The 118,547-nt window shown below is 36.9% G+C and overlaps 15 protein-coding genes, 1 long non-coding RNA gene, 1 other non-coding gene and 5 pseudogenes across 23 annotated transcripts; 5 read left to right on the top strand and 17 right to left on the bottom strand.

The window, feature by feature from the left end:
- Positions 1-1,955: 1,955 nt before the first annotated feature.
- Positions 1,956-4,858, top strand: LOC125472505. 3 transcript variants are annotated; one of them, XR_007254472.1, is made up of 5 exons: positions 1,966-2,334; positions 2,462-2,539; positions 2,626-2,697; positions 3,000-3,057; positions 3,677-4,858. It is a non-coding gene; the product is annotated as an uncharacterized LOC125472505 (long non-coding RNA). The 3 variants fall into 3 exon arrangements; XR_007254471.1 differs by lacking the exon at positions 3,677-4,858 and having other exon boundaries at positions 1,956-2,334; positions 2,420-2,539; positions 3,000-3,474; XR_007254470.1 differs by lacking the exon at positions 3,677-4,858 and having other exon boundaries at positions 1,983-2,334; positions 3,000-3,474.
- Positions 4,859-4,964: 106 nt separating this feature from the next.
- Positions 4,965-5,969, bottom strand: LOC125472321 (guanine nucleotide exchange factor SPIKE 1-like). Its single transcript, XM_048573592.1, has 2 exons — positions 5,843-5,969; positions 4,965-5,707 (listed from the first exon to the last, which is right to left on the bottom strand). Exons 1-2 carry the CDS (start codon positions 5,936-5,938, stop codon positions 5,504-5,506), a joined length of 300 nt encoding a protein of 99 aa, XP_048429549.1. The 5' UTR covers positions 5,939-5,969; the 3' UTR covers positions 4,965-5,503.
- Positions 5,970-10,060: 4,091 nt separating this feature from the next.
- Positions 10,061-10,948, bottom strand: LOC125472563 (uncharacterized protein At4g26485-like). Its single transcript, XM_048574204.1, has 3 exons — positions 10,795-10,948; positions 10,445-10,643; positions 10,061-10,352 (listed from the first exon to the last, which is right to left on the bottom strand). The coding sequence occupies exons 1-3, from the start codon at positions 10,946-10,948 to the stop codon at positions 10,061-10,063; spliced, it is 645 nt and encodes a 214-aa protein (XP_048430161.1).
- A 1,470-nt stretch (positions 10,949-12,418) lies between these two features.
- Positions 12,419-12,886, bottom strand: LOC125472562 (ribulose bisphosphate carboxylase large chain). The gene has a single exon (XM_048574203.1). It carries the CDS (start codon positions 12,884-12,886, stop codon positions 12,419-12,421), a length of 468 nt encoding a protein of 155 aa, XP_048430160.1.
- Positions 12,887-13,472: 586 nt separating this feature from the next.
- On the bottom strand, positions 13,473-15,581 carry LOC103933730 (uncharacterized protein At4g26485-like). The gene is made up of 4 exons (XM_009343418.3): positions 15,317-15,581; positions 14,704-14,914; positions 14,119-14,481; positions 13,473-13,860 (listed from the first exon to the last, which is right to left on the bottom strand). Exons 1-3 carry the CDS (start codon positions 15,468-15,470, stop codon positions 14,121-14,123), a joined length of 726 nt encoding a protein of 241 aa, XP_009341693.2. The 5' UTR covers positions 15,471-15,581; the 3' UTR covers positions 13,473-13,860; positions 14,119-14,120.
- Positions 15,582-18,000: 2,419 nt separating this feature from the next.
- LOC103933761 lies at positions 18,001-19,310 on the bottom strand (annotated as a pseudogene).
- Positions 19,311-19,822: 512 nt separating this feature from the next.
- On the bottom strand, positions 19,823-20,707 carry LOC103933762 (annotated as a pseudogene).
- Positions 20,708-23,451: 2,744 nt separating this feature from the next.
- On the bottom strand, positions 23,452-38,777 carry LOC103933732 (guanine nucleotide exchange factor SPIKE 1). 2 transcript variants are annotated; one of them, XM_009343421.3, is made up of 30 exons: positions 38,379-38,777; positions 37,986-38,148; positions 37,287-37,414; positions 37,040-37,143; positions 36,872-36,927; positions 36,628-36,725; positions 36,356-36,487; positions 35,919-36,230; positions 35,442-35,723; positions 34,738-34,905; positions 34,458-34,649; positions 34,296-34,339; positions 33,756-33,825; positions 33,185-33,346; positions 32,739-32,846; positions 32,521-32,558; positions 31,616-31,760; positions 31,240-31,366; positions 30,206-30,399; positions 29,643-29,773; positions 29,101-29,176; positions 28,733-28,843; positions 27,926-28,108; positions 27,099-27,245; positions 26,750-26,923; positions 26,259-26,606; positions 25,835-26,167; positions 25,144-25,329; positions 24,034-25,008; positions 23,452-23,923 (listed from the first exon to the last, which is right to left on the bottom strand). In XM_009343421.3, exons 1-30 carry the CDS (start codon positions 38,436-38,438, stop codon positions 23,669-23,671), a joined length of 5,502 nt encoding a protein of 1,833 aa, XP_009341696.2. In that variant the 5' UTR covers positions 38,439-38,777; the 3' UTR covers positions 23,452-23,668. The 2 variants fall into 2 exon arrangements, with proteins under 2 accessions (XP_009341696.2, XP_048429663.1); XM_048573706.1 differs by lacking the exons at positions 37,287-37,414; positions 37,986-38,148; positions 38,379-38,777 and having other exon boundaries at positions 36,872-36,937; positions 37,040-37,090.
- A 2,921-nt stretch (positions 38,778-41,698) lies between these two features.
- LOC103933764 (ATP-dependent zinc metalloprotease FTSH 12, chloroplastic) lies at positions 41,699-47,512 on the top strand. Its single transcript, XM_048573649.1, is given in 17 exon segments — positions 41,699-41,918; positions 42,138-42,409; positions 42,546-42,620; positions 43,360-43,362; positions 43,775-44,017; positions 44,102-44,242; positions 44,356-44,523; positions 44,804-44,916; positions 45,001-45,221; positions 45,319-45,381; positions 45,488-45,619; positions 45,720-45,835; positions 45,926-46,102; positions 46,528-46,564; positions 46,567-46,646; positions 46,769-46,843; positions 46,999-47,512. Coding segments are annotated over 17 exon segments (2,232 nt in total). The 3' UTR covers positions 47,095-47,512.
- Positions 47,513-47,653: 141 nt separating this feature from the next.
- Positions 47,654-50,859, bottom strand: LOC103933731 (peroxisomal 2,4-dienoyl-CoA reductase [(3E)-enoyl-CoA-producing]). The gene is given in 6 exon segments (XM_009343420.2): positions 47,654-48,052; positions 48,492-48,518; positions 48,521-48,713; positions 48,789-48,958; positions 49,537-49,696; positions 50,584-50,859. Coding segments are annotated over 6 exon segments (891 nt in total). The 5' UTR covers positions 50,770-50,859; the 3' UTR covers positions 47,654-47,897.
- Positions 50,860-51,969: 1,110 nt separating this feature from the next.
- LOC103933765 (DEAD-box ATP-dependent RNA helicase 36) lies at positions 51,970-54,568 on the top strand. Its single transcript, XM_048573974.1, has 6 exons — positions 51,970-52,590; positions 52,917-53,239; positions 53,366-53,569; positions 53,650-53,731; positions 53,994-54,092; positions 54,236-54,568. Exons 1-6 carry the CDS (start codon positions 51,985-51,987, stop codon positions 54,392-54,394), a joined length of 1,473 nt encoding a protein of 490 aa, XP_048429931.1. The 5' UTR covers positions 51,970-51,984; the 3' UTR covers positions 54,395-54,568.
- A 488-nt stretch (positions 54,569-55,056) lies between these two features.
- LOC103933733 (SKP1-like protein 11) lies at positions 55,057-56,400 on the top strand. Its single transcript, XM_009343422.3, has one exon. It carries the CDS (start codon positions 55,580-55,582, stop codon positions 56,183-56,185), a length of 606 nt encoding a protein of 201 aa, XP_009341697.2. The 5' UTR covers positions 55,057-55,579; the 3' UTR covers positions 56,186-56,400.
- Positions 56,401-58,861: 2,461 nt separating this feature from the next.
- Positions 58,862-61,177, bottom strand: LOC103933734 (nuclear transcription factor Y subunit C-2). 3 transcript variants are annotated; one of them, XM_048574095.1, is made up of 3 exons: positions 60,999-61,177; positions 60,127-60,521; positions 58,862-59,998 (listed from the first exon to the last, which is right to left on the bottom strand). In XM_048574095.1, the coding sequence occupies exon 3, from the start codon at positions 59,955-59,957 to the stop codon at positions 59,118-59,120; it is 840 nt and encodes a 279-aa protein (XP_048430052.1). In that variant the 5' UTR covers positions 59,958-59,998; positions 60,127-60,521; positions 60,999-61,177; the 3' UTR covers positions 58,862-59,117. The 3 variants fall into 3 exon arrangements, with proteins under 3 accessions (XP_048430052.1, XP_048430051.1, XP_009341698.2); XM_048574094.1 differs by having other exon boundaries at positions 58,862-60,521; XM_009343423.3 differs by lacking the exon at positions 60,127-60,521.
- A 1,694-nt stretch (positions 61,178-62,871) lies between these two features.
- Positions 62,872-64,288, top strand: LOC125472325 (annotated as a pseudogene).
- A 123-nt stretch (positions 64,289-64,411) lies between these two features.
- Positions 64,412-71,626, bottom strand: LOC103933735. Of its 2 annotated transcripts, XM_048573604.1 has the most exons (9): positions 71,361-71,626; positions 67,147-70,012; positions 66,963-67,043; positions 66,263-66,415; positions 65,947-66,110; positions 65,642-65,789; positions 65,420-65,542; positions 64,985-65,072; positions 64,412-64,861 (listed from the first exon to the last, which is right to left on the bottom strand). In XM_048573604.1, the coding sequence occupies exons 2-9, from the start codon at positions 69,889-69,891 to the stop codon at positions 64,668-64,670; spliced, it is 3,696 nt and encodes a 1,231-aa protein (XP_048429561.1). In that variant the 5' UTR covers positions 69,892-70,012; positions 71,361-71,626; the 3' UTR covers positions 64,412-64,667. The 2 variants fall into 2 exon arrangements, with proteins under 2 accessions (XP_048429561.1, XP_009341700.2); XM_009343425.3 differs by lacking the exon at positions 71,361-71,626 and having other exon boundaries at positions 67,147-70,027.
- Positions 71,627-77,064: 5,438 nt separating this feature from the next.
- TRNAR-CCG lies at positions 77,065-77,137 on the bottom strand. Its single transcript has one exon. It is a non-coding gene; the product is annotated as a tRNA-Arg (tRNA).
- Positions 77,138-78,338: 1,201 nt separating this feature from the next.
- On the bottom strand, positions 78,339-83,607 carry LOC103933736 (thiosulfate/3-mercaptopyruvate sulfurtransferase 1, mitochondrial). The gene is made up of 12 exons (XM_009343426.2): positions 83,378-83,607; positions 82,187-82,375; positions 81,838-81,897; positions 81,553-81,615; positions 81,076-81,200; positions 80,789-80,951; positions 80,387-80,446; positions 80,179-80,237; positions 79,723-79,804; positions 79,419-79,482; positions 78,970-79,037; positions 78,339-78,651 (listed from the first exon to the last, which is right to left on the bottom strand). Exons 1-12 carry the CDS (start codon positions 83,480-83,482, stop codon positions 78,544-78,546), a joined length of 1,146 nt encoding a protein of 381 aa, XP_009341701.2. The 5' UTR covers positions 83,483-83,607; the 3' UTR covers positions 78,339-78,543.
- A 2,195-nt stretch (positions 83,608-85,802) lies between these two features.
- On the bottom strand, positions 85,803-87,723 carry LOC103933738. Its single transcript, XM_009343427.3, has 2 exons — positions 87,570-87,723; positions 85,803-87,475 (listed from the first exon to the last, which is right to left on the bottom strand). Exon 2 carries the CDS (start codon positions 86,693-86,695, stop codon positions 85,961-85,963), a length of 735 nt encoding a protein of 244 aa, XP_009341702.2. The 5' UTR covers positions 86,696-87,475; positions 87,570-87,723; the 3' UTR covers positions 85,803-85,960.
- Positions 87,724-88,088: 365 nt separating this feature from the next.
- Positions 88,089-90,161, bottom strand: LOC103933739 (annotated as a pseudogene).
- Positions 90,162-90,881: 720 nt separating this feature from the next.
- Positions 90,882-94,367, bottom strand: LOC103933740 (annotated as a pseudogene).
- Positions 94,368-96,481: 2,114 nt separating this feature from the next.
- LOC125472475 (G-type lectin S-receptor-like serine/threonine-protein kinase CES101) lies at positions 96,482-99,783 on the bottom strand. Its single transcript, XM_048573980.1, is given in 8 exon segments — positions 96,482-96,970; positions 97,062-97,212; positions 97,301-97,538; positions 97,644-97,854; positions 97,944-98,146; positions 98,222-98,332; positions 98,481-99,105; positions 99,107-99,783. Coding segments are annotated over 8 exon segments (2,412 nt in total). The 5' UTR covers positions 99,671-99,783; the 3' UTR covers positions 96,482-96,661.
- Positions 99,784-112,073: 12,290 nt separating this feature from the next.
- LOC125472476 (G-type lectin S-receptor-like serine/threonine-protein kinase At1g67520) lies at positions 112,074-115,246 on the bottom strand. The gene is given in 8 exon segments (XM_048573981.1): positions 112,074-112,526; positions 112,618-112,768; positions 112,883-113,120; positions 113,226-113,288; positions 113,291-113,435; positions 113,526-113,728; positions 113,804-113,914; positions 114,061-115,246. Coding segments are annotated over 8 exon segments (2,406 nt in total). The 3' UTR covers positions 112,074-112,217.
- Between the last annotated feature and the right edge of the window lie 3,301 nt (positions 115,247-118,547).

Below are 118,547 nucleotides of genomic sequence, written 5' to 3'. Positions count from 1 at the left end.
TGGTTAAATTATTAAAATATCCCTTAGGTGCCACGTAGGTCTTCCATGTGGATCTCAATTTTCCTTGTCACTTTTTCACTCCTATTTTGCTACTTCCAAATAGTACTCAGTTTTACAAAACTATGACCGCAGACGGAACTTAATCTGAAAATATAACGAACAAGTTATATTCGAAATAATATAAATTTTAATTTTTCTTGTGCAGAGTGCATCACTTCCTTATTGTGATGAGAGACTGATTTTGGGAGGCAGATTTTCTGCCCTCTCACTTTTCGTGCCCTTCTGTTTTGTATGATCACGATTAAGTCACGTCAATATTTTATATTATTTTTTTTTTATAAAGATAATAAGACAAAAAAATAGTAATATAAAATGTTGACGTGACTTAACAGTGATCATACAAACACGAGGCACGGGAAGTGGGAAGGCAGAGAATCAGCCTCTCTGATTTTGTGGCAAATGATTATTAAAATATTGTTTTGTTTGGTTTTTGAACACCCTACTTTTTCACTCCATTAGACACCATTATTAACTTTTTAGAAAGTTTTAACGAAAAATTTCCGATACTGTTCATTTTAAAGGAAAATCATATTTTTACACTAAAAAATCAATTATGGTAATATTCACTTTACCCTTTATTTTATCTTTATCTTTAGAGCAACTCCACCGTGTGAAACCTCCCCCAGGCAATACACTATGTTATCCATCCAGTGAACAGTAATTACCCTAATGAACAGTAATCGCCTTTTGCATCTCTATCGTTGCACCAATAGCCCTGGCAATAGGTAATAAAATATTAGTATTTTTTTATTTATAAAATAATACAAAATAATTTTAATTGTAATTTCGGATAAGATTTTTAATCGTTCTCGTTGCGTCACATGTCATTATCGGAAAAATTATTAAATAATACAAAATAATTTTATTTGTAATTTTGGATAAGATTTTTAATCGTTCTCGTTGCGCCACCTGCATCAGTAGTCATTTTGTTGAAAAAAAAATTGGATTGAAACTTTGAGAGAAAGATAAGAATGTGATTGAAAGTAGTTGAGAAAATATGAAATTGTGGTGTAAGGTAGATGATAATGAGAATGTTTTATAGAAAAGTAAAAACAATTTTTTTAAAAAAAATTGCAGATTTTTATTCGGATTTTTTACAATTTTTTTTTAAATTTTTATTCAACTAATTAATATCCGCCGTTGGATATAAAAAAATTTGAATTCCAACACTCCAGATTGTGCCACTTGTCACAACGGTAACTTTTCTTAATTTTAAAACTATTTTTTCTTTTATTTATTTATTTATAAAGCATATTAATATCGACTGTTGATCTCAGATCGAACGGTTGATATTAAATAAGATTTTTTTTTTTTTTTACCATTGAGATTGAACGGTCCAAGTTAAAAGCCGTTGAGATCGATCGGACCGTGGGAAGCCACGTGGCTTCCCAACAGTAATGTTTCAATCTGAAAAGTTAGCTGCTTTTTCTGAAATTATGTCTGGCGACGCGCCCCCACGCATGAGTGGGGTGCACGCGCCTGACAGAAAAAATAAAAAAAGGGCCTGACGCAGGGCTGACATCAGCCCTGACATCACATCCACTCGGGTTGGCAATTCTTCACAGGCCCGGAGCTCGAGCCTCCACCTCCACTCGGGCTCCTTCATGCTGGAGCGAATCCACAGGGCCTCGGGCCATTTTCTCTGGCTTGTCCCCCGAGCAATCCACCACGGTGAAGTTACTTTTAAAACTCAAAGTTTTCAAACTCTTTTAGTTAGTTTTCTTTGCATTTTATTAAATCTCTCTCACTTCTTCTCTCATGTCCCATTCCCCAATTTTATTTTATTTTTCCCCATGTCAGGCTGTCAGCCGGTTCTCTCCCTCTACCTCATCCTCTTTCTCACGCCTCATTTTTCTTATTATTTTATTATTTATTTTCTCTCATTTCAACCGGTCCCATCTCACTCTCACCTCTCTCACAATTTTCCCTCACATCTTTTCTTTTTCTCTCTCTCTCTGACACACACACCTCACTTTCCCGGGCACTTTCCACTCCGTCACGTCACTCCCTCTCTTTCCACTCATCTCTCGCTTCCCTCCTTCATTTTTCTGAAGTTCCTCTCTCTAATTCTCTCTAACTCTCACTCTCTCCAGAGCTCTGAGAGCTCTCGTCCCCTTTCCTCTTTGAAATTTAAACAAACCAAACTCCAAAACCATGAAACCTTAATCTCTGGGACTAGAGGATCCTACCTAGACCGTTGCATGCGTCATTGGACCATCACGGTGTAAACCACCATTGAAGCCGAGAGCTTCAAGCTCTGAAACTCGAACCCAGGTAAGTTTCTCTATGAAAATGCTGTTTCATTATGTTTTAATGTTTCTTGGGACAAGATTTGTGATGTTTTCCAGTTCGAAACCAGAGGTTTAACCCCCCCCTGCAATTTCTCTGAAATCTTGCCTAGTTTTTGGTCACCTCCTACGAGCAAACTCCGGCAAGTTTGTGTGCTCTGGAGCTCCTGCTTAGTTTGAATCCATTCCAGGTACTTAAATACCTCTTTGGATGTGAAAATTAGTTGGAAATTACTAAGGTTTGACATGCATGCATACTGTTTTTCCCCATTTCCAGAATCCGGCGAAGAAACCCGGCCCTTACAGGCCATTTTCCGGCCAAATGCGACCACGGACGAGAACCCCAATGGTATATTTCGTTAATCACGTTAGGTGTTAGAAATTGTACAATGTTAGAATATGCTTGTTTGGTGGGAAATTTTAGAAAGAATGATGCTGTACTGTTTCTACAACAAGGACCAAACTGTAAAAATTGTTGAAGCTTTAGGGTTCTTTGGTAATTCTAGGAAGTTGGGGTCATTTTTGCAATTACCTCTAGTTTTTGGGGCAATTTTTGTAAAATGTGAAAGTTGGACAGATTATAGTTAATCTATCCATTTTGTGTATTAATTATGTTTAAGTATTTTGTTAAGTCAATGTGACTTGGTATAGGTACAAACTTATTCAGTTTGACGAATGACAAGGCATATCGAGAGCAAGCAAGTTATGGGTATGTGATTGGGTCTTTTCGTTTTTACGTGTGTGTGTATATATATATATATATGTGTGTTACACTTTATGTTTTTAATATTATTTGTGAGCATAAACTCATGGCATGACATCCTTGCGTTTTACCTGCACATTATTACATGTTTGCATGGTGTCTTTTAGTTATTTGTACTGTCCTGAGCCAAGGACAAACTTCACGTGTAGTTCACATGCACCGCTTACATTCGCTTTGGATCTAAAGCTAGGTGCCAGCCTCTCATTTTGTATGATGTGTTGGACTTGTATGTGATGCGACTAACGCAGCTCACGTGATGTAATACTAGAATGTAAAACATACACCTAGCCTGTTCCATTGTTTGAATACCTCTGCAATGGACTTGTGTGTCTACATAAATTAATGAGCATTGATTTCTTATGATATTGATTTGAGATTTAATGTTGAGGAAGCTTATTGATGTACCCTACATCTTTTAACTCATTTTTGTTGCAGGTACCGTATTATTATTATAATATTTTTGGAAAACCATATACTTGTTTTACAGCAAGGAGTTACACTTTTCAAAAAGGTTTTACAAAACTTTATTTTCAAGCCTACTCACCCTTGTTTTTCGCCCCTCTAGGATTTTAGTGGCAGAGGTTTTGTGATGAGGAGGATTGCTCTGACATCAATTGTGTGATATGAGTTCAATCTCATTCATATAAAGTTTGATCATATATCCCAGATCCTCTCTTATTTTCATTACCCGGGCAATCCCATCTCGAGAAGCTTGCTTCATTGCCCAAATATAATCCAGCAGCTTCTGCTAACTTCACCATTTTCCACTCACTGAAAGGATACGATGTCTTGTGTCACATGAATTTCTCCCCTTGCAGATCAGCGAACCCCCAAACCAACTTCTGATGAACCTGAATAATGCAGGATTTTAGTTTAAAGATGCATCCCTTTAAAAATTAAGTCTCACTTGAATGAATATTATTGCATTAGCCCATCACATATTTGATCCCTCTCTCGCAATATGTGCATGTATAGGACTTCTCCTTTCCAGTTCTGCTACCAGCATGGTTGCAACTTATCTGGTAGCGGAACTGGAAAGGAGAAGTCTCCTTCTCCGACAAAGAGTATCTTCTGGGAGCTGCTGGAATGCTTGATCCTTTTGTCCAAGCTAAACAATTCCATTTTCTTGCCTTTAACTTACTCGAAACTTGCTAGCTACATCCAAAGGCGAATCACACTACTCGAAACTTTCTCCGAATTGTTTTTCTGTTCTTTTCTGAGACTAAAACTGTTCGAGCATTTTTTTTTTCTCCAGTAATCTTGCTAGCTACGTCCAAAGGTGAATCGCACTACTTAATTATACAAGAGTGGCAAGCTAGGGGGCAACATTTATGATTCCTAATCGAAAGGTCTCTCTCTTAGTTTTCTTTCCCAGTCTTTATGTTCCATGTAGTTTTACTTCTCTATCTGTGGCATTCATGACCACTAAACATTACTTAATTTTTGTGAATTCATGCACCTTATCTGATTTAAATACTCAAAATTACGAGATACTACAATCATGTTACTGAAACAAATCTTAAAACAATGAAGGGAAGGAAAAAAATTGGCACGCGAGATGACAAATTTTCCTAAAATATACAAATGGTTCGTCTGACTATAAATTTTCAACGCGACTCACAAACAGACCATAACTAGTTACGAAAGTTCAACCTGCCTCCAAACTACTAATCATGTGTTGTTTATGAATTTATATTTGTTGAGTTTTGTCCAAATTCTAAATATATTTTCTTCTTCCAATCCCATGGTTTTAGTCTCCTCCAACAATCCCCTATCGCTCAAGCAGAAAATGTTAAAGTTGTTTATATATCGCTATCCATAAGAGATGGTTTGCCAAGTTCACTAGAATTTGAACCAACAAAACACTTGGAACTCTCTTGAGCTTGGCTCTTTTTACGTTCTTTTTTGGGAAATTTCTGTTTTTACTGTAAACATTTTAGTTAATTTTACGGTTTGTATATAAATACTACAAATCTTCTGAATCCGTTATTTTGTCAAGCTCAAATTCTTCTCTCCGTAAATTCGATGAGTATAAAATATCAAATTATCAATTGTCAAAAAAAGGAGAATAATTCTAAATTTTTTTATTTTTCTTTTAAAATATACTTTTTTTTCAGATGTCCAAATGATTCAACGGGTGGTGAACTATAAACAAAACAATGTTGACATTCAAGCTGCTAATACATACGTTCACAAAAATATGAACAGCCATGGAATATGTGCACCCGGCCACCCCGGGGGCCGGAAAGATATCGACACATTGCAGATATAGCCCGGGTGAAAAAAAAGAAAAAAAACAAAAAGACGAAATGAAACGATAATACAACATTAATTCTACAACAATGTCGCTGCTCTGACAGAATGGCTGGGATGTAATGGGACAACTCGGCCGTCAGAGTTCAGCTTCAGAAAACAACTTATTTGCGAGTTGTAGGTACTTCACAGCAGAGTCAACGGTAAGTTTTGATGCACCATACCCCTCTACCTCAGCTGCAGTTGTCTCATAGCTGATCTCAATGCTGACGATCGGACAAATATTAAGTAGAGCAGTTATGTGATCTTTGCTCCAAACACCATCATTTCTAGCAACAAGGGCCTACACAAGATTAAAACAGACCATTAGCTAATAGTAAAATAGTGAGCACTTTCACACTTAAAAACAGAGAACAGATTTTGAGAACAGAAAAATGTTTCATGCGGAGGTTGCATTGCAAAAAACCGTAGCACTTACCTGCATTACAATACCAGCCACAGCAACAGCACACTGAGCAGCTTCAGCCCAAGACTGCATTTCCTGATGTGCATCACATAAATGCAGTAACCACATTATGTGAAGGTCAGGGACAGGGCAAATGCCATAGCAAGTCTATAGAAGCTTTCAGCAGCTGCATATCTATCCATAGTTATCAAAGAGCCCTGCAAACCAATAGCCGGTATTACAACGTAAATCCAAAAGCGTCCCCTCGTCTCAACATTTGTCAGAAGAACAAGAAAAACTTAGGGCAACCCAATTTCGGGAAATAATATATTGTTTCTGTTCAGAAGAAAATGAAAAAAGCATGGTGGGACAAAGTTGTAATTTAAACATAGGAGGACATGGCAATCAGTCGTAAATTTTCCTTAATTATGAATAGGATGGGGCATGAGAAACCACATGAAGCTTCACTACATTAGTTTTAAACTCAAAAACAGAAAGCCAAAGATAGTGGTACTTATTTTATCATTGTCAAACTGCTTCTATTTTTAGGCACAGAAATCAGTGGCTCGGTAAAGGAATTTCCATTGTCTATAGAGAAAAGTATTACTTTCGAAAATATTAGAAGTTCAATGCCTACGACAAAAAAAAAGAACCTAGTAAAGAACCAAAGCACCTGGTAACACAAGATACAGATGTATATTCCCTAACAAACAAAGTTGATGTAGGCATTGTCAAACTGACCAGGAGTGCATGTTCCAAGCTGGCAGCAAGAGCAAGAAGAAGCCTGTCAGCCAGAAATTTCACTTCTGACCAGGACCATCTATTTTCTGTCATTTTTTCTGGAATTTCTAACAGAGCACCGTCAGGAACTCTACACTCTCTCAACAGACTGGGGCTCTTAGCTTCATCTGCCACTTCGTCAAGTGACTTTCGAAGACGCCGTGCTTCACCACTCTCTTCTAGTGGTCCATCAGCTTTCATCTGAGTCACTTGTACTTCAGACATCAACTCAGACGATGTGATGATCAGCATGACCCTCAACCTTGCTGTTTGCATAAAGTAATAGAAAGAACTCTGCAACAAGAAAAAAAAAAACGAATGGGAATTATTTTTTATGTTGAAAATTAACGGGAGCATACAATGCCAATGTGTCAGGGAAGCCTACCCTCATAAGCATTTGGAGCCCAATAACAGCCCTTTTTCTGATACAGGCACCCCGAGCATCTAAACCACTTTGTTTGTTAAAACAGGCACCCCGAGCATGGAATTCCAAATTTACAAGTTACTTACCGTCCCTTGGATTCAAAACTTCATTATCAGACACCAGTTTGTTTGTTAAATTAGATGATGGTGATGTAATCATTCTATTATTGTATGTTGATGACATTATATTGATTGGTTCATCCATATCAAAGATTCAAGCAGTTATAAATACTCTTGCTGAGGTATTTGAGCTCAAAACATGGGTCGACTTATGTATTTGAGCTAAATGATTCTTGCCATTGCAGCATAGTGTGGGTGGACATTAAGGTAGCTTGATGTTAAGAATGCATTTTTGCATGGTGATTTGGTTGAGGAGGTGTATATGGAACAACCACATGACTTTGTTGATGGTACACATGCTAATCATGTTTGTAAGTTGGTTAAGTCTCTTTATGGCTTAAAATAGGCACCCTGAGCATGGAATTCCAAATTTACAAGTTACTTACCTTCCCTTGGATTCAAAACTTCATTATCAGACACCAGTTTGTTTGTTAAATTCGATGATGGTGATGTAATCATTCTGTTATTGTATGTTGATGACATTATATTGATTGGTTCATCCATATCAAAGATTCAAGCAGTTATAAATACTCTTGTTGAGGTATTTGAGCTCAAAGACATAGGTCGACTTATGTATTTCTTAGGGCTCCATATTCAATATCAACCAAATGGTTCTTTATTCATTAGTCAATCCAAATATGCTAAAGAGTTGTAGGTCAAGGTAGGAATGGAGATTGTAAGCCTACTTCAACACCATCTAAACCACTTACTCAACTTCTTGTTACAGAAGGTACACCATTGTCCGATCTAGTCTTTACAGAAGTCTAGTTGGTGCCTTGCAATATTTAACACTTACTTGTCCAGATATTGCTTATTTAGTTAATATGGTATGCCAATTCATGAACAATCCTACTGAGTACATTTTCACATGGTTAAGTGCATGCTGAGATATTTGAAGGGACTTTGGACTGTGGTCTGAAATACAGAAAGAGTGAAGATATCTCTATTACTAAGTTCTCTTATTCAGATTGGGCTACTAATATTAACACAAGGAGGTCTATTACAGGCTATGTGGTGTTCCTAGATACAAATCCAATATTGTGGCAATCTAAGAAACACGATACTGTGTCCAGATGCTCTACTGAAGCATAATATAAAGCTTTGGCTCATTGTGTAGCTGATGTCTTCTGGATTAGATCACTTCTTAAAGACATTCATCAATTTTTGCCTTCTCTTCCTTGCTTGCAGTGTGATAATATTTCTGTTCTTGCAATTTGTTCAAATCCTTTGTTTCACTCCAACATTAAACATTTAGACACCGATTACCACTTTGTTAGGGGAAAGTTCAAAAAGGCGATCTTAAAGTTTAATACATTCCAAAAGATGAACAAGTTGCTAATGTGTTTACTAAAGGGTTACATGGTCCTATTTTGTCAAGCATTGTCATGCTCTTGATTTGGGGTCTGGTGCTCAGGCTTCATCGTCTATAGTTGCCATTCCTTCTTCAACTGTTGCTCCAACTTGATGAAGTTTCTGAGGCACAATGTTTCATGGTTTCTCTATGCATGACTCCAAACTCAGCAGTGATATTCCCAGCCTCGTTTGAGGGGGGAGTAATAGCTATATATATATACATACATACACTTATCATGTTTGTATTGGCCTAGTCAGTTAAAGGTGGCTAAGGGTAGTTTTGTAATAAGTCATTGTATGATTACTATATAAAAACCCTCTTGTACAACTCATAGAGGATTATCTTGCAATACAATAAATCTTCCTTATTTCTTTATGTCTAAGTTTTCCTGCTTCTCCTTTCTCCTTCATTGCTCTTCACTGACACAACCTTGAGAGTTATCAATTTTGACAAAATTCTGACGAAGTTGACGAAAATGGTCATAGCTACACGTTTTGATGAGTTGAGGGATCCCAATTGTAGCAATAGGTCGCTACAACATAACTCATTTTGATAAAATTCTGACGAAGTTGACAAAAATGATCATAGCTACATATTTTGATAAGTTGAGGGACCAATGATAATGAATTTTTAGTTGAGAGGACCATAGCTCATTTTTACTTCTCACACACCCTTATTAATTTTTGGTCACTGATCTTCTTCAATTCATTCAATCCAATGACCAAAAATTAAGAAAAGTGTGTAAGAAATAAAGATAAGTGTGTATAGTACTACCCTTCATAAAAACAGCTTATCAAAAAGTTGAGGCCTAAACTGCGTTTGGTGAAAAGAAAAGAAGCTGCATTAGTGACGAATTAAAAGAAAAAAAAATTCAGACAAAATTGTGTCATTGGCAGAAGACTCAGCCCTAGACATGCTAACAACAAATTGGATGAAAAAGTTTAAGTCCTTAATTTATCACGAATAATAGTTTAAAGAGTCAATTTTTACTAGGGTGATAGTTCAAGAGATCAAACAACAGTTTATCCTAATTATTGAGACAATCCTATTTATGCACACAAAACTAACAATTTGCTTGCATAGTAATTAATACAGACGGATCTCATATAAGATGGTAGGGTTTACTTCTATTATAGAGTGTCCAATTTTGTGTGTACAAATAATATTATTGTTAATTATTTTTCAAGAGCGGTGCTTAAAGTTGTATTAATTTAAGATATATATGGTATGGATGATTTGATTTGAATAAATAAGACACTATTTTAAAAATACTTGAAAGGTATACATGGAAAAATGGTGACCAACTTGGAGATATGAGACATTACTCTAAACGAAAAAAACTAGCTAATCCTTTATACCAAACAAGGCCTAAATCTTAGTGATGTCCTACATGCTAACGTCAAGTCGTTATAAGCTCACTCCAAAAGTGGACAGTGTCTACGTGAAACCATGATAAAATTGATGTAAATACAATCCAACATCTTCACTTCTTCATTGCTTCAAAATATTGAAGTAAACTTAATTGGGACAATTTTGTTCTGGTAAATTCCAAAAATCAACAGTCAGATAAGGCCTCAAGGGTCATTATTTGCAGATTGCTTGGCAAACTTGAAGGTGCTACACTTTCCCACAGGAAACTCCATAGAGCATTTGATCCCACTTCCTCTCCTGTTTAAATAACCTGGATAATCACATAGTGAGAACTCTGCTTCCTCGACCAAATGCAGCCCAAATTCTTCTGCCAACTCTACAATCTTCCATTCGTTGAAAGGATATGCAGTCTTGTGTGTCACATGAATCTCTCCACAGTTGGCTAGCATTTTATGCGCACTCTTGAAGTAATTTCTAACCAAATTCTGATGAAGCCTGAAAGTGCATTGCATGCAATATTATTTCACGTATACAGAGCTTTTAGTCTATTGGTACTTCTCGAACGTTAAGGTTATATATAAACTTACTCAATTTGGTACTTGTCATGTTCACGAAGAAAGAAACCAGCATGAGGAAAATTAAACACGATCCGATCAAATAGTTTATGAATCAGGAGAGGGTTTTGGCTCATGGTGTGGACGTCCACGTCATGCAGTACTAAGCAATCCCTGTCTTCTAACTCCTTCACGTTGCTCTTTGCACTTAAGTACTTAGAGAACAACAATTCTAAAAATTAATTAGCATGAATGCAAAGGATTAATTAATCAGCCAGGAAGAAAAATCTAATACAACAACAACAAAATTTTGCCCCACTAAAAAGGGTCAGTTGTATGAATCTTACAACGCCGTTACATCAAAAAGTAGAATAAAATGTTACCTTTGGAGTCGAAAGAAGTGGCAATCATGCTAGCAGCGGAGCCAAATTTTTTAGCTAAGCAGGCAGCGAAGGAGAAGTCACCCTCACCCACTAAAAGTATACTCTGAGAACTACTGTAATGTTTTATCTGTTTCTCTTGTTTACCCTCTTCCATTTGTCTCTTTTTTTTAATCTGAAATTTCTTAGAATTGTTTACTTGATCGTTGAAATATATAGAGTTGCAGGATGGGGCAACTGTTAGGCTCCCCATTTCATTTAAATAATTACCATTTATCACTCCAAATTTGTAGGCTTTACACGCATGTGCGCGTATGTTGGTAATTGTAGGGTCTCCTTGTTGGAAATTGGAAAACTACTAATTATGCTTAACCCTTGTGAATCCGTGCACCTATGAGCTAGATACTTAGGTACTCATTAGTGAGTATTTATAAGAAATATTTTTGTTCATTATCCTTAATTTATTATCGTTAAAGGAGTTAAAATTTTTAAAATTTCAAGATTTATATAATAGATAGACATCAATTTCAAAATCTAAATTCAATACATCCTACTTTATATACTGGCTTTTTGATTTTGGCCCAATAATACTTGAACACATTTTATTATTTTAAGAAATAACATATGTTATTTAATTTTCCTTGGACTTAAAAAAAAAAAAAAAAAAAAAAAAAAAAAAAAAAACAAACCATGATGCATCTTTTGATTGAGTCAAATCGGAATATAAGTAAATGATAGTACTTTAGTTGATGATGCATGTCTATGTTAAAGGGAAAAAAAAAAAAAAAAAGATACCAAGAAATTGAAGGGAAAAAGAAAAGTAGTCGAATTCAAACTAGCTTAGATAACTTTTTATCAAAATTCTTATGCAGTTTAAAAGTGTGATTATGAACTCGTGGAACACTTTTCCCTTATGTTTCTACATCTTATAAGAGAGGAATGCATGATAAGACCATTTTCAAATGAAATGTCAAATCTTAAGTGGAATGTCATGTAATCAAATTTGAAGGTAGAAGTAAGCTCTAACCGATATGGCAATCCTATGTGAATTGATATATGAGTTTTCATATGTCAAATTTGACGGAAGATGATCCTTTGCGGATCTACTTTGTGGGGATCCTATGGATCCCCACATCCTAGCAGTTCATCATACATCGTGCGGCCAGTTTTTGTCATGTACTATTTGTGTTTAATTTTAAATAAAAAAAGTCAAATGATTTTTGAAAGCATGATGAATGATTAAGATGTGACGATCCCTATGATCCCCACAATTTGGATCCGGATGGGATCCAAATCCAAATTTAACAAATGAGAAAAGGTGATGTCAATAATTTATAATTATTTTATTGTGTGGGTCTCATTAATGCATCAATTATAGATATTAAAAATTTATTTTAATTAATTTCTTTTTAAAATGAGTCCTACAAATATCATTTATAATATAAAAAATATCGGTTGGAAAAAGAGAAAATCTAACATTGCCACGTCAGCTATCAAATTAACATTTGACATTTATTTTTGACATCTCCTTTGGAGAGAATAATCTGGTTCAAATTCGCTTTTGGTAAGAATCAAATCTAAGGCCTCACACTTACAACTGAAGAAGAATATCCACTACACCGTAATACTAAGAGGCAGTTGCCTTTTTATTATCATCTCCAAAGATCTCGGTCAGAGCAGGCATATGCCAAACGTGAATACCCCCTGAAGCCACAGGCAAAACACCTGGCAGAGAGACCCAATCTTGAGTGAAATAAATACCGCGGCTTCGATCTTTTTCAATAAAATCATCACGTAGTAAATCAACAAAGCCTAAAGTAATCTCTCTTTCCCCCTCAAGTTTACCTACTACGGTACCAGCGTGTATATGATCTCCACCAGACATACGTAACGCTTTAGCTAGTACACGAAAGTGCATACCATGATTCTTCTGTCTATCGATAACTGCATGCATTGCACGGTGGATGTGAAGAAGTAGACCATTATCTCGGCAATAATGAGCCAAGGTAGTATTTGCAGTGAATCCCCCTGTTAAGTAATCATGCATTACGATTGGAACCCCCAATTCTCTGGCAAATACAGCTCTTTTCATCATATCTTCGCATGTATCCTTCTTTCGATACTTAATGGACCCATCACAATCTTTCACATGAGCGGATGGGCATGAAGTCTTGGGTTTAGCCTGATAAATTCAAGAGAAATAACAATTTTGAGGTGCTTGTTTGTGTAGAGGATATATAAAATTATATTCTTTACTGAAAATCAAGTTCCAGAATACAAAAAAACAACTTCTAAGGCCCTAAGTGTGATTCCAATTTTATAGTAATCAAACTCTTATAGTAAGCTGGAAAATTTGAGTTATATTATATGAGAGTAATTTCAGTTCTAAAATTCAATTTAGATGACAAAACTAGCACTCATGGAATATTCAGTATCTTCAAATTAAATTTCCCTAGTGTAGCCTTAAGTAAAGGGTGCATTTTTGCTCATGCTCACGACCCTACTTATTATCATTGAATGAATTTAAATGTTGAGATTAGTGTCTATCTTCTACACACATGTGGAAATTTAAACATACCCAAGGGTGATAAATAACATGGTGAGCTTCATCATCACTTGAGGATGGTGAGCAAAACTATTCCCTAAGTAAAACCCCTTCAGAGACTCGAGGATCAAGTTGCTGGACAAAAGGTAATACATGGTAAAAGGCACAAGATTAATACATCAATAGAAACTGCAGTTCATCATCAGAATAGGAATAGATACAGCCATATAATGTATTTGACTGGGATCATCCTACAATTGTCTAAAGAAATATCATCTTACAAAGCTTGGTCTTTGATTTTCTACTAAAAATCACATACAACAAAAAGCCAGGTACTGCCAAGTTAATGATCAAATTACAAGACCATCCTTTCAAAATTAAGCTGGTAAGTAAAACTTCTGAAGTTACAGGGAAAGAAACATGGGGACTCATGTTTCATGAAGAATCCCAATGCCTATCGATCGAAAAGCGTACTCTATACTACTTCTTACCAGCAGTCAATATCACTTTATGTCTAAAATGGCCTGCAAGAAAAACAAGAGTTGGGAAAAATGTTCCGTTACAATAAGTTAATGATGAAGATATGAAGCTGGAAATATAAGGTGACTGGGAATTATTTCCTTTCACGTGTACAAAATTATACTCATTTTCAATGCCCTATTTATGGAGGGACACCAAAAAAAATTTAGGCTCACGCGATGCAACTCGCTTGCTCATGCATGCAGTAATCAAAATCATCACAAAACTAGTCAAGAAAAACAAATTTGATATGGTGTGCTTACAGTTACATGTGAGGACCCTTAATTCCAGTATATCCAGACCATGGACCCGACGAAGTAGCACCAAGGTGGAAACCAGAAGTGGTAGAACGGTACAACATCTTGGCAAATTTGAAGGTGCTACACATTCCAATAGGAAAAGTTTGATCAGACATCCCAGCTCCTCTCTTATTTTCATAACCTGGGTAATCCCATATCGAGAATTGTTCTTCATGAACCAAATATAATCCAGCCATATAAGCTAACTCCACTATTTTCCATTCACTGAAAGGAAATGTTGTCTTGTGTGTCACATGAATTTCTCCTTCTCCGGTCAGCATTTGCCTTGCATTCTCAAAGAATCCCCTGACCAAATCCTGATGAAACCTGAAAATGCATGAATTTAGTCTAGAATTTGAGTCCTATGTTTACATTGTTGTGCTAGTGTTCTGCTTGCTATCGAAACAAAGTCATTCCAGTCCTTCGTTTAGTAATCATTCTCATATAAACCCTAAAAACCGGCTTTGCCCTTAAACAAACACCGTATGAGCACAAAATATACCATGACCTTAAACAAAAAGCTGCATAAATGAGTGTGTTTGAACTTACCAAATCTGGAACATGTTGCGTTCACAAGAACGGGAGCCATGCAGGTAACCGGCGTGAGGAAAATTATAGATTATGCGATCAAAGCGTACACTAATCAGGAAAGGGTGCCTGCTCATGCTGTGGACATCTACCTCATGCAAAACAATGCATCCCCTGGACTCTAATTCCTTCACATTGCTTATAGCTTTTGAATAATTCACCATTAACGACTCTACATTTAGCATGCAAATGATCAATCAGAACCCCTCAAGTTTAAACAAATTAAATATCAAATCTTTGTGCCCCTCTGCCTATTATTTCACCATTGATGAATTCTACAATTAGCATGCAAAGGATTTCAATCAGGATTCTGAAACCCTCTATAGTTTAAACAAAAAGATAAAATCTTTGGTCCCCGCAATCAATTATTTCATATGGGTCATCACCAAAATGTAAATTTTAGCACCAAATACAAAGTTAATTTGCAATATTAATACTAAATTGATTTTTTCATTTAAATTAAATTTCAACTCGGGTTTCTTCAAGAATAAAAGAATTGGGATGAAATTAGGACAAAGATTTAAAGTATTTGGATGTTGACACAAGTCAATGATGGTGACTCTGATGGAATTACCTCTGGAGTCAAGAGAAGTGGCAACCATGTTGACAGCGAAGCCAAAAGCTCTGGCTAAGCAAACGGCAAAAGAGAAGTCTCCTTCTCCCACTAACAGTATCTTCTGATAGCTGCTGTAATTCTTAATCCTTTTCTCAAACCTAAGCACTTCCATTTGACTGATTCAGTGATTCTCTTCTTCTTCTGCTACTTTCTCAGCATTGTTTTGCCTTGCTACTATTATTCTCCTCTTGGGAAACTACAAAAACTTTCGAATCTTAGATGAACGGGCACGATTAATTCATTCTCAAATTCTCACAAAAGGACTCAGAGATGATCCTGGTCCTTTTAAGTCCTTAAATAAAAGGAATATATTCTCTTCGGATCTCTTACATCAAATATCAATACTTAATTAATTCGAATTCTTAAAATTTGATTCAACAGTATAAACAAAAAACTTCTTAAAATGTTATAATAATTATAATCGTTAGATCAAATTTTAAAAATCTAAATTAATTAATTGGTAGGATTGATGGAAGAGATCGAAGGGCATCTCTTCCCTTAAATAAATTCTCAAAGTAACTGTGGAAGTCCAAAATAGGACGTTGCTGTGTCGCGTACGCGCGTTAGAGAAGCTTTGGGCCTCTAACTTCCTGGGGGACGCTTTCCTGTTTCAAATAATGGAGCAAAACATAAAAATCATGTACAGTTAAAAACGTGATGAAATATAAAATAATTTTTATTGGAACTAAATTGATGATACGTTATCACAAAGATTTTTATCACAAATGATATTTGAAATTAAACATCACTATTAAGATGGTCTCTAAAATTGAAAATCAATCAATATAATTCTTGAAAATAGGTGTCGCAAATCAATGTGGTCATTCCCTCACAATTCCGTAAAAATTTCTCACAAATGGTCATTGAAATTAATCCGTGACATCAAAATGGTTTCTAAAATTGACATGCGACATCAAAATGGTCACTAAAATTGAAAATTGATCAATGTAGTTCTGCAAGTAAATGCTTCAAATCAATGTAGTCATTCTACCACAATTCTGTAAAAAATTCTGTTATGTGCTGTGTGACACTTAAATGGATCACACAAGTCTAATTAAATTAAAAAAAAAAATTACAAATAGGTTTAGTAATTTAATAGTTAATAAAAAGTTGTGAAACCAAAAACCCAGTCCTACAATCACCTCCGATCTTAGTCCATATTTCTCTACCTCTGTTTATTCTGTAAAAAAAAAATCTCAATACACCCATCTTTACACATTTCGACATCCTTCATCGAATTGAATCTGGATCGATATCATCTTTGGTGACGGCTTGGCTGATTGGCAACGACTTTTGGTACATCACCATTAACATTTAGGCGATCAACATCCTCACAACCTTAATCTTGGAGAGCTTGTTCGGCACTTCCTTGGTGGTCTGATGACTTAAAGAACAGCGAGGTTTGCCTTAAGATAATGAGGTTATAATCGAGATGTGTCTATTGTTGGTTGAAAACTATTTCCAAACCCTCTTATGTCTTGGTTAAGCCTTGTACCTTTGAGAATTTATGGAAGAGATCTCTCTTCAGAGTAAGTCCTACTATAAGAAAAAAAATCTCTTGTGCAAAAAGGTATTTAGACAATTTTTTTAATTAATTATTAAACCCACATCAACACATGACAAAATTTTTTTACAGAATTGTGGTGGAAAAATCATATTGATTTGCGATACATATTTTCAAGCACTACATTCATCAATTTTCAATTTTATGGATAATATTGATAGTGTGGATCAATTTCAGAGACCATCTTGATATTGTGGTGGAAAAATCATATTGATTTGCGATACATATTTTCAAGCACTACATTCATCAATTTTCAATTTTATGGATAATATTGATAGTGTGGATCAATTTCAGAGACCATCTTGATATTGTGAGTTAATTTCAATGATCATTTGTGATAAAAACTCGTAAATCATGTGGGGCTCATTTATGTGTCACATCAGCACTTAACAAAATTTTTAACTGAATTATGACGGAATGACCACATTGATTTACAACACCTATTTTCAAGAACTGCATTGATTAATTTTCAATTTCAAGGACCATCTTGATAATGATGGTAAATTTCAAGGACTATTTGTGATAAAAACCTGTTAACACAATATGCTGGTAGTTGGTACTTCACTGCTCCGCCAATTTTTAGCAAAGAATGAGAATTCATTATGGGTTCTATATGCATTGATGTATAAAATGTGCAATTTTATCAAAGAAGCTACCACGATATATATTATGAATATACTCAAAGAGTTGAGTTATTGCATAACAGTATGGATTCAAACTTCGTTGATGACTAATCTAACAAAACTTCTTGTTTAACAAAAGAAAATGAAAAAAAAAAAAAAAAAGACCATGTCTAAGGGATGTGTAGAACCAGATATGGCATTCAAGCAATACTCGCAAGCTCGGCAAGGAACTGGTTGATATATATTCCTGAGCTTTATGGATTTGGGTTTTAATGTCCAGATTTATGCTCATGATGTTTCATCTATAAATTTATAGTCACTTAAGTCCCTGTTTTAAGAAAAAACTGTTTCCAAAACAACTGCTACGAAACCAACTAGATTGGATTGGTTATATTTGGATTCTCACAAGCATTTCCGTCATCCAATCCACTCGTCGGGATTTGGTGTTTAGGGATTCAATCCAATCTGCCAACCAAACAGTGATAATATGGATTAAGGTAATCTTGGAAACCTTTGAGAGATCTCCAAATTTTGTATCCCTTCTCTGATGTTTTCATCTCTAAGCTCTCCAGATAAGTGCAAGCCATATCGACTATGTCATCAGACCACGTACTAATACTCAAAGCTCCGGGCCGGAAACTGGAAGCAGCAGGAGGGTACAAGCGCTTGGCAAATCTGAAGGTGCTCGCCTCTCCAACGTGAAAATATGCATCACATTTCCCTGCACCTCTCTTGTTTTAAGTAACCAGGATAGTCCCCAATTGAAAACTCTTTTACTTCTTTAACCAAAAATATATAAGCCAGCCTCTTCTGCTAAATTCTCTATTTCCCACTCAGGGAATGGATACGACGTCTTGTGTGTCACATGAATTTCTCCACTTCTGGTCAGCATGTCCCTTGAGCTCTTGAAGTACCCCTTCACCAAATTTTGATGCAACCTGAAAAATGCGTGATTCAATCTAATAATTAGACCTAGATGGCTGTCCTAGAGTCCATGCTATTTGGGTCACGATGACTCTGGACAATTTCCCACGGTCAGCCTAACTCAAATCAGCTCACTTTCCAAATGTGGTCATATGGAAAACGTCATGTGGTATAACTTATGTGTCTTGTTTAACGTGTGCATTAGTTATATTATACTCTAAAAAAATTATTCGTTATTCACTCATATCACAACACATGTCACACTGTTGTGTATCATTTTAATAAAAGTAACAATTTTGCCCTATTTTCAGAACTTACAAAATGTGGTGCTGCTTTTTCTCCGACAAAAAACGAAAATTCGAGTATCCAGCGTGAGGAAAATTAAATATGATCCAATCAAACTCCATCCTGGTAAGTTGAGGGTGGTGGAGCATGGTGTGTACATCTACCCCATGGAATATTTTCCATCCCATGTTCTCCAATTCCATCAAGCTTTTCATAGCTTTTGAATACTTCAGCTTCAACTCCTGTACAAACAACATACAAATTAAATAATTTCAATCTCTAAATTGAACAGACATAATAACGTGTTTGGTTGATGTAAATTAATACCTCGTGAGTCGAGAGAAGTTGCAACCATGTTACTAGCTGACCCAAAACCTGTGGCCAAACAAGGCGCAAAAGAGAAGTCTCCTTCTCCCACTAACAGTATCTTGTGAAAGCTGCTCTAATGCTTAATCTTCATTTCTACACCCCAGCCAAACACTGCCTCCGTTTTGTTCCTTTTCGCTCGAGATTTCTCACATTTCTTTAAACTTTTTTTCATCTTCAATTTCCCCATTTTCTGAGCTGCTTGAATTTTTCCTCTATTACTCTTGAAAGTTGGAAAATTTATAGGCAAAAATGTTTAAACGCATTCATAGGGACTGATTAATTGAGAAGAAATGTGTAACATTAATTAGAACAAGTGTTGGAAATTGGAAGGTCCCAAATTTCAATTTTTTTTGTCAGTTTGTATAACTTCTAATCTATATAGTATTATCAAATAAATTTGGGTTTACCATTAATTACGTTTAAAAATTTGAATAAGTTATAATTTCGGACGCCCGAACAGACCTCATCAATTGGTTTGGATAGTTAAAATTTTCGATACTTCGAAAACAACAACAAAAAATAAGGAGAAATTTTTCTGCCTGTCGAAGAACACAATCCGGTACATTAAAAGATGTCTCAAAAACAGGGTTTTACGCAGAGTGGTCTTGGAGCTTCACGAGAGATTTCATCAGACAAATATATATGCAGGTATTTCCCAAACAGTACCGGTCCCAACATCAAAGGGGAAGCTTCAAAACTTCAAGTAGTAAAAGCAGTACGGTACAACTGGTTTGCAAACCTGAAGATGTTATTCCAACAGGAAAATTTTATCATATATCCCAGATCCTCTCTTATTTTCATTACCCGGACAATCCCATTTCGAGAAGCTTGCTTCATTGCCCAAATATAATCCAGCAGCTTCTGCTAACTTCACCATTTTCCACTCACTGAAAGGATACGATGTCTTGTGTGTCACATGAATTTCTTCCCTTGCAGATCAGCATTTCGCGAGTTAATGAACACCCAAACCAACTTCTGATGAACCTGAAAAATGCAGGATTTTAGTTTAAAGATGCATCCCTTTAAAAATTAAGCCTCACTTGAATGAATATTATTGTACGAGCCCATCACATATTTGATCCCTCTCTCGCAATATGTGCATGTATAGGACTTAGCTTACATAATTTGGAAAATGCTGCGTCCAGCAGAAGAGGAACCATGGATGTAACCGGCGTGAGGAAATTATAGACAATGCAATCAAACCGTTGGTTGATTAGGAAAGGGTGTTGGCTCATGGTGTTGACATTCACACCAAGCAATGTTGAGCATCCCCTGGCCTTCAATTCATTCAGGTTGCTCGTAGCTTTCGAATAATCCATCATCAAAGTAACTGTAAATAGCATAGTGAATAGCATAATCGCATATTAATTGATAAAGAATTAACCCTCTCTAACCTAAACTAAGCTAAGCTGCATATTGACGATAATTACCTTCGGAGTCCAGAGAAGTTGCAACCATGCTGGTAGCGGAACCAAATGTTCTGGCTAAGCAAACTGGAAAGGAGAAGTCTCCTTCTCCGACTAAGAGTATCTTCTGGGACCTGCTGTAATGCGTGATCCTTTTCTCCAAGCTAAACAATTCCATTTTCTTGCCTTTAACTTACTCGAAACTTACTTACTAGCTACGTCCAAAGGTGAATCACACTACTCGAAACGTTCTTCGAATTGTTTTTCTGATCTTTTCTGAGACTAAAACTGTTCGAGCATTTTTTTTTTCTCCAGTAATCTTGTAGCTACGTCCAAAGGTGAATCACACTACTTAATTATACAAGAGTGGCAAGCTAGGGGGCAACATTTATGTTTCTAATCGAAATGTCTCTCTCTTAGTTTTCTTTCCCAGTCTGTTTATGTTCCATGTAGTTTTACTTCTCTATCTGTGCCATTCATGAAAACTAAACATTACTTATTTTTGTGAATTCATGCACCTTATCTAATCTAAATACTCAAAATAGCGAGATACTACAATCATGTGGCTGAAACAAATCTAAAAACAATAAAAGGAAGGAAAAAATTTGGCACCCGAGATGACAAATTTTCCCAAAATATACAAATGGTTTGTCAGAGTATAAAGTTTTCAACGCAAAGCACAAACAGACCATAACTACTTAAGACAGTTTAACCTGCCCCAAACTACTGATCATGTGTTGTGTATGGATTTTTATTTGTTGAATTTTGTCCAAATTCTAAATATATTTCCTTCCTGCAAACCCAGGGTTTTAGTCCCCTCCAAAAATCCCACATCGCTCAAGCACAAGATGTTAAACTTGTTTATATATCACAATCCATTACCACGGTTCGCCGAGTTCACCAGAATCTGAATCAATAAAAACCGCAAACTCTCTTGGGCTTGGCTCTTTTACTTTTGAACTTCTTTTTTGGGAAATTCTCATTTTTACCATAAACATTTTAGTTATTTTCATATGAATACTTCAGATCTTCTGAATCCGTTATTTTGTCAAGGGAGAAGAAAACTGGTGGTAAACTGGGCACGAAAAGAACAATTCTAAATTTTTTTTATTTCAACGGGTGGTAAAGAACAATTCTAAATATTGTCAAGCTTGAATTCTTCTTTCCGTAAAGTCGATGGGTTTAAACTATGAGATTATCAATTGTCAAAAAAAGTAGAATAATTATAAATTTTTTTATTTTTCTTTTAAAATATACTTTTTTTTGAGATGTCCAAATGATTCAACGGATGGTAAACTGGGCACGGAATTTTTTTTATTTTTCTTTAAAAATATACTTTTTCAACTATATAATTTTCTTACTTAACTTACATATAATTTGGAAGCCGCTGTGTTCGGAAGAAGAGGAACCATGGGCGTAACCAGCGTGAGGAAAATTATGGACAATGCAGTCAAACCGTTGATTGAATGGAAAGGGTGTTGGCTCATGGTGGTGTTGACATTACCACCATGCAATGTTAAGCATCCCTTGGTCTTCAATTCATTCAGGTTGCTCATAGCTTCCGAATAAGAGAACTTTAACGAAAAACTCTCGGTACTCTTCACTTTATTTAAAAACCACATTTTTACACTAAAAAGTCAATCCTGATACTATTCACTTTATCATTTATTTTGTTCTTATCGTTAAAACTCAAAGTTTTTAAGTCTTTCAACTAAACATATTGACACTGATTACCTTCGGAGTCAAGAGAAGTTGCAACTACCTTGGTAGCGGAACCAATTGTTCTGGCTAAGCAAACTGCAAAGGAGAAGTCTCCTTCTCCGACTAAGAGTATCTTCTGGGAGCTGTTGCAGTGCTTGATCTTTTCTCCAAGCTAAACAATTCCATTTTCTTGCCCTTAACTTACTCGAAACTTCTCCAAATTCTTTTATGTTCTTTTCAGAGACGAACTATTTGAGCATTTTTTTTTCCTCCAGTAATCTTGCTAGCTACGTACAAAGGTGAATCACACTACTTAATTATACAAGAGTTGCAGGCTAGGGGGCAACATTTATGTTTGTAATCGAATGGTATCTTTGTTTTCTTTCCTAGTCTGTTTATGTTCCATGTAGTATTACTTCTCTCTATCTGTGCCATTCATGACCACTAAACATTACTTAATTTTTGTGAATTCATGCACCTTATCTAATCTGAATACTCAAAACTACGGGATACTACAATCATGTTGCTGAAACAAATCTGAAAACAATGAAAGGAAGGAAAAAAATTGGCACCCGATTCTTCCAAGAATCCAAACCCAGGGTTTTTGTCTCCTCCAACAATCCCACATTGCTCAAGCACGAGATGTTAAAGTCGTTTATATATTGCTATCCATAACCATGGTATACCAAGCTCATCAGAATTTAAACCAACAAAACAAACAAACTCTCCTGAGCCTGGTTTTTTATAATTTTACTTTTTCACTTTCTTTTTTAGGAAATTTTATTTTTACTATAAATATTGAGAAATATTATTAGCACTCCAAAAATCTCATTGTACACAACTCGGCCTGGTTTTTTATAATTTTACTTTTTCACTTTCTTTTTTAGGAAATTTTATTTTTACTATAAATATTGAGAAATATTATTAGCACTCCAAAAATCTCATTGTACACAACTCGTAAGTGTATTTTTGTTTCCTAATATAGAAAGTTTGAAACGTAGAATGAAATTTTTAGAATGCTAATAACAATTGCCTAAACATTTTAGTTATTTTTACGGTTTTGTACATGAATACTATAAATCTTCTGAATCCGTTACTTTGTCAAGCTCGAATTCCTCCCTGTAAATTCGATGAGTTTAAAATATCAAATTATCAATTGTCAAAAAAGAAGAACAATTCTAAATTTTTTTACTTCAACGGGTGGTAAACTGGGCACGAAAATGAAAAGGTGGTAAAACAAAACCCATTCATTGGAACATTATATAAGCAAAACAATGTAGACATTCAAGCTGCTAATACATACGGTCCCAAAAATACCACCCCGGGGGCTGGAAAGATATCGACACATTGCAGATACAGCCCGAGGCGAAAGAAAAAGGAAAAAGAAAACCCAAAAAACGAAATGAAACAGTAATACAAGATTAATTCTACAACAATGTCACAGCTCTGACAGAATGGCTGGGATGTAATGGGACAACTCGGCCGTCAGAGATTGAAATCCATTCACAAGTTGAGTGTGGAACTCCTGATCTTCCTCACCGATCAATCTGAAGTGCACACGGATTGCACGCTTGCATACGGCCATAAATTCGAGGAGTGCAGCAATCAGTTGCTGGAGTTCCTGGGACCGCAATCTTGTTGCAGGCTCGCCCGATAGGAATGCAGTGCACACGCTCAGTACCCCACTGTTGACCTGCAAATGGGAAGTAGGGAAATCCGATCAGCAAACGAAGTTGAGTTACAGAGTCAGCAGTTGATACATTATTGGGTTTAGAAAAACATAGTTTGAGAACAAAATTCCACCTGGACGGCAACACTGCCTTGAAGAATTCTTTGTAGGCTCTGGAGACGTGGGAGTTGATCCCCTTCAGAACTGCGAGGCTCTTCAAGTTCATTTCGTAAAGCAGCTGTCCGAGTTTCAATCATTCCAATGGCATTTTCTACTGGGGAGAACTCAAGCGATTCGGATTTGGTAACTAATAGCCTATTCACAAGAGCTGGGAATGAACCTTCTGTTTGAAGAACGGTCCGCCTCTTCCACTGGTCCTCCAACCCACCTTGAGTCTTTCCATTCTTCGTAAATGGGGTATCAAACAAGAAACGATCAAAGACTCGTGCACGAACACTTCCAGTTGAAAGCGAAAAGATTCTCTCCCGTCTACTTCCCAAATCCTCATCTTCCATGACTGGATCAACAGCTGTTATCTGCAGGTAGCAGGCTCCAGGCTGCAATTCATCTGCCTTCACCTGCCTAGAATCTGGAATAATGTGTAAGGTGTGATTGCCATCCATCCTAGATTCGTATATGTGACTAAGTTTCTCCATTATGTCACCTAGCCTTATATCGCGGGGCTCCCTGTATACATATTCCTTTCTATCCAACTTTCCAAATCTGTCACCGTAAAAACCCACCCTATAGTACGTCGCATCAGTGAATGGAATTGGACTTGACTCCTGCTCAAGGATTGATTCATAGATATTGGTAAGCATTGTGTGACATTTACTCAGTTGTCCATACGCCCGCCGGCTTTTATAAACTGGAATAACAAGTTCCAGTATGCTTGCACAGAAATGAAAGAGTTCAGCTTGAGAAAACAACTTATTTGCGAGTTGTAGATACTTCACAGCAGAGTCAACGGTAAGTTTTGATGCACCATATCCCTCTACCTCAGCTGCAGTTGTCTCAGAGCTGATCTCAATGCTGACCATCGGACAAATTTTACGTAAAGCAGTTATGTGATCTTTGCTCCAAACACCATCATTTCTAGCAACAAGGGCCTATACAAGATTAAAACAGACCATTAGCTAATAGTAAAATAGTGAGCACTTTCACACTTAAAACCAGAGAACAGATTTTGAGAACAGAAAAATGTTTCATGCGGAGGTTGCATTGCAAAAAACCATAGCACTTACCTGCATTACAATACCAGCCACAGCAACAGCACACTGAGCAGCTTCAGCCCAAGACTGCATTTCCTGATGTGCATCACATAAATGCAGTAACCACATTATGTGAAGGTCTGGGACAGGGGCAAATGCCATAGCAAGTCTATAGAAGCTTTCAGCAGCTGCATATCTATCCATAGTTATCAAAGAGCCCTGCAAAACAAATTGTCGCTGGTATTACAACGTAAATCCAAAAGCGTCTCCTCATCTCAACATTTGTCAGAAGAACAAGAAAAACTTAGGGCAACCCAATTTCGGGAAATAATATATTGTTTCTGTTCAGAAGAAAATGAAAAAAGCATGGTGGGACAAAGTTGTAATTTAAATAGGATGGGGCATGTGAAACCACATGAAGCTTCACTACGTTAGTTTTAAACTCAAAAACAGAAAGCCAAAGATAGTGGTACTTCTTTTATCATTGTCAAACTGCTTCTATTTTTAGGCACAGAAATCAGTGGCTTGCTAACAATTACCTTCTAACAGCCGTAAAGGAATTTGCATTGTCTATAGTGAAAAGTATTACTTTCGAAAATATTAGAAGTTCAATGCCTACGAAAAAAAAAAAAGAACCTAGTAAAGAACCAAAGCACCTGGTAACACAAGATACAGATGTATATTCCCTAACAAACAAAGTTGATGTAGGCATTGTCAAACTGACCAGGAGTGCATGTTCCAAGCTGGCATCAAGAGCAAGAAGAAGACTGTCAGCAAGAAATTTCACTTCTGACCAGGACCATCTATTTTCTGTCATTTTTTCGGGAATTTCTAACAGAGCACCGTCAGGAACTCCACACTCTCTCAATAGACTGGGGCTCTTAGCTTCATCTGCCGCTTCCTCAAGTGACTTTCGAAGACGCCGTGCTTCACCACTCTCTTCTAGTGTTCCATCAGCCTTCATCTGAGTCACTTGTACTTCAGACATCAACTCAGACAATGTGATGATCAGCATGACCCTCAACCTTGCTGTTTGCATAAAGTAATAGAAAGAACTCTGCAACAAGAAAAAAAAAAATGAATGGGAATTAATTTTTATGTTGAAAATTAACAGGAGCATACAATGCCAATGTGTCAGGGAAGCCTACCCTCATAAGCATTTGGAGCCCAATAACAGCCCTTTTTCTGATATTATCATTTCGGAAAACCGCAAGTCGAAGAAGATGAAAAGTTACTTGCTTTAAAAAGCGGTCATTTTCCCTAGCCATCAAAGTTACACCATGAAGATTGAAGACACCGTTGAAGACAGGAAGCAATGATCTCCAGAAAGACAAAGGTTGATTTCGAGAGAAGAAGCTCATAAATATGGCTGTGACGCAGTCAAATTTTCCATAGTCAGTGGCGATGCTGTGGGATGCTGCCATTATGGAGAACTTCTCAGTTATTTCCAAAACCTGAAGACTGACAGAAGCACTCAAGTTTTCTTCCCAGAGCTCCTGGAAAGGTGAAAGCTATTAACTACCTCAAAAAAGCAAAGAGATGACGGACAAGTTCGAAGGCAAGATAGATTTTTATTGCACGATGTAAATGGGGCTCGTGCTGCAATCAAACAACACACAATGCTTACTCAAAACTTTACCAATTTTTGTCTCAATATTGGATGCAAAGATTCTCTTAACGCTTGAGAAGAAGCTCCAATTCTAGAAGATTGTGCCTGAGCTAGTGCTTCTCTCAAGGAATACGGCTGGCTAGGGGAGCTTAACTGAGAATTTACTCTCTGCCATGAATAACCATTTTCTGGAGTACCCTGAGGCTGCATTAAAGAGATTCAAAACTCTTGAGGAACGTTTGAAAATGTTGGTTTCGTTTTTATAAAATTAAATGCTTCCAAGATGAGACATGAAACTACTAATGGAAGCAAAACTATATTCATTGTGTACTATTGACTCTTGTAAGCTGCCTCATAAGGACCAGAAAAGTTAACTCACTCTGACTTCTTGTCTAGATGCTTCAGACAGATAGTTGTTGATCGCAGGGGAAAGTCTATCAGAATACTTAGGGGAAGCAGGGGCATCACCACCAACAGGACTGCGAGAACTAGATCCCATAAGCGTGATATCAGCAGGTTTTCTGTGCTGTAAAACACATTTAATACAATTAGAGTTACCAGGAACATTTATACAAAATAAAAAATTGGAATACAGTGTATTTTTTTTTTTTTTCCATATAATTCCTTTCACTGTGGAAGAAACACAAAGTGAACAAATTCAAGAATCTATGATCATGAAATGAGATGTGCAGAGGACAAAAAAGAATAAGCCTCAGAACAAAAACTAATATGAGCTAAATCCTTATCTCTTTCTTACGTATGGAAGCAATATAATAAAAGAAAAAGTGTTTGCCTGCCCAGATGAAGACCTTAATTTTGAACTAATATGAGAGTATCCATTCTTGGCCATGCTGGCTGTAATGGTTAAACAGTTATTTTCAACATGGGGATTCTCCTCCGGGAATAGATAGAGTTAGGAGAAGGGAAGGGCCTCATAGCTCCTTATTATGGGCGACTCAGGAAACCCCCACCATTTTTTGTCAAAATCTGAGTAAGAAGTAAGGGATCACACAATAATTTCTTTTTTTTTTTTTGGAATGGCAAGAGCTTTTCCTTGTGTTGATCCTATTTCGATGGGAACTCCGAAAGAACTGAACAAGTATGTCAAGAATGAGAAAATGAACACCCTGAAAAATATGAATAGAAGGTAAAAAATCATCAACTAAGGAACCAAATATCCTAAACAAGAAATTAATAAAAGGCAACCTCAAATAGAACAAGGCATTCCTCCATGAGTTTGAAAAACAATCTAGTTCTAGCAATGCTCAGCTGCCACGCCTTGACAAGTGATGAATCATCAAGGTTCCGTACAATTTGCAAAATTGCGACCAAAACTTCACGCTTTTCAACAGCATTGAGGTTGTAAAATACAGGCATTTCATCAAGAATCTGCACAGATCATAACACTAGTTATGATTTCTTAATTTGTGACCACGAATACATACGTAAATCATTCTATATTTTCCATAGGATAAACTTTGGTAATATCATATAGTTGAGCACTGCCCTTATTAACCTATTATTAGTAGGAAAATACACATACTGAAGTTGAATCAAAGGATGATGCTGATGGAAGTATCAACTATTGTTATTTTTACTTAAAAGAAGATATTTTGACAAGATATTAGTAAACATTAATTGGAAAAATGGATCTAAATTATAAACTTCAACAGATAGTATATCAATGTCAGCTACATGACACGTATGATAAACTTTATACTTCTACTATAGTGTAAAAAGCATATTTACTTATGGAATACTCAATTCTTTATAACCATGAATTCCGTGCGAAAACATCTCTGACCCCAGTTAATTTATGTATTGGCAACCCCCGAAACCAGAAATGCCCCAATAAATTGGCACTACCCCCCTAGGTCAATTTCACTCTTTATGGCAAATATCAAAACCCCAAATATTTTAAGTAGATTCCCGTTAGCAGGGATAAACAATAGAGGGAGGGAAAATGTAACAGAAAACAACCATACATTGCACAAGGAAAATAAAACTACGCACCTGTCCAATAAGTGGAAAATAGAGCTGGGCTATATATAGTTTATCTTCTGGCTTTTGGTATCGTGCATCAAACTCATGTTTGCACAAAAGGACTACTAAAATTCTAGCTGCCTACACACATCAAAATGAAAAAGTTAGAACAGAATCATAACATATTTTGCACATTTATCAACACATCATGATTTTCAATACTTCGAAAATTTACATATATCATATCAATGTCTTGTTTGAGGAGGGATGAGTATAGAAATGTATCCACCAGCAAAAGCATAAAAGAAATGCATATCTACTGTAAGCCTCTTGTTTCTTATTAAATAACAAAGAAACAACAATAAATAAGTAAATAAGACTACTGACTACAAACTTACCTTTGCCCGCAGAGACAAATCGTCATGATCCCATGTAAGAAATAGCTCTTGTATTAAAACAGACGAAAGGTAATTCCTATGACACAAGCATTCACTTCATCAAGACACTCTAAAAAACACTCGAAAGCTTCTTAAATAAGTAATTAAAGTCTTGAACATTTATAGAGGATGCACTGATTTTTATTCAGAAGTATCTGCATTCAAATACATATCAAAGAGATAAAATAAATCTTTCTTTTCTTATTTTAAATAAACTTCCAAAGAGAGGGATCAGGATAATGAAGGGAACAGAGCCACCCCATCCCCATGTGGAATGAGTACAGTGTATAGTTTGTAAAGATAGGAACAATACAAAAGCTTTTGAAGTGATTAAACAAATACGAATTTTTAATCCAATGAATTCACCAATCGGTAAATCTCTCGGTACGGGTGGGTAAATTATGATAGAGGGCATACTTTTCTTTTTCAATAGTTCATCAGTGGTTTCCTCTGTTAACAGTAAGAGGGTGAGAAAACAAAAAAGAAAATTAAGGATAAGTTACCTGTCAGAAGGGTCTCTCCCAGGCATTTCCACAAAAAGGTCGTGATCGCATATAATTTGTAGAAATGTGAGCTTGCAATCATGAAGAACCAGTTGACAAACCCCGGAAAACTTGTCCAGGTACAAAGACACCTACAGCACATTAAAGAGACCATAAAGTGAATAGAAACTACATATTAGCAATCAGGAAGGTTAAATAAATTTTAAACCTAATCCTTAGGTTGGCTCTTTCAATCTCATTTTAAACCCCAGAAAACTTGTCCAGGTACAAGGACACCTGTATACATGATTCATCTAGAGCAGTATTTGTTAACTCCAAAATTTCATTATGTTATTTCATTGTACATATATTCTCTCTGGACTCCCCTTTGCTCTCGTAGCACTAATGGAAACCACAAAACACATATATCTACATTCTACACACAATGAACAGACAGAGAAGGATTTGATTGAAAACTTGAACAAAACTTATTTACTAAGGCTTCCTGCAATACATGCCCCTTTGAGATGACACCCTAGCTCAGCCCTAAGTTCTGAATAATGAAAGTTAAGCAGAAGGCATACCAATTCAAAAACTTGGCGAGGTTCAATGATGGACAAGAGGTCATAACAAAAGAAAGCTAAACTGCTGTTTAAACGCTTTGCTAAGCTTAATCCCTTCTTACAACGTTCATGCACTTCTGTTAGTAGGCAATCATATAACTGCATTATACATCTGAATACACCTTCTTTCAACTGCATAGGCGGAATATCTTCACCTGCAATACAAAAAATAAATAAATAAATTATTACCAAAGGAACCTGAAAAAGATTCAAGAAAAGAAGAATTTCTCTGGAAATAGATGTCAACATAACAGGGTAATGTCAAACCCAGGTACAAACAAGAGTTAAATCACTTCAAAAGCATCTGTTAGAGATAAAAACTAAATTCAGGAGATTCAAGAAAATTCCAGAAATGCTAACTGCTAAAAACTACATTCAGAGTTAAAAACTAAATCTGCCAGAACAATATGCAATTGGCATGAAGTTGAAAATGTACAGAAAATCCAATAAGCTAGGATAAGAAAACCATTGTAGGAAAACTGTTCTATAAATGAAAACAAAATTGCCAAATATACAAAATTGCCAAATACACCATTCTATTTGAATGATCGCTGAATCATTGAATTTAAGTATGTCTAACCTAGACTTTAACAAACTTAAAGCTCTAAGAACATGCAACATTGATTGTGTGAACATTTGTGTCAGAGAGAGAATTCAACTATATGCATGATTACTAGTGTCTATGAATTTTCACTAAAACTAATAAATTCTGGGTCCACCAAATACACCATCTGCCTGCTTCAATATATCCTCTCCAATAGATTACCAACCATCTATTCACATGATATTGCTCATATGTACAATGGTTGCTACACAGAAATCTAACTGTTGAAAATTTATTTTCTACATGTAATTACTGGTATTTTTTGTCTGGTCACTAGAAAGCTGTGTATCAGGAGATAACGGCTGCTGTTGTTGGGAACACTCCCAAAGATATAGTTAAAATAGCAATCAGAGAATATGTAAGGCGTAAATTTCCTCGAAGTGAAACATACCTAAAGGAAGATTATGATAGAAAAGACGCATCTTCTCTAATGCCATTGACTTGACAATTAGCTCAAGGAAAAACCAAGCCATTGCCAAAACATCATCATACACAGGTCCAACACGATATCCTTTAGCCTGCACAATGAATTCATAAAGTTAAGCAGTTGAGCTGTTGGCAAATAATAATGATGAGAATCTTGAACCATATCTTGCAGTCACCACAGAATTTAAGATGAAAACATTAAGAATTGGCACAAGCACGGTTCACCAAAAGCAGAATTCTCAACCAAATTGATGGGAAACCTTCAAAACCCAATGTGGTGATCAAGAAAACCACAAACTAATACAATTGGCATATGAAAATCACCAGCAGGACAGGCGTACCTTACTACGAGCCAAACTTCCCCAAACAGTTGACAAGCCAGGATAAACTGGTGGTTGCCGACCCCCAAAGTCATCAAAAGCGTAATCTACGTAGTTAACTAGGAAATGGTTTCTTTCAGCATCGTCAACTGACTCTTGCTGCACCCTATAGAATTCATTTCACACATGTCAAACTAAAATTCAAAAGGCCATTAGAAATTAATGCAATAAATAACTAAGTGGAAGAGCAACGGCTGGTCCAGAGCAGAAATTTTACACCAAAGGGCCAACGTCTACATGTACAGCACAGGACTTACATGTCTAAATTTTAAGCATGTCTTGGTTGTGTTCTGGGACATTATCCTAAACCCAAAACACGACCCATCAACTTTCAGTTTCCCAATAGAAAAAGCCAATATCATTCCCTAATTCAATGTATTCTGTATTATTTTAGCCATATTTATTTTCTTTCTTTTTTCAGCCAACAAAACAACAACCAAAAAAAAAAAAAAAAAAAACAATACTAAACAGAGCACCTTACAACACCATAATCACAGGACAGCCTGTTAATATATTGCACAACAATGGTTGGAAACATGTTACGAAGAAAACACACATCCATACTAAATAAACCATAGCCAAATGGATTTTACCAGAAGCAAAAAGATAAAAAATAAAAAAAAATAAAAAGTAATACATGAAGAATTTTCCATAAAGTATAGCTTTCACCACACAATCTTGCAAACTTTATGCACGCCTAAGAAATACAATTATGTAATATCATGATGACAAAGTTGGCTATTGAAGACACGAACAAGAAGCGTCTAAAAAAATGTTAATTCTTTTATTAATAATTTCACTTCTGAACTGTGATAAATAACAATTCTGAAATACATAAAATCATTAATCAAAACTGAACAACACACCGGGTGACAATATTGACCATGGCTCTGAAAGCTGCAACCTGAAAGCAGCAGTAGAATCAGAAAATCAGATGGCAGTACACAGTGCAGAAACCAGTCAGTAGAAGGATGATTATCAGATAATCTAGAAAAGTTACCAAAGGAATAACGAACGTCAATTCAAGAAAATAAGGACAACGAATGAAGCCACAGGAACAAACAACTATAAAAATCAGTACTACCTGGAGGGTTTCTCCACCATTTCCTATTAGATGCAGAAGCATATTCAAAATTGGATGCAGAAACTGAAGCAAAGCAATGGAATCAACATTCTTCAAACCGTTAATAGCCTGCATGCAAATTCATTACACTTGAATCACTTCTTCACATAGAGCCGGTTAACCACAGAGCCCAGGCAGAAAAAATACATACAAAAAAAAAAAAAAAGTCTACAGTACCTATTGCACGCCCAACACCTCAGATGATACCATCCAATGTTACCATCAGTATATTGAGAGTTTTTTTATTTATTTATCTACGAATGTGTATGTTGTGAATCTAAAGGGAAAAATCAGTACTATGTATTGCCCAATTTCTATGATAACTGAAATAATGGAATCTTGACTACCATAAAATAAAAGAAAAAAAGACAAATGGGTTTGAAATAAACAATTAAAAGGAAGAATACCTCCAAAAGCTCAGAACCCCAAGGTGCACTTGTTCGAAGAGTGTGCCTATCGTATTCAAGAAAAAAATCTCTTATCCGCTCATTGATAGGATACAGCGACGAACAAAGTCTTAAGCGCAATCGAAAGATATTCTTTCCATCTTCCAAATAATCCAACCTCTCCTGGTCACGGGGAAGGGGAGTGGAATTGTCAGTTTAAGAAGACAAAGTGGACACATAAATACTTAAAAGCTTCCTACCAACTACAAGATTAGAAAGCTGCTCATGAATAGGAGACAAGAAAAAATCGTTTTAATATGCAGGATAACAGTACAGCATGCAGGGTAATGGCATAAACATCAACGAATGAGCATGCAAAATAAGCAAGAAATGAAATTTTAATATACTTGTCCAGAAAAATCTCAGATTTCCACTGTTAGGTATATCCCTTCTAACCATAAATTGAGGTTAATACTACAGTAGAATAGAAATAAAATTGAAAATGAATAAAACCACAAAAACTCAACATTTTATGTACTTTCACTAGTAGAGAGTAAACAAGTTATAAACTCATTATGAAACACAAACATACTCTGCCCATATCCTGGAGATAATGTGGAACCAGCTCTCTCATAATTGGCAAAGAAATTTCAGACCTACACCTGAATAGGAAAACAACCATTTTTGCTCCCATCAATTATGAGTATCATTAAAAGTCAAAACTCTCCATGAAAACATAAAACAAATAGCAAGATGGTAATAAAACTAAAGAACAATTTTAAATGTGCAGTTAATTGAAGTAACAAACAGGAATGGTGAAAACATAATATTGTTTAATTGGGAAAAACTGTTTACATAATCAATTATTAGAGTATTGAAACCCAGGCAGAACTGATACAAGTTATACAGTTGCTATGACAAAAGCATTTTTAACTACCATAGAAGCAGGCCTTTGTAACTGTGGTATAAACTCTCAAACTATTTAAACTACTAAATTGGATGAAAGATTAGTTTCAAAGGAATAACCCAACATATATTAAGCGAGTAACCACATGACCAAAAATTGTGTTGAGTTTCCTTCAGTTCAAGAACAAAGGAGGAAGAAAAATCGGGTTGAAGGCATATTACATACTGAGCATACGTGGATAATGGAAGTGCCGCATATCCAATTACTACCTGAAAAGTGAATGGACAGAGTTCACTTTAATGAGGTGAATACAATAAAACTGAAGCAACAGGTCAAAACCAGCTAGTCCTTTAGTTTAGAGAAATAAAGCAATTAAAATGAACTTACAGGTTTTGGAGCTTCTAATTTTGTTTGAAGATCTACATGAAAAAAAGTAAATAAAAGATGATGTGTCGGTGTCCAGGTAGCAGGTAGGGAGAGTTTGATCTCATCATGGTAGCAGGCCACCTTAGCACCAACAGTCACTTGTGTGTGAACCCACTTCTGGAGTGATGCACCGGGTTCCCTTGGATACATTGCCTGGTCAAATCAATTGTACAAACCAAACACGTAAGAGAAAATTCAGAACAGTGAACAGCTTACATCAGAATAATCAAGGCATATTTACCTCCAAAGGCTGTCTACGAATATCATTATCATCCTCCCGAAGTTCAACCCTTATGAACAAATTCCTCTTCCGACTCAAACTAACAGTCATAGGATATACATAAAGACAATGAAAAAGCTGCAAGAAAGGCTTATTTCTTGTCGTCGTACGGAAGTCAAAAGCTTGAAACTGGAAGTTAATCAAAACAAAACATTTAGTTAATCAGACATGTAAAATTAAAAAACATAGTCAAAACTAATAAAACTATCTGTTGGAATAGATGGTTCTGAACACATTCTTCCATATGCTGCATGCATATCAAAAGGATCTAAGAAATAAATGAATGGCTGATAAGAGCCAACTAGTTGTGTCACAAATAATATTATACAAATGTTAATATATATAATTATATATATATATACACACAATATATATGGAAAAACTAGAACAGCAATACAGATCAACTGACTCAAAAATTACAGTCACAGTGAACTAGCAATACAACCATAAATACAAAAATCAAACACAACTAAACAACCCACCCCTAACAAATTACACACATAAACAGAAACCAGAAAAACTAAGAAACAACTGCCTCTCAGCTGACAAAGAAAGGGCCTGCTGTAGGGGTGTCACATTTTTAAAACCATTTGTGCAGAAAAATAATGACTCGCAGTAACAATTGAAGTTCAAGACAGAAAGCATTATGATGCTGTTATACTTACATCGTCAGCACTGGGAATTGAATTTCCATGAGCATTTGGTCCATTTCCAGATCTTTCTTTGGTGTCGGAAGAATTCCACTTAGAGCTGCTACCCTGAGGACCATCCAAACCATTACTTGGTAGCTTCCCAAATGTGGAATCGGTAATGCGGTCATCAATAGAATCATTATTCACACTACCACTTTCTGATATATTTTCCAAGTCATCATGGTCATTCTGGTGCTTCTCGATTTCCAGCCTCATAACACCTTTCACAGGTTTATGAATCTTACGTTTGGGATCCTTAAATTGTCAACAAAAACAAACCATCATAATTTGAACAACAGGCATCTAATGAAAACTCCAAAAGTCAGAAACCGTCTGTATGTACTACATAATTTGGGGGGAATAGGAAATACAGACAAGAAAAACTCATGCAAACAAAGTAATAAAGACCATGGAGGTATTAAATATTCATACAAGAGGATTTCTGCATACCTGAAGTGAGTCCTCAGTATAGCATTCTTTAACTTTATTTAAGTTTGATATTTCGACAACAACAGAGCTTCGACTTGGATATCCTAGCTTCCCATCTAATGTGACCGTTGCACTAGGCTCAAACACACCATCATGAGAACTTGTACCAGGTATACTATGAGCAAGAGGACTGCTTGGGGAAGCAGACCCACCAGAAGCTGCACCAATGCTGTTATCAAATAATGAAACAATAGCCCAGGCGAAGGACTCTCTGTAAGGCATTATTTGAGACCACACCTGCAGTTTTTGCTTTTCTTTCTCAGTCAAGTGTACCTGTTCAGATAGAGTGAACAAAGTTTTTATACAAAACAGAAAATTGAGAAATTTGTAAATTTATTTTGTCATGCCAATATGCCATACAGTTTTTTAAGAATTGAGTAACATATATATGGACATACTGGTTCTTTGCGCGAATAAACTGAAGGTGTAACCCCGCCATCTTCTGTGGCATGCTTCTCTAACTGGATTAGCAGACAAACTGATGATGATGGAGCATCTAAATAGAAGATTCCACGAGGTTCAAAAGAAATCTTCAGCAAAAAAATGGCAGGGGCAACAGTAAATTTGTTAGTCATAATATATTCCAAAAATTAACTCCTAAAAGTATAAAGTACAGAAAAAGCACTAAATTGACAGGGAAAAAAAATGTAAAATTGATCTTTTAGCTTACATCCTGCTTTTCAGTTGGTGCATGTCGAAAATAAAAGTCCTCTGACAATTTTTCTCTTCTCTCCCTATTGTATAAGCACATTGTACCATAAAATGGCTCTGCATGAGAGATGGAGGGAGGAGAGGGCAAAGAGAGAGAGAGAGAGCACAAAGTCAGAAATCTTGAAACATCTCAACATTACAAAAGCAGTAGTACAAAGTGAGCACCAATGATACAGCACCAGTACAAAGAGCATATCACTCACCAGCTAATCCCGCTTGAAATGACAGGGAAAGAACCTTCGCTGAGATCTTCAATCCACTAAGACAGCCCAATTGAATAGAGAAAAAGACAATTAATAAGCACAGGGACAAAGAACCAGAGAAGCAGAAACAAACTTCTAGTCAACAAAAAGATTGTAGAACTGCCATACTGAGATATTGGAGTTTCTGGAATCCTTTGTCCGAATATCATTGACCTCTCATTTTCCCAATCAAACGCTGGTTCATAAGCAGGAAGGGGAGATTGACCAAAATGCTGCATGTACAGTACCACGTTTAAGAGAATTAACACTAGAAAGGGGCAGGTGGGGTCATGAACTTATTGATTAGAAAAAGTAAGGTACTGAATAAAGTTAAACTTATGTTGAATGTATAAACCTATCCTTGAACCAGTACAACCTTTGGATCATTGGACTGTACTGAATCCGATACAGTAGCTTCAGTGAATTGTCGTCCTGAGGTACTGGGGACGTCATCATCAGTAGTATCTTCCACCTTGGTTTGCCTTGCACTTGCAAGATGCATTTCTGCAAATGGATTCAAGATATATCAAGAACTCTACTGCAAATTAACTTGTTATTCTCAAACATTAGCATCTAACAGGCAGCCAATCAAATAAACAGTTCTAATACTTGGATTACACCACTATTTTGCAAGATTGACACCCACTCAAGGCAGGATAAACATTACTCCCTAAATCTATCACTACCTTTAGATTTTTCACAAACTAAATATCCTATGCCAAAAAACCAAATTACAAGAATTCTATAGTTTTCTCTTAATATTGCCTTTAGAACCAGGTAGATAAAATAAGAAATACAGGAGAAAGAATCAAACTTTTATCATTACTTAAGCACTCTAAGAAAATGGGTTTCAACCAGATAACGGTAATGTACAAATTTAACCCAATTATATACTTTTGCAAAAAGGGTTTCAACCGTGCAACAAAAAAGGGAGTGTGGTGCTTAATTAGGAAAGTTTCCAGAGACTTAATCTACAAACTTAAAACCCTTCTGATACATAAACCCAAATGCACCCCCTTGTCTGCATGCTCAAGTAAGCGAAAGACTAAAAGACCGAAAGAAGGGGGTTCTATACCAGTTTCGATGTCAGTGTCAGGACCCTCATAAATCTGGTTCTGGAATGAGGGCGGTCCAATACTCTCGTAGTGACCATACTTGATGTCGTCCTTCACCCAGTCTGTTGTGTAGCACTGCACCAGCTCCTTCAGATGTGGCCACTGCTCCAAATTCTCCTCAAACTACACAAACCCAATTCACCAAATAACCAAAAAGTACCCACTTTTGAATTCTTACCTCAAAAATCAAACTCATAGAAACATAACCCATATTACATTGCTTTGCCAGTGAACTAAATACTCAAAAAAATTAATAAAATTAATTGCATTTTCTAAATTATACTTCTTGGACTCCTTCAACCCAAACAAACAAAAGGGTAGATAAAACAAAGACCGAGAGTGAGACACATTACCTTGTTCTGCCATTTGGTGGTGTACGGAGTGGAATCGCGGCGAGGCCGCAGGCTGAGCATGGCGGATCTATTGAGTCGGACGCTCTGGAGTTCAAGAACAAGATAGCGAAGAAAATAGTGGGTTTCTCTAGAATTTGTGAAATTTCTTTCCTTTTTCTCTTTCTTTATGTATTTTAATGGCGGACGCAGACAGCAGTAGTGGAGAAAACCAAAACGTAGTGGTGTATTTGGTAGATCTTAACTGCAACCAAAAGCTAAAGCAAACAAATTCAAAGAAATAATGAGTGAGTTTTGGAAGAAAATAGTGGAAGAATGAGAGAGACAGAAGAGAGAGAGAGAGAGAGAGAGCTTGAGGGGAGCACTCAAGTCAAGGGGAGTCCAACCAGAGAGAAATGCCAAGCAGGTATAGCCTTTTTATCGCACCCCAATGCTTCCGGTCTGGCCCCTACCGTTGTGTATTAGTTTTTAACTTTTTGTTTTATAGATCATTTTATACTATATTTAGTAATATTTTTTTTCATTTGTAAGCATAATATTAAAATGATGGTTCACATGTGGTCTGCTAAACATGGTCTGATTAGCATTACTCGTCTAGCAATTATGCTATTATAGTTATTGTAAGAAGAAAAGGCATAAGTACCGAGCATGAAAACAAAAAAATTATGTGCTAATCGTTAGTGATAATAAGTTCCTTGTATCTATACTTTCATACAATCACTACCTTTACAATGAAAGACTAGATCCACTCTCGAGATCATTTCTTCTAACTATTACATGTCATTTATGCGTACTTTGGTTCAATTTGACCACTTTAGACCAACAAAAAGGAAGCTGATTTTCATCCACCCAATGTCCTAAGTTAACCAACTAGATTTACCCAACTAAAATGATTCATGTACATCTACTTATTGCTTCTTCCACGTCGTCCTTCACAATGGAGCCTAAAAGAAATTGCCTTCTTAGAACAAGTACAACTTCATATGATCTTATCATACATACATGAAATGAAAAATGGATGTCTCAACTTCTTCTCTCGAACTATAGAAGGAGAGAGCACAAGTTGCACAAACATTTCCTTTGTTGTTGTTTCGCTTCCAAGAAAAGCAATTGGTATTTTGCTTACCACTTGAGTTTTATAATGTATGCTTTTCTTCTAGCTTTCCAACCTAATTAAACTTGAAACATAAGTTATAGCAGATAGTATGCGTCTAAACATGCATCTAGGGTTTTAGGGGCAACCTTTTAATTCCTGCATATTCTATGAAGGAAGTGGGTGGAGTTTCTGAACCTTTTGGAAGTGCTTATAACTTATAGGTGCTTTTGGCTTTTACTGCTGAGCTTTTTATAGTAATTGAAAACATGCTTCTTGTATCAGCAGAAGTAGAAATATATAGTTTCCATGAAGAAAACACAAGCGGGTTGCTTGAAGCCGGCTTGGAAGTTAGGAACAGTCACATGTTAGATTTGATACTTCGCTGGCATAATCACTGCCTCACTCTTGTTTCCACTTGATAATATTAGGTCATCTCTGAGGGTTATAGGTCATATTTAGCTCTAAAATTAATAAAATCGGTCTCTAATCAAAGAGTTAAGGGAAATCAAGCTAAGTTTGACTCCAAGACGCTAAGTTTGGTTTTAAAAAGTGATAAATAGTCCTGGACATTTAGGGATGGAAAAATTTAGTCCTAAAATAATCTTAAATATTAATCTTTTGAGAACTAAAACAAAGCCAATGACTGCATTTAGCCTCTATGACTGAAGATGACCTTAACAATTAGAGTGTGGAGGTGACTTTGGTATTCTTTTTTGATCTTATACGCTCTTCTACTCAAACTATGTCTTTTGAGTATTTTTATATTTTATTCAATTCAAAGTCGAGAAATAAAAATGAAAGAGGTGATTCACTCCTCTCCGCCTAATTTCGATTATTTTTGGGGTCAAAATCCCCTCTATCGCTTTTATCAACAAACAAAGGACAATTAATCAAACATTTCTACCTCTAAAGCTTATTTTATTCAAAATTCAAGTTTTGAAAACAAATAATCAAAACTTAGGTTGCATCTGTATTTTAATGGGGTTTCTTTTTGGCACACCCTCATAATTCAGACCCTTAATTTTCTTCGATTTGTTTAAATCCAATACAAATAAAAAGAGTAAGACTGGGGTACAAATTGTACGGAAATATCATTTTCCTTCCTAATTTCCGTAACTATGTTACTCCTATATCATTATATGTCATAATGCAACTTTTCTGATTGTCTTCTTGATCTCCGTGGCAAAGCCATCAGTTAATATTATTATTATTATTTTTTAAGTCATCAGGCGACTTTTATCCTAGTTGTTCATTTTCTCTTTTAAATATTGAATATTTCTTAGTAGAAAAATAGAGTGAACTTATATCCAATTAGAGCAATTTGTTCCTTAACTAGAAATCTATTACTATTGGTCTCTCAACTTATCAAAACAGTGCAGTTATAGTTATTTTCATCAACTCCGTTAAAACTTCTGTCAAAATGAGTCACGTGCCATGTACGTAAGGCTAAATCAAGGGGCAAATATATAAAATCAAATACGAAAAATTGCATCAATGGTCCCTCAACTTTAATTCAACTGGAGAAATGGTTCCTGAACTTTAATCCAATTGGAGCATTGACCCTCAACTTTAATCCAATTGTAGCAATGATCCTTCGAACATAACTCATTTTAACGGTGTTAACGAAAATGACAATAGCTACACGTTTTGATGAATTAAGAGACCAATGATAATAATTTTTTAGTTGAAACATCATTACTTCAATCTAATTAAATTTGAGGAAGCATTACTATTTTTTGGTACTACATTTTAAAATGGTTTTATAACAGAGAGCAAGGTAATGGAAGCTTCAAAGTTGAGTTTTTTTGTTTTGATTAAGTTGTGGCGGGTACTACATATAACTTTGAATTAGCTGAATAAAGATTATTGATAGCAATTCAGAGGAAATGTTAGCTTTTTTATCAGCACTCTTCAAGCAACATACACAATGGCGTTCATATGGCATGAATCGCATGATGGTCAGTCCTTTCGAAATAGTTTTGTGGAGTGCGAATTATACAATTGATATGCGAACTATAACGCTTGTTTTGATTTTCTCAACATGTTATGTATATTATTGATATCGGACAATGCTGTATAAACTCTCCTGAATTTATTTAGAGAAACTCCAAATGAAGATAAAGTGTGCAGTTTCAGTTGTATTTTTTGTTCAACAATTCGTCGTTGTGGATTTAGTCTTTGTTGAACTTTCCATTCTTCAGAATATTTTTCGTAGCTATATGTAGGCATGTGGAGGAAGATGACACCCAAAGGCTTGACAATGAATAAGTTTGTTGAAGGACCTGGTGGAGCACTTGTTCATGATAGTTCTTATGTAGGAGAGGATGCATGGGATGATGATCCACAGCTTCCTCAGGACAAAGTGAAACAAATTATTGACAGTGATGTAAAATTTAATCGAGAGGAAAAGAAGGAACTGGAGGAAGACTTGGGAATATCGGATCAGTGTCTGTCTAGAACTTACATGATGTATTTTTAGGTGGTCTTCATTACAAATCTAGCATGAAAAAACTGTGCGATTTGATGTCTGTAAATGTGTACTGTGAATCTGCACTGGATTTAGAGATTGTAAATAACTGCAACTAACAGATGGTTATTGTTAAATGTCATGAAAAGTTTGCAATGATAGTTGGCTAATTCTTTTAGTGTTTGATTTGCAGGTGAAGTTCAACAAGATAGTGGAACATGGCGTGAAAGACTTAAAAAATGGAACGAGATCCTTCAGAAGGAAAAGTTAGCTGAGCAGTTGGATTCTGCCAATTCTAAGTATGTAGTTAAATTCGACATGAAAGAGGTTGAAAACAGTCTTTGCAAAGATGTGGTAGAAAATGTTAGAGAGTCACAGGGAACAAGGGCATTATGGACAGCTAAAAGATGGTGGTTGTATCGTCCTAGACCTCCGTATACCTACTTTCTTCAAAAGCTTGACTGCCCTGAGGTAACAATTTGCTCTAACTTGTTTTAGTTATTTATTTTCCTCTCCTTTTTAATAGATAAATCAAGGAATTTTTTCCCAACATTGTCAGCCAAGAGTTATGTAATTAATTTCTGATTCTGTGATTCTTTTTGGACAGGTAGCTGCTGTTGTATTTACGGAGGACCTAAAAAGGATATATGTTACCATGAAAGAAGGTTTTCCATTAGAATATGTTGGAAGTTTACCAAATTTTTTCATAGGCACCCTCATTTATCTCAACTTATAAAGGCTTAGTGTTTTTTCTTATATGGTAGGTTGATATCTGATAGAGATTTTACCACACACGCAAACGGGTTAAAAACTCCTATATTACTTGCAAGAATGACAAGGTTGTTGTAGTATAAACGGTTCTCGCAAGGACGTTCTCCACAAGGATTATTAAATAATTCGAAACAAACCAAATTCTAATTAATTATTGTAAAGCATAAAATTGAGATGATTGGTTTTATAGTCTACTTAAATTAAAACGAATTTAATTAATAAAAATAAACTAATCTGCAATATTAAAGATGAAGGGGAAAGAAAACTATTTTAGAAAAATCAAATTAAGAAAGCACTAGGGTTCCACCATCACCTATCAATCCTATGTAGTTTTCCCAATTACTTATAATCTACACATGCCACTTTGAAGGTAAGGTTTTCCTAATTTATATTCTATTTGGAACCTCCAATATAGAACGTATATCTAACATGCAACCCGTCTGGACGTGGATCAAATCTGAACATGAAAGACTCATTATGTTTTATGAAAACCCTTTGAAAAACCATACAACCCTTAAGACGTGGTGTTCATCTTAAGTGAAATTACAATTATTAATCACAAGAAGTCAACGTCAATTTAGGGAACCTTTCGACCAAAATTACATTAAATTACTTTTCTAAAGATCTTAATGGTGATCGAAGACAATTAGATAGTTTTAATCACGGTGATCAATAATTCAAAGTATGCATGCAATCGATAAGCAATTAAATAAAAATCACATATTCATGCTAAGACTTAAGGCTTCGCCCTAGAAAAAGGAATTAGTTGAGCATATTCATAATTGAAATCATAGAAAATATTATTAAGAATAAAAGAAATGAAAACACCTTAAAGTAAAAAATCTCTAAGAACCCTAGCAATTACTCTCTGACTCCAAAATTGCATAAAAGAAAGCCTTCCAAACTAAAACCGGCCAAAGCCTTATTAATATCCCGTAAAGCCAGCGCACAAACCCTAACAAAAAGTATTTTATTCCCACTAAGAAACTAAATAATAATAATATAAAATAGAAAATAAAACCCTAATTAAACTAGGAGAATCTGCCAAGTCCTTGTCATAGGTAGGTTGATATCCCTCTAAACCGTTACTTGTTTGAGATTATCTCAAGTTCTGGAGTTGAAGTTGATCTTCTTCAAAAGCGCTAGATTCACTACTTTATGAAAGTTCTGATTGCATTGGTGCCTGGGATACTTATTCTCTGGCTTATACGCGAGTCTGTGATGCTTCTGCACATCACTTCTAAGCGATTCCTTTACAACAAGTATAATCAACTATTTGATATGGCTTATGCGGAAAACTTTATCCTGGTAAATTTCCAAATAATTTACTTCGTTATTATGCTTATTATTATGGTTATTATTGAGTTCTCAATGCACTTTATACTCGTTCAGCCAGTTGGAGATGTGGGGGAAACAAAATCAATGTCCAAGGAAGTTGTGTTAGGAGGTGATGTTTGGGATCTTCTTGATGAGTTGATGGTTTATATGGGAAATCCAATGCAATACTATGAGAGAGACGTCAAGTTTGTCCGAGTAAGTTTATCTTGTTTCTTGAAAGATAAAGACTACTCTGCTGGAGTTTTGCCTTGAATATTGTAAATCTTAAAATAGAAAATAAAAAGTTCTTTGATAATTATTCCTAACAGGGTGTTCTTCTATCTGGACCTCATGGAACTGGCAAAACACTGTTTGCGAGGACACTAGCCAAGGAAAGTGGAATGCCATTTGTTTTTCCTTCGGGTGCTGAGTTCACAGACAGTGAGAAAAGTGGTGCTGCAAGAATTAATGAAATGTTTTCAATTGCAAGGAGAAATGTAAGCATGCTTCTCTTTCTAATTTACAGATGTAATATCACAGATTATCACAATGAGATTTCCTTTAGGAGATCATCCGCAAAATATTTGTCTATCACGAACCTACGAGTCATAATGTTGTGGAGCAATTGTTGTAACACCGATGATGATTGATATTTTAATTCTCACTGGAAAGTTAAAACACTAATGCAAAACATGTTTTTGCAGTCTGAATATGGTGCTTTTTATTTTCTTTGAGAACACTAATACAAAGTATTGTAATTTACTATCCTTCCCTCAGGCTCCTTCTTTTGTATTTGTGGATGAAATCGATGCTATTGCTGGAAGGCATGCAAGATTAGATCCTCGAAGGAGAGCAACTTTTGAGGCTTTGATTGCACAGCTTGATGGGGAGTAAGTATATTATTTAAACAAAGCTACATGCTTCTCATTTTCCTTATATAATAATTTTAATGTTCAGTGTGTGTTCATATATAGGAAGGAAAAAACTGGTGTTGATAGGTTCTCTCTTAGACAAGCTGTGATATTCCTCTGTGCTACGAATAGACCAGATGAGTTAGACCTCGAATTTGTTCGGCCTAGGCGCATTGACCGTCGACTGTATATTGGTTTGCCTGATGCACAGCAACGAGTGCAAATTTTTTATGTGCACAGTGCTGGAAAGCAACTTGCAGAAGATGTAGACTTTGGAAAAGTGTGTGATCTCTTGGCTTGGTTCTTTTTATTTTAGTAATTGGTGCATGCTTATTCAAGTTTCGGTAATAACTATGGTTCATGAGCGTTCTTTGCGAATAGTAATATTTGGTGAAGTGGTGTAAGTGTTTACTGGGATCTCAATAAAAAATTGTTTAACTGATGTTTGACATGATATTTAACTTTTGAATAAAATGTGAATCTGTTATTTTGAAAAGAAAGCTTCTCATGCGTATTTCTCTCAAGTTTATATTTGCATGTTGTTTTGTACCCTTCATTTTTCAGGTGAGGAAAGGTCGTTCCAAGATCTACCAGAAAGACATTGTTGATGTATTAGATAAACAATTGCTTGAGGGTATGGGTGTACCGCTCACTGAAGAAGAGCAATGGAAATACGAACAGAGTGTATGTCTGTGTTGATTGTTCTTTAGTGGTTTCCTCAGCAGTAACAAGTGTTGTATGATTTTTATTTGATCACTGAGTTTTATGTAATTATATCATAGGTGTCGTCGGAAAGAAGAAACTGCTAGCTGTTCATGAAGCTGGTCACATAGTGTTGGCTCATCTGTTTCCTCAATTTGATTGGCATGCATTTTCTCAGCTTCTGCCTGGGGGAAAGGTACAAATTATGGTATTAGTAAAAATTGTTAGTGTATGGTATTGAAATTCTTTGGGAGTGTCTTTGACGAGGTTTATTTAACATGAACAGGAAACTGCAATATCTGCGTTCTTCCCCCGAGAAGATATGGTAGACCAAGGTTATACGACCTTTGGCTACATGATGATGTAAATGGTGGTAGCTCATGGTAGGCGTTGTGCTGAGCGTGTTGTGCTTGGTAATGACATAACTGATGGAGAAAGGGATGATTTGGAGAAGATAACAAAGGTAATGACAATACTAATTACTTCTCTGGAAGAATAATGAAATATAAAGGAACTGTGAATCAATTGCCCGCTTAACATTCTTTGCTTTGAAGTTTATTGTGTACCTGAGGCGTTTACATGTATTTAAGCCAGTGAAAGTGCAATTAGCTCATTTCCTTTTATCTCTCCCCTTCTTTAAATTTAGCAAAGTCATTGATAAGTGAACCCTAGTTTTTCAGGGCATATATGAATGAGAGGGATATGCATTCAAGTAATCCTCTTGGCAGAAGTAGTGTCAACCACAGCTTCTCTCTTTCTGCTGCTGTAATCATTTTGATGAACATTGTAGCAGTCCCTTGCTTAATTGCAGAATACGTCAATGCCTCATAGGCAAGATGAGTTTTTCATGAGATTTGTCAAAAACATGGATTGTTATCATATTTTCAGATTGCTCGAGAGATGGTTATCAGCCCTCAAAATTCAAGGTGGGGCTTACATCTTTAACAAAGAGAGTTGGACATGTGGATCGACCAGATAGTCCAGATGACGAGTTGATAAGATACAGGGTAATCTTATTTTCCAAACTTGCAATTATATAAAAAAAAAAAAAAATGCTCCAACCTTGATCTTTTTATTTGTCTGATAATCTTGATCGACTAAATTTTCTTATCTTTGTCCGTGACGTTAGTGGGATGACCCCCATGTGATTCCAGCCAACATGACGCTTGAAGTGTCTGAGCTATTTACTCGAGAGCTGACAAGGGTAATTTAATTTGCTTCTTTTTTTTATTTTTTATCATTTCTAATGCTATCCAAAAAGGATACTACTGAATGTTAGTGGTCCTGTCGAATGATAGTGGCCTCATATATTTCGTCGAAAACTACATTTTGTGTGTATTTGGTATTGGTTGCTTGCAGTACATTGAAGAAACAGAAGAACTCGCAAAGAATGGTTTGACAAACAATAGGCACATTTTGGACTATTTCTTTTGTTATAGTATCCTAATGGTTTAAGATTATTTCTTTTGTTATAGTATCTGTTTCTTCCCTTCAAAGTGCCTTTTGGAAGACTAGTTTCTTGAGATGATTCCAGCTTACGTTTATTTGGTTAAATTTTTTGGATGGACCGTTGCCGCATAATGATAAGTTGCGGTATAAACCCCTGGACGTATATCCTGCACCACTGCATAGATGTTAAACTATTGCTGGAAATCATTGATCGATTCATTGCATAGATGTTACTTTCCTGTGAAATTCAAGCAGCCGGGATCAACCTTAGCTTGTAGTCAAGTCAATTCCCAGCAGACATGACTGGCCACACGTTGCATATCAGGACGCCATTTTGCCTGAGAAATTGACTTTGTTGAAGCTCTGAAACCTATAATCCGCTGAGCCTTATACGTCGCTACAACGATAGAGGATTGCTGATCAAGCTGTGGATAGTCACATGTAAAGGGATTGTTTCCTGTTTCGAAATGAGGCTCGGATGAGTTTATTGAAGAAAAAAAAGAATAAGGCTCAGTGTTGCTTCATGTCAATTTTGTATTTGATTCATTTTTCGGAAGATTGCAACTCAGAACAGCATAATCAAAATCCATTACGTAACGTTTGTGAGCCAAAATTATATATGAAATGGTTCCTAAATTTCAGAAGCATTCGAAACATTCAACTTCTATTGAATTTTCCCTTTTTTTTGGTTCGTCGCGAGTTCTCAATTAATGGAGATGGATTCCTCTGTTGGAATTCTTATGAGCAGCGAACTAAGTTTTATAAGCGTTGGAGGTAACCGTAAAAATGATCATGTACTTATCCTGTGCTTACAACTTGCTGCTTGGAACCCCTACTGGTGCATTTCTAGATCTGTTCTCTACTGTTCGAGAAAGCTGCTTCACTGCTTCTTTTGGCAGATGGCGAGGCCGGCTCAGCCAAAGTCCCCCATCAACTACAATGACAGTTCCATTGATGAATTTACCTGAAAAATTTACAATGACAAATAAGTTTCCAACGATACAAATGGAAAAGCGATGTTGATAAAAGAGGAGTAACAAAACCCGTAGACACAAGCATCAAGACCAACTCAATGTTTTGTTACTTGGTTTCATTTTCTATTATTTCCGACTGACTAAAGCTTTGCACGGATATTTTGTTCAACTGAAAGCATGATGGGACTGGATAACGCTAAAAAGCTGAAGCATCAAGAGATAATGTGCATGAAAAGTCCTGAAATCAGATACATATCAAACCAGGATGGACTCCTGCAGTTTGATAATTGCAGTATTTCATACTCTTTTTTAAAGGGGGTTGCAGCACAAAACTTTACGATTATGCAAGAGATACTGATATTGCTAATCACATGTTGCTACAAAGATGACGATGATGATATTAAAATGCACAAGCAAATGCTACCCAACCTGCATCCGAAGTAAGGTAGAGAGCGCCATAGCAATATCCCATTTGTCCCCTAGTTTATACAAGGGCATGTAATCTCTAGCTTTGCTATTTATCTCCGCAGGTGCAAGTTTACTCATGCCAGGTGTATCACCAATGGGACCTGGTGCTATTCCATTGACCCTAATGTCGTAGTCAGTTCCCCACTCGAGTGCCAAGTTTCTCATAGTGGCATCAACAGCTGCCTGTTGGAAAGGGATCATTTTGAATATACTTATCACAAAAACAAGATATAACAACTGAAAATATATCAAACCAACCTTGGCTGCTGATACATGGACTTGATACCAAGCGGCTGTATAATGTAAAGTAACACTGATGTTCAATATTGTTCCACCACCAGATGAGCCCCTTCCGGGCCCTCCTTTTTTAAGATACTTGAGTGCTTCGTAGCACATTGTGAATGTACCAACAGCATCAATATCCATAACTACAGGGAAGAAATGAAATATATGGTTTATTGGGTCAAAATTTCAAAGCATCTACAAATGAAGACGTTTTAATAGGCTGATGATAATCTAGTGAAAACTCTCAATATGTACAATATGTACTACAACTTTGAGTTTACCTTAGTAAATCAAATATAGATCTAATAACTGGATCTCATTCAGTTTGTTTAATCTCTGTTCGCCCATTTCAATTGAGTTAAAAGGCTAAGATAGCTGGATCATATCCTTAAAAAGTAAACTGACAAGCAAGTTTATGGATGCACCCACGCATTCCTGCTTTCTTTTGATTTCAGCACGCTTTAATAATATATTTTTTTTGTGTTAACCTAATTTCTTTGAAATTTCAAAAGATTCTTTTCACTTGATATATTAAGATCCCAAGCTAGAGAAAACCTTGCACTCCACTTATGCAGTTTTTCACCAAAAACAGTGCTCAACCATTGGCTGAAAAAGTTTTAGCCCATACATACACAAGGAGAATTTCATTTGATACTGAAATGAAGAAAATAAATAAATTCATATGTCCAAACATATGATAAAGATTGTTACAACATCCAACCTGTTCGAAATCCATTAGGTGATAGATCCTCTGCTGATACAAGAAAATTGCCAGCTGCAGCATTCACAAGTATGTCAAGCCTACCAAAATGCTGGAAAGTTGATTCCACCACTCTTTTTGCATCTTCCTGTTTACGAACATCTCCCTCAAAACCAACAGCCTGATACAAAAGGAAAAAATACTAAATCACTACTCCCACAATTGGACTTTGAGCCATTTCATGCCGGTGAATGAGACCATAGTGAAGATCTCAAGCCGCCAGGTAAACTCTAGAACCTACTCCTTGTGTTGCTAATGGCTTTCGACTTTTAGATTCATATCTAAGATCATAGTGCAACCCTAAACTGCTCGACCAACAGAATCACCATTCCTTTTTATTGCCCAAAGTGCACACAAGTTCTTCTTTGGTTAATTTGCAGTTGTTCGATGGGTGACTAAGAGTTATTGGTTTTGATTAACAGACAAAACATTACCTGTAAACACATTTCAACCAAAAACAACCGACACATGCCCTTTCAACTCCAAAGTTTACACCAATGCAATGATCATGCGAGCAAAGAATCCGCTAATGCATATTAACTTAAGTATTTAACACTGTAATTCCTTGGCACTCAAAAATCAATTTTAGTTGAGATAGTGTACGGTAAACCCAGATGGGCATATAAAGTATAACTGAAACTCCGAAATAAAATCCGGAAATTCACCCGCTTTTTCAATCAACCAAGCAGAACAACAGACTACATTTATTATCTTTTTCTGAAAAAGGAACCACATTTCATTTCCCTCATTTTCTCAGCAACCAAACAACCCCACAATTCAGCAAACCAGAAACACAAACAAAAACTAAAAAGACCCAGCTGGGGAATCAGAGCATACTGATAATGCATACAAATCCAACATCTTTCCTCACTTTTCTCATTACCCAATTTCCAAAATAGTTCACTGATCACAAAGAACAAACAGAATCGTATCTATTCCATTTTTCTCAATTTTTTGAGCAACCAAACAGTCCCCAGAAAATAAAAAGCTTGACAAAAGAGAAGGTACCTGAATTCCAAGAGATCGAAGCTCGGAGACGGCTGAGTCAAGCACTTGCTTCCGGCGGCCCATGATGGCAATGGAGGCGCCATGTTTGCCGAATTGGGTCGACATTTCCAACCCAATTCCTGACCCACCTCCGGTTATCAGAGCCACCTTCCCTATTACCGCATCAGCCTTGAACGGCGACTCCATCTCGCTCTCTTCTATCTGCTCCTCTCTCTTGCTTGCATCTACGCAGCTCCTGTTTGCCTATACATTTGCCTGATGTGTTTCGTATGGCGACACTGGTCAATGTATACAGTTTGTGGTCCAAAATAAAATTGTTATATTTTATTGAGCTAATTACGAAATTTTGTCACTTTCAAAACCACGCTCTACTTATTTAAAAAAAAAAAAAAAATTCACATCACTAGCTAAACTTATAAAATATTAACAATTTAAACAACTATTATTTCTGAGTTTCTAACCATATGCACAAGAAAGTATTCACTTACAACCAATTCATAGGATTAGTGGCATCTTCCAACTAGTTTAATGTTCATGCGTATTAAAAAATGAATAGTTTATCTGATAGAAATTTACTACGTGATGAATTGATGATAAGAGAGTGTCTCTTTTGAAGAAGAAGATTAGTTAGACCATAAGGTAGCCTAATTTTGATCTAACATGAGACTTGTCCATTCTAAATCTTTAGCGTAACGTTACTTTGGATTGCAAAGTTTGTGCTAGACAAAAGTTAGGGAGGAAAGAAAAAATAAGCTAAATGATTAGTTGATTGCCTTATAGAAGTGATTGTCGCTCAAATCACATAAATAGTTAATGAAGATTCGTATGCTCAAATGCAAAAGTGGTTTAAATTGGTTCAAATTTAATTCTTTGTGGAGTAATGGATAATTTGCACCTTTTTTTTCCTTCCAACTTATTAATTTTTTATTTTTTAAGCTTATTTTAAGGGCTAATTGCATTTGCATTACAAGATTTGGAGTCATTTGCAATATAAGCGGTGAGGTTTCAATTTTCAGATTTCACTATGTAATTTTTGAATTTCACTAATTTTATCCTTTCATCGATTTTATTGTCTAATTAGACATTAAATGCTGATTTGACAGTTCAAATATGGGTCGAGACTATACCACGTCACTAGACTTACCACTCAACATGTAATTAAACGGTAAAATCAACATAGGGGTAAAATTTATACAATTCAAAATTACGTGGTGTAATATTCAAAACTGAAAACTCGCGACTGCAAATGAACACCTAATCTTATATCTTATGGTGTAAAATGCAGCTAGCCCTTATTTTAATTTTGGCGCTAATAATTGGCAACCAAGCGGTGTCGTTTCTGTCACACCCTACTCAAAGGTTAAAACTTTCAGCCGCCACCTTCCGCGAAACCAAAACACGATGGCTGAAGAAGAAAATACTGTGTCCGTCGGCTTCCCTCTCTTCAAACCCGCCGCACCCAAATCCCCAAAACCCTCCAAAAACCCTAAGCCCGCCACAACTACTGCCTCCTCCGCCCCTGACTTCCAAATAGAAAAATCCACAAACCCTAACCCCGACTCCGCCGCTACATTCGCCGACCTCGGCCTCGCCGACTGGGTCCTCCGAACATGCGACGAGCTTGGTATGAAAAAGCCTACGGCGGTCCAATCCCACTGCATCCCCGAAATCCTAGCGGGCCGGGACGTGCTGGGCATCGCCCAGACCGGTAGCGGCAAGACGGCGGCGTTCGCTCTGCCGATTCTGCAGCGGCTCTCCGAGAACCCTTTCGGGGTTTTCGCGCTGGTGGTCACGCCGACGAGGGAGCTGGCGTACCAGTTGGCCGAGCAGTTTAGGGCTCTGGGGGCGTCTTTGCACTTGCGATGCTCTGTGGTTGTCGGAGGCATGGATAGCTTGACTCAAACTCAGAGCTTGACGGCCAGACCGCATGTGGTGATCGCCACGCCGGGGAGGATTAAGGTCATGCTTGGCCAGAAGGATATTCGTCCTGTGTTCTCTAACACCAAGGTAACTCGTATCTGCCATTTTGTTTTCGTCAGTAATTTGGTCAATTATTTTGTATTGTATGAGATTGCAATGTGGTTACATGGGTAATGTGCGATTTAACTGAGTTTTCGGCTTCTTTTTGAAAACGGATATGGATGGGAAGCTAAGAAATTTTTAAAGGAATGATGATCTGAATAGGACAATTGTAACAAATTCGAAAATTAGTTTATCTATGGCAAGATTAGGATCTTAATTAATTGGTGATTTGACGATGATAACAACGACGGATTCAGCTTGTCCTCTTCACTATGAATTCTGTACTTATAGAATATTTAATTTCGTTTCAGTTTCTAGTTCTGGATGAAGCAGATAGATTATTGGATGTTGGCTTTGAAGAGGAGCTGAGAGCGGTGTTTGAGTGCTTGCCAAAGAGTCGGCAAACTCTGTTATTTTCTGCAACTATGACAAGTGAACTCCGAGCACTGAATAGACCTTCTGCAAATAAGGCATACAAGTACGAGGCATATGAAGGTTTCAGAACAGTTGACACTCTAAAGCAGCAATATGTTTACAAACCCAAAAGTGTGAAGGATGTTTATCTGGTACACATTTTGTCTAAACTTGAAGATATGGGTGTTCGCTCTGCCATCATATTTGTTGCAAAATGCAGGTATCTCTCTTTTCCGATATTTGTCATATGTTATGGTGCCATGGTTGGCTCGTTTGTTGAACGGCTAACCAATTGACATGCACTATTAAATAATTATCAAATTATGATTTTATAATGTGTGAGCAGGACTTGTCACCTTTTGAGTTTGTTACTAGAGGAGCTTGATCAAAGATTTTCAGCGTTGTATTCATTTAAGTCCCAGTCTCTAAGACTTGCTGCATTACATCGATTCAAATCTGGACAGGTTCCTGTGTTGCTCGCAACTGATGTTGCCAATCGTGGTTTGGACATTCCGACAGTCGACCTAGTTATCAATTACGATATTCCAAGGTTTTATTCCAGTTGACCTATTATTGCTACCTTCTGAGAAAATGTAGTTCAAGTAGAATCTAATTGCCATGTACTTACAGGGATCCAACGGATTATGTTCACCGTGTGGGGCGTACTGCAAGAGCAGGCAGAGGAGGTTTAGCCATAAGCTTCATTACCCAAGTAAGTAGCAGTAGCAGAATTGGTCATTGTGAAATGGGTTATTGTTAGCAACTTGTAGCTTAGTAATCTCTCTCCTAGTTTCCTCCCTCCAATTGAAGAAATCTTGAGGTGGTCGTTCACTTGTAGTTCATAATTCCAACTATTGAGAATTGGGAGGAAGATGTTTTTCTTTCTACTTTTTTGATTGAAGAAGAGAAATATTATTTGTTTGAAAAAAAGTGATTATGTGTTTTTGTTAACAAGGGAGATTGCTTTTTTGCAGAAAGAGGTAAACCTCGTTAAGAAAATAGAAGAAGTTGTAGGGAAACAAATGGAGGAATTTGAATGCAAGGAAAACGACGCTCTTGCTGATATTACCAAGGTATTGCATTTTTTCAGTTGAAAGAAATAATTGAAATACATGTACGACCTATTGGTTAAGTAAAGCTTGTTGAAAAGCTAGTCATCAATGCCTACTTTTAGTTTCGGAAATGTTTGCTTATGTATTATACCTTGAACGCGCAGGTTTTCAAGGCTAGGCGTGTTGCAAAGATGAAGATGCTGGATGATGGGTTTGAAGAGAAGGAACAAGAACGGAAGAAACAAAAGCTGAAGATGCTAGAAGAGAAAGGTTTACTGAAGAAAAGGAGCAAGAAGAGGAAAAGGGAAAAATCTGACAAGTAATTGGCGCCTATCTCGAACCGAAAAACTTCAATAGTATCATTTTTGTAGAGTAGGCCTTTAATACAAGGATACAATGTCCTATTTTTAAGCTTGCTTTGTTTCTTTGTTAATTAAATTTCAAACTTTGTATGTTGTGAAAAGTAACTATTAATTCGATCATCTCTTCTTTCGTTATGTTGGTCTTTCAATATATATTTGCATACGGATTCAATTCATTTCTTTTTGGCTTTGTTTTGGTTTCGTACGATGGGAAATGTTCAGAAGGAGAGCCGAGGTGAAAATTTGGATGTTAGGGTTTTGGTTTCTTGATTAGGGTAAGAATTACTCAACCAGAGAGGTTTGTAAACCTTGTTCATAGAGTTCTGTTGTCCAACCAACCATTGTCTATAATTCTGAATTAATTATCATATCACTCTTATACAAGATACAATATATGATTACATTAGAAGTTTGATATATGTAACGCATGTTTAGGATAACACATTCATCCGCCCAAACGCAATGAATGTATTCGTGCAAAAATCGTAATTAGAATCGTTCATTTTATTTATCATTTAAATTGTATCGAACAAATCAATGATTTGGTAATATATAACATCCCGATGAAGATTTGTCCATCTATTTGAAACGCATATTTTTTCATATATTATTGAAATGTTCTCTCTTTGAGTAAAGGTAAGTTCACAAAAAAAGTTACACCTCTTAGTACACTCTATATTATCTTCCTTAGTCCGCTCCCTCATCACATTATCATTTGTAAAAAAAAAAAAAGAGAAAAAAAAAAGTATTAACCTTAAAAAAAGAAAGTATTGATCTTTTAGTCTCATTTCACATTAAGTATAATTTAGCCACTACCTCCTCTTAACACTTACCCGGTCTTCCTCCTCACGCGGACACTCCGAGTCTTCTCTATTTCCTTGCCCATATTTCATGCTTTCCCGTCCCAATGTGTGATTAGCAAAGAATAATTACGATTAACGATTAAAATCCACTGCCAAACAACTCCCTAATTTTTCGCCGAATTTTCAACAAATGTCATGTTTTTAGGGTTCATTCACTAATCCCACTCCCAAATTCCTTTGGAAAAATCATTAATGCGCCCCTATATAATCCCCTTCTTTGTCTTCCCAATTTCACCACCAATCTATTTACAAACCCACCTTCGTGAATCCATCAGAAAACGACATGTCGACCGAGGAGAAGACGATTGAAGACCCTGCATCCTCCGCCTCTGCCACTGAGGAAAATAAGAATGAAGCCTCCGCCTCCGAGGCGCCGTCTACGACGGAAAACGACGGCGGGGAAAAGAAGAAGATCTCCCTCAAGACCTCCGACGGCGAGGTCTTCGAGATCGACGGGGATATCGCGATGCAGTTCGAGACCGTCAAGTCGTTCTTCCAGGACGAGGGCGTCGGCGACATGGTGATGCCGGTGCCGAACGTGCACAGCGCGGAGCTCGTGAAGATCATCGATTTCTGCACCAAAACCCAACATCTGCATCGGAAAGTGGAGCAAGATGAGGCGTGGAGGAAGGAGCTGAGGAAAATCAGCACCGATTTCGTCAGGGAGTTAACAACCGACAGCGTGATGGAGCTGATCCTGGCCGCCGACTTCTTGCACGTCGATCTATTGCTGGAAGTGCTGAACCAGACCGTGGCGGATCGGATCAAGAACAAGAGCGTCGAGTACGTGAGGAAGTTGTTCGGCGTCGAGAGCGATTACACGCCCGAGGAAGAACAGAAGCTTCGCGAGGAGTATGCTTGGGCTTTTGAAGGAGTCGATGAAGACTGAATATATAATTTGAAGGAAAGTCACCGTTTTTAATTTTGGTTCTTGAATTTCGGGTTAGGGTTAATTTTGTGAAAATAAAAAGAGATGTCTAAATATCACCGTCCAAAATAAAGACGAGAAGACTAGCAGTGGATGAATAGTAGAGTTTTAATTTTATTATTGATGATGGTGTGGATTAGTGCTAATTATTAATTGAAATCTTGTTGATTGGCTAATTGGTTTTGGAAATCTACTGGGGCAATTGCAATTTCCTACTTCTCATCAATCTATTTTTCGGGTTTTCAATGTATTTTTCCAAATTGTAGAGTCGGAGTTACATCCTAAGTACGTACCACGTCAGAAAGTGCAAATCTTGCTCTCCAAATAATGATATTCCTTTTCTAAGAAGCGATATCGAGGATGTTGATTAGTTGTTCTTGAATCAAACAAATCTTGGTTTTAATGAATTGTAGTGTTAGAGTCACATTTCAAGTACATAAGCATGTCGAAATGTAAATTTTGCTCACAGGTAACGATTTTTTTTTTTCATTACTGAATTTTCTGTTGTTCTTAGGCATGTTTACGTACATAGTATGGTGATATGAAGGAATGAAGGACTAGAAAGAATGAGGATTTGAAGGATTAGGTATGCAGCATTAGACAACCCTCCATATGTTAATGGGATACTTGATATGTTAATGGGATATCTTCTGTTTTCAGGTATTCCGTACTTGAAATTGATAGAAATACATAATTTATGCATTCCCTAAAGTGCTAGTAAATGCATGATTTGAAATCATAATCATTTATTCTCTTTCTCATACATAATAAGTAAACCCAGGTCGACTGAGGCCCTCTAGTTTTATGTGCAGGAGATCACTAGGTGATACCATGGGTGAAGCCATGAAGGGACCAAAATGGTCCCGGGCCTACCTTCATATATTTTTTTCACACAAAAAATTGAAGTTATTCTTGTGAGTTCCAAAGACATTTCAGGGGATTTGGACCTAAATCAGAATCTTTTCCTTATTTCTTTCACTAGGTTCGATTTGAGGCTGGTGGCTCTTATGCAGTGACAGGAACTTAGTTGATTAGAAGAGGGAGAGACGGAAAGTAAGCGGGAGTTTGGTTTTTATTTTTATTTTTGCTTTATTCTCATCCTCCTTCCTTCTTCCCCTCACCACTTACAATGACTTTTATTTTGTATCTAAGTCATGATACTTGACACGGGGGAGAGTTGAGGAAAAGGATGACAAGAACAACATGACACCAAACTCAAATAATCGTTGTCGGTACTTAGGGCATGACAAATCCTTATTCTTCTTATATCAGAAGAGCACTTTAAGATGAAATTTTTAGACCTCTTCTAAGCTGAAATTTTGACGCCGCCATTGGGTGAAACCTTGATTTATCTTCATCAAATTTTGGTTTTTATCCATATGTGGGAGAGCTATTTCAAGTCTAATTAATTCATTTATCTCGTTTACAATTAACTGCATTCTTTTGTTACTTGCCATTTTACCTCGATTTATCTCAGTCAAACTCGATTTCCTCTAATCATACCTTAATTTCCTTTATTAACCTCTTGTAAACGAGGCACAAGAAGATCATAAATAGAGCTGTAGCTCTTGGATCCCTCCAGCTCAGCTGACTGCACCCTCACGCCTTGCGTCGGTATGTCCCCCAACACTGCCTGAATCCTCCCTGCAATGCCTCGAAGGCGATCACATCTTTGTTTCAGAGCATCCAGTGGTGGAGCTAGCATGGGTCATTAGTTGTTTTTGACCTCTAACAGCTTCAAAAATTTATGTATATTGTTTGTATATTGTTTAGACCCGTATAAGCAAACTAAATTACAACCTCCTCCTTCTACTTTTTTAATTTTCTTCTACCATAGCCTTGACAGAATTCAACATTACCCACATTATCCTGCATCCACTCTCAACAAGTCTCTACAAATTATAGTAGTTGTCAACATATGTTGGCATAAACTTTTGAGATATGTTGACAGAAATTGGCAAGTGCCTATTAGGTGTCCGACGAAATGGCTCAATGAGATTTTTTTTGGTTGATAATTATGATCCATTATTTGAAAATAGAGTAGAAATGGGAAAATTACCGCAGAGGAGACGGTGATTGTTGAAAGCTGAAAAACAGAGGAAAAGGTCCTGATGTTTGAGCAACGAAGTTTGGTGAATTAAACCCTAATTTTTCAAAGATAAAATGATTATGATTTAACGGTTGAAATTCCAAGATTGTAAAATTTTCACGTCAAATATACATTATCATGTTAGTTCATGTATTTTGCAACGCAAAATATTCCGCTTTTTTTTTTTCCCCCATAATTTTGACAAAGTAAACTAGTGAAAATATGGATTTAGGTAGTCATCATGCATGCTTGATAAGTACGTGGTCAAAGGAGACAGACTTGTGTCACCATAGAAATACTCTCGTATTTTAACGGGCGTGACGAGTGTTATAAGAATATGAGAATATCCTAATTCTATGCAAGAATCTCTCCAATCAAAGACGAAGCTTTAACGAGTAGAAGGAAGAGGAGAGAGTTGGCCTTCGTAAGGAAAATCATGACAAAGGACAACACCACGACAAGAAGTGGAATCCAGGCATATTTGGTTTCTGGTCAATTCACATACGTTGGCAAATAATGGACGAAAAACTTACAGCAGCCAAAGCAGGTAACAATCAAAAGCACTAAAAAAATTAAGTCAATTTTCAAACTTTTAAATCCGAGATAATAACACGCGAAAAGCTAAAACTTCAAATCAGTAGAGACACAGAGCACATACACAATAAACCTAACTTTAGCTGCACTGCACAATCCACTAGGGTGTAGCGTCACACTCGCCAACTAATCCAACGGTACTAAAACTCATCTCTAACGATAACACGCTATGCCCCGCAACAGCTTTGGCAACAGCTTTGGCCAGAATCATTAAGTGTCCGTCTGCTGCTGTTGGGCCTGTTGTTGCTGTTGCTGCGGCTGTTGAGGTTGAGACTGAGCCCACGGCATGAAAGACACAGGTGGTCGAGGCTGTTGAGAAGCATACATTGCTGCTTGATCAACTGGCTTCCCCATGATCATCCCAGGAGCTCCCACAGGATGCTGCTGTGGAACATAATAGTATGGAACATCTGCTGGGGAACCCACCACTGGGAGGGTAGCCTTGGTCACACCAAGTGCCTCTTCTTTCAACTCATCTCTTGGGATAATATCAACCAAAAAATCAAAGACGTCAGTCCTTGAAATAGCTGCTGCGATATCATTCTTTTGTAATGTCCTCCTTTTGTTCTCCTCTGTGTGAATCCACGAGCGCAAAGTCAGCTCCAAGATGAATATTTCGCATGCCTTTGCAAATATAACTGGAGCCTCAGCAGATATCATTCGAACATCCTCATCAGCTTTCATTATTTTCTTAATTCTAGCAAGTGGAAGGCTGTGATTCTTGAAGTCGGATGCTTTCTCAATGTCTTGCATTTGGTCCGACCAGAACTCTTGAAGCTGCATCTGTTGTTGCACCTGTTGTTGGTGGTGAAAGTGCTGTATTTTCTGGTAGGCAAGCTGATGTGACGGATCAGGGAAAGTGGTGGGAGGGTGCGTTGGGGAAGGGACAGACACAGCAGGAGTTCCAGAAGCCACCATGGGAGCACTTTGATACGAAGGAGGAGGATATGATGTCATTTGACCAGAACCTGCTACGACACCAACTGCAGGCTGCTGTTGATGGTGCTGCTGCTGGTGCTGTTGTTGCAGTGTTTGTTCTGAGTGATCCATGCAAGTATCCTTCTTGTCCTTGCTATTCCCTAATCACAATGCTGGATGAAGAATAACAAAATGAATAAAAGAACTTAAAATATAGTGGTCCTCTCTTTGATGGAGGATATACGGCTTTCATAGAGCATAAAACAAAATTTGACTCAATGACTCAATGACACAGATAAACCTTAGAGCTCAAGCATCGCCTTTACACCAAAACCAAAATGTTTCAACCACCTCCAACTCCCGTTTCTAAGGGATAGTCGGTGTTGCATATTTTGAAAAACTGATATGGAGACCTATACCAAAAATCTGGGTGGACTCTGGATTTGATGAAGGAACATTCCGATATTCAATAAGCTTCGTTTAATTCAGCAACAGGTTTACGCCTCTCCAATAACCAACCACGAGTTCTGTTTTGATGCATCTATCCACTATATGCATGCTTAGAACCATGCCAGGGCAAAATATAGCTAATTTGAGAGTCTAAATTTTTATAATTTCTCAGTCCTTAACCAATCTGCTCTGTTGATTGAGGAAAAATGACCCCACTGTTCCTTCACTAAACAACACGTCCCGCTTCTGCAGATCGTCATGCCAAAATTGTTTTAGAAATTTTATGGCACATCATGCATTCTTTATAATCACAAATGAACACAAAACCCTTCAAACAATAAGAACATAAGAAAATCAACCGCATAAAAATCTAAAAAATCAGCTTGAATAATACATGATAATTAACTAAACAACCAGTTAACAGAGGATTAGGGAAGTTTTAATTTCATTTTAATCACACTCAAGCTACTAATGCATTGTTTGGTTGCTGAAAAACCAAAATTCTATCTTTTTTCCCATTGAGTGCTTAACTTAAGTGAACCCACTAATTATAACACAATCCAGAACAACACAAACAGATAAAGATGGAAAATATTCCATTTTTCTTGCCTAAACTTTCCCAGCAACCAAACAGAGGATACAAACAAAATTACAGGCCAACAAACCATCTAACAACAAAATTTCCTCAGAAAACCCAAAGAAAAAAGTAAAATTAAGAATTACCCATTAGAGCTTAGCTGAATCTTTTCCTTGGCAGAAACCCTAACAGAGAAAAAGAGAGGAATCTAGAGAGAGAAAGAGAGAGAGTGAGAGAGTCAAATGGGAGGGACAGAAAGTTTGAAATGTTTGGGCTTTTTAGAGAGAGAAAAGGAGAGAGTTCGGGAGTATCGCTAGGTTGACACGTTTCGAAGACTGAGAGTTCTGACTATTCTAGGAGTTATGTTCAGAGCTGCCACGCGTCGATACCTCACTGGGGCTACAGTGGACAGGGATGCTCGCGTATACGATTGTGACGTATGAGAAAAAGCACCGCATATATGTTGGTAAAGGGTATTTTCGGAAATATAATTTGATCTAGGTAAGCATGCGGGATGGAGTCGATGGACCGTGGAGCGATTTCATGCGGTCACGTGACACAAGGGGTCCCCATGACTTTTTTTTTTTAATATATCGATATTCTTACATTAAGAAAATGGAGAGTTCAGCAAAATCACATAATGAGCAGCCTAATTTGATATCGAGTTCGTCATCCACGAGATTCGAACCTAAGATCTCACACTTCCAAGTGAAAAAGAATATCACCAGACCGTATTACTGAGTATTAGTAGTTTACTGAGGATTGACATTCTCTTCAGATCTCTGTGTTCAAAGTCTAATGATTAGGAGATTCGAGCCGTTGAAGAGAGAGCTCGAGACTCTTGATTTGTGTGAAGTGAAATAGTAGAATGGGCTAAGGAGAGTTGCAAAATTTAAATGAGTGGTTTGGATCTCCTGGTCCTTGGAATCCGAACACAAGAATCCAGAAAATATCTCAATTCGTCTATGGAGTATTGACATGGCAAAACTCTGATGTACAAGTGTTGGATCACGTGTCTGCATGTGTGGTCACACTTGTGTGGTCCCATCTTATAAGAAGGTTGGATGCTTTCGCAGTGGAAAAGAAAAATGACATGTACTAGTTTTTTTTCACATGTCTTTGTGTTATTGCTATTGTTTGTGTCATACAATTTGTTCTTCTCATACTGACAAAGCTAAGTTTTATATCATGAGGAGCCACAAAGTAAAATCATAGGATTTTGCCCTCAATTATGATCTAGAGCGGTTAAGGAAATGAATGAGGGACCAAGACATCCTCCCACACAAAACCTCGTTCATATGTTAGACTTGTGCACTACAAGGTGGCATTCAAGTTCTTATTTGTGCGTAAGTGGTGTTAATTTGCGCTTATGTTTGAATTTTAGGTCAACTATACAAAACCTCTCAAACCTAGGGTAGTTGGGGTTGAGTTGACACGGTCTACTGGAAGTGAAAGGTGGCTCGACCATAAATTGAAAATGTATAACAGATAAAAAAGAGTGTTCGGATAACATCACTCTTGCTCTAAAACCAAACCGGTTGCAAGCAAAGCAGCAGAGGCAGTGAGAGCCGAGACCACCTCCTCCGTCTCATTGCTTGTCGGCCGACCAAGGCGAGAAGGACTTGTGACAAACAACAAATGACAACCAATTAAAGCCGCACTAATTGTTGTAGTTACCGACTCAAAAGTCAAAACTCCCAAACTGTTTATTTTTAAGGCTGTCTGGCTACTCATGTAAACCTTTCTACATCTAATAACAATAGAACTTGCTGTTCCCCCCTTATCATGTTCCCTTTGAGGGAGGGGTGGGGCATCCCAATATGATGCATAACCATTAAAAATAATGCCTATTTGTTTTATGTGAGATGTGAAACTTATTAGAGTTATGTTACGGTCAGTCGTTTATGTGTGCGTGACAACTTTTATCACTGATTAAATACAAATTTTATAGTAATTTACCATCAGAAAATACTTACGTGCATGACTGGTGCTTGATTTTTATCAGTTTCTGAATGTCCAAAGCTTATCCCACTTTCAAGAATTAGTTGTAACAACATGTGAGTAGGGAATATTCTAAACATTTTACACTGTGTGAGTTGGGGAACCACTTAAGTTCCTAAATCTCTAATAAGCATATATTCTCCTCTTGATGTTCGTTCCCTAGAAACTCCTCCAAAACCTAGCAATGGAAGGCTTCAATGCTTGGCTCTTCTTCACCTTGCATGAGAGCCTTAACCATGATCTCAGCATTCGGAGGTTTTGTCTGGCGCGACTTGAGCAAGAACAAGGAGGAGGACGAGGTGGAGGCGAAGGTGCGGAGCAGGAGAGAATACTCCTTCCGAGGTTGACGAATTTGTCGACAGCTTCATCAACATGGATCATTGCATTTGCATTGGTGATAATGACATTCAATCCATGGAGAAACAACAAAGTAGTAGTAGTAGTAGTAGTATTGAGTATTGAGTACTCTGATCAAGATGGGATTGAGACATTTTCAATGGTGGATGATCTGTATGGAGATGTTTTGATTATGATGGAAGCAGAAGATGATCATGTGGATATGAGTGGCTTAGTGGATGATTTTCCGGTTTCGAAAACCAAGATGCGGCCCAGGGTTGAGGAGGTGAGTCATGGTGTGGACCGCGGGACTCGTTGAAGATCACAATCCGTTTGAACTTGAAGATGGCATGAGAGCCTTGATGGAGGAGGCTACCTCACTAGGGATGCTAACAGAGTTCAATTTGATATCGGAGCCGGGGACACCATCGCTTCTGAATAGAGAGAACCTGGACTTGAGAGAAGGGAAAGCATTATTTGTCAATAGCATCATGCACTTGCGAATGTATGTCAAAAAGAGTAGAGGCTCTCTGAAGGCAATCCTTCAAGCTTTGAGGAAATTAGGTCCATCTGTGCTTACATTGGTGGAACAAGATGCAAACCACAACGGGTCATTTTTCCTCGGGAGATTCCTCTAGTCTCTTCACTTTTACTCCGCAATTTTCGACTAACCCGAGGCTAGCCTCCCGCGAAGCAGCCCTTAGAGGATGAAGATCAAGAGGCAGCATTTTTGCGCACGAAATCAGAAACATTGTCACCTTTGAGGGCTCAAACAGGATTGCGAGGCATGAGAGGGCAGACCAGTGGAGAAGGCAATTAGGGCAAGGCGGGTTTCAAGAGACGGGGTTGAAGTGTACAAGTCAAGCAAGGATGATGTTATCTGTTTATGGCTGTGATGGCTACACTTCGGCTACTGAAAAGGATTGTCTCCTCCTCGGGTGGAAAGGCAGGCCGATAATGCTGGCATCGGCATGGCAAGCGCGCAGCGTTTCTTCCTCCTAGATAGCCGTCCCCGACATATAATCTGTCGTTGCAGGCTTGCAGCTGGTCGATTCGGTTAAGCCATTGGCATAGTCTATTGGAAAGTAATAACTCGCAATCAAGGAACACAATGATGCTAGAATTTGATTCCTAAGCATATTTTACTGATGCTGGCCTACCAACCACAAGTCACAGTAAATCTGAAAAGTTGGCAAACTGGTATAAAATAAATGCATGGATATAGGAGCAGCAAAAACCAAACAACTCTGCATTCTCTTTCCAAAAGCTCAGACAATCCGCTACAATTTCGTGAATTTCTTGGGAATAAAGTAAACAAAAGGAACTGCTTTGATCGGAGCCAATTCCATTCCGGAAATAGTGGAAACGATGGATCTGTGCTCCGATCAGGATATCACACACACTATCTTGTGAGTTAACGATTGAACAAATAAATATCGCGTCTAAATATTGCAAAACCGACACAAGTGTACATATTATTATTTAGGAGCTTTGTGACCCTGTGCTTTAGGTTGGCTAGCCGCTGTACTCATTACTCGTAAGCATCTGGCGATTTCTGTGAACGATGGCCTGGCTGCAGGATTAGGGGCCCAACACTGCTCCATAAGCGTTTTCCATTCGGGATCACAGTAACTTGGAATGGTGGGTCTCAATGTGTTATTTACAATACCTCCTGCAGGTATTCAAAATTCGAAAAAATTAAATCCGGAGGCAAACATCAGTCTTAAGCGGTGCAACAATATTGACATGCACGCACAACCTCAACGAAAGGAAGAGAGTAAAAACAATTACTTACCTATAATTGCTCCATAGTGCATGTTGGCATACGGCTCCTCGCCAGTAAGAATCTCCCATAAGACAATGCCAAAGGAGAAAATATCAACCTACAACATTTAATCAAGACTCAGACGAGGGAAGCAATGAAGTACGTCTACCAGGTCATTCGACATTAATCAGACCCTATAAAAGAAAGGCATTCAAGAACAAGAAACAAAAATAAATCATAAGAACAACTTCTCCACCAATCGGACAATTTTAGTTTCATCCAACTTTATTTTTTAAATAGAAAGAGATCCAGTATGAAACTTCAATCATGTTAGACTTCCCTATATCTAACTGCGATTAATTGGTACTCTCTATCACTTATTATCTATCTACTTCTATCTCCATTGTAAAAGATATATAATAAACTAAATAATTTTAAACTAAAAAACTCATAAATAAATCTTACCTTTTCGGAGACCTTCGTGCTGCTGCCATTCAGCAACTCTGGGGCCATCCATGGTAACGTTCCCCGTACACCACCAGAAACCAGGGTATTTCGCTTAATTTTTGAAAGCCCAAAATCACCGACCTGGGAAGCCATACGTATTATTAGAATATTCAATGTGAGTTGCAAAGAGAGAAAAATAATCATTTTCCTAGTTCAATACAGTAATTTCATAATAATTACCTTGCAAATTGGACGTGCAGGATCTTTTAGGTTCACAAGTAAGTTGTCACACTTCAAGTCAAAATGCACAATATTCTTTGAGTGTAAATATTCCATTCCAAATGCCGCATCCATGGCAATTATTAGTCGCTTGCGGCGATCGAGATACCTGCGTTTGAAGATTCAAAGAAGGTGAAAAGAAAGGAAAAAATCGCTTCCATTCATAAACAGTGAACTTGAAACAGATGGATGAAAGTATAACTATGATTATCTGAGAGCACGAAACAAACTAGAAACATAGAGAACGGTATACAACCACCTATTACCTGTCTTTTCGAAGTAAGACATGCCTAAGAGAACCATCAACCATGTACTCCGTAACAGTAGCAAGTGTTCCCCCTGGTCCATCTTGCACCACACCATAAAATGCCACAACATTTGGATGGTGAAGCTTTGAAAGAATGTCAGCTTCCCGCCAGAACTCTATAGTCTGACAATGGAGTTAGAATTACCATTAAGGCCTTGAAAAGTAAAATATTAACGTGTCATAGAAGCAACAAAAATATGAGATCATATTTCGTCCACTTGCATCAATGAATGTGAGTTTCATTACAAAATTCAGAGGTAGGGAGGAATGACTACCAATCTCTCTTGCTCTGATGATCTCCCAGTGAAGCAGCTCTTATTTAGTCTCTTAATGGCAACATCACTACCCCTCCATTTTCCATGGTACACAGTCCCAAAGGTACCAGAACCCAGTTCCTTCAGCTGTTCGAGATCTTCGTTCTTTATTAACTATCATGTCCATGAAGAAGAAAGAATCAAACAGATGTAAAATGGAAAGTCTTTACTATTAGACAAAGTAGTTTAACTAATGCCATAAATAACAGGCCCTGTGCATTTAGTAGCAAGTCTGTTTAGATGTATAAAAGAAAGAATAACCAAGTAACTGGGGAACTAACTGCTCTAACAACAATAAAACAACCAAAGACCATCCAGAATGTTCAAAATATCCGTAATACAATTAATGAATGGAAAAACATTACCCATTAAAAGTTAGGAATGATTCTCTGTGTGCGTGTGACCATGCACCAATACATGCATGGACTATTGCACTCACACACAAATATTATCCAGATTCAAATCCTAAGCCAAGCTCTAACGAGACTAAAAAAACGCTTTTCCTACTACGAGCTACACTCGAATGAAGTTATTAATTTTTATTTTAATTTTTATTTGTATCTCTTTTGCTGTAATCAATCATTAATAGGTATCAGTTTACCTAACCAAGTTATCAAGAGAAAAATTTTGTATCAAGTTATTGAACGTGTAAGCATCACACCTGCAAGGTACTGATATCAAAATCTCCCAAAGAAGGATCTAAAGGAGGTAAACCAGCTCTTCTGCTTGCAGACTTCCCATCCTATATCAAAGTAAATGAAACATTTTTTGATAAAAGAGTAAATGAAACATTGTTAGCAAAGGAGCAATTAGTTAAGAAAAATGAGAACTGATCAAAAGACTACCTCATACTCCGACTGTTGCGCTCTTATGTTTTCCATCATCATTCCCTCAAATTGCATACTTTCAGTGTCCTTCAGTTGTGAATGACCATAATTAGAGTGCAGAGCTGTTGCGTTAGCTTTAGCCATTCCAGGCAACTCTGTGTGCATGTCTTCTGCAAATTTAGGCTGAGAACCAGCTCCTTCTGCTGTTAACGGTGTAACATGATAAGATCTACCGTCCTCATTTCCAATCACAGGCGGAAAACCAAGATCCTGGTCCATAAGAGAAACATCTTTTTTATCAAAACCTTCTTGTGCCAACTTTTGGAAATATGACCAGTGTCTTGGTTCATGATTTTCCATCTTTAAGCTCAAACCAGTTCCATCCTTATGCAGCAAACCAATATCAGGGGAGTCTTCAGAAAGTATTGCCTTGGAGAATATATCTGACAGGAAATCACGGGGAAATCGTTCTTCAATATCAATAATGATATCTCCCTGCACTGGGGTAGAAATACCAACTAAAGCTGCTGCTTGAGAAACATCTTTAGAAAACTTCCCTGTCAAAGAATTGGGCTCTGCATGTCCCTTAGTGTCAACAGTCCTTGGATCCTTGCTGGTGTCCTCTTTCTGATTAACCTCTGAATGATTAGATGCAGATACCTCATGTTGCTTTCCAGAAGGTAGCCGACTTATATCTGGAAACTCAGATCCGGCTTCTGCAATGTTATCAACCATATGGTTTGGCAATGCCCGCTTTACTTCACCATCTACATCTTGCAAATGCTTTAAATTCATCTGAGAAACTGAATCAGCAAATTCTTTGTACTTTTGAAGTTGGATGAGTCCATCATCAATGGTTTGAGCATCGGTACCTGTTGTTGGGGTAGATTGTTCAGTTGGGGGAGCAAGGTTGCCATGTTCCTGTAACTTGTTAACTCCTTCTATGACTGGATCCTGCTTGGTGATATCAGAACGTGAATGAGTAACGAGAAACGGAGGACCATGAGAATCATCAGACTTTGTTGATCGATTCAGCAACTCTGCCTGCTCCCTGGGAATTCTTTCTGAATAGTAGACTCTCTTAGGAAGCACAGGTAGCTCGTGGTAACCCAAATCAACTCCATTGGACAAATGGTCAGCACAAGCAGGAGGAAATGCATCGCTAGCTGTGAAGCTATCCTCAACTTCACTAGATTTTTGCACCAGCATTGGGTTCCCTGAATCAATTGATGAAGCAACCTTTTCAGGTTCCTGGTACTTTCTTTCATCTTTTGATGCTTCTTCAACAGGAAGGTAGTTCATCAAATTTCCATCATGTGGCTGAAAAGGAACAGAGTTCTCTACCCCTGAAGGGCGGAGTTTTTCAGGGTCACTCTCTGGCTGCAGTAAACCATCACGTTTGGGTTTCACCTCCTTTACTGGCATCTCAAAATTCTGTTCTCTCGAGCCACTGGTTGGCTGCCCTTCAATTGAACCTCCTTGTGGATTCAGAATCCCATGATGAGCCACTGAAACAGTTCCTCCAAATGGGGAATGACTTGGAAGGGCATGGCCATTGTGCAATGGGTGCTGCATATTTTGTCCAATATGCATCACCTGGGTATGCTGAAAAGGAGGATATGTTTCATAGGCATTTGAAGAGTTAGGCAGGATTGGCTCAGATGGCTCAGAAGATTGAATGGTTCTCGATGTAACAAAATTAGCAGTGGAATTCAAAGAGCCTACCCCTATTGAGTCTTTTGCAACCCTACTTGTGTCCTTCTCAATATGTTGTCCATCGAACTCATCTAAATTATTTGCTAGAGTGCTCGTCAAACCATGTAAAGACGAATTTTTTCTTGACCCCAGGTCCATTCCATTGATAGCAACTACATACTGAACCTCAGAATCACCATCCACACTGTGCAGACCAAACTGAGCATCCTCCAAATCACTCATGGAGAACAAAAACATCCTAAGCTTTTGTGGTCCTTCTTTATCTTCTACTTCATTCCATTCTTCCATCATATTCTGCAGATCCTCGTCACAAGATACAGAAACTAAAGCATCAAGTTCCTCTCCAGGAAGCTGATATTTAATTACATGCACTTGATTATAAATTGACAAAGCTTTATGTATAAGCTCCTGCCAGGAAATGTCCTTTCTTACACGGATAATGCGTGTTTCGCCCCCAACATACCTTAGCTTCCCATCGCTTGGTCGGGGTAAGATTTTACCACCAAAGCTACAGAGAACCTTCATTTTCATTGATGAGCTATCAGAGGCTGCATAAGAGGCATATCCATGCACATGACTGTTTCCATAGCCAGATAAAGCTCGTGGTACTGATTGAACTGACGCATACTTATTTCTGTCGTCATATAAAGCTGAGCCCTTTCTTTCAAACTGTTTTGGACCCCTTTCAGCAATATGAAGCATCGAAGTATCTGACCCACTCTCAGAGCCTGTATGACTGATTCCTAAAATTCCTTTCAGTTCAACATAATTTGTTACATAATTTGGATCGCCAACAGCATTTGGATGCAAAGGAATCCTGTGGTTCACCCGATCAAGCATAAATTGTAGAGAAAACTCCTCTCCGGTCTGTATGGAGTAATTATGTGCAGGTTTAACTTCTGGTATAAAGTCATCAGATCTCGTATCAGTATGCATGCTGCTCAGAGAGTCTGGCATGTATGACTGGGATGCAGGTTGGTAATCATCCCTCCCAGGTTCCATGGAATTGTCTTGGAACTGCTTATGCGTTCTTAATTGTTCAGTCATACCATTGTTTGAATTTCTTCCTCACCTCAACACCAAAATACCGTCAAAAACTGAGGCAATGAGGCAAAATTTTGAGTGCTCACAGTCACAGGCAGCTCCTATGAGATGCCAACATGCTGATCTTTGCAGGGAGAAAAATTGAAACAGAAAACAAGCTTCAATAAGTGTCTGGTCTCTATTGTCCATAAAAAATCCAGAAGCTTCAGTAGTATCGTAAAAGAAATGCTTCATTTGGTAAAACATGTATACCAGTAAATCTTCTTTCACTTACTTTCAACAAGTAGTGAAAATATGAGAAAGTGCGTCTCGGCATTTTAACTTATGAATAAGCTAGCAGGAAAATATAACTAAATAAAACAAAAACCCAGGAAACCTTTAATGTTCCACTACCATTTCCCCATAAAATATCAAATAATATACAAATTAGTTTTCTAGCATGTGTGTATTGCAATATATACTCACTGTCATGCAATGCATACATGTTGCATTACCATATGATCACGATCATGGAGTTCTGCACTACATGTAAATGATGTAATTATTTGAGTAATTAACACTATGCAGCCCACCCTTGGGTTATGTCAAGTGGCGAGGGAAGGTGGGAAAGTATTTCTGGGCTTCAACTGTAAGTACCTAAATCTTATTCACTGTAATCACTCCATAGAGATTGCAGGCCCCATTACAATCGATATGATTATGCAAACAACTTCAATTAGGTGACTAAATTTCTTGTATAACATTCTTTCTAATTCTGTTCAAGCGAAGACAAATCATACTATAAGAAGTCATTCCCACCCTATTGAAAATGATTGTTAAATCCTTAAGGTCGAGCCTTAACACTTCCAATCCTAAATTTCTAACCACCTTAGCCAACTAACTTCTTCAAACCCGATTGGCCACCCACCTTGTATGTGTGTAGGATTCAGCTACAACCAACTCTGATCAAACGGATATAGTATTTTCTCTTTTTTTTTACTTGTTTCTTCAGTCAATGTGAGAAACCAAAACTAAAGAATTACTGCGAGCTACAATTAACGAAAAACGTAGATGAAGAACAGAATTTGATCCTTGAGTTTTAAGCTTGATTATATATCGCCGCAGATGAATATACCTATCAATAATCATAAACCATCACAAACAAAACAAATAATTTATAAATAAAACAACTTTATGAAAATTTCCTTCTTTTTTTATGGATTAATAAAAAATTCCTTCACCAATTAACAATCACAAGCCAAACGATTCATGACCTTAATAGCTCACTTCACAGTTCCATCAAGTATAATCCACAAATACATACATACATACATATATGTATATATCCATAAAAACAACTTGAACCACTCACAGATCAAAATCCGGAAAAACCCAGAAAACCAAACTACGATCAGAAAAAACCCAAAAACAAAAATCAAACAAGAACTAGGTCAAATTTAAAACAAAGAAATTAAATTAAACCCACCAAGTACCTGATTGATTGAAAGAACAACGCTCTTGCACCCAGAAAGCTCCAAAGTTTAAATCTTTTAGGTTCAGGAAGGCTTCAGTGAACCAGCCACCGGCCCACCGTTACTGAATCAGAGAAAAAGGAGGAGTCTTTGTGACCGCAGCTCAAAAGCCCGATTTCAAAAATATGAGAAATAAGAAATAAAAACCCTCACTTTGCTTCACTTTCTCGCTCTTCCTGTTCAAAATTTTAGATTTTATTAATTTTTGGCTACCTCCCATTAATTTTTGTTACTAATTTATTGTTTTTATTCGCTTTGATGCTAAGTCAATCGGATGAAGACAGTGTTCATGTTCCAGGATTGCCCTTATTGGGTTGAGATATTACTAGAATGTTACGAGTCGGTTAGGGGAAATTTTTTTCAGTATACTGGAACATCAAAAATTATAATACAAACGGATGAAAGTTTTTATTTTTTTATTTTTTTTTATTTTTTAATATTCAATCATTTATATTATAACATTTAGTGTACCGGACTATATTTCAGTACACTAGGCAAGGTTAGTTAAGATTAAAGTTAGGCTAGCCTAGGAGAATCCCCATGGACGTTGTGAGCCCTCCTTTCTATTTGTTTTCTTGAAATTTTACACGGAGGAGAGGCTATCTTTAAGGGCTTACAAAGGGGTCTTAGACCCTTTGTTGGTTTTTACATATCACACATCAAGAATAATTGGTGGTAGTAGGGTACATGAACTTAGGTCTTGGTCTAATGAATGAAACAATATTACCAACTCAACTAATCCTTGTTGGCAAAGCTCGCCTTTTTGTGTGGAGGAATTAGGAAGTAGATTTTTTTTTCTAAATTTGAGAACACTTTTATTTCTCTATTGTGGGAAGGATATTTCAAACTTTAGTGCAAAATAAGTGGGTGTTTTTGTCTTGACAAAGTGACCTAATGCACATTGACATCAACTCACTTTTTTTTTTTCCTTCTATATAGCGATATAGTGGGGAATGAGAAATTGAACTTAGGACATCGAAATTTAGAGCTTATGCTTTCAACCAATTGATTTACAAGCTTCTTGGACATGAATCCACCTTTATTTTAACTATTTTAATTATTTGGTTAAACACAAGCGTTACAGTCTAGTAGTATTTCTCCTCACTTAATGTTTTATATTCATCTTCCACCAATGACTAATTTGAAACCAATCACTTTGAGCTTTTGTTCAAAAAATGTGAAATTGCTTCCCTGTTTTTCATACAAATTTTTGCTAATTCACAAATAAATCACATAACGCTACACGTGAATTAACTTGCAATTTATCATCAAGAAATTTGGTGAAGAAGGGATGAGCAGAGGGTTTCTAGGTGTAATGATCCTCACCCCTTTAGAAAATAATAAGCGCCTCACACACTACCACTACTGGAAGATAATCTCATATAATCATTCTCCATTTAAAAAGAAAAAAATAATACAATTTTAAATCACACGCTCCTCTGCCAATTTATCATAATCTATTGTGTTGGAATACTATTTTGACTTTCATTAGATCTGGCCGGTCTACTTTTAGAACTTTTTTTTAGTATCGCATGCTTTTATAATTATTTTATTTTTGTATAATGAATTATATGATAAAAGAAGCTTGGAATTTCAGTACACTAGGCAAGGTTAGTTAAGAACAAAGTTAGGCTAGCCTAGGAGAATTCCCCATGGACGTTGTAAGCCCTCCTTGTTGTTTGTTTTCTTGAAGTTTAGAGGGAGGAGAGGCTATCTTTAAGGGCTTACAAAGGGGTCTTAGACCTTTTGTTGGTTTTTACATATCACACACCAAGAACGATTGGTGGCAGCAGAGTACACGAACTTAGGCCTTGGTCTAACGAAGAAAATAATATTACCAACTCAACTAACCTTTGTTGGCAAAGCTCTCCTTTTTGTGTGAAGGAATTAGGAAGTAGATTTTTTTTCTAAATTTGAGAACACTTTTATTTTTCTCTATTGTGGGAAGGATATTTTGAACTTTAGTGCAACATAAGTGGGTGTTTTTGTCTTGACAAAGTGACCTAATTCACATTGACATCAACTCACTTTTTTTTCCTTCTATATAGCGATATAGTGGGGAATGAGAAATTGACCTTAGGACATCGAAATTAAGAGCTTATGCTTTTAACCAATTGATTTACAAGCTTCTTGGACATGAATCCACCTTTATTTTAACTATTTTAATTATTTGGTTAAACACAAGCGTTACAGTCTAATAGTATTTCTCTCACTTAATGTTTTATATTCATCTTCCATGAATGACTAATTCGAAACCAATCACTTTGAACTTTTGTTCAAAAAATGTGAAATTGCTTCCCTGTTTTTCATACAAATTTTTGCTAATTCACAAATAAATCACATAACGCTACACGTGAATTAACTTGTAATTTATCACCAAGAAATTTGGTGAAGAAGGGACAAGCAGAGGGTTTATGGGTGTAACGATCCTCATCCCTTCAGAAGATAATAGGCACCTCACACACTACCACTGCCGGAAGATAATCTCGTCTAATCTTTCTCCATTTAAAAAAAAAAAAGGAAAATTACAATTTTAGATCACACGCTCTTCTGCCAATTTATCATAATCTATAGTGTTGGAGTACTATTTGACTCTCATTAGATCTGGTCGGTCTACTTTTACAACTTTTTTCCAGTTTCGCATGCTTTTATAATTATCTTACTTTTTTATATGATAAAAGAAGCTTGGAATTTGCCTCCTTTGCAATTTGATATTTTGAACTTTTAAGAACATGGTCGGTTTAGTCGTTTCCTTAGAATTATTTGTCATTTTCATGTTCTAAAATTATGTCACAAATCCAAAAAAAATTAGAGAATCTCATTAAAAAAATTGGAAGAAAACAACATGCAGCTTCGCAATCATCTTTGTGAATGGTTATGGCGGTGTGATGGTGACAATTCGAATTATCTAGTAGTCCTCTTTTTCTATATTTATAATTTTTGTTGAGAATGAATCTCATATTAATAGGATAATAAACTTTGTATTGACTTATAAATAAGTTTGACTACTCTCTATATTATCAATTAGTTTTATGGTAGAACTTCAGCTTTTTTCATAGTATCAGAGTAGGTTGTCTCACTTGTGAAGTCCAATGGCCGCGTGTGCTCCACATCACCATGTTGTGTTGTCCACATTGTTGTGAGGAGGGACTTTGCATGAGCTTTTGGCAGTTTGATTATCTAGTAGTCCTCTTTTCTTATATTTACAATTTTTGTTGAGAATAAATTCCACATTAATGACAGAATGAACTTTACATTAACTTATAAGTAAATTGGGCTACTTACTATATAGCCAATTCATCTTATGGTGGAACCTCAACTTTCTTCATAGTATCGAGTAGGTTGTCCTGCTTGTGAAGCTCAATGGTCACGCGTGCTCCACATCACCCAGTTTTGTTGTTCACATTGATGTGAGGAGAGACTTTGTATGAGCTTATAAGTAAGTTGAGCTACTCCCTATATTGTTAATTAGTTTTATAATGGAACTTCAACTTTCTTCAATTTGATACTCTCATCCATAGAGAGGAAAAAAATAAAACAAATGCTAAGCCTTTGAATTAGCACTAGTAATGAAAAAGATTTAAAAAAAAATATTAGAATGTAAGCATTCAACTTAAAACCATTTAAGCACTTATGCAAGACTTCAATTTTTCACAAAGAAAATGTTTGCTTCCCTCCAATGCACACGAGAAAATGAAAACACGTTTTGGTTGACAAATCAAAGGTAACAAACTTTTGGTTAGGAACTTCCGGATGTTGTAGCCCCTGCAATGAGTGGCTCCCATGAACGCCGATCTCACACGATAGTAGTCGTACTCAAGAATTTTCTCCACGAGCGTAGGGCTAGGAATAATTTGTGCTCTTCTTAGCCTTGATATTTGAGGTCCTTGAGTCCCCTCCTATGGTTGTTGGACTTCTTTATATTAAGAACCTGGTGTTTCTCAACTGAGCTTGTAACGCAGTTTTGGTGCCTACTCCAGTTTGTATCCTTTTTCAGTGTTTCTTCTTTCTCCAAATTTCTTTTTTTCTACATTGAGATTGGCTACCTGATCTGACAGTACACATAGCCATGTTTATAAAACTGCAATGAGGGACAGAAGTTTTAGTTTTGGTGGTGTAATCTGGCTTAGAAAATCTTAAAAGTTGGTGGTCTACTACTAATTGCACCGAGATTTTTGAAGACAATATTGATTTATGGTTTACGCTTATTGATGAACATTTGGAATGCGTGAGAAACAGACTTTGCATATATATAAAGAAGAAGATCTATGTTAACATTGTGTTGTTTGGTGCATAGACTGCATACATAATTAGTTTGTAAATTCAATGCTTTGATGATTGGTATTTTAGATCATGCATTATATTTTAATTATAAAATTTGGAAATATGACTTTAATCCCTAAAATTTAATTTTTTTTCAACATAAATTCTGACATAATTTTTTTTACTCGAATAAAGCTCATTGACTAGACTCCACCTAAGCAAATTTAGTAATTATGATTGACTTTAGACACTTTAAAAATATAACATGCCTAATATACGTAGTGGGCGTGATTTTACCATGGTAGTTGTAGACGTCAAAATTTCGGTGAAATGAATGTTGACCAATAATTAAAATTTCAACGCTCACGTGTCACATAAATTTTACATGTAGCGTGTGACTCAACGAAAAATCGAAATAAATTGGAAAAGTCATCAAATAGGACACGTGTCAATACCTGGCAGAAATGATTTATTTCATCTGATTATTTAAATCCAAAAATCAAGTTTTGGAATTCTATAAATAGGAAGCCAAGGCATTCATTTTGGGAAGGAAGAAAGGAAGGAAAATTGACATTACACCAAAACCTTGAAGCCTTGAAACTCTAAAGCTCTCAAGCAAATCCCGAAGGATCAAGAAAGCACTCTTTGTTCTTCGTCAAATCCTCCTTCAAGATCAAGCCCCAACGGCCCTTGAAGAACTCCCACCAACTCAAGATCAAGCCCCGACGGCCCCTTGAAGAAAGTGTTCATCGTTCATCATCCGTTCATCCTAAGATCAAGCCCCAACGGCCCTTTGGATCAACAACCTCAACAAACTCATACACCCATTCTTCAAGATCAAGCCCAACGCCCCTTGAAGATCCATTCATCAACTGTTCATCCTTAGATCAAGCCCCGACGGCCCTTTGGATCAACAACTCATCCACAAACCTACACCCTACGAAGATAGAATTAGAGGATCAAATTACAAAGAGATTGTAACCCCGAAATTATTAATACAAAAATATATTTTGTACACGTATTCTTGTTTCTTGTTTCAGGAAAAAATTCGTGTTTACAGTAATCATAGTTGAATGTTGTAGCTTAAGTGGCAAATAGCATCTCTATACCTCGTTCGGAAGTCTATGTTCTAAACCTCTCTCATCTACTATTGGTTGTATATATAATAAAAAAGGGTCTAATTGTGAAACTGAAAAATCATGAATCCATTATACTTGAAATTTGTAATTACTACAATGTCTTAATATATTTTCCATGGTGGGGGAGAGAGACTCTTGTTTTCTCAAATCTGCCCCCATTTTTTTTTTTTTTTTTTTTTTGAACGCCAAATCTGCCCCCATTAGGTTCAACATGAAGAACAAGAAATTGCACTCAGCAAAAAAAAAAAAAAAAAATGTAAAAGCGATCGCGATGGGACTCGAACCCACAATCTCCCGCTCCGGAGGCGAGCGCCTTATCCATTAGGCCACGCGATCAAGCGTTGACAATTTTACCATAATATTTTATTTAAATTATGTTTTTTCCTTCAGATTTGGATGCAAATTGCTTAGAAATATCCGATTCCGAGCTGAAAAGTTCGAAAATATTTCGTCCGAATCAAATCCGAACCCCCCACCCTCTCCGCCGCGAAAAGAATTGGATAGGAATTCGAAGTGAACATTCCGAATATATATTACGTGGAGAGAGTTACGGAGATGAGATACTTTTGAACTTTGGTATAGAATTAGTTCACTACTTTCTAATAGGCCAACCAACAATTAGTGATGTATGAAGATAGGGATGTTACTTGCAGTACAAGTAATAGGCTAAGCGTAAATCGATATGCTGATATCATAAATATGGACCAATAAGATGGAAAGAAAAATTGTAATTTATAGGCTTCATATGAAGAGAAAAATGCATTGAGAAGTAAAAGGGTTATGAATGAAACAAAATACTTCAATTTCTTGCAACAAATTCAGGATATCGTCCTGGAGGATCCCGACCACTGCTTTGTTGCAAGCCGAAGCTCCTTCTTAGAAGGGGACACCCACCAGGGTAACTAGGACGACACTCAAACGATTGGCATTGCTGGTTTGAAGCCTTGTTATGCATATGTATCATCGTTAATGTTTGAACTACATGTTATGCAATAGATACTGATAATTTCGAGAACGAAATTTTTATATGGAGGAAGGACGTGAAATGAACCCATTACTGTCACATCCCAGCCTTGGGCAGATTACTTCCCGGGCCCGCTCCATCACCGTAGCACGATATTGTCCACTTTGAGCTTACCATTCCCTCACGGTTTTGTTTTTGGGAACTCACGAGCAACTTCCCAGCAGGTCACCCATCATAGAATTGCTCTAACCCCCTTCTCGCTTAACTTCGGAGTTCCTACGAAACCCAAAGCCAGTGAGCTCCCAAAAGGCCTCGTGCTAGGTAGAGATGAGAATATACATATAAGAATCACTCTCCTGGATGATGTGTGGAATGTTACAATTACACTATTCAAATTCTCGTATTTCATATTTACGCGAATTTATTTTAGTTTTTTTTTTCATTTATTTTATAATTAAAGTTGACTAGCTACAAAGTTCGATTTTCCGTAATTAGTCATTAAAAATCTGTAGAACTTTCAAGGTCACTTTTAGCATTTTCAACACGGAAAGGAAGAGTGACAAGTTCAAGAAATATGGAAATAGAACTTTATTTACTTTGTCAATAAACCCCTTCAATCTGCTGTTCTGATTCATGTGTCACATAAGAACCTCGTTAGAGTTCAAAGGAGGGCATAAGAGGTTGAGATTTTAAACGAAAAACACAGGTTTCGATTCAGTAGCATGACTTGTAACCGGATGTCTTAATTGTGATACAAGTTTCCAGCAATACCACTTCGTTACACGCTTTCTGTAGAACTGTTGATGGGTGTGTCGGGCTGTGCACCCCATTCAGTCCAAGATCCGTCATAGACTGGTACCTCAGGCTTACCAAGTCGATGAAGACCCTAACGAGAGCACATGAATACGAGAAGTGTGAATAAAAGCGGCATGGTTCCTTACTAAAACATATATTGAAAGAATGTATCTGGAAAACTAAAACCATTGTTTACGGTCATGAGCAATTATTGAAAAGAAACTTCATCTCAGTAATGTGTTTCTATCTCTAAAAGGAAAGAGAAAGGAGATAAAAGATGGACTACTATCTCCTTTTCATCCTACTAGGATATAAACAAGTGTGCGCGCACACAAACACCTACGTTTATCTGTGTGTGTGTGTTTGTAGAGAGAGAGAGAGAGAGAGAGAGAGAGAGAGAGAATCTTACCAATGCGAGAATACAAGCTGTTACACCAGTACCACATGAAGTCACGACAGGGCTTTCCAAGGAGATGCCTGCAGCGTGAGGTTAGGATCGTTAATTAATTATCACATATACCTTCTGACCAATTAAAACATTCTACTAAGGAAATATAATCCACATGGCGTGGACAAATAGCATATATATACTTTTCATAAATTGGGTCTTTGGTAAAATTATGCACTGCTAAATGTGGGGGTAACTATCTCAAAATAGTACGACATTCAACATCTATATACTAGTCCGAGCAAATGTACTAGGCAAAACATGCATTATTGTTTGCGGTTGAGCTTGTATGTTTAAGAAAGAGACAACGCTCGAAAACTGGTTCTTGTGTACGGAATCATAGGGTACAACAAACAAGTGTCCAAGATCTAAGACAGCAAAAGGTCACTATAAAACAAAAAGGTTATTACCTTCTTCATCAAATCGGGCTTTCAGCTTATCTGCTGGTAAGAGTGTCCCTGAAGAATCCAACAACTGTAAGGAAACAACACATTTGTTAATCAACAGCTTATGCAGCAAACCATTCTTTACACAATCCAACACATTTGTGTTGCAATTTCAAAAGGAATAAGAAATAGACTATTAGGAAAAGGAGGGTTGAAATTGCTAACATTGCAAATGATATAAAGTTCAGACACTGATAGAATCATCACAAACCCTAGGGATGCACCATCAGGTAACCACTATAATAACACAAGCAGTTGATCTTTTTACCTGAGGAAAAGGAATGCACTTGCTTCCAGGTACATGACCACTTCTTATCCCTTTCCGAGGCTCTAATGTAGTTCCATCGAACCTGCAACAGCAAATTTCTGTCAAATCCCAGATTTTTAATGCAATTACAAATTTCCGTTAAATCCAAGATTAATGCAAGAACAGTCATAAGAAATAGGCCTTCAAAACCATGTCACAAATAGGAAAAATAAACTCTAATAAACCGTCTCCATATAATCTGAAATAAATTCCCTTATGTGAGGCAGATAAAAAACACAGAAAATTTAGGGTGCTCAACATCCTGTTATCTTATCTCAATCAAAATTACCAATTCCAAACCAATTATTTGACGATGAATGAATGAACAGGTTCCAGCTGGTGATTCACAAAATTAGGGAAAAAATAACAAACCAAGAATTACTCAAGCTTCACATCACTTGGTAGCATAAAGAATACCTGGCCTTTGATCTGGCATCTATAAGCTGGTGAGTTCCTTCCTCAACATTTTTTCTAACCTGAAAAATACAGTAGGAAATATAAAACAAGGGTAAAAAGAAGCGGAATGGGTTTAATTTGTTAGTTGAAAACCATACTTGCCACCAATTTCAGAGGATGAATTCAAGACATGCACCTTTACTAGTTAATTAAGATAGAGAGACCAAACCTGATCAAGAGTCCAGACAAGGTGTGGCTGAAACTTAGTCTGAAATGTGGTGGGCCCAACCTGCAGAACAAAATTTCATTCACTGAATCCATCACAACAAGCCTTGAAAACTATCACAGGTTAATATAAAAACTTAGGACAGCAATAAAAGTTGTGTAAGAACAGCAATTTTCTAGATGTCAAGAAAAATCTACAATGTACAGACTAACATCATAAAAGAAAACAAAAAAGCATTATGATATCTGGTAGTGGTGGCAGTTCTACTTTTATCCATGTTCCACAAAACATACTGTGATACCATAACCATATGCTAATGGCTTTTGGATTCAGAGAATTCCAATATCCTTGTCAGTGTCAAAACATAACAGATTTCAGAGACAATTATATAAACTGCGAACTTACTGCTTGTCCCTTGTATATTTTCTCTATTGCCTCACTGGCAGCACTAGCTTTCAAAATTGCATCACCAGAGGCACTAGATTCAACATCATATCCAGATGCACGCCATCTTGGCAGGCCTCCATCTAAAACCCAGACTCTGTCATGGCCAAATACTCGGAACATCCTTTCATTTTATAAGGAAATGAAGCATTAGATTGTAACACAATGAAAGGCGCAGAGCACAATTATTTATTACATTTCAGATGAGTAAAAACTTCAAATCTTTCAGAATCAGCGCCACAACTTACCACCATACACGAGCTGCACTAAAGATCCCTTTTCCATCATACACAACTAGATCATCTTTGTTCTCAATGCCAAGAGCAGAAACAGCAGCAGCAAATGCTTCCTCTGATGGTAACATATGCGGTAACTGTTACAAGTCATCATTTCTAAATCTTCAATAAAGAGAGAACAGGAGAGAGAAAGATAGTTAGAAAAGTGGTGTGTATGCCTAGTGATGATGGCGCACACACCCATAAGAACCAACAATCTCAAGAATTATTCATCAGAATTTGTTGACTTGAAGAATCATTCATCAGATTAATACTAACATCTTAATCATATACTTTGAATTATTTTCCAAAATGGCTAAATAAGGATGTATTTCTAATTTTCTAAGTTAACTCAAACTAAAAGAATGAAATAAATCATTTACTGCAAGCGAGACTGGTGCGATCTGATATCATATTTTGACGAGAAACATAGAATAGAAAATATCTTACTTTTGTATTGCGATCTGAAATTCCATCTACGTCAAAGAAAAGTGCACCAGGAATGTGAGCAACCTGTCATGACAGAGATATGGAATTGACCAAAATGAGTCGAAGTGGTAAATGAAGCAATATGAAGCAATATGAAGTAATATGACGATATTAGAACAAGATTGGAGTTGATACATATATTATTAAGAATTATTACATGGCAGCAGCAGTCCAGAATTAAATTGTTGAAGAAAAAAAACACAGTTTAAAGTTATGATTATCACAAATAGAAAGTTTGGTGAGCACCTGATACTCTTGCAGGGGATTCCTTTGCTCATCGGGCATGTACCAAGACGCATCTAGCACCTGAAGTAGATAACTTAAAAAATTCACCAACATGCATAGCAACAAAGGGAGCATATAGGAAACAGAAAAAAAAAGTGTAGTCTCCAATTAGAAGAAGATGATTTGATATAATACATCATGATCTGACTGAAAAACAAATTACATACAACAGAAGGTGAAAGAGCATTGAGCATCAAGCATTTCTTGGTAAATGGTAATATATTCAACTTATTCCAAACTTAAAACTCCAGTGGAAGAAAAGGGACGATGAATAAATTATGTATAATACAAACAAGCCAAGACATGGTACCTTCAGATCAGGCTCTTTGAGGTTAGCATGGAGCCAATCAACAGAAACAACAGGCTCATTTGTAGACACAGATTGTGTTGAAAAATCAGCTCTTGCACCAGCTACTGATGAAGCCATAACACGAGGAACCCGGGCAGATGTTCTATATTTCGTATAGGCAGGTTTAGCTTGTAAGAATTCTGCTCCCTTCTGCATGTACAGAAAAATCATCACATTGCATCTTGCCATAAGAAATAAGATTTGATTCAACAAATAGCTCAAACTTACTAGGCTACTAGCACACTTTTAAAATGAATACCGAACTAAAATACCAAGTAAACAAACTTCCAAATAGATACGCAAAACCAAAACAATATTATCACTGAGATATCTGAGGATCATGGCGATTCAGAAATAGCCACTTAAACTTTGCACAAGAAGAAGACCATAAAACCTAACGCTTGAGTTAAGAAGAGTTTGCAGTAAACTTTGTACTCGCCCTAGGAAGAATGCATGTTTTCAATGATTTCACTGCAAAAACTTGCTCCAAACCAACATCTTTATATAACCCTTGTGCCTAAGAGAACATAGGATTTTCAACGATTTGATGAAAACTATCTTGTAAGTAAGTAAAAGGCAGCTAAACAACCGGTATTCAAGCACTCTACAGTATAAAGGATATTTAATTAAACACGTAGCCAGTAACCGACTGCGGGAACTATGCTTTATACAGTAAAGCTAAGGTACAATACCAAAGACTTCATATTATAGCGACTATGAAAGACGAATTTTAGAAAACAAACAAGCAGACTCCAACAAATTCCCCATCTTTTTCAGTTTATGGCTATTGGAGTCAAGCAAGAGCTGCTAGGCTCAGTGAAGGCAATCAGGAACGGAGACTTCATAAAAACTACACTCAACGGCTACACAATGGTAAACTAAAATATCACCACAAGCCACTTCTGATTAAACAAAGAAAACCCCATGTCAGCAAAAAACTGAAAAGCATTCTAGACAACTCAATTCACCGACAAAACTAAAACCCATGAACGAAATACAAAAAAACAGATCCATGGGAGAAAGAAAAATGACAGGATAAAACCAAAAGATGGAAAATTTACACAAGGGGAATCATCGTATCATCCAAAAGAACAAAACCCACAAATCAAAATCGAAAATTAAACACGAAACGAATGGAAGATTGGTACTTACATGGACGAGGGAAGTGAAAAACTGGGGCTTTTGGCAGAGAGAGTGAGAGGAAGAGTGGAAAAGGCGATGACCCAGGAGAGTCCTTGCGAAAAGGGATGAAGCCATTCACTCAAAAGACCATAGAAATTAAAAAAATGAAAGAAGAAGCCAATGGGTCTCCCTCTATCTATCTACAGCAGCAGCTCAGCGGGACGGTGACAGGATTTTACTTCATACCTTCATTTCCTCGGACCTTTTTAGGGGTACTGTATAAATGTTTTAAAAAATTAATAATTTAAAAAATAAAAAAATTTATAATTTATATAAAAACATGTAATATATTATTTAGATTCTCACCGCAACAAAAAAAAATTTCATTTTTAAGAGCCTGTTTGGACGACTAAAATTCATATGCTTGCATATGAATTTGGAAAATTGCATTTACGTCACCTGAAATTTCGTCTTTTGTGTATTTGCCACTTGAAATAGAAGTTTTTATAATTCACCCCCTAAACTTAGAATAGTTTGCCAATTTGGCACATCTGTGCATTTTTCATTCACAATTTCATCAAGAGAAAATACTATAAATAATGCAACTCAATTAATGGTGGTTGAATGATAAATAAAGAGAAAATACTATAAATAATGTAATATGCACGTTTATTCATTAGATTTAACAAGATGTGTTTTTGATAGAAGATTACGGGCAATAATTATATATTTCTTAGCCAAAATCTGATTAGATGAAGTGACACTGTAACAAAATCTTTTACAAAAGTTGAATATAGATCGCTATCGACGTCTTTGAAACTACTTGGACTTACAAGTTGTTTCACATTGCTTACACCATCAACTTTTATCTTGTGACTGATATCACTATATATCATTGGCTTCAAATCATGTGTTTCATGCTTGAAAGATTGAATACCATTACATCAGAGAATTCAGGTCTCGTTTAGAAGTACTTTTAAAATAACTAAAATCATTGTTGATGAAAGTGCTTTTCTATAATTCACTTGTATTTTTACTAATGATTGGTTCCATAAACACTTTTAGTCATTTTAAAAATACTTCAAAACGAACCCCTTATATGGAGTAAAAATGTGTTTGTCAAATTCATCTGCAAGTCGAGATCAAATTGCATACGTTCATAAAAAAAACGTTTTTCTTTCATGGGGACGATTTCAATTACTTGAATCCAAGTTTTATCTCAAGTTCCCTCCTCTCATCTCAACTTGAAGGAAAATCAAACAATTAGTGACAGACTAATGTGACAACGACTGAGTACTATACTTAAATGAGTTAGTGATAGAATCGCAGAGCTTTATGCTTATGATCAAAACAATTCATATTATAAATCACTCTATAATGATCGTTTATGCAAAAAATGAATTAAACTATGATCGTTTAGTTAATCTATTGTAGCAAATACATAGACAATTCGTGACTAACTCCGTTCATTTGTTTTTATATAGTTTGATGACTAAACGACTTTAGTTTTAATTGATTTTTTGCAGAAAAGATCTTTATAGAGTGATTTATAATATGAACCGATATGATTATAAACACGAAGTTCTATGAATCGCAACGAACAGTTTTAAGTAGAAACTCCTACTCTTCCTTTGAGGAGCTAAGTATTTATTTGACCAATCCAGTGAGAATTCTTCTGGCCCAAACAAAGAAGGATATTTGGAATTCTTAATTTTGTGTTATCAGTAGGAAAACGATCCCAACAAAACAAATGACAGTCGGAACCGCTGCTTCAAAACATGACACAAGAAACAAGCACCAGATTTTGTATAGGTAAGAAATAAGAGAAGAAACCTTGCTTATAGCTATGCAGTTCATCTAAATCAACACTGAGACTACAAGTACCGTGTCCAACGAACTATGAATCTGATTTTCCTGTGATTTCGTGCAAATGTCAACGACACAATACGAATACGAACAAAAACAACACAACCACAATATTGAAAGAGATGCTGGCGATGAAATTCACACGCACTGGTACAACATATGTAAACACAACCATGTACCTGCTGAACTTTAATGCACAGCATAAGAGCTCTCCATCAGACCAACAGGAAGCCAGGAGAGAAAAAACTAGAAAATTGCAAAGAGAACAAAATATATACAATAGAATTAGTAGCCACACCAATCGATATTTCTGAATACGTGACTGCTGCCCAAACTATTTCATGTAAGACACAGCTTGTCCATCTATCAGCAAAACTTATAAGGGTAATACTTCAAATTTACTTGATTGATTACGTGACTAGTACTTCCCAAGCCAAAAGAATAAAACCCGTACCTCTCAGCATTTTGTTTCTACTATGAACATTTTCTACTATGCTTTCGCTATTGCCCAAAAAAGGGTGTTCTGTAACTATGTAGTGCCAGAGAGAGAGAGAGAGAGAGAGAGAGAGAGAGAGAGAGAGAGACCATGAATCATAAAGAATAAATCGAGTCCCAAATATTATACAGAATGAAAGAAAGACAATGCCGCTATATGCAAAATGCTCCATAATGTAACATAATGGATATAGGCAAGTATAACGAGATATCTTTCAGTATCAAAGATTAAAACCTGATAGCAAAAGAAATTTAGAAAGGAAATCCTTGATGGAAGTTCTTCTTGGAGTAGTCTTCTGCCAATCGCTTCACACTCTTTGCATTTGTATAGAATTCCATTAATTCATCAGCAACATCCTTTGGGTGGCAATTAATAAATGCCTTCAGAAACCTCTTCTCTGTCATCCTCAATGCCGTCAGCATCCTAGGGCCTTTAATCTGCAAGTCAAGACCCATTTCCTGAATCTTCCCTACAAGAAATACCCGTGGCTTCAACACAGCTTCCAGATTTGAGTACAGCAAAAATGGATTCTGAAGAATCACTTTAGCGGGGAACTTCATTTTCCCTATAATGAAAGTCATGTTCCTCTGAACCTTGTCAACTGACAGTGTAAACACAAGGGGAGAACTTCCCAAAAGACCAAAGATTTCATCTTCCGAGAAACCAAACTTCTCAAAGTTAGATATCTTCTGACTGAGTGTTTCAAGGCGTGAAATGCCAATAATTGTGACAACGTACTTGTACATCCTGGAATCGGTTGAGAGCCTGGTTTTTCGAATATATTCCATCTTTTCATCATTAAATGAAGTTCTTGGAATCAATGTAGCGCGTTGTAGAAGCATTTGAATCAAGTCCTCCATGCTAAGACCAATTCCTTCATACAGCTTAATGACAGGCTTGATTTTATTGTGAAGGTCATAGATCAAGAGAGACGGGTTCCTTACAATGGCTTTGACAAGCACTTCCCTTGACTCAAACAATCTCATAAAGAACTCAAGCCGCTCATCAATGCAATGATTAAATCGATAACTAAGAAACCGGGGGTAACAATTTATGATCTTCACGAGCTGAGGTGCAGTAATGCCCAAGCCACTTAGAACGTTTAGTTTGGACTGAAGCTGGTTAAGGTCAGTACTCTCGCAAAACAGGCCGCCGCGTGAACATCTTGGATATGTCTGTATCACTACAACCCCAGTTCCTCAGAACTTCTGCAGAATTCTTGGGTTGGTCTCTAATATCTACTTCAACACCTTCTTCCTGGACTTGGCAAACCGTCGAATAGGTGGTGAGTGGGAAAAGTAAACCACTTGTTGGGTACAGAAGTTTCGGAAAAGTGACGAAATTTTGAGAGGGTGGCAATAAAATTCGGAACTTAAGTTGCTTAACTAAAGAAGCAAATCTAGATGGCATGTCAGTAGTGCTACAATATTGGAATTCTATGAAATCCAGGCAACAAATTGTATTTGCACAAGGACCAATATGGAGAAATGGGCATTGATTAAATTCAAATTGTTGGCTGAGGAATGTTTGGAAATCGGAATGCAGTAAAAGAATCAGTAGGAAGAATGGAAAGCTTTATCCGAAATTTCGAAACTCAAATCTTCTTACATACCCACAACAGCAATAAACTTGCGTCCTGATCCTCTCCGAACTGGTGTAATCGAAACGAAACGGCGAAAAGCGTTTTCTGTAGGATTTACCACCGCCATTGATTCTGGATACTCATCATCTCGTCAGAGTGGCGCGCCAAGTTTTGAGCTTTCCATCTAATCCACAGAAATAAGATATTTATTAGCAAATTAATAGATACTCAGATGTGAATGTTCAACGAGAGCGAGAGAAAGAGAGAGAGAGGAGGACCTGGGCAGCCATAGATAGCCTTTGAGAGGGTTTAAGGACAGTACGCGTCGAGGTTTTAGGCACAGGCAGAAGGAAGGGCATTCAAAGAATCAGATTTGAGATTGGCTAATGCACCCACGATTTTGCTAATCGCACCAACAATTATTTATTTACTAACAATTTTGAATTTTTTTCTCCCGCAGACCAAATAGGGACCAGCGTATACAATTGGTCCTAGTAGACTAATTATTGTTACACACGATACTAATTAATATTTCTTTGATCATTATTGTCGTACGAGTAAGATACTTAATAAAATGTCTTATGATAATATGATTTAGAATTTAATACTGTATGATATAACTAGTTAAAATGGTGTTTGAGTTTATTTTACCGTATGATGCAAAATTCAATACCATCCCTCCCTCCACGGGTGGCGAAGGGAATTTCCACGATCGAGGGATTTTGATAACTTATCTTCACATTCTATTAAGGTTAGATGAAGGGAAACCTTTCTTGATGTTGTCCACAGTACTCAAATACCCTGAAACTTTGCCTCAAACTAAATGTAGTGAATACGACCTTTCGGCAATTCGTGGGAAGAAGTGTGATATAACTACACTATCAAAAGCAATGCTAAGGATGAATTTCATGCATCCTAGCACAAAGTTGTACAACAGGTTCATCAATATTTACAGTACGATTCAAAATCTAAATGATCGAAGTCTCCTTCCCGTCTCGTCTTCTCGCCATGGAAAAGAAATTAAGATCGAAAAAGTAACGATGCTATAAGATTAGTCACGCTTATATGCAAGAACGAAGAAAGCTGCACCATCTCCTTGCCTGCCACGCTTTGGTGAGTAACATGGATAGCAAAACGCCTTTTGCTTTTCGTTTAGAAATCCCCTCTTGGAGCCTCTACTGTGTTTGTTAGTTTGAGCAACTAGTGCTTCCTAAACACATTGGGGCGTTGAACCACCCTTCTTCGTTATCGAGTTCATTACTGTTAATCTTCACTGCGGCAGTCAAGTTCACTACCAGTCCCAAGAATGTAAACGGCAACAAATGACCCTATAAAATCAGAACAAATCAGCAGCCTACAAAGCAGATGAAATGTTGAACATCATTGAGTAGCGCATTGTAGTGAAAGAAGACACATTGAAGCACAAATAATGGATTACTTGAACGGTTGAACCCCAAATTAAGAAAAAACAACGCAAATGTATGCAAACTGCTCCAAGTTCACGTAATAAAATGTATAGAGACCTGTACAGTAAGACGCGTTTTAGACATACAGATGAAAACCTGAGCCAAAAACATTCAGAAAGGAAATCCTTGATGTAACGTCCTTGAGGCTTCAGCCAACCGCTTTACACCCTTCACATTTTTGTAGTACTCCATCAGTTCATCAGCAACATCCTTTGGGTGATAACGAACAAATGCCTTCAAAAACCGCTTCTCCGTCATTCTCATTGCCCTCATCATCATAGGACCTTCAATCTTTTTATCAAGACCCATCTCCTGCACCTTCCGCGCAAGAAGTACTCGTGGCTTCAACACATCCTCCAAATTCATGAACACCAAGCATGGGTGCTCAAGAACCGTAGTAGCAGGAAGCTTCATTTGTCCTAAAATGAAAGTCATGTTCCTCTGAACCTTATCGACCGATAGTGTCAGCACAAGGGGGAACTTCGCGAAAAGGGAAAAAATCTCATCTTCTGAGAAACCAAACTTCTCCAAATTTGCAACTTTCTTACGGATAGTTTCAAGTCGTGAAACACCAATGATTGTGACAACATGCTTATACATCTTGGAACCAGTTGAAAGCCCGGTTTTTCGTATATATTCCATCTTTTCTTCATCAAATGAAGTTCTTGGGATCAACGTAGGCCGCAACAGAACCATTTGGATCAAGTCCTGCATACTAAGACCGACTCCTTGGTACAGCGCAATGGTGGGCTTGATTTTCTTCTGAAAGTCATAGGTCAGGAGAGAAGGGTTCCTCACAATGGCTTTGACAAGCACTTCCCTTGATCCAAACAATGTCATAAAGAACTCGAGCCGCTCATCCAAGCAATGGTTAACCCGAGAAGTGAGAAACCGGGGACGGCCAATGATAATCTTCACGAGCTCAGGCACCGTGATGCCCAAGCCAGTTAGAAGCTTGAGTTTGCACTCAAGCTCGGTTCGCGTCGGCATTCAGTAGAGAAGGCCCCCGCGTGGAGATCATCGAAATTTCAGTGTCACTACAGCCCAATTGCTTCAGAACTTGTAGAGAGTTCTTTGGTTGGTCTCCAATGTCTTCTCCCGCACTTTCTTCCTCAGTCAGGCAAATCGTCGAATAGGTGGCGGGTGTGAAAATAAACCACGTTGCCGGTAACAAAGTTTTGGGGAAAGATTGCAAATTTGGCGATGTGGGTAGGAAGATGCGGAGCTTCAGTAACGATCCAACTCTGAATTTCATGTCAGATATGGACTGTGATTCAATGCAGGAAGAACGCCAAAGGGGTGTTATCAATTTTGATATAAGTTCTACGTGCAAAACTGATGGAGATTTTTCAGTAGATTTACCTTTATATTGAGTTTGCAGCTGAATGCAAGGAAAATGGAATGGTAAAAGCAATATAGATATTCAAGTATTCAAGCTATGACAATTCAGCATGCAAGCACGTGCACATATAATTGAGTTTTGAAAACTGTTTTATCACGTTAGTCGTCCGATCATCTCATAAAAAGCGAAACATAACAAAACATATATGTAATTAGAACACAATGACAGTATCTCAAACCTATTGTCAGTCATATGTTTTAACTTGCCTAAGTAGTATTGCTTGATTGGTAGTATGAGACATCACTAGCTTGACGTTCTAGTTGCATCTACGTTATTCTCATGTATTTAGTCACACCTAAACCTACATTTGAGTCAGATGCCTTATGCAATTGTTCTCATGTATATCTCTTGTGTATACGTCACTCATAACGTTAACAAAAGAGATTTATTTTGACTGTGTACTTTAATCAGGATGACAATCTAGTCATGTTTGGCCGGGTTGTATTTCTTTTGTATGAAATGATATCATCTTGGCTTTTTCATAAGAAAAATGCTAAGAACAATCGCTCATGTTTGCGTGGATTCGTGAGAGACTCCCAACCGATGCCTTGTCAATTCCACATGCATCCAGGACTAGGCTAGATATTCAAATCCAGATCCCCTTATTTCTCATAGCCGAACTTATCTTTCATACTTCATACAATAAAAGATTTAATTGCGAAAAATGTGAGCAAAAAATTTAAGAAAGCATCATATGATTAAACATGAGCCGAGTGCCGAACTCTCTTGTGCACCTTCCTGCTCAGGTGCAGTTTCATATGATTAAACCTTATGGACGTACATATAGGTCCTTTAACTCAGCAAAATAAAAAACATGACAGACCTCTCAGATCTATCCAGTTTCCGATAACCTAGGAACGTACAATATTGGTTTAGAGCATAAGTATTCATTGTGCGACGATTACTTCACAAAATGTGAACGGAAAAAAAAAACGTCATCCAGCCTTGGACGTTGTTCTCCAGCATGCTTCTGAGACAATGTTGTTGCGGTTGGAATGGTTTTACAGCAGTAAACTTATCTCTTCCTGTCTCTTAATCCAGGTAACTCTTTCCCTGCAACAAAACTCTTACTCGTAAGTTCTGCAGTTCTACAAATGCATGAACTCCTGCAGATTCAGTGTGGAAGACAACAGACACACAATATGCAAAAGTTAAAGACGGGGATTGTTTACCAGGAGGCTATGGATCACACGACGCCACAGATTAGAATGAGTCTATAACAAGCAATTCCTCCTACTACTTCATGGCATACCACAAGATGAATTTTCTGGGCAGAGCATTCTGAAAAAGCCTAGTTCCACCTGAAAGCATGGACTTGTCAAAGGACATCAACCTATGGAAGCCATCCTATCTGTCTATCTCTACTCTGACCTCATTGACCGGAACCTTGATTTTTCTTAATATTGTTTCGTGGATTTAATTGAATCCAACGACTCTTCCGTGCCTGTCAAATATTTTCCAAAATTAAAATGACGCTTAAAGAATTAATGAATATATTAACATGTTTTAAATCTCAATCTTCATAGATGTTGGTGACGTGAGGCCCTAGTATAGTAATATGTTGATTTTGAACACAAAGCCAAGAAGAAAGACGCAAATATAAGAGTGCAGAAATTTTTACGAAGGTAAATACCCGAGTGTTGAGAAGCAATATGTGATACAGGTCTGCATCATTCGACAACAATGATATCATGAAGTAGAACGAGATGAATAAGAAACTTTCATCTAGTCTTGAAGCATAAACAAAAAGATCTGCATTGCTCCTCTAAGAGAATGAACAACAAACTTACTTAGTTTTACCGTCTTAAGTTGCATGCAAAAGCACAGTTTTACTTGATGTGGATACTAAAAGCCTCTGCGCTGGTTCTTTCTTCAGACTTCTCTTCTCTATCAAATTTCGATTTTCCAAAGCATTTTCCCATGCACCAGATGCAGCATATAGGCTTCCTAGAACAACATAGCTAACTGAATTCCTTGGATCCATATAACTAAGATGCATTGCTGCCACTTTTCCAAGTAAGCTATTACCATGGACACTACACGCCCCAAGAATGGCTCCCCAAACTGCTGAATTAGGCTTTATGTTCATACTACACATAAGCTTGTAAGCTTCGTCTAACAAACCTGCACATGCATAAAGGTCTACCATGCAAGTAAAACGCTCAGATCGAGGCAAGATGTTGTATTTTCTAAGCATAGTATTGAAGCATTCCCATCCTTCAACTGTCAGTCCAGCATGGCTACAAGCAAAGAGAAGAGACAAGAATGTGATATCATTAGGTTGCAATCCCTCGTATTCCATCGTTTTATATAAAGCAATCGCCTTATGTCCCAAGCCATTCCTTCCATATCCAGAAATTATCGATGTCCATGAAATAACATTCTTTTCCTCCATCTCGTCAAAAGCATGGTTAGCATCTTCAATTTCTCCGCATTTTGCATACATATCAACAAGAGTATTTCCCATGGCCACATCATGACAAGGTTGGTGTTTAAAAGTAAGGGCATGGATTTGTCTTCCCAAGATCAATGAAGCAACATTCGCACATACATTAAGCATGGAGCATAATATGACACCGTCCAGTGCCACGCACATAAGAGTTATTTCTTTAAGGAGGTCTAGCACATCACTGCTGTAGTTACCTTCTCGTGCATATCCATTTGTCAGTGCCATGCAAGATATAACGTCCTTTTTTATCATGCTCCTGTATATCTTATGAGCTCTCTCTACCCTTCCACATTTTGCATATGCATTAATTAGGGATCCACTTAAAGATTTGTGTGAGCCAAAACCCAGTTGTGTGATGAATCCATGTATTATGTATTTGACTCACCTTCATAAGACCACAACCTCCGGCTAAAGCTCTCAACACACTCCCCAAGCTGAAGCAATCAGGGATCATGCCTAAGTTAAATGGTCACAGACAATAATTAGACATAAGTAATAAGAGGACAAGTAAAGGTGTTCATATGAATGGTATAAAAATCTCAAGGCATGATAACAAGATTATTGAGACTTTACTGTAACCATGCTTCTCAAGCAGGAACCTCCAGCGGGAAACCAATTTTTGACTATTTTCATGCAAGTTAGTACATCAAAATAGGAATAACAAGCTCGTGCACACACACACATACACAAAACTGGTGTAAATAATATTGGACCATAATTTCTCTTATATTGAATGTATCAGTGGTCATGCTGCAGAAAGAAAGGGCAATGCCATTGATATACACAAGGGAATGCGGCACTGTGGCAAGTAAACATTACTCAAGGAATCAGAAACACACGAAAGGAAAAGAATACGGGAAATTTTTTTAAAACACTAGAATTTTAGCCATTTTAAACATTCACCTTCCTTCATCATCGAATGAAACATACGCAAAGAGTCATCAGCAAAACCCTGAACACCATAGCCGCCAATCATAGCATTCCACGAAACCAAGTCCCTCACCGACATTTCCTCAAACAAACATAGCACATCCTCTATCTTCCCACAATTAGAATGAAAATCAACCAACGCACTCTGCACAAACAAGTTCTCAGCAAACCTACCTTTCGCAATACACTCTTGTATCTGCTTCCCAACTTCAAACATCTCAACCCTGTACACGCCCTCAACGCACTCCCATACCCAAACTGATTAGCCCTAAAACCCGCCTGACGCATACCCAGAAACACCATCAAACCATCCTCATAACACCCACCTTTAAGATACCCAGAAATCATAGCGGTGCAAGACACGACATTTCTGTCACGCATTTTAACAAACACATTGCGGGCACTAACCATGCGGCCGAATTACGTATAAAAGATTACCAGCTTCGTATCTAAATTCCAATTTGAACCAAACCCATCTGTAATTACAATGCTGTGAACCAAAAGACCAGGCCTTTCTGCTCGTTCGTCGATGCAGATCTGCAAGATATTCATGTACAGAGAGTAATAAGAATTCGATTGGGTTGGTTTGGAGACGAGTCTCAAAGCTTCTTGAAATTGGCCCCTTTTGCACAAGGCTTGCATAAGGTGAGAGTTTGTGGAGTACTATGGAATGGGGCGCCTCATTATTTGAAAGTTCGTTTATCGTTTCTGTACGGAAATATGAACAAAATTTTTGCCGCCACTTTTAACGGAAATATCAACCCAGATTCACTCATTTTTAGTGACAAGCTATTTCTTGCCCACTTTAAAGATCTGTTATCTCCCTTGGCAGCGTAGTATCAATTCTCTTGTGTAAACTTATTTACTATTCATCCTTTTTTAGCATATAAACCTCTGTTAATTCAAAAAGAAGTGATTGCAAGAGATTCAACCTTAACAGACAAGGTGAAATCTTGCCCGATACTTTTTGTTTGTTTTCTAAATTTGTAGATCTATTACTTAATACATTCTCCAATATGTATTCAAGTCATATTCACCTGCTTTCCTGCTTTAAGAGTCTTATTTTATCTGAATCTGGTTAGTGACTTCAAAGCTAGTAACATACTACTTGATGAAAATAAAACCCCCAAAATTTCTCGATTTTGGTATGGCAAGGATTTTCATGCATCACAAATAAGATTGTTGGGACATAATAAGTTACAAATAAGAAGTGCATTTTTATCACATCATTCACTTTTGGTTACTAATCATGCATTTATGTATGTATAACCTAAATCGTGCCTTTAGTGGTTACTTGTCTCCTGAGTATGCATGCCATGGGGGGAAACTTTTCTACAAAATCTGACATTATAGCTTTGGAGTATTAACGCTTGAGATTATTTGGAAGGAAAAATAATAGCTTCTACAATGATCGCATGCTCAATATGGTAAGATAGGCATGTCAAATAAAATCTTTCTATGATTAAAATGTTTCCTCTTTGAGGTGAGACTTAGAGAGTCTGATATCCTAAATGAATTAAGGTTATTTCAGGCTTGGGGTTATGGAAAGAAGGTGCACGGCTAAAATTAATGGATCCAATGCTAGGCGATTCATGTAGGAAGATCAGTTGATAAGATGCATCAATGTTGGCCTGCTATGCATGGAAGAAGATGCAGCTGATCAGCTCACCATGTCCGATGTCATATGTATGTTGACAAATGAAAGCACGCCGTTACCTGTACCAACAAGGCCAGCATTTTTAACAGGAAGAAAAGAGGTTGAACCGAATATTAGAATTTCAGCAATTATCAGCATTTTCTTGGAGGTTTATGTGAATGGATTGGTCATCGTAACTTTTTTTTTTATTGTAGAATTATCAGTAATTATTATTGGTGTAGAGTTTGCATATCAGCAGGGCTGACATTCTCTTTGGTTGGAAACTAATAGTTCTAGTGTTATTTCTGCTCTTCGACAATTTGATTTTGATCATCCTTGGCCTCTTCGTACGCAATGGTCTATTTGTTTAGATCGCATTCGGAAAATGACTTTCTATGGATCTCACATATATTGCGTAGAAAATCTTGTTGCAGACAATTTTGCTAATTTGAGCTTGTCTTCCCCATCTTTAATATGACATGATTTTCCTGTGCTAGCGGCTTATGCTACTTTGTTTTCAAACTATGTTGGCTTGCCTAGCTACCGCTTCACAAATTAATGTGCATCTCAGCATCCAAGTTTGTTTAACTTGCTTGTTTTTTTTCTGAACTTTATGGTGTTGTTCGACTTGTTTTGCAGGTTTAGACCTTTAGGTTTGGTTTTAGAAGAATTAGGTTTCATGTCCTCCATTTTTCTTTGTATCATTCTTGTTTATTTTTTCTAGAAGGGAAGGGAAAGGTTTATGTCCTCCTTTTTCGTATATTCTTTTTTGTTGTCTATGTTTTATGAGAGGTAAAGTTGATGTCCCCCCACTAGGTGTAATCTATTTTCTAGTTATCAATAAAATCTCTCTTACCATCAAGGTTTCTCAAAAAAAAAAAAAAAAAAAATCGAATATAATAAGTAGAAACGAATTAGAAGTTTTGTCAAGAGAAATGGCATGTTTGACTCTGATGTAGTAGGAAGATGAAGGTACAGTACTTGTGGAGAATGGGTCTTATATTGATAGGAGGATGAACTTTGCATGAGTTTATAAGAGCCAGGGCTACTCTTCATATTGCCAATTGGTTTTTTGGTGGAATCCCAACTTTCTTTGGTACTAACATGCCTCGTGTTTCTCAGTATACTTGCTTCCATAGGTGTACTACATGATCTGGAATACGTTTTGATTGAAGACCTTGTGCCTGAGGAAGAAGGTGGCTAACTCACTAAGCTGTTTCCTCAGAGGCACATCCACAGTAAATATATGAACTGGAACTGCTACCGCTGCTGCATAACTTGATCAGGTAGATTCTAACACATGAAAGTATCGTTCGTCTTGCTTCATCCATTTGCTCTTATATATAACTGAACGTTTTACAGCAGAGAACAGAGAGCACATAATGCCAACAGCTATTATAGTTGATATTTCCACAGGTACATTAGTTTGTGAGGAAAAGGTAATTTTCCAACTAGAGTACTTCCATCATACATAGTAGGATGTAAATTCATCGCGGCACAGCAGTGGAATTGGATATCTCATTTAATGAAAAAATTCCTGATTTTTCTCCACTCGGACCATCTTCAACCACATTTCTTCCTGCAAAAAATGCTGCCTTTGCAGGCAATGGCAACGGTGTGCTTTGATTTGTCAACATAGATACGACATCTGGCATGGTAGGCCGATCAGCTGCATTTTCTTCCACGCATAGTAGACCAACATGAACGCATCTTAACAATTGATCTTTGATACATGAATCACCTAATGCTGGATCCATTAATTCTAGAACTGTGCCTTCCTTCCATAATTCCCATGCCTGAAAAATGCAGGATTGCATTTAATTAGAATCACACACCTAAAACCACGAACAAAATTTTTTCGTCACAATTAAGATTGGAATGACATACGTATCCTACTATATTAAGCAGGCGATCAGCATTGTAGAAGCTATTGTTTCTCCTGCCGCTTACAATTTCAAGCATTAACACTCCAAAACTATAAACATCAGATTTTATGGAAAAGAGGCCCTCCATGGCGTACTCAGGAGACATGTAACCACTGTTACCAAATAGAAAAACACACTTGTTTTAGTACTTCTGCATAGACAAACTGAAAGAGATGAAGGACCAATTTATTGTTTACTTACTATGTTCCGACAACCCTATTAGTATTTGCTTCTAGTTCATTATGCTTGAAAATCCTTGCCATACCAAAATCAGATATTTTGGGGTTCATATTTTCGTCAAGTAGTATGTTACTTGCTTTTAAATCTCTATGAATTACTGTCACTCTTGAGTACTTGTGCAAGTAAAGCAATCCTTGAGCAATTCCTTCAATTATACTGAAACGCTTCTTCCAATCAAGTAGCGTGACTCTTGTTGAATCTGCTCAGTATATAGAAGAATTAGTAGACTGATAATTTTTGACATATCACACAAATCCGAAACAAAAATAAATCAAGCAGTAGGATTAGAGTGAGTGTTACCAACCGAATAAAAAGTAGTCCAAACTTTTGTTTGGCATATACTCGTATATGAGCATCCTTTCTTCACCATGAATGCAAAATCCAAAAAGTTTGACAAGGTTTTTATGTTGGAGTTCATATATGAGTATCAATTCATTCTTAAACTCCAATGTTCCTTGCCCTGAACATTTTGAAAGCCTCTTAACAGCTACTTCTTGTCCCGTCATCAATTTTCCCTGAATTAGAATGCACAATATCTCACCTGATAAGCAATTTGTTTTTAGCATCAATAGATGAAATAACATTCTATGATTTAAAACCTTACCTTATAAACCGGACCAAATCCCCCTTGTCCGAGCTTGTTTTCTGGTGAGAAATTACATGTGGCAGCCATTACAGATGCATAACTAAAGACACTTAAATCATTTCTCATATTTCCACCATTTTGACGTGCAGTAGCATCAGTAGGTCGATCAGATTTCATTAAGTCAAGCAATTCATCCTCAATGATCCTTGTCTCATTCTCGCCTATGTAAATTAAGGTACAAAATATATTTTACATTCATGACAAAAACTTTCATTGACGTGAATAACTTTGTGTACCTGAAAGTGCAAATTTTCTTCTTCGTAGCACATAGCAAGCTATGCATGGGACAACAAGTAGTAGAGTAGCAGCTGTGATACCAGTGCCAATAAATATCCGCTTTTTTGTATCTGCATTCATTAGGAAATGTGCTTTCCATTTTATTGCATAAATACTAGTATGTGTTTGTGAGTGCGTGTGAGGAAGGGATGCATTGTTATGATATATAAACTAGTGGACAAGTTCTAACCGGAAAAGATTAATGATAAGTAAATTTACCATTAATGCGAGGTGACTTTGTTTTCAACATATAGAGACCATCTGCAGCCACACCAATGAAGTCTTCAATGAACTCCCAGTTTATTCCGGTATAATATTGACATCCAGACTGATCATCTTCATATAGAAAGTTGAATCCATGGCAGTCGCAATTTTTCCAACAAGAATCTCTACAATCACTAATAGTTAGACTTCTATTAGGATCAGTCGGGAAGGTTGAATTTGTGGTGGTTTGTCTAAAGAAACCATTTTTCTGCTCAAATATGTCACCGACATGTCTGCAAGTTGGCTTCTCCCATCTCTGGCACCCTCCATCTGTGTTATAGCCATAACAGTTTTGTGCTTTTGCAATATCAACTCCTCCATAGTCATATAGTAGACCAGTTGAGGTTAAGTACCATTCTGATGTAGAAGTCTGGTTTAGAGATTGGTAAGTGAAGTAGTCTTCATTTCCGTTTGAAACAATGTTAAAATTATATCTCCTCATCAGCACCTTAAATCTCTTACTTGTAGAGGCTCCACTAGTCCAGTAAACCACTCCGCGTCGCTTAATCTGCAATTCTTGCGTTTTGTACTCCCATTCAAGGGTGAAAGGCCCCGGCTTTGGGTTGGACGGCACTTGAACATGAAGTAAGTGACAAAATGTGCCCGTTTCTATGGTTAACACCTAATTTCATGCCTGGATAAAGGCTGTCTGTTGGATGATCAAAACTTTGCCACAAAATCTGGCTCCTCGATCCATCCAGAGAGTTCACTTCTTGTAGGATAAAATTGCCAGAATCCAGTAAAGTAGCCACCACAGTACTTGTGTTAGTATTTGCAGTTTCTCTACTGGCAGAGTAAAGCACCAACCGCATCCCGCCTTGGTCCAAAATTTTCAACGTTTTGTTCTTGTCCAAGGTAAGAACTCCTAGAGGGTATAAAATAGGCTTGTCTCGGCTGGCAATCCATCCTTTGTTATTACCGACAGTTCTCCATATGCACAACTGACTGGAATTCGAGTTGTCATATGTACGGAAACCCAAGCAGAAGGTCCCCTTTGCAGAACATAAAGAAGTTTTGGAGTTCAGAGACTCACCCGGTTTGAGTGTGTCACCTGGTTTGATTGTGTCCCTTGCACTTGCAGCAGTATAATAATAAGTCCAGATTAAGCTTGAAAATATGAGCAAGCAAGTTATACAGCTAGCCATGAATGACTACATAAAAGTATTATCTGCCTAACCTTTCTTCTTTGTTGGTTGCAGCTGAGTGATAAATCTAAAGCAAATTATTTTGTGTCAAGTGATTGAACTTTAAAGTTCAATTGCCCGACAAAACTTTTAAAATGATAACCAATCAACACCCTAAATGGCAAATTGTACTATGCGGACCAAATTTGCAGACGGTTTTAAGCCCTTGGATTTGATCTTGACGGTTCACAACAAATGTGCCCAAACTGATCTCACGGTGGAACGGGGTCATTTATGACCCGTCTTCCTTCTTAATTTCCTTCGTCCTTTTTCCCTCTTGTATTCCACGCTCACGTTTCACTCTCGAGAAATTTTTAATTATGACGGGAATACAAGTAGTATATCACGTGTTTTAATAGAAGTAGTGGAGAATTTTATTTTTGAAGTTTTAACTTTTTAGCATACATATCCCACCATTTAAATAATGACATATGATGTATTATCTAATATACTGATCACACTGAAAAATCTCTCTTCACTCTCTCGTCTTTCTATCTCAACTTTCTGCTCTACATCTCACCCTCTCAACCGGAAATGTAAGGCAAATTTTTTTGTGTGAAGTGATTTAGACTTCATAGTTCATGTGGCCGACAAAACTTTTAAAATGATAACCCAATCAACAAATAGACGTAGAACAAGACGGAAGGCCCATTTGTACCATTGAAACATAAATGCTAACAACTTTGGAAAAGTTTTCATAAGATTGGAGCCACACATGATTCATCCACGTATATGAAAGAGTTATCTGCCCAATCATTTCCTTTTTTCAACTTCCATGGCTTTTATCTTTCGAATGTGCAACTGTTTTGTTTGATTTTCAACAGAAGCTGTAATTGAGTTTTTACATTAATAGCGTTCAATGCTATGCAATAGTGTATATTGTACGAGAGATTTTTCAGTATGACTGGTACACGGAGTAGGTACATCACGTGTCATTATATAAATAGTGCGATATGCGTGCTAAAAAGTTAATAACTTAAAAAATAAAATTTTTCATCACTTCAATTAAAACACGTGGTATACTACTTGTATTCCTATCACAATGAAAAGTTTCTCGTCTTGTACGTTTTTAATCATCCCATTCCAAGCTGAGCTGGTTCAGCAGTAACTCTTCAATGTATCAAGAGTGTTTGTTTGGAAAAAGATGCACAAAGTGTGAGGCCACTAAGGGAGTTGGTTATATCAAACTTATGCATACCAGTTTTGATGCGACTCTAAGGTATTGGATTTCTATTATGATTAATCAGGTCCATTAAATGTATTTCCATTAGGCCTATTACACTTCAAATCCTATTATCTTTATATGTATTTAAACCCTTTTTTGACGTAAAGAAGGTATGAATGAAGAATATCGTTATTTACTTTCTTAATTTCTCTGCATTTTCCCTTTCTTTCTCTTTCTCCGAAATGGGTAAATGGAATTCTGGTGGGAGTTGTAAGGGAGCAACTCAACCGCACCAAACTTTGAGCTCTTCTTACTCCAAGAAGAATAGAATTGCAGAAGAGGTTATAAAGCATATGAAAAATCCTGTGAAATTCTTGAAATAATCGACTGGTCCGAATATCAGCGGCCATCTACCCATATACAGTAAGAAAATCAAGATGTCGGAGATTCAAGATTGCAGTCACTCGTATCTTTCTCCATTTGCTGCAGTAACTGAGACTAAACCGGTTTCTGTTTCATTTAACTTGTATATAGTTTTTTCAATTATTCAGCAATTTGTCCACTGTGCTGACTGACTAGCTAGCTTGTAATTTTGAACTCTATCTCGTGCCCAAATGTGTCCATCAATTATTCAAAATGTAGGACCCTATCTCGTGCCCAAATGCGTCCATCAATAGTCCCGTGCCCAAATGTGTCCATCAATTATTCATCAATTATTCAAAATGTAGGACCCTATCTCGTGCCTAAATGCGTCCATCAATAGTCCCGTGCCCAAATGTGTCCATCAATTATTCATAATTTTGGACTCTATCTCGTGCCAAATGTGTCCATACATTTTCTCTTTTGGTTGATTGAATGAGGAGGAACCAAAGTAAATAGTAGATGGATAATATTGTCTCACAATCGACAATATTATTCCCAATCAGCAACTCACATATCAAAGCCTACCAGATAATTTTTTTTTCCTGATTTATTTGTGTTTTTATAAAGCTGGGCATTGATCAATCTCAGACAAACACTGGCGAGATCTCACTGACCTCCTTCCAATTGATTTTTTTCCTCATTGAAAAAACTACATAGTTATAAAGAGGCCGCAATGAGAATGTTTTCCATTACATTACGAACTACATCTTTATGTTTTATTAGGTTTAATTTTGAAGGCATTTAAATCTATTTTAGTGAATTTTTGGTTATTTTTGAAAGATTTTATAAAAAATGACATTTATGGAATTGAGTGTTAATTTTTTACTATTATCGATCAAAATTCGCAGGCCAATGCCAATCCTAGTTTTTTCTCCGGGTAATGCTAGTGAGACTAAATATTTAAGCTAAAATTTGTAAACTAAATAATGTAAATGTTGATAATTAGATTACTAATTTAAATATTGATTAACGTGATTATTTTTTATTGGTTCACACTTTTCAGTTTACGAATTTAATTTAAAATTTTATTCTATGTAACCTTATCATTTATCTCCTCTTTCTCTTGATAAGGGGCTCTGTGCAAGTGACCCGTCTTTCTCCTCCCTTTTTCTCTTTTGGTTGTCCTCCTCCTCTCCTCTTTTCTCTTTCCCCCCTTTTTTTTTCTGTTTTCTTTCGTCCTCCTTTTATAGAGGGTCCTAATGCCATCTCTCTCTCTCTCTCTCTCTCTCTTAAATGTAGACTTTTCTCTAAAAAGGATTTCATTGACGATTGAGGGTTCTAAGGCCATCTATCTCTCCTTTTAATTTAGACTTTGCTCAAAAAAGAATATTATTTGATGAGAATTTTCATTCTTTTTTGTTTATTAAGTAAATAAGTGAAAAAGAAAAAGAAATGAAAAAAAAAGAAAAGAAAACGACGTGCTACTGATAAGAATAGAAAAATATTTTTGACAAAATTAAATTATTAGGAAAAAGTAAAAACAGACTCAATTATCTTTTTGGATAAAGGAGATTCAATACCAAGAGATCACAATTACAGACAAAGGGGCGCAAATATACAGAAAATACAAAACAAAAAGTAAACCCCCAACGCTAAACAAAAGCCCAACCCGAGAGAAAGCCCCAAAACAAAAAACACCACAAGACTAGCATCCTCCTCCGCCGTCGAAGAACCGGCCGTCGACCACAATCCAGTATCCCAGGCCAGAGATCGCACCAAACACAGCCCCAAAGAAGAAGGCGCCAGCGTCCTCCACCATACACCACACAAATCGAAACCGCAGCCACCAAAGGAAGAAGCTAGAGGGAAAGAACTTTCCCCCAGCAACAAAGCCGAAAACAGCATACAAGTGGAAGGTGGTGGTGGGTACACCATATGAGCCGAAGCTCTGCACACCTTCCTAGAAAACCGCACAACGCGGGTGGAAGAGATGGTTGCAGAATTGAACATGTGTGAGAATGATGTAGGACAGAAGCAAATGGAAAAGGTAGAAAATGGTTGGAGTAGAGTCATGGAGGTGGAAAAAGTGAGAGAGAAGAAGAAAAAGGAAGGTTGGAAGTGAGACTGTCAAATCGAGACCGATGAAAGGTGAGATCGGAGGTCGCAGTGGGGGAATAACCAGAACAAATGGGCAGAAAAACCCAGAGAAAGCCAATCACACAAAGAAGGGAAGAAGGAAGAGGAAGGAGGAAGAAAAGCATCATGAGAAGAGAAAAGAAGAAGAAAAGGAAAAGAGAACAACAGAGTAGAGAAGGGGAAAGGAGAAGAAAACAGAAGAAGAAAAGGAAAAGAGGCAACCGACTCCAACCGAAGCCAGAGTCGGCGCCGGAGTAGGAGGAAAAGCTGAAGACCCTCACTAAAAGGGAAAGGAAACTCTCACAGAGGAGAGAAGGTCTCTCAGAGGGAGAGAGAGTCGTCAAGTTGGCATTATTTAGTTCGACTCAATTATCTTTTATATATAAAGCAGGAGGCCGATTTTCGTGTCACCGGCTTCGATAAAACTAATTGAACGAACATACCCCTCGACCAAAAAAAGTTAAAAGCAGGAAAAATGAATCATAAAATAATACAAGGGTAATTTTGTAAATTTATTTTTAAATAATTTTATCATAAAAAATGCCTAAGGTTTTATAGTCGGTTTGCTTTCCTCTTTTGCTCCCGGTGTGCAAATTAGCACTCTCTTCCATCTGATATGAACCCACACCTCAAAATCAATTGTGCTCAAAGATTGGAGCCTAGAACAGTGACGGTTTTTTGGCGGAGGTTTTGCTGATTCCGCCCAATCCCGCCAGAATTTGGTCTCGGCCCAAGAGAGAAAGTTGATCCTCTCTTGACGATCTTTCTACCTATACTTGAGTTCGTTGAGTGAATTGAAAGTTTTATTTTTTATTTCTTTATTGGGTTATCATACAAAATGGTCTCTAGATAGAAATGGTCCCTGAGATTGTCATCCATGATTTTGGTCATTCCGTTAAAAACTCTTTGATCAATTTTCAAAACTTCGTAACTCAATCGATTCTTAACCAAATTCGACCCATAATATATCAAAATGAAGATAAGAAAGTGTAGAACAAGATTATAATTTTTAATTTTAGTTGTGATTTTATTTTGTTGGTTTCATTACTGTTGGCTTGATTTTGTTAATTGTTATTTCATGTTGTTTCAAATCATGTTATCATAGCTTGGAAAAGATAAATTGGAGTTTTTTATTTACTTAGGGATACCCTTTTTTATTTGGTTAGGGAGAAGCTGAGAATTGGCAAGACGGTAAATTGTGTGGTGAAATAAGTGTTATGGGTTAAAATTTATGTGGTTTGTTGTGGGGTATAGAGAATGGTTGGATATATATTTTTTTTTTTGTAGGTTAGTGATTTTTTAAGCTTTGAAAAAACAGAGAAATAATTCTATGTTGAAACATACAACGGGAAAAAAATTGTAATGAAAAGTGTTACTGTTTATAAATATTAGGTTTATGACTAATTGCAATTTGCAAAGTCTTTTAATTTTTCTTCCTGGTGTAATTTATGATTTATGCAGTGGTTTCAGTTTTTTTATTTATTTTAAATTTTAATTTTTTTAATTTTTTTAATGGATCATTGTAATATTCGGGTTTTGTGGGTTACTAATAGTGTTGGCCTAATTTATTTATTGTATGTGTGTGACTAATTTACTTCACAGCTGTGAAAAAAAAAAAAGGTTATCTACAGTCTCTGAAAAAACATTAAGTGGATATATTGTGATCAATTCCTTTGACAAATGCAAGTGCTTAAAAAATTCCAACTCTGCAAGTTGTGAAAAAAAGGGTTTCGAAATATTGTGCTTTCACATTTTAGTGTCTTTCCGTTTCTGTTTCAAGGATTTTTGCAATAAAGGTAAGTGATCTAAAATTAGGGAATTGTTAACATCAAATTTTAAGTATCTGTTTTCATTCTGTTTTTTAAGTTCGAATAAACTTTAGTATTCCTTTTAGCTTTAATCGTGTTTAAATTGAAGTCCTAATTTTGGTGAATTGTTCATAATTAGTGTGTCATGTTGTTTTACTGTGTGTTTTATGGTTTGTTAATTTATGGGAGTCTTCACAAGAAATGTTGTGTACAAAGATATTTTGCTTCCATCAAATATATGACAAGGTTCATTCATTCTTTTAATGTTTAATTCACTTTTCAAATCTACATAGATAAATACATTTAAATTGTATAAGTCGCGCGTAGAACACCGTAGTTATAAAAGAGCCTTCAGCGAGCGCGTGCAGGGAGGCTAGTTCTAATAATATGGATGCCCACATATTGAAAGGTGAAGAAGAAACAAGTGGTGTAGGACAAAACCACCAATAATTCACTTGTATCAGATCATTAACAAAGTGGCGGAGGATGTTGTGCTAAAGTGTCAAATATGAAACCAATAAACTAATATAGAAATATATTACAAGACAAACAACCTAAAGTGACATAAGGGTTTGTACTGGCTCGGTGTAAGGCTACGTCTAATTTGTATTAGCTCGGCGTAAGCCTACGTCTAATTTGGCTTGGTGTAAGCCTACATCTAATTTGGAGACGACCATAATATTTCACTAATAATCAAAATGAAGATTACAAATAAAGTTTTAAACTCTCCCGTATACACTCTGAAGCTCTCACTCAAACAAAAAACAAACGGAGATGATGAAAATACATAATAGACTCCTGTCCCAAAACCCACAAAAGTAACATCAGTACCTTTGAATGAGTGATTACCAACATAGGGGGATCGCTCTCATTCTTTTCTTCCAATAGAGCTGTTGGCTGCTCTCCATTTAAAACAAAAGGCATCAAGCCTTATATAAGGCTGCTGCCAATTAAACCATCAGGCATCAGCAACCCTACCCACTCTTTCACATGGACAATTGAGGCCGAAACAATTTGGGCTGTTGGGCTCACAAAATATAAGGGCCTACTACATGAGTCACAAATCTAACAGTAAATGACAAAGTCACCACCAATTTCCTTAAAACAAATCACTAACAAAGTCGTGGACAACAAAGATGTTCGGTGCACGGAACATTGGAGTTTAAGAATGAATTGATACTCATATATGAACTTCAACATACGAACCTTGTTCGACTTTTGGGGTTTGGACCTGTTTATAAGGTAAGGTTTCAAAGCTAGTACATACTACTTGATGAAAATAAAACCCCCAAAATTTCTCACTTTGGTATGGCAAGGATTTTCATGCATCACAATTAGGATTGTTGGGACAAAATAAGTTACAAATAAGAAGTGCATTCTTATCACATCATTCACTTTTGGTTACTAGTCATGCATTTATGTATGTATAAGCTAAATTGTGCCTTCAGTGGTTACTTGTCTCTTGAGTATGCCATGGGAGGAAATTTTTCTACAAAATCTGACGTTATAGCTTTGGAGTATTAACGCTTGAGATTATTTGGAAGGAAAAATAATAGCTTCTACAATGATCGCGTGCTCAATATAGTAAGATAGGTATTTCAAATAAAATCTTTCTATGATTAAAATGTTTCCTTTTTGAGGTGAGACTTAGAGAGTCTGATATCCTAAATGAATGTAAGGTTATTTCAGGCTTGGGGTTATGGAAAGAAGGTGCACGGCTGAAATTAATGGATCCAATGCTAGGCGATTCATGTAAGAAGATTAGTTGATAAGATGCATCAATGTTGGTCTGCTATGCATGGAAGAAGATGCAGCTGATCAGCTCACCATGTCCGATGTCATATGTATGTTGACAAATGAAAGCACGCCGTTACCTGTACCAACAAGGCCAGCATTTTTTACAGGAAGAAAAGAGGTTGAATCGAATATCAGAATTTCGGCAATTATCAGCATTTTCTTGGAGGTTTATGTGAATGGATTGGTCATCGTAACTTTTTTTTATTGTAAAATTATCAGTAATTATTATTGGTGTAGAGTTTGCATATCAGTGGGGCTGTCATTCTCTTTGGTTGGAAACTGACAGTTCTAGTGTTATTTCTGCTCTTCAACCGTCTGATTTTGATCATCCTTGGCCTCGTCGTTTTGATCCTTCTTGGCCTCTTCGTACACAATGGTCTATTTGTTTAGATCGCATTCGGAAAATGACTTTCTATGCATCTCACATATATTGCGTAGAAAATCTTGTTCCAAACAATTTTGCTAATTTGAGCTTGTCTTCCCCATCTTTAATATGACATGATTTTCCTCTGCTAGCGGCTCATGCTGCTTTGTTTTCAGACTATATTGGCTTGCCTGGCTACCGCTTCACAAATTAATGGGCATCTCAGCATCCAAGTTTGTTTCGCTTGCTTGTTTTTTTCCTAACTTTATGGTGTTGTTCGACTTGTTTTGCAGGTTTAGACCTTTAGGTTTGGTTTTAGAGGAATTAGGTTTCATGTCCTCCATTTTTCTTTGTATCATTCTTGTTTATTTTTTATAGAAGGGATGGGAAAGGTTTATGTCCTCCTTTTTCGTATATTCTTTTTTGTTGTCTCTGTTTATGTCCAATTTCATCCTCATTCATTTTTCGAAGAGGGTTTTATTAAATTGAGTTCGACCCATTCTAGGTTACGTGTCTATTAATTACAACCCTTCTTTTGGAAAAGGAGTACCCTTTGATTCTAATATGAATAAATCGTAACTTGGGGATTTGGGTGTTTATTTCATTTTGTGACTGCATCTAGGTAGAGCCCTAGATTGCCTACCTACCCTCGTTGAGGGATCAAGTCACTCATAGTTCCTTTATGTATTTGTTGGGGTTTGATGCCTTGTGCAATTTCAGCTCGTGCAGGCAAGGAGCATTTAATGCCTTGTGCAGTTTTAGTTCATGTGGGCGAGGACTTTAAGCCATTGGAGTGTTTAATGCCTTGTGTAGTTTTAGCTCATGTGGGCGATGACTTTAAGCTATTAGAGCGTTTAATGCCTTATGCAGTTTTAGCTCATGCGGGTGAGGACTTTAAGCCATTAGAGCAATTGATGCCTTGTTGTGGCTTTGTGCCATTTAAGACTTGACGTGGCTTCGTGCCTTTAGGATTCGATGTGGCTTCGTGCCATTTGAAATATGATACAGCTTCATGACATTGAATCGGCTTTGTGCCATTTGAGACGGCTTTGTGCCATTTAAATTTGCAATGGATTTGTGTCATTTGATCACTTCAAGTATTTAACGGGAGCTTGATCAATTTGTTTGGATGTAGCACAAATTCACTAATTTGAGATAGTAAGTCCATTGAGCTTTGTGCTTTGAAATGGTTCGCGTCTACGGTATTTGAAGTGATCGACGTCGTCTCCTTGTCCGTTTGTATTTGTACTCGACAACGGGTTAGCTTGGATTTGTCTTGTCATGGTACCTTTGCCATTTTGTCGTCGTGCTTCTTGTTGTATGCACAACATTTTGATGGAAAGGGATCATGTTCGTAGTGCCCATGTGATTGGCACATCAAGTTTGTTTTCTTCTTTTGCTATACCGTTTTCCTTTCTCCATTTCTTTGTTTGGGATCCAACAGACTTTTAAGAATTAAATAAATACAGCCACTTGTTTGTTTTTTTGAAGCAAAGTCTTTGAAATGACTTATTTTCTTCCTTTTGGTTTCCACGTAAGCATCAATTCCCAATTAATTTAGGAATATTGCAGGCTTTCCGTTTCTTCTCCTCGTGAACTTGGGATTTGGATCCTCTTTTGAGCTAATGGAGAGGATCCTCCTTACCTATTATTGTGGACCATTGGATTTTTATTCAATGACCACAATTATTATAACTTTAAAGGAATCTCTCTGTTTGTAGCCGTTGGATAAAAATCTAACTGTTTACGATGATGGGTCAGGAGGATTCTCTCTATTAGCTCAAGAGAGGATCCAAATCCGTGGACTTGGATTTCCAGGTCCAAGCAGGGCTTCACGTGGCGTCAGGAAAAGCAAGCCACATTTAGCTTTATAAAAGCATCTGGAGCACTTTTCTTCCTTTAGAGCAACTCCAGCGGGAGCTTTTGCTCTGGGGACAGGCCCGTGAACAGGGCTAGAGAGCCCGATTGATTTGGTCCAGCGTGTGGTAGCCCGAGGGACAGGCCCAGCCCGGGGGAGAGGCCTGGCACGAGTTGCCAGCCCGAGAGCCCGAAGTGGGTGTGACGTCAGGACGACGTCAGCTGCTTTTTTTATTTTTTTTCTGTTAGGCACGTGGTCTTCAAGCTCGCGTTAGGAGACATAAATTCAGAAATGGGGTCCGCGGCCCACTTAGATTTCTTACCGTTAGGGAGGCCACATGGCTTCCCCATGTCCGTTGGATTTCAACGGCTATATTTTATGGACCGTTGGATTTTCAAAGGTGAAAAAAAAATTAAAAACCTCATTTAATTTCAGTCGTTGGATCTGAGATCAATGGTCCACGTTATTAGGCTATGGAAATTAAAAAAAAAAAAAAACAATTTAAAATTTTGAAATGTTACAATTGTGCCACATGGCACAATCTGGAGTGTTGGAAATTCAATTTTTTTAATCCAACGGCAGAGATTAATTAGGTGAATAAAAATTAAAAAAAAATGTAAAAAATTATTATAAATCAGAAAAAAAAATTTAAAAAATTAAAAAAAAATTGATTTTACTTTTCTATAAATACCTTCTCATTATCTTCTACCTTACACCACAATTTCATATTTTCTCAACTAGTTTCAACCACATTCCTATCTTTCTTTCAAAGTTTCAATCTAATTTTTTTTTCCATCACCAATAATTGTCTTTTCGGATTTTATGACAAGTAGGGCAACAAGAACGATTAAAAATCTTATCTGAAATTACAAATAAAATTATTTTGTATTATTTAATAATACTTCGGATAATGACACACGAGAACGATTAAAAATCTTATCCGATATTACAATTAAAATTATTTTGTATTATTTTATAAATAAAAAAAATACTAATATTTTATTGCTTATTGTCATAGCTATTGAAGTGTAACAGTGGAGATGCAAATGCTATTGCCAGGGCTATTACTATTCATTAAGGGTAGTTACTGTTCATTAGATGGATTGAATAGTGTATAGCGGGGGGAGGGCTCCAACGCTGGAGTTGCTCTTAGAGTTTTTAAACTCATTGTATATACTTTTCCTTCTTTGTGCAGAGAAACATACTTGAAGTTGGAATAAAGGCAATTGCCCATCTTTCTTTCGTTCTTCACGTATCTCAACCAGAAGACTTCGATTTTGCAGAAGTAGAGTTCTTAAATGACTTGAGTTGCTTGGGTTTTGCTGCGATACGTCTCTCCATGAGAGATAGGAGTTGGCGGAATACGAAGGAAGAACATCATTTTTTTTTTTTTGACTTCACCGCTGAAGCTTGCTGACACCCATGTGATGAACAATACGTTTTCTTCTTTTCCTTCTCTATTTTCCATTTTCTACTTTTCTTTTTCAGGGTTTGCAATCTCCACTTTTTTTCTTATCTTTCGAATTCCTGACACAAAAGACTTTGCAATCTCCATTTTCTACTTTTCTTTTGCAGGGTTTGCAATCTCCACTTTTCTTTTGCAGGGTTTGCAATCTCGCCGTGATGGATGCCGTGACTTAGGAGAGGAAAGCGATGCATTGCAGTCGGGGGAAGGATTTGGGGTTGCTTCTTTAGAGTCTCCACCTTAATTTTTTTTTGCTTTGGGGAATGGGAGAGGTTTTTTTTTTTTTTTTTTTTTCCTACAAAGCGAGAGAAACCAAACAAAGAAAGATTTAAAATGATGGATTTGTACCTTTAAATGCTTTGTAGCTTTCCTTTGCCGTGTATCCTCTTCTCTGTTTGCTTTTGTCTCCCTGAATTTCTGCAGCAGTTCACCCCTTTGATTTCTTTTTTAATTTCTGCAGAGTCTCTTCTCTTTTTTTTTTTATCCCTGTCCTTTGTATGCTTTTTGCCCTCCGTCTCCCCTGTGTTTTACGTCCTATTTATAGACTTTGAAGAACTTTGAGTCTGACAGGCAACGTGGGGTGAAAAGTATGGTGAAAGTGGGTAGTTTTCACTAACTTCTTTTGCACGTCTCGGGAAATGGAGGAACTGTTTCCCATTATAAAATTAAAGTTTATTTTTATTTTACAATGGAAGGTGTAGATTTTTTAAAATAATCTGTACCATTGATTTGTTTGCCACTCACATTCCCACTTTCCTTGATTAAAGGAACGGTTTCTTTTTCCTTCTTTTTCCTTTTTCTTTTTTTTTGACCTCAACATAGAGGTAAAGTTTATGTCCTTATTAGGTGTAACTTATTTTCTAGTTATCAATAAAATCTCTCATACCATCAAGATTTAAAAATAAATAAATAAATAAAAATCGAATATAATAAGTGGAAACAAATAAGAAGTTTTAGCAAGAGAAATGGCATGTTTGACTCCGATATAGTAGGAAGATGAAGGTATAGTACTTGTGGAGAATGAGTCTCATATTGATGGGAGGATAAACTTTGCATGAGTTTATAAGAGGTAAGACTACTCTTCATATTACCAATTGATTTTATAGTGGAACCCAACTTTCTTCAGTACTAACATGCCTGGTGTTCCTCAGTATACTTGCTTCCGTAGGCGTACTACATGATCTAGAAAATACGCTTTGATTTAAGACCTTATGCCTGAGGAAGGTGGCTAACTCACTAAGCTGTTTCCTCATAGGCACATCAACAGTAATTATATGAACTGGAACTGCTACCGCTGCTGCACAACTTGATCAGGTAGATTCTAACACATGAAAGTATCGTTCGTCTTGCTTCATCCATTTGCTCTTATATATAACTGAACGTTTTACAGCAGAGAACAGAGAGCACATAATGCCAACAGCTATTATAGTTGATATTTCCACAGGTACATTAGTTTGTGAGGAAAAAGTAATTTTCCAACTAGAGTACTTCCATCATACATATAAAAGCAAGCAAAAATTCAGGCAAACCGTAAACATAGTAGGATGTAAATTCATCGCGGCACAGCAGTGGAATTGGATATCTCATTTGATGAAAAAATTCCTAATTTTTCTCCACTCGGACCATCTTCAACCACATTTCTTCCTGCAAAAAATGCTGCCTTTGCAGGCAATGGCAACGGTGTGCTTTGATTTGTCAACATGGATACGACATCTGGCATGGTAAGCCGATCAGCTGCATTTTCTTCCACGCATAGTAGACCAACATGAACGCATCTTAACAATTGATCTTTGATACATGAATCACCTAATGCTGGATCCATTAATTCTAGAACTGTGCCTTCCTTCCATAATTCCCATGCCTGAAACATGCAGGATCGCATTTAATTAGAATCACACACCTAAAACCACGAACAAAATTTTTTCTTCACAATTAAGATTGGAATGACATACGTATCCTACTATATTAAGCAGGCGATCAGCATTGTAGAAGCTATTGTTTCTCCTGCCGCTTACAATTTCAAGCATTAACACTCCAAAACTATAAACGTCAGATTTTATGGAAAAGAGGCCCTCCATAGCGTACTCAGGAGACATGTAACCACTATTACCAAATGGAAAAAGACACTTGTTTTAGTACTTCTGCATACATAAATAATCCATGTTATATAATATAGCAAACTGAAAGAGATGAAAGACCAATTTATCGTTTACTTACTATGTTCCGACAACCCTATTAGTATTTGCTTCTAGTTCATTATGCTTGAAAATCCTTGCCATACCAAAATCAGATATTTTGGGGTTCATATTTTCGTCAAATAGTATGTTACTTGCTTTTAAATCTCTATGAATTACTGTCACTCTTGAGTACTTGTGCAAGTAAAGCAATCCTTGAGCAATTCCTTCAATTATACTGAAACGCTTCTTCCAATCAAGTAGCGTGACTCTTGTTGAATCTGCTCAGTATATAGAAGAATTACTAGACTGATAATTTTTGACATATCACACAAATCCGAAACAAAAATAAATCAAGCAGTAGGATTAAAGTGAGTGTTACCAACCGAATAAAAAATAGTCCAAACTTTTGTTTGGCATATACTCGTATATGAGCATCCTTTCTTCACATGAATGCAAAATCCAAAAAGTTTGACAAGGTTTTTATGTTGGAGTTCATATATGAGTATCAATTCATTCTTAAACTCCAATGTTCCTTGCCCTGAACATTTTGAAAGCCTCTTAACAGCTACTTCTTGTCCCGTCACCAATTTTCCCTGAATTAGAAATGCACAATATCTCAACGGATAAGCAATTTGTTTTTAGCATCAATAGATGAAATAACATTCTATGATTTAAAACCTTACCTTATAAACCGGACCAAATACCCCTTGTCCGAGCTTGTTTTCTGGTGAGAAATTACATGTGGCTGCCATTACAGATGCATAACTAAAGACACTTAAATCATTTCTCATATTTCCACCATTTTGACGTGCAGTAGCATCAGTAGGTCGATCAGATTTCATTAAGTCAAGCAATTCATCCTCAATGATCCTTGTCTCATTCTCGCCTATGTAAATTAAGGTACAAAATATATTTTACATTCATGACAAAAACTTTCATTGACATGAATAACTTTGTGTACCTGAAAGTGCAAATTTTCTTCTTCGTAGCACATAGCAAGCTATGCATGGGACAACAAGTAGTAGAGTAGCGGCTGTGATACCAGTGCCAATAAGTATCCGCTTTTTTGTATCTGCATTCATTAGGAAATGTGCTTTCCATTTTATTGCATAAACACTAGTATGTGTTTGTGTGTGCGTGTGAGGAAGGGATGCATTGTTATGATATATAAACTAGTGGACAAGTTCTTACTGGAAAAGATTGATGAAGTAAATTTACCATTACGGCGAGGTGACTTTGTTTTTAACATATTGAAAGTGGTATCACCAGTGGAGTCTTCAAGGAACTGCGAAAGTTTTCTGGTATAATATTGACATCCAGACTGATCATCTTCATCTAGAACATTGAATCCAAGGCACTCGCAATTTTTCCAACAAGAATCTTTACAATCGCTAAGACTTAGATTTGTATTAGGATCAATCGGGTAGGTTTCATTTGAGCTGGTTGGTTTAAAGTAACCACGTTTTAGCTCGAATATGTCACCAGCATGTCTGCAAGTTGGCTTCTCCGCCCATCTCTGGCACCCTCCATCTGTGTTATAGCCATAACAGTTTTCTGTTCTTGCAATCACAAATTCTCCTGCGTCGTCTAGTTGTCCAGCTAAGGATAGCACCCATTCTGTTGAAGTCTGGTTTAGAGGGTGGTAAGTGAAGGAGGCTTCAGTTCCATTCGAAACAATACTAATATTATACCTACTCATCAGCTGCTTAAATCTCTTACTTGTAGAGGCTCCACTAGTCCAGTAAACCACTCCGCGTCGCTTAATCTGCAATTCTTGCGTTTTGTACTCCCATTCAAGGGTGAAAGGCCCCGGCTTTGGGTTGGAGTCACTTGACCATGAAGTAAGTGATAAAATGTGCCCGTTTCTGTGGTTAACCCCTAATTTCATGCCTGGATAAAGGGTATCTGTTGGATGATCAAAACTTTGCCACAAAACCCCATTTTTTGATCCATCGATAGAGTTCACTTCTTGTACGACAAAATTGCCAGAATCCAGTAGAGTAGCCACCACAGTACTAGTGTTTGTATTTGCTGTTTCTATACCGGCAGAGTAAAGCACCAACCGCGTCCCGCTTTTGTCCACAATTTTCAACGTTTTGTTCTCGTCGAAGGTAAGAATTCCGGAAGGGTATAAAATAGGTGTGTCTCGGCTGGCAATCCATCCTATGTTATCACCGCCACTCCGCTCTATGCTCAACTGGCTGTAATTGGATTTGCCATATGTATCGAAACCCAAGCAGAAGGTCCCCTTTGCAGAACATAAAACAGTTGTGGAGTTGAGAGACTCACCTGGTTTGAGTGTGTCACCTGGTTTGGGTGTGTCCTGTGCACTTGCAGCAGTATAATAATAAGTCCACACCACTAAGCTTGAAAATATGAGCAAGCAAGTTCTGCAGCTAGCCATGAATGACTACATAAAATTATTATCTGCCTAACCTTTCTTCTTTGTTGGTTGCAACTGAATTTTACGTGAAGTGATTTGAACTTAAAAGTTCACTTGGAGGACAAAACTTTTAAAATGATAACCATTCAACACCCTAAATGGCAAATTGTACTATGCCGACCAAATATGCAGACGGTTTTAAGCCCTTGGATTTGATCTTGACGGGTTTGCAACAAATGAGCCCAAACTGATCACACGGTGGAACGGGGTCATTTATGACCCGTCTCCTTTCTTCATTTCCTTCCTCCTTTTTCTCCGTCGTGTTCCACGCTCGCGTCTCACTCTCTCCTCTCTCTCCTCTCTCTCTCTCAACTCTCTGCTCTACATCGCACCCTCTCAATTGGAAATCTAAAGCAAATTTTATGAGTGAAGTGATTTAAACTTTATAGTTCATGTGGCCGACAAAACTTTTAAAAAGATAACCAATCAACAAATAGATGTACAACAAGACGGAAGGCCCATTTGTACCGTTGGAGAAATTTTTCTTTGTAACTGAAATATTACGTGTTTTTATACAAATGATGGAAAATTTATATTTTTAAGTTATTAATTTTTTAACACAAATATCCTACCATTTGTATAGTTACACGTGGTGTATCATCCCGTGTTCTGATCACATTGAAAAATCTTTACCATTGAAACATAAATGCACACAACTTTGGAAAATGTTTCATAAAAATGGAGCTACACATGTTTCATGCACGTATATGAAATAGTTGTCTGCCCAATCATTTCCTTTTTTCAACTACCATGGCTTTTATCTTTCGAATGTGCAACTGTTTTGTTTGATTTTCAACAGCAGCTGTACTTGAGTTTTTACATTAATAGCGTTCAATGCTATGCTATAGTGTGTCTTGTACGTTTTTAATCATCCCATTCCAAGCTGAGCTGGTTCAGCAATGACTCTTCAATATGTATCAGAGTGTTTTGTTTGGAAAAAGATGCACAAAATCTGATAATTGGGAATATTCACCAGTAGCACCTAAATTCAAACATGGGGTTCAAATTTCCCGGATTTTCTCGGATTCCAAATGGAGGCTATTAATGATAAATTAACTGTCCGAGCTGTCTGGCGCAGAGTGCCTGGAGAAATTTCCGAGCTATAATCGCAGCCATGGCCGGTGATGGCGGAATCCATGGGTCTTCTTCGACGTGACTCCGGTTTGGTTTGGTGATGTTGGGAAGGAGCAATCTAAGACTATTTATCATTAACCAAAACTTAACACTCAATTACGCAAATGTTATTTTTTATAAAAAAATTTCAAATATAGCTGGAAACTAATGTGAATGGACTCTCAAATTCCAAAACTGATTTACACATAAAGGCCAAAACACTTGAATAGATCCCCCACTACATCATTGTTCAAAGTGTGAGGCTGCTAGGGGAGTTGGTTATATCAAACTTGTGCATGTCAATTTTGATGCGACTCTAATCTATTGGACTTCTGTTATGACCAATTAGGCTCATTAGACCATCTCCAACCGAATGGTCCAGAGGTCCAAAAATAACCCGAAAACCGTCTCCAACCGAGAGTTAGGCCAAAGAGCTCATGAGCTTCACGGGACAAAAAAAAAGGCTAAATGGTCAACCGGCTAGCCATCTTCCGCCAGCTTTTTTGTTCTTTTCCATTTGCTCAGCCCACTTTAGGCTTTAAGGTTTAGGATTTTTTTTTTTGTCCTAGCCCACTTTTCTCTTTTTAATCCTAGCCCACCTTTTTTTTTTTTTTTTTTTTTTTTTTTTCCTACATCATTTCTCACATATTTTTCATCATTCCATATTATAGCCCTTTGACCTTCGGTTGGAGATGATTTTTTGTCACATGGCTATGTTTGGCCTTTGGCCCTCTGATCCCTTAGTTGGAGATGGTAAGAAATATGATCATGCACTGTTCATTAAACAATAAATTTCTTGGAGGGCTAGGGGGCTAAAACGAGCCATCTAGCTCTCCTTCGGTTGGAGATGGTCTTACATGTGTTTCCATTAGGCCCATTACACTTCAAACCCTACTATCTTTATATGTATTTAAACCATTTTCTGATGTAAATAAGGTATGAATGAATAATATTGTTATTTACTTTTCTTAATTTCTCTGCATTTTCCCTTTCTTTCTCTTTCCCCGAAATGGGTTAATGGAATTCTGGTGGGAGTTGTAAGGGAGCAACTCAACCGCTCCAAACTTTGAGCTCTTCTTACTCCAAGAATAACAGAATTGCAGAAGAGGTCATAAAGCATATAAAAAATCCTGTGAAATTCTTGAACATAATGGACTTGTCCGAATATCGGCGGTCATCCATATATAGGAAGATATTCAAGAAAGTCGGAGATTCAAGATTGCAGTCATTCGTATCTTTCTCCGTTTGCTGCAGTAACTGAGACTAAACCGGTTTCTGTTTCATTTTTGTATATAGTTCTTTCAAATATTCACGATTTGTCGTGCTGACTGACTAGCTAGCTTGTAATTTTGGACTCTATCTCGTGCCCAAATGTGTCCATACATTTGCTCCTTTGGTTGATTGAATGTGGAGGAACCATCTCACAATCGACAATATTATTCCCAATCAGCAATTCACATGTCAAAGCCTAGCAGATATATATATATATTTATTATTTTTTTTTTCTGATTTATTTGTGTTTTTATAAAGCTGGGCATTGATCAATCTCAGACAAACACTTGCGAAATCTCACTGACCTCCTTCCAATTGATTTTTTTTTTCCTCATTGAAAAACTACATGGTTATAAAGAGGCCGCAATGGAAATGTTTTCCATTACATTACCAACTACATCCTTATGTTTATTAGGTTTAATTTTGAAGGTATTTAAGTCTATTTTAGTGATTTTTTTGTTATTTTTGAAAGATTTTATAAAAAATAACATTTATGAAATTGAGTGTTAATTTTTTACTATTATTGATTAAAGGGTAATTTTATTTGAACCCATATTTTGTATATCAACACCCAGCTTACTTTTTTATATCCACATTGTATTTTATTTATCTATCATTATCTATTTACACCCAACATTATTTTCGAAACCGCCCTTACTTATCAAAACTCAACTCAATCAAACTTCTTTTTACACCCAACTCAATCTACTTATAAAAATAGTATTCCAAGTCATGCATGAAACATATATATTTGTCTCTTCATGCCACTTCATGCACAAGTTGTTTACTAATTAGTACTACTCTTATTCAGCTTGTATCATGACCGTTTTCTTTCTATTATTCATACACCCAAGACATTGTAAGAAATAATGTTGAT

Source organism: the organism of the source record quoted next, unplaced genomic scaffold (genome assembly GCF_019419815.1).
Source record: "Pyrus x bretschneideri cultivar Hongxiangsu unplaced genomic scaffold, Pyrus_bretschneideri_v1 Contig7, whole genome shotgun sequence".
Taxonomy (NCBI): Eukaryota; Viridiplantae; Streptophyta; class Magnoliopsida; order Rosales; family Rosaceae; genus Pyrus; species Pyrus x bretschneideri.
The sequence above is the reverse complement of the archived record's forward strand: the minus strand, read 5'-3'. Positions and strand labels throughout refer to the sequence as shown.

What these genes read in the sequence shown, in the direction of transcription:
- LOC103933734 (XM_048574094.1), bottom strand. Translation starts at nt 59,957, where the DNA reads ATGGATCACTCAGAACAAACACTGCAACAACAGCACCAGCAGCAGCAC.
- LOC103933730 (XM_009343418.3), bottom strand. Translation starts at nt 15,470, where the DNA reads ATGGAAGTGCTTAGGTTTGAGAAAAGGATTAAGAATTACAGCAGCTAT. An exon ending in CACTTCTCTTGACTCCAGAG is followed by an intron (nt 14,915 to 15,316) that starts GTAATTCCATCA and finishes TGCTAAATGTAG; the next exon opens with AGTCGTTAATGGTGAATTAT. An exon ending in CGCAACATGTTCCAGATTTG is followed by an intron (nt 14,482 to 14,703) that starts GTAAGTTCAAAC and finishes ATGCATTTTCAG; the next exon opens with GTTTCATCAGGATTTGGTCA.
- LOC103933732 (XM_009343421.3), bottom strand. Translation starts at nt 38,438, where the DNA reads ATGCTCAGCCTGCGGCCTCGCCGCGATTCCACTCCGTACACCACCAAA. An exon ending in GGGGTTCTGAGCTTTTGGAG is followed by an intron (nt 32,847 to 33,184) that starts GTATTCTTCCTT and finishes ATTTGCATGCAG; the next exon opens with GCTATTAACGGTTTGAAGAA. An exon ending in CTATCATAATCTTCCTTTAG is followed by an intron (nt 30,400 to 31,239) that starts GTATGTTTCACT and finishes TTTGTATTGCAG; the next exon opens with GTGAAGATATTCCGCCTATG.
- LOC103933765 (XM_048573974.1), top strand. Translation starts at nt 51,985, where the DNA reads ATGGCTGAAGAAGAAAATACTGTGTCCGTCGGCTTCCCTCTCTTCAAA. An exon ending in CTGTGTTCTCTAACACCAAG is followed by an intron (nt 52,591 to 52,916) that starts GTAACTCGTATC and finishes ATTTCGTTTCAG; the next exon opens with TTTCTAGTTCTGGATGAAGC. An exon ending in ATATTTGTTGCAAAATGCAG is followed by an intron (nt 53,240 to 53,365) that starts GTATCTCTCTTT and finishes ATGTGTGAGCAG; the next exon opens with GACTTGTCACCTTTTGAGTT.
- LOC103933738 (XM_009343427.3), bottom strand. Translation starts at nt 86,695, where the DNA reads ATGAGATTGTTTGAGTCAAGGGAAGTGCTTGTCAAAGCCATTGTAAGG.
- LOC125472321 (XM_048573592.1), bottom strand. Translation starts at nt 5,938, where the DNA reads ATGTGGTTACTGCATTTATGTGATGCACATCAGGAAATGCAGTCTTGG. An exon ending in TGGCTGGTATTGTAATGCAG is followed by an intron (nt 5,708 to 5,842) that starts GTAAGTGCTACG and finishes AATCTTGTGTAG; the next exon opens with GCCCTTGTTGCTAGAAATGA.
- LOC103933735 (XM_048573604.1), bottom strand. Translation starts at nt 69,891, where the DNA reads ATGACTGAACAATTAAGAACGCATAAGCAGTTCCAAGACAATTCCATG. An exon ending in CATCAGAGCAAGAGAGATTG is followed by an intron (nt 66,111 to 66,262) that starts GTAGTCATTCCT and finishes CTCCATTGTCAG; the next exon opens with ACTATAGAGTTCTGGCGGGA. An exon ending in GTCTTACTTCGAAAAGACAG is followed by an intron (nt 65,790 to 65,946) that starts GTAATAGGTGGT and finishes CTTCAAACGCAG; the next exon opens with GTATCTCGATCGCCGCAAGC.
- LOC125472563 (XM_048574204.1), bottom strand. Translation starts at nt 10,948, where the DNA reads ATGGAAGAGGGTAAACAAGAGAAACAGATAAAACATTACAGTAGTTCT. An exon ending in CACTTCTTTCGACTCCAAAG is followed by an intron (nt 10,644 to 10,794) that starts GTAACATTTTAT and finishes ATTAATTTTTAG; the next exon opens with AATTGTTGTTCTCTAAGTAC. An exon ending in CATGACAAGTACCAAATTGA is followed by an intron (nt 10,353 to 10,444) that starts GTAAGTTTATAT and finishes ATGCACTTTCAG; the next exon opens with GCTTCATCAGAATTTGGTTA.
- LOC103933733 (XM_009343422.3), top strand. Translation starts at nt 55,580, where the DNA reads ATGTCGACCGAGGAGAAGACGATTGAAGACCCTGCATCCTCCGCCTCT.
- LOC125472562 (XM_048574203.1), bottom strand. Translation starts at nt 12,886, where the DNA reads ATGATGAAAAGAGCTGTATTTGCCAGAGAATTGGGGGTTCCAATCGTA.
- LOC103933736 (XM_009343426.2), bottom strand. Translation starts at nt 83,482, where the DNA reads ATGGCTTCATCCCTTTTCGCAAGGACTCTCCTGGGTCATCGCCTTTTC. An exon ending in AGTGCAGCTCGTGTATGGTG is followed by an intron (nt 80,952 to 81,075) that starts GTAAGTTGTGGC and finishes ATAAAATGAAAG; the next exon opens with GATGTTCCGAGTATTTGGCC. An exon ending in CAGCTTGTATTCTCGCATTG is followed by an intron (nt 78,652 to 78,969) that starts GTAAGATTCTCT and finishes TGCTCTCGTTAG; the next exon opens with GGTCTTCATCGACTTGGTAA.